The 121896-nt window shown below is 46.1% G+C and overlaps 2 long non-coding RNA genes across 2 annotated transcripts; one reads left to right on the top strand and one right to left on the bottom strand.

The window, feature by feature from the left end:
* Positions 1-1129: 1129 nt before the first annotated feature.
* On the top strand, positions 1130-118602 carry LOC138472682 (uncharacterized). The gene is made up of 3 exons (XR_011268658.1): positions 1130-1444; positions 90522-91194; positions 118396-118602. It is a non-coding gene; the product is annotated as an uncharacterized lncRNA (long non-coding RNA).
* On the bottom strand, positions 71859-88894 carry LOC138472683 (uncharacterized). The gene is made up of 4 exons (XR_011268659.1): positions 88259-88894; positions 88107-88172; positions 75429-75460; positions 71859-74293 (listed from the first exon to the last, which is right to left on the bottom strand). It is a non-coding gene; the product is annotated as an uncharacterized lncRNA (long non-coding RNA).
* Positions 118603-121896: the final 3294 nt, after the last annotated feature.

Genomic DNA, 121896 nt, shown 5'->3' with positions numbered 1-121896 from the left:
TGCTTTTGAAGAAGCCCTAACGCCTACAGATTTCAGTGACAGATCCTACTGCTTTTTACAGTGGCAAGTAATGTATGTGATTATGAGGCAGGCTCCAGGACAGAGCATGCAACACATTAGTCTGTCTATACAGTGGACTGATAGGTGATTATTTTGATTGCACGCAGACCAATCCACTGACCTGACAGCTGCGCGAGTCTGTCCTGCACTCTTGCCGGTGCAACCCTTAGGTGAACTAGCAGTGAAAGCAAGTGGCAGAGGGTGAACCAGCAGTGAAAGCAAGTGGCAGAGGGTGAACCAGCAGTGAAAGCAAGTGGCAGAGGGTGAACCAGCAGTGAAAGCAAGTGGCAGAGTGTAACACCATCCCACAGCATCTGCCGACAATTTGGTGTTAGCATTCAGAATGATACATTTTTAACATTTCAACATCTTTCCATGTTGTGCTGTTTGTATGTTTTGTATTTTCCTGCGATGTCATTGTTATGGGAATTATTATTTTTCATACATGACTCTGCACCCAGATATGGCAGCGCTTTCACGTGCAAGCTAGACATGTGACTGACTCGCTCCTAAAACCTACTTGAATACGCGCCTTTGAACTATGCATTACAGAGCCTATTCTAGACTGTTTGTTTCAGGGGGCAATCCCGTGATGTAACATGACTCTCCCAGGGGTGACTCTAGTCTAACATGAGGCACTCTCCCCAAGACCAACCTGACTGCCAAGGGTGTGTCTGACATGTGACCAGTGTCGGACTGGGGCATACAATTGTCTCGGGCACCAATGAAAAAGTGGCCCATAGTTGCAATTGGCAATTAATTCCTTTTGTGACAGACTGTTTGAGCAGTACTCAAGGGGAAGGTTTTTGATAAAATGTGATGTGTATTTTAAAAAATATTCATTCAGTAACACTGTTCAAAACCACTAGTCGCATGGTGAAGTAACTTATCAAACTGGCCCACACGGCCAAAAAAGTGTCCCACTGTGACTAAAAAAATTGGCCCGCACTAGCATTTTGCGTTTTTAGTTGGGGCATATAGGCCAGTCCGAGCCTGCATGATGCGACTAATCATTAGTGTCAGCTGCAAGTTCAGTAGACTAGCCGTCCCTCAAGACTCACTCGCAAGCACTTTTCAGCACTTGCGGTGCCCTTTTCAGCACTCGCCTTGCCCTTTTCAGCACTTGCTTGCCCTCTTCAGCCCGGGGAGGAGGCTCAGCGGCTCAGTTGACCAGCAGCACCCCATTGTGCCATCACGCTGGTGACATCACAGTGAGGAGCCGGCTCCCACCCGCTTCAGCGTCCTAGTGGCTGCACAGTGTTGAGATGAGGTCAGAGAGGAGGGCTTCATTTAATGAGGCATGGGCATGGTGATCGCGTGAGCAGAGACACTCCACCCAAGACACTCTGCTATAGCCCCCACCTGCGCTAAGAACACCAAAGAAGTGAGTCCTTTATCGTCTATTTGTGTTGCCATGCTACAAAAAGGAACCCAATTTCGTATTGTACCGAGTGGGGGTTGAGGGCGTGGTCCTCAGCAGAGAAGGGGCGCACAGCCTGGATTAGAACAGCCGCCTACACTTGTTTATCAAAAGCCTCACGTGATCGGACTGGGGCCGATTCTACAAATGTATGCTGTGGAATGGAGTCTCTTTTGCAGGATTCTGTGTGTCATGCTGGTTACCGAGTCCAAAAAAATGAGGGGTCTTCTAGTGTGAACTGATTGTGCAGGGCGGTGTGATATTACCGTGCGCGCTCCCTTTTCCGAGCTCAATGTTAGGCTGCTGTGGTATTAGAACCTATATTGACGCGCACGGCCCTGGATAGTTTGTGAAGAGAGATGTATCAACTGCATTACTAAAAACAGTGCTGGTCATTGGGCCGGCTCTTGGCGGATCCGAGATCCGGCACCAGATGTATAGCCGGATCTCGGGATCCGGCCAGAGTCAGCCACCCAAGCCCATGAACCAGGCTGGAAAAAAGAAAAAGAAAAAAAAAAGCGTCCGCGAAGGCAGCATTGCCGTTTACAGCGGCTTTGGCACTGATGTGTAATTCACAATGCTCACTACATGTACAACTGAAAGGAGTCAGTTGTACATGTAGCGAGCATTGAGCTTTACACACCAGTGCCAAAGCAGCATAAAATGGGCAATGCTGCCCTCGCGGGCGTTTTTTTTTTTTTCCGTTTTCTTTTTTTGGCACAAAATAAGCCAGGGCTCATCAAGGGGGCCTGGCCTAACTGCAGGGGTCCTGCTGGCCTGTTAGGCCATGCTCCCACAAGGAACCCCGGCTCAATGGGCCCCTGCCAGGCAGCCTTTTGTAGTGATCAACTCTCTGCATTTATTTTCTATAGGCTTGCCTGGCAGGAGACAGGGCCTCGCCTATTCAGCCTTAATGGTGGTGCTGCCCCTTGCCAGCTGGGTAGGGGCAGCGTCACCATTAAGGCTGAAAAGGTAAGGCCCCTGGAAGCAGAGGCCCTGTTCCTTAAGACAAACTCCTGCGAATACGCGGGAGCTTCAATATTTAGAAAGCAAAGTCTCTGCTTCCAGCGGCCTCACGTTTTCTCCACAATGGTGGCGCCGGCCCACGTGCATCACTTTATTAAAGGGATGCCTCGCAGGTGCGACGCCACCATTATGGCTGAAAGGCATTTTTATCTGGAGCCTGAAGCTTTCGCACAGAGGGAGTGCTTTTTCGTGTAGTGGCTGGGACTGGCAGGGGAGATTAGTGGGCCGACAGTGCCCCGCCTCAAATCGAAATTTCGGAGCCTGCTGGGGCTGAGCCCCGGCAGGCCCCGTCCCACTTAAAGCCCTGACCGGCGGTAAAAGGCAATGTTGCCTTTGTGGGCGCTTTTTTTTCCCTTTCTTTTTTGAAGTATTTATCTGACCGGATGGCCACTACCAACCCCGCCCCCTCTAGACCACGCCCCCTCCAACACCCCCCAAATCCTCCCTCTCCTCGGCACTTGTGGGATCCCCCAACACATTTTTTCCATTTCCACCACTGACTAAGAATGATGGGTTCGGGAAAATACTCCCGCGTTTTGTTACATACTGATTAACAGCGAGGCCCGCGGGCTGCTCTTGCTGAGGGAAACGGAAATGATATACACATGAGAAACGTGTCCACTGTTTTATTCCTACTTGCGTGGTCAGCAAACTCTTTACAGCTGAAAAGGCGATATCAAAATCAGCTGCATCAGAGGGTACCTTGAAATCCCGTTCATAGCACAGGGGGCCTCCCTCGGGTCCTGAGCAGCTGGGGCCAACTTTTCCAACAATGACTGACATCACAATGTGCTTTGCAGGGCTGGCTTTTGACCTGAAAGGCTGAGGCAGGAAAATGCAAGCTTGCCTGGTGGCCTCACATTTTTTGGGGATCTACAGAACACTGCAGTAGCACAAGCTGTTCTGTCTACAATGGGTACTCGAGGTTGGAACACACCCCCGCGAGCGGAAAGACCTTTTTACCTTGTCATGCCATATCATTGTATTTAAACTTAATGAACAGGGTCTTGTGACTGACACACATCCTGAGCCCCGAGTTTTTCCTGAATGCCCAGGCATTGTTTCAAACTCTACAAGAGTTTGGAATAGCTTCCAAATATTATGAGGAGGGTGGTCATTACTGTCTCATGAGGACCATACCGGCCTCTGCTCTAATGCTTGGTGTGTACGGGGGGCGGGGGAGGAGTCACCCCAAGTGCAAGTCGTTCCATGTATCGCCAACTCAAGTCCTCTAGAGACCAGCTTTCAAAACATGTCTCCCCAAATGATTGATCTTCCCACCCCTTACAGTGGAATCCAGCAGCCTATAGTGCGACCATATGATTGGGTCCCCTGTACTGGAGTCTGGAATAACAACCAACTGGGGTGAGGAAGGCAGTGACCGCAGCTCCAAGGCTTGATGGAGCAGCAGGGAGAAGCAGGGATGTGTGGGGTCTCAAGACCTTTGTCGAGGCCAGCTAAGCAAGTGTGCAGCGGTGTCGTGTGCACTTGAAACAGATGGGGCAGACATTCCCAGCCGAACCATCATGCTCAGCCAGCCCACTCCAAAGGAAACGAAACCTTTTCCGCTTTTAACCAGGGGCTGGGAGCTTACCCGAGCGAGGTGAGCTCCTACCTGGTTGTGTTTTGCTCCTTCTTCTCTGGGGTATTTATACCCCCTCCACCTTTTGTTGTGGTGATTTTTTGGGCCGCCGGTGTCCCTTCCTGTCCCCCCACCCCCCTGCTACTTTCGCACCTTGCTCTACCTTCCTTGTGTCTCCGTTTGTTTGCTCTGCGGGTGGGGGCGCCGCTCTGGCCGCCCCTCCCTTCTGTTTTCCCGCCTGTTGGGAGGATCCCCCACCCTGCGCCTAACCCCCCAGGCCCTCCATTGTGCCGCACGTTGTGCAGCGCGGGGCCTGGGGCATAGGCTGAGTAGTGTGGGTTCCCCCCTGCTATTGCCTCTGTTGTGGTGAGCCCTGCCCCCTGAATGAATACACGACAGCTCTGTTTGTGTGGAAAAATAAAAAGTGGCCGTAGGCCTTTTATTATATACAAATGATGGCACTGTACACTGGTTATGACTGCTGTACAGTAAAATACCACTTTTTTGGGCCCCTCGTGTCCAGGGGTTGGGATGCCCCCATTCCTTTGGCCTCCCTTCCGATGTCCTGTGGCATCCTTTCCTGGACACGTGCCGCCACACCTGAGGGGTTGGTAGCCTAAACCGCTCAGGTCCCCCCAAAACAGTGAACCTACCGCCCCCTTAATTGCAGCCCTGTGCCGCTAATGCCTGAAAAATGTTGTCTGTAAATTTACCCCAGCCTTTGTTTGACAAGTGTACACCGTCCTGATGAAACCAGTCGGGGTCGTTCTGTGATAGCCCGTGTTTAATGTATTGGAGTCCTGTGCTCTTGCAGTACTTCTCTACCCCTTTGTTCAGCTTTTTACGTGCTGTCTCGATGGCCTGCCTCCTGCGCGCCCCGTGCCAGATTCTGCGAGTTATGATTTCTGACATGAATATTTTCGTTTTTCCCCAGCAGTGTGCTATTGCCCTTAATGATTCGCATATGTCGTGCATTAACACGCCTCGGTTTGTGCTGACTAAATCGTTCCCCCCGAGGTGGATGACTAAGTACTCGGGTGGGTCCCTGAACCCAATCAGGTCTGACAGCCTGTCGTGGATGTCCTCCCAATGCATCCCTGGGAGGCCCCACCATGAAGTGATTGTTCTTTTGAAATGCAATGTCCCTCTGTAATCCTCGATCCATCTGCCTGCTCTCGTCACGAATGAATGGCCAACTATCCATGCCGATTTGTAGGGTGTTATGTCTGCGTGGGGAATGAAAGATGAATCATACCATGTTCACTCGCACATACCTCTTGAAACATTCCGATTTCCAACCCCCGATGCCCTTTACTCCCTCTGCCCCCAAGCCGCCTGCCCATGCAGATGTGGCTGCACCTATTCTGAAGGAGTGGGTACCGAATTCTGCCTTGTCCCAGCCTGCCCTGGCTATAGTTTTCTTCAGTACCGCCTGGAATTGATACCTGCTTAGTGGCTTGCCGTCCCTATGTATCAATAGCTGGCCCCCTACGTCTGGACGGACTAAGAGGAATTGATATGTGATGCACCTTGGGCAGTGCTCCCTTTCTTTGATACAATTTAGCTCTATTGTTCGCCCTCTCCCCACCTGGTCTGTTTTGGATTTTCTTAAGAATATTGCCATTCCTTCTGCCCTTATGCATATGTCTGTTTTTGCTAAGCCGTCTTCTGCTGTTGTGCTCCGCGCTACTAACTCCCCGACCCTTAGTGCCCCGTAATATGCCAAAACAAATGCTGCCCTAAACAATTTGACCTCATAGCTGCTGTTGCATGTGCTGTGCAATAATTTTAGCAGTATTATCATTTTTTCAAAGTTCAGGGGCCTCCTGCTGTCGGGTGTCTTTCCCTCTAACTTTGCCCACCCTTTCATTGCGTATCTTATTCGTGAATTAGTTGTCGGGTCCGCTATCCCGGCCACTTTCGCTGTGTAGGCTATCGCCGCTAGGTGTGCTGCCACCCAACTTTTCCTCTTTCCTTGCGAAAAAGTGCTCCCCACAAAATCACATAACATTGCCACTGTGATGCCCCCGATTGTCTTGGCTCCTGTTACTTTTAATACATTCTTTACATGCTTTTTATATTGCTCACCGGTTCTGTATGTTATGGCGTTCCTGGCCAATTTCTCTACCGTCTGTTCCTGCGGTTCTTTTTCCTCTTCCGAGTCAACCTTGTAGCTGACCGTGTTTCCTCCCATTCTTCCAGAGGTACCCATGCCTTCCTTGGCGTGGGCGTTCTTTCCTTTCTTGCGTCCGGCCGCAGTTCTCTGAACCTGTCCCACTGAAAGCGAGATAAGGCGTCAGCGACTGTGTTAGCTTCACCTGCGATATGCCTTGCCTTTATGCTAACATTATTTTTAAGGCAATTTAGTGTTATAACCCTCATTATTTCCAGTACTAGTGGGCAAGAGGCGCTCCCGTTGTTTATGACATGCACTACTGCCATGTTGTCTGACCACACCTTTAAGTCTTTGCATCTCAACTCTTTTTCCCATGCGCATAGTGCTACCCATATTGGGAATATTTCCAACAGTGTAATATTGGTAGTCCATTCTGCTCTTTGCCAACTTTCTGGCCATTCTTCGGCACACCATTCCATCCCTAGAATTGCGCCGAAACCAAACCCCCCGGCTGCATCTGTGAATAGCACCCTTTCGTTTTCTTCGTTCATAGGTGTGCGCCAGATTACTGCGCCATTGAACGTTTTTAAGAATTCTGCCCATACCTCCATGTCTCTTTTTATACCTTCCCCAATTCTCACCCTATGGTGTCCTTCTCTGGCCCCTCTTGTTCTCAGCTCTAACCTTCTCTGGAATATTTTTCCTTGTGGTATGATTCTTCCTGCGAAGTTCAGTTTTCCTGCCATTGATTGTAGCTCCTTCACGGTGACCTTGTTTTTCCCTCCCAGGCCCTTGATTTTGCTCAGTAGGTCTGCTACTTTCTCTTTTGGGATCCTGCATTCCCCCATTCGTGAGTCTATCTCGATGCCTAGGAATTGTATTGTTTGTGTTGGGCCTGTGGTTTTCTCCTCTGCTAATGGGAAACCCCACTCTTTAGCTAATGCTATGAATTTCTGTAGTGTATTTTGGCACTGTTTTGAGCCATGTGGCCCCACAAATAGGAAATCGTCTAGGTAATGAACTACTTGCGCCCCCTCGTCCTCCTTTGTGAGTGCCCACTGCAAGAATGAGCTTACCTTTTCAAAATAAGCACATGAGATGGCGCAGCCCATTGGGAGGCACCTGTCCACAAAGTATTTGCCCTCCCACTGCATACATAGCCACCTCTGGGACTCTTCTCTCACTGGTAGGAGCCGGAATGCTGATTTTATGTCCGCTTTGGCCATCCATGCCCCCTTTCCTGCTTTTTTGACTAGGTGTACGGCTTCCATAAAGTCTGAGTAACTTACTGATACTGCCTCTTTGTTGATCCCGTCATTAACTGAGGTCCCTGTCGGGTATGATAGATGGTGGATCAATCTAAACTCGCCTGCCTCCTTTTTTGGAACCAGCCCTAGTGGTGAACATATGTACTCTCTGAACGGGGGGGAGCTGTAAGGGCCTCTTATTCTTCCTAGCTCGATTTCTTTGCTGATTTTATTGGTCACCAACTCTTTGTTTTCTAGTGCTGATCTCAGATTTTTCGGTGTGTTTGTAGACCCGTGTCCTTCGAATGGGATCTCAAAACCCTCCTGAAACCCTTGCCTGATTGTCTCTGCCAATTCTTGATCTGGAAATACCTGTAGCCATTTCTCCATTGCTTCCAGTCTTACTGGAGTGGCCCCTTTCTCGCTTACCCTCCTAATTTCGCTTCTCTGGCCCCCTGTACTTATTGTATGTGGACCTTGTGCATTTGTTGGTCGCATGCTCACCCCCACAATTCTCGCATTTGTGGTTGAATCTGCACTTCTTCCCCCAGCTGCATAACACTCCTTTTTCGAAATTCCTGCATTGTCCTGGCTGTGTTCTTGGACCCCCATTTTCTCCCCTGCCACCCCCTTGCGCTGTTGGTGGTATGTTGCTCTGCCAGCTTCTTTGTGCCTCGTATTGCCTGCTCCGAAAGTTCTGCTCGCTTGCCCTGTCGCGGCTACCTTCGAACCTCCTGCTGCTGTATCTGTAATCTCTTCTGTAATCATTATAACCATATTGCCTCCTGTAGTAGCTACTCGCATTTGGTTGGTCCCTGCTGTCCCACTTCTCTTTCAATACATTGAAAATATACAGGTTGTAATTCTCCTCGTCCCACCCAATATCTGGGAAGCAGTCCATCTCTTTCCTAAACTCATGATCATACTCTTTCCATGCATCCCCCCCCAAATGCTTTGTACACCTTTAGCACGCTCTGCTGGTAAGTGACCAGCGATGGGCCGTCTTCGGGAAACTTCTGTAAAATGATAGATGACATTATCTGGAATGCTGCTGTCCAGTTGTCAAAATTTCTAGCTACTGCTGACCTTTTCAATAGCCCTTTTTCATCCTCCTTCATGTCCTCTTTTGCTACGTCGTGACCCCTTTTCTGTACGTCCAGCAATGTGAATATGTCTATTAATTCCTTTCTCCATATTTTTTCCTTAATTTTGTCACTAATGTGCCATGCTTGCGCTTTCAGGGAACGCCCCTGTGCGTCCTTGCCTATCGTGGGTCTCCCATACTTTGTCATGTTCTTGGTTGGTTCATTGACTAATGCTGTGGTAGGCTCTGCTGAAGTGTTTGGGCTTTGGGGTAGCTCCGTTGTCGGAGGGTTTGCCCCGTTGTCTGCTGGCCCCTGCCCCCCTGTCCCCTTACCCCCACCTGTCCTGTCCTCTGTACCCCTTCCTCTTACCCCTTTTTTCTTTACCCAGGCTCGCAAGTGGTCTCTCTCTTCGTCCTCACTACTTTCCTCCCGCTCTGATTCCATGCCGTCCTGCCCTTCATCTTTACCCCTTTTTGCTCTGGGCGATTTACCCTGGGCCTTCATGCATTCTACATTTGCATTTAATACTTTGATCATTTTGTTAATGCTGTTGCTCAATTTTACGATACCTTTGTTTTTCTGTTTCTTCTTAGGCCTCTCCGGTTCTTGCGGCTCTTCCCCTGTTCCTCTTGACCTCTTTTGGCCTTGGGGTAACTCCTCTACCTCCTCGCTGTCCGTGGAATCCTCCAGCAGCAGGGGCGACATTGCCCTAGCCCTTTCCTCTTTCTGCATCACCTCCAGGACCCATTTGGCCCCGTAGTCCTTTTCTGCCTTTTTGGCCCATGCGCTGAATTCCTGCGCTCTTCTTAATTTTTCCTCCATTCCTCTTTTTTTCTTGCCTCTGGTAAAAATGTTTAATTCTTATTCCACCACCTTTGCCTTTGAGGGTTGTTTCGCCCCCTGCTTTTTTTCCTGTTTTGGAGAGTGATACGCTGAGATCGGCCTTGCTCGGTCTTGAACCCGTGTTCTCAGGCTCTGCCGAGGTCGTTTGCTCGCGCCCTTGCTCCCTGCGCCACCTGGCCGTGAGAATCTCCGCCCTTCTCTCGTGTTTTAACGATGCTTGAGCAGGGTGTACTGTCGCTTTAAGGGCTCCCTTTCCTTACGTGACGCTCCTCCTGCTGACGTGCGCTTCACTGGTTCTCCTCCCCAGCGCCGCGTCTGCCCGGCTTCTCCCGTGTTGTTCACTGCTTCCCCCGTAAGCACCGCCTCTTCGGAACTGGCGCCGGTGCCCGGATTTCCTTGATGCTGCTGCGGGGTCTTCTGCTGCGATCGCCTTCCTGGTTTCCCTCGACGAGGTGGGTCTTCCTTTTTCTTTTGCTTTCCCTTGCCGACTAAGCCCGCCGAGGCAAAGTCGTGTGTGGTCCCGTTCTTCTGCAACGCCTACTCAGCGAGCTGTGCCTTTTCTTCCCGGATTCTCCTCTCCAGCGCCACGTCTGCCCGGCTTCTCCTGCTTCCACTGCGGGCCCCGATTCTTCACAGCTGGCCTTCCCTCGACGCGAAGCCCACCGAGGAAAAAGTGAGCGTTGTCCCGAACGAAACCTTTTCCGCTTTTAACCAGGGGCTGGGAGCTTACCCGAGCGAGGTGAGCTCCTACCTGGTTGTGTTTTGCTCCTTCTTCTCTGGGGTATTTATACCCCCTCCACCTTTTGTTGTGGTGATTTTTTGGGCCGCCGGTGTCCCTTCCTGTCCCCCCACCCCCCTGCTACTTTCGCACCTTGCTCTACCTTCCTTGTGTCTCCGTTTGTTTGCTCTGCGGGTGGGGGCGCCGCTCTGGCCGCCCCTCCCTTCTGTTTTCCCGCCTGTTGGGAGGATCCCCCACCCTGCGCCTAACCCCCCAGGCCCTCCATTGTGCCGCACGTTGTGCAGCGCGGGGCCTGGGGCAAAGGATGTGGGTGGGTTCCCAGACAAGAAACTATTTGAAATCATTAGTCGAAATCATGATTTTGGCAGCACCATTTTAGAAATAAATTAAATAAAAAAACATCCACAAATGTGAGTCAATTCCTAAGGTGAAGACATGATATATTCCAATTCTCCTGTCTGTGGTGGGTTATGTTTTTGAGGTAACAGTATAAAGAAAACTGGGGGCTTTCAGAACTGCCAGCTTGGTCACTGCACTGACTGGATTCTGAGCCGCGACAGGAACTTTGTGCATTGCGGGTTTCTTTTTTGCTTTTCAAAATTGCATGACGATTCGTTCTCTCATTTGCGCAAATCCACATGTCAGAGTGGAAGCATACATTCAACATTCCTAACATGAAGTAAATGCTTAACTTTGACATGCCTCGCAGTGACGCTTTTACATCAAGTTTTCCAGAGATTAGTACATTTAAAAATAAACTCACATATGTTTTCACCGCGGTGTGCAGCAAACAGATAAAGGAACACTATTCATCCAACAGTTTTTGTTACAGAATCATTATTTTGGGAAAAATAAAGCATACCTGTGAATGGTATAATGAAGAACACCAATTCTAGGCCAACATTCATATATCATTCATAATTCATACCAAAATATAAACAAAGACACGAATAATGTACTAATTATTGATATGAACTGTACACTGAATGATTATTGGTATCTTGGTTTCCCAAAGAAGTTTTTCACATGTTATTCCATTTGCAAAGTGTTTATAAAATGTTTAGATAAAAAGAAGCAGCATGTTTGGACACTTGGGCTATCCCTTTTAATTCAGTCTCCCTCATGGCTGCAGAAGTTCATGTCAGCCATACGGGTGCATGGAGTACCCTGAATTCGTTGTCTCACATCTGTAGCTGTACTAAAAAAAAAAAATACTTAATGGGGAGTTCCTATAAACCAAGTAGTTGAGTTAAATAACTACAGATCGCTCACAAATAATGCAAAATAAAATAGAGATTGTCTGCGTTGTCCATTTCACCCTCAAATGGAGCCCCTGATAATATGAATAGGCAGGTGTGATGTTATGCACCTGTAGCTGTGAGGTAAAGGACTACATATCAGTAAGAAGGACGCCAAAATCTAGAGCTTATGGAAGAAAATGATCTTTACGTAATACAAGTGCCATATAGTTTAGAGTCCTTGTTTAGTCTTCTCAGTATAGAGAACAGTTGTGAAGAAAGAAAAAGAGGCACATGGTTGGGAAGCCATGGGAAGACACCAATAAAATGATAAGAATAGATGGACAAACCTTGTTTGTAATGGCGAATAGCCACTGGGGAGCCGGAGGCCGAGTAGTATGCGTTGTCACAAGATCGCCGCCAATGCGCAGCCCGTACTATCCAGCCTCCTGCTCCCCAGTGGCTACTTAGCCTTATCATTGAACGACCAGTCATCCCAACCACCCAGTGGCTCACCTTTTCCTTATTCAAGGACTTGCACCATCCATTTACCGCGCCACTTCAGTCGAACTCGTGTTGGCTCTTTCACATGTGACCTGCACTATAAGTGCTATGATAACCATTAGCACTCCCCTGCATGCACAACAAAAAACAAAAAACTGGCAACAAACATAAGGTGCATTGACCTTCTTCCAAACCAATCCATAACCAAGGATGTGAAACAAAATCCAGCACCATTACAAACAAGGTGGTTTGCCCATCTATTGTAGCTTTTTGCTTTGGGAATTGCAGAGCTTTTCCCAAGCAAACCTTGTCCCTGGCTGCAGGATCCAACCAATTCTTTTGACCAGACTGAAATATAGCGCCGGGGTCTGCCGTTCCTCCAAGCTCTCAACCCTCATATGTCAACAAATAAAATGATGTACGAACAGTACGTTAAATAGCTTTTACCCAATCTACAGAAGGTATAGGTAGCTTAGTTCATAAGAGGGTGCTGTGCAGGACATTTAGTTTCAATATTATAAAAGGCCACAGTTTTCCAGAATCGACCCTGTGGAGAAGGAGACAGAAATGCATAGCCACCTATGAAAGATGCAAGAGAAGGGTGAGGTATTAAAAGTGCCTGGCAGAGGATTCTTATACACTTCAATAAAGTAGCGATTTTGTATCCAATATTGATGTCCTCACGTCTAGAAGATATCGTACTGTGTGGACAATCTTGGATCGTTTTTACGCAAGCGCATATTTAAAAAACTAGACTGCCGGTGTTATACGTGTGCCATCTTGAAAGGAAAGATTGTAGCACTCATTGAAGTATGGCAGGCAAAATCTGTCCTTGCTCATTCAATGGAAAATTGGTGACCGTTAGTATGCATTCCTTTGCTGGTGTTGTGTGTTTCCTAGTTGTGGCTATGTGGTTTGGATTCCATACGAAGTACTTGTTCTCTACAATACAATAAGGTGCAACCCTCCCCTCAACAAAGCTTGTTCTTGAAGGGCGCTTGCAGCAGCACCCAACAACCTCCAATGTCAACAAATCATTCTTGATACCTTACGTCCAATGATCCAACTAAACGAACCTTGACGTTTTAGACAGACCTTTGAGTAACACCTAATGGCCTACTGCCAACACTCATTCATGGTGGCTTTATGGTGACACAATAAGATCTCGTCCTAATATTGGTGATATTTCACCAATGAGTTCCACTTGCCCTAACGCAGAAATCTGAAGGTCCCCATACAATTAAGAATACCATCGCTACAGTGATACATTCTTATCATACATGGAGCTATTCAGGAATATACCACATGAATGTATTTGGAAATCTGCTCATTTAAAAGATTATAAAAGGCATTTATATCCCAGCGGTGGGACATGAAAATGCTTATGGTTCAACTGTTAATAACTCTGCTAATGTACCATGTAAGAAAATGCACAGAAGGCACAGTAATGACCAATTTCTGCATTTTACAGGAAAGTGGTGAGAATATGGACATCAGCGAAGGTCACATTTTCACTCTTTTTAGAGATCTCGTAGCAGATATTTGTCTGAGTAGGGAAGGGGTGGGCTGCTAGGTTCCATCACTGAAGGAAGACAAAGTCATACTCTTTGGTTGGAGGTAAATATTGCTGGTATTTGGAGGTACATTTCAACCCCGTAATCATGTAGCGTTTACAGAATGTTGTGTTCCTGGAGTACCATATGCCGTAAATACCTCTTGACCCCATAATTAGACGGCCAAAAAAGTGTTTTGAATACTTGTATTTTTTTACCATTGCAGTGTCACCTTCATCCTTTCTTGTGGACCAATTTCATCAGCTCTTAGGTGTTCTCTTAATGGGTTGGCAAGAGCAGCATGTTGGAAAAGGTGTAGGGCAGAGTGACCACAATTGGCAAATTGACTTCGGTAAATGTATGCTTCCACCATTCGCTAAACACCTGTAACTTAGGACATGCATATTTTAGAATAGATTGTTTGCTCGATCGGGGCTGACTGCCTCAAAGGAATCAGAGACCAGCGTGGTTCCCTGAGGGTTACAGCTTCACCTCTATGGAACACGAGTGCATAATACAGAAGTCCACAACTAGCATGCACACTGTACCATAGAGAACAGTAAATCATTTCAGGCATAGAACTGATACTTTGCATCTATATGCAGCGTTAAAACAAACTTTCCTACACAAATATATTTCTTTACATAAACTACTGTAATACATCTTATGTTTCTCAATTCATTTGATTACGAGTCATTCCTCGATCCTTTCATTCCATCAATAGTTGATTTCTATGCCACATCTGCTCCCCCACCTCCCTCCCTCTTCCCACCCCCCCATACTCTCCTCCCTCTCTTCCATTGCACCAGATGAGATCTCTACCGTTGTCTGCTCTATGAAAGTGTCCTCTAAACAGGTGCTACCCTGCTTCTCCAGAACCATCAAGTACAATATAGACATTGTCGCTCCTGCCCTGGCTGACCTCTGCAACTACTTTTTTTCCCACAGGCTTTTTCCCTCAACCCCTCAAGCACTCTCTTGTGCACCCTCTCCTAAAAAAGCTGTCTGCTGACCCCCCCCCTTGCCCGGCTAACTAACGACCTATGTCTATTGCCCCTTTCTTGGGCAAACTCATGGAGTAGCAGGTCATCCCCCAACTGACCCTCCACACTGAAATGGCCTGGCTCCCTTCATGGCCACATGTCTGGTTTCAGGGAAGCAATGGGCACTGAAACTGCTCTCCTGAATACCCGAGAAGACCTACTCTCTAATCTGGACTCCAACACTCCTTCTGTTCTGATCCTCCTCGATCTTTCCTCTGCTTTTAACACTGTCGACCACTCCACCCTCATAAACCATCTGACACTCTAGGCATCACGATGCCAGGGCACTGGCATGGTTTACCTCTTTCCTCTCTTAACAGACCCTCCCAAGTGCAAATGGGTTATTTTCTCTCCTCAACCTCACTCTCTACATTGCCATGGCTCTTCAACATCTACCTGGCCCCTCTGGCCCACCTGAACTCCTACTCCCCTCATTTCCAGTGTTACGCAGATGACACAGCTCTCTTTCTGGCAGCCTTCCCCTACTTCCTCCTCGCCCTCCCTGCTATTCAGGCATGGTGCTTTGTTCTGCTTCAATGCCAGCAAGACTGAGATCCTTCTCATTGGGACGCCTGCTCCTAGTTTCCCCCTCACGCTCTGGTCAGACTCCTTGGGGTCACTCCTCATCCACTTGTGAGGCAAAAAACCTTTGACTCCTCTCTCCTCCTCTCCACGCATCACAGACCTTGCCAAGGAGTTCAATTTTCAGCTCCATCTCCTCAGGGGCATTCTACCTTTCCTCACCTTCCCCCAGAAACTCAATGTCTCCAGAACCCTGGTTCTCTCTAGACTTGGCTACTGCAATAGCCTATTCCTCAACCTTCCTCTTTCCTCCCTTCGCCCCCTCCAAGTAATCCAGAATAGGACTGCAAGACTTGGCCTCAAGCCCGGGGATCGCAGTCCCGGGAGGATAGCTCAGCGGCAGCGTGCGCGTCTTGGAAGCAAGACGACACGAAGCAACAACAGGTTCGATCCCCGGGTCCCCGCTTAGAAACCTCTGGGTGTTTAAGCACGTTATAAATACGTAACTAAGACAAAAAAAAACACAATTACGCAACTAAGAAAAACAAACAATTCCTGTAACAGCGCCTCGATGCCTGCGGGCTGTGTGAGCACTTTATAAATGTAAAAATAATAATCTCTCCAGCCCTAACATCTCTCTACTGGCTCCCGGTGACTGCAAGGATCAAATTCAAAACCCTTTGCATCATCCACAAGGCTGTCTGGGGCTTGGGCCCTCTCTACATCCAGTTTGCTCTCTAGAAATACCTCCCAGCCAGAATACTTCAGTCTTCTGGCTCCAACTCTCTCAGGAGGATAGCTCAGAGGCAATGTGCTCACCTTGGAAGCAAGACGACACGGAGCACCACAGGTTCGATCCCCGGGTCCGCGCTTAGAAACCTCTGGGTATTAAGCGCGTTATAAAGAACCTATCATATCATAACTCTCTGCAGGTCAAATGTTTCTCCAAGCAGAGAATGGGAGGTAGAGCCCTTTCCTCGGCTGGCGCCTCCCTCTGGAACAGCCTCCCTCCCCCCTCAGACTGGAGCCGGATCTTCTTAAGTTCTGGAATTTTCTCAAGACCTTCCTTTTCTCCTCTTCCTTCCCTCTCCCGTGCTAACCTCTCCACCTGCAGCTGTGACTGGAGTATGGTCCCTTCAGAGTCATACAGGGACCAGACCGCCCCACCACCAGTCCCTCCCAGCATCCTCTGTCAGCACTTGCCATCAGGCTCCCTTTCCCAGACTATCCCAACTTGTCCTCCCTGTCCACGGCCCTCTCTTCACCTGCCCCCACTTTCCCCTGGCACTTGCTGCCTTGGCCTGACCAGCACTTTCCCACCCCCACCCATGGGCGTATGCATCAGAAAGTTGCGTGTTCATATAATGTCAGGGTCAATTTCTTTTCGCGCCTAGAAACACTCGTGTTCAGGTGCGTTATAAACGCCATATATTATATCATATCATTCCCTACTCCTGCAATTCTCTTTCTACCTACCACCCCCTGCACTTCTAACCTTGTCATTCACTTGCACGGTAGGATTGTCACAAAGCCAACATGTATTTCTTTGTTGTGTTATGATTTCCCATCCTCCACCCCCATATTGTCCTGTGGTGCCTGGAAACACCTGTGTATAGGCACCATGCAAATATACAATACAATTAAATTAAATAAAACATTAAATCTCCTACAGATAAAAGTAACAATATTTGTTTCCCAATCATTTGTCGCTTCAGAGCCAGGAATACCTACATCTTAGTAATTATGGACTATGCCACTCCATATCCCCAATGCATGCTAATGCTGCTAAGTACTTTCTCCCCAAAGAAATCTTAACAAATCAGAGGCTCGCCATTTATGTCCAGACTCAAGACCGTTTTAAGACAACTACTACACATCGACACACTTTGCACTTCTATTTCTCAACACCACATCAACAGACAGATTGGTTGAGTGATTCAACCAGAGTCTGGTCGTGGAAGATGTACGGACCAGCCAAAATTAGGGAATGATTAATTCCCAGCATTATTCTTTGCAGATGATGCGGTTGTTTCGGCCACTTCTCCTGTGGAGATGATGAATAGTTTTCTAAATAAGAGAGGATTTGCACTTGGTGGTGAACATCGGAAAGACAAAATCCATGGTGTTCAGGGCAAAACTTTCTCAATCCCAGAAGACATGTTACTGTGAATGACAACATCTTGGAGTAAGTGGATATTACGACTTGGGAGTGAGATTCGGAGAGAATGGCCAATGGTCTACCCAAACATGCAAAGCTTGTGTTGTCCTAGAAGAAGATAGTGGAGCGGTGAAAAGCTTTTATGTAGGTGAGCAATATGACCTGCTCTTGAAATGTATAGCTCACAAGCCAAGGCCTCAGCCATCTGTGGAGCAGATAGATATATGGGGTTATATGAATACTGATTCCCTGAATACGATCGAGAATAAATAAAATAAAAAAAAAAAAAAAAAACTGCTCTTGCTCCCAAATAGTTGTCCAAATGCGTTTGTCCAATTAGCGATCAATCCCCTTCCAATTGGCCTTACAATAGCATTAAGGCCGGTCGTTTTTTGGATAAGATCATGGGCATCACTGGGACTTGAAAAATTCAGGGATGCAGCATCACATAGCTTGGAATGAGGGAATTCACTGCCATGGGGAGGCATGTACAAAACCTTAAGGAATTGGGATTGAGCAACTTTTGGCTTACTCCGACATCTATAAATAGGACTAGTACTGCTATAGTTAATGGTGCTGCTCTGACCCTGTCTAAGAGACGGCTGGTAGAGCCATGCAACCGATTGAGATTTGGTCTGGAGTATTTGGCGATTAAAATTACCTTTGGCTTTGAAAAGTATCTGGACATTATTTAACCATCTGTTGCAATCTCTTTGCAATTGAAATTAAGGGCTAATACACTTATGTGACAAGCTACACCAACATTTGGTGTGACACAAATTCAAGCAGCTGTCCAGTTTGTGGGTGTGTGAGCGAAACGCCAGAGCATTTTCTACTTTTATATGAGGGCTATAAGGTATTGTGATGCAAGTATCTAAAACCATTATTTAATCTAGTAGGCGTACACAATATAGCCCAGGCATTTACACCACCAATGTATTTTACTGTTAAATGTGTACATTGGGTCTGGTTTTGCAGGGTACGTTTTATCAATCAAACCAATTCTTAGTCAATTATGAGACGTTCCAGTAGATTTTAATTTTATAGTCATGGTTTGTTTAGATATAGGTTTTAATATTTTAATTGCATATTATACATGAAATGTTATATATATTACTGTAAGTTGCGCATCATAATTATAATGGACATGCATCTTGCAATTATATGAATTGGTGAATGTAGTTGTGATTTCTTTTGATGCCTTAGGACTGATGTAGAATAAAGGCCTGTTGATGATGATTATGATAGTCATTCCTCGATCATTTAATTCCATCAATAGTTGATTAATTCTATGCCACATTCCTCCTACAGATAAAAGGAAAGATATTTGATTGGCAATCATTAGTCACTTCAGGGCCAGGAATACCTACATCTTAGTAATTATGTACTATGCTACTCCATACCCCTACAGTTTCGCAATGCAAGCTAATGCCGCCAATCCCTTTAATCCCTTAATAAATCAGAGGCACACCATTTATATCCAGACTCATGACTGATTTAAGAGAAGTACTACACATTGATACACTTTGCACTTCTATTTCTCAACAACAGACAGATTGGTGGAGTGATTCAAAAAGACTTTGGTCATGAAAGATAGAAAAGAAGTCTGGGATGAGTGGATCCCATTGGACCGGTTTGCTGCAAGGAGGACTCAACAGCATCCATTGGGTTTACCCCTGTTCAGACTGGCATTTGGGTGGAGACCCCAGGGCGTCCTGGACAGCCTTCATGAGTCAAGAGAAGAAGGAGCTTCTGGTGTTAAATGTTGAGGACAAAATCGGAATATGGCACAAGCATAGCAGAAAAAAATGGTATCTCCGGGAAGTAAAGCACCACCGTTTTCAAATTGGCAAACAACTCTTGGTATTGAGATGCACCCCAGAGAATACAATTATAAAATAATTTGGACCTTATTGGGTATTTGAAATGCTTAGTTACCAGAACTCCTGAGTTCAACATAATGACAGGAGGAAGAGGACACAAGTATATCATGTACATTGGTAACTGGCCTGCCGGAAGACCGGGAAGCCCACCCTGATGGCTCACCTACAAGCCCAGGATGCTGAGAATAAGAGTTCACAACCAGCAGAACGTATCCCCGCAGACAAAACCAGAGACCTGCACACCTTTTGCACCAATACCGGGATGCATTTAGTGATACTCCATGGATGCCCAATAGATTCTTCCATTGCCTTGAAACTCTGCTAGCCAAGTCCGTCTACCTGAAGCCCTACTGTCTCCCCGAAGCCAGACAGAAGACCATCAAATAGCAAGTTCATTGTGAAGGATGGACGTGATCCTGAGGCCTCACCAAGTGTTTAAAGGGGCATACATTGGCAACATGGTGATCCATAGCAATAGATGGAAGGAACATCTTTGACATCGGTATTTAGTGGCTCAGAGTCTCGAGTAAGCCTTACAGCCAACCTGACAGCATAATTTAGCTATGCCCTCAGTGAAATACCTGGGATTTCAAGTGGGGAAATGCGTTGTTCAACCACTAGGTGTAAAAGTCAAAAGCATCCAAAAGATACCCACTCCAAAGACAAACAAAGAACTTTGTTTTTTTAGTCCTAGTTGGATATTGAAGTAGGTTTATACCAAATATTTTGATAATAGCAGGACCCCTAACAGACCAGCCGAAGCGCTCAAATTCAGCAAGATCATTTGGACAGAAAAAATTGGGGAGGCATGTAGAGTCCTGAATAAATTGCTTTGCACTCCCCAATGTTGATCATGCCTGACTTTCCAGAACCTTTTATCCTTCAAACTGACTCCTATGGTCGGACTTGGACCTTCCATTTACAAATCAGGAATGGTGTGGAGCAACCAGTCACTGTCATTAGCTGTAAACTGCAGGTCAGAGAACATACCGGTGCTACCATCAAGCTGGAATGCCATGGTATTATATGGGCCGATGAAGTCTTACAATATTACCTCCTAGGCGTAGATTCACCCTTGTGACAGACCATGCTCCCTTAACTTGGCTTCCAAGAACAAGGACTCTAATCCTAGGGTTATGACGTTTTTGGTCTCCAACCCTTAATTTCTTTCGATCATCCAAATGGATGTCCATTTACATACTAACGTGGACTACCAAAGCCAGTTTCCTATGGCATCATCTACAGAACACCTAACTGGAGAGGGAAAGATATGCAATGAGGTCCCCTGCCTTGCCTTTGGTGCCACCAGTACGATGCTCCAAGGAGTGAGGTACTCCCCTCTAACACACTAGGATAGCAGTGCCAGAGGAGATATAAGGGGGATCCGCTGGGGAATCGCATTCAGACTAGTCGACTTAGATGGGGACTGTCACAAGGAATCTACAATTGGCATAATTCCTTTCTGCACCAAGATCATGGAGGTGCAACCCTTACTAGACTGGGGACGAAACCCCAGGGAAACTCTAATTAGAGGAACTCAAAGGGCAAACACCTCCCCAATGGGAAAATCACACAGAGCCCTTTAAATCTGGAACTACGACCTATGAATACATAATACTCTGGAAGTATCTAAATCCTTCACTAGCTTCCGCTAGCGTTTTATGTTCTCGCAGGGGCCCATGAACCCATTGCTGCATTCACAAACCTCCAGCGAGAGAAAATGTGTGCTCAGAACACCGAAGGATCTTTGGATGCCGCACCGGCCAGCAGATCCCAAAATACTGGATCTTCACCCTTGGAGAGCAAGAGCTAACCACCAGCTCCACGGCAGTTCAAGCCAGAGGCCCATAACCACAGAATGACCCCATGCCAAATAAATGTACCAGTTCACCAGACCACAGAGAACTACAAACTATACTGCAGCAGAATGAAGCGGACTGGTTCCATAAAATCCAAGATGGCTACCCCCTTCTTATAGCCTCTGTCTCATTAGGCACAACTCAGGGGGAGTCACCAGAGGACAGCAAATCACAACAGGACCCTCATCAAAGAGTAGGCCAATATCCAGGGAGCCAGCCCAGTCGAATGGGCCAGAGGAATAAAAAAAGGCCCACAGCATCAAACAGGTTTATTTCAGAAAAATCAATAAATCCATCATCAATAAAAACCTTTACAGTATAATATATTGAAAAGCCATAATTATAATATGAACACATCCTGAAGTGATAAAAATAAACCCACATGGATGGAATATGTACAATTCATTAATTACACAAAATATATAAGAACAATTTCATAATGAAAGATAGAGCCCAAAAATAGATAACAATATTTATCACCTGCATTAAAAGGAAAGCTCTTTTGACCTATGTTTTAGGCTGAAAGTAAACTGCAAACTAAGTTTCAACTGTGAAATTCCTTCAAAACGTCCCCCGACTGTGGAGCGGAGCAGAGTTGGAGCAGAGTTACTACAGTCGACACAGGAGACACGTTGCAGTATTGTTTCCCTATTCATTGTGTGAGGACGAGGCTTCCTTAAAAACGTCCCCTGACCGCAGAGCCAAGTTGGAGCAGTTACTACAGTCGACACAGGAGACACGTTGCAGTATTTTATCCCTATCCATTGTGTGAGGAGGAGCCTTCCTTCAAAACGTCCCCTGACCACGGAGCAGAGCAGAGTTGGGGCAGAGTTAATACAGTTGACATAGGGAAAAAATACTGGAACGTTCCTCCTGTCCATTGTGTGAGGAGGAGCCTTAGGCTAAGATAGGGGCTGCAAATGGGAGCAAGTTTGTAGACACCCTGCCAGGTGGCTACATTAATGGGATTTTTAAGAACTAGTTTGCTTCCATAAATTGCGCACACATCAGAAATTGTTAGAGCTCGTTGAGCAATATTTAATCAAAAACAACACAGCCGAATGTTCAAAGTGAATGCCTTTATCTGCAATTCTAAATTCTGCGTCTACTGTATACTGTGTGTCTGTGGAAAATATTACATTGGCAGTACAATTAGACCTCTCAAGACTAGGATACGTGAGCATTTATCCACCATCTCAAGTCAAGAATCTAAATATCCCTTGGCCACGCATTGGCAAAGCAATCATCAGCTGGACAATAAGTCCGACATTAGGTTTGCCGGCATGGCAAAGTAACCCTGCCACAACGTGGCGGCAATCTGACCTTGAAACTCGGGCAACTGGAAGCAAGGTTAATTTGCCAATATCGTACTGTATCAATTGGCCTCAACAGTGACCATGAATTTTCAGTGTTCCTCTGAAGTCACTTTGCTCAAGTGCCCATGACTAGCTGGATGTAACATGCTACATGTGCTTCTATATAATGGTTGTAATAAGATCTGCCCTGTGTGTTCAATTTTGCTCACCCCATGTTCACTTTAACAGATTGTCAAATCGATTTTTTAATTTTTGTGGAAATTATATTTATGGAGGCTCCGTCTGTCCAGGGGAGGACAAACTATGAATGATTCTCAGTATAGGCTTAGTTATTGCCTCATCGTTTTACATTTTTGTCATTGTTGTAATCAGCAACAAATATAATATCTCATGATTCCCAACCCTTTGAAGCCAATTGTCTAGATGTTAACCTCCCCCTCCCTCTTTTTTCTTAAATGAGTAATAACACGAAGGTTCCAAATAATTCATCCCTCTTAACATTAAGCTCGCTCTTTAACATTAGATTATCTCGTTCTTTGCAAATTAGTACTTTCAACATGGCCACCGATTTGTGCCTTGTTTGTTCGAGTGTGTTCCTTATGTTGCATTCATTTTTTACTTAAACAGGAGCCTCTGCGCACACACGCGAGGCTCCTGTTTCACTTACAACGTGCGGAAACGCCGGTGAGTTTAGTCTTTCGCGCAGACCCCTGCAGATTAGCATCAAGCAGGGGCCATACACATGTGACCACCTCGTTCTTTTGCGTCAATTATGTGGTTTGGCACACCATTAAAGTGAGTGTCTGTTTCTGTCTCCCACTGCATCTGTTGCCGCCTCCTTGCTGGGTTTTTCCATTCTATACAATTGCTTTCGTTTTGGAAAAGTGCTCATTTGCAACTCTATAGGTATGTACCTGCATGCCTTCAATTATTTTATTAGTTCTTTGCCGTGTATACTTCAAGGCAAGCATTACAATTTATAAATTACTTTTTATTTACAGTGGAGCCAGTGAAATCTATAATTACAGCTCGCAATTACATTTTTAAACCGGTAAGGATTCCAATTCAAAAACTGTTGTTTACCACAAGATAATAAGCCAAATATTTCTGGGATCACTTTTTAATATTCAGGCTTTTTATTATATATTATTTTCTCTTTAGTAAACAATTCTTACTCAAGCCTTCAAAGGTAAAGGCTTTCTTTCATATGGCCTTCTTGCCCCTTAATTGCATAACATATGAGGTGAACAATTTTTTTTGAACACACACGACCGATCTCAGTATAGTTCTGTATTGTCTAATACATTGTATTTCTTTTCCCTTTTTGTTTTGTTCTTTTCTGTAATGTGCGTCAATTGTTCTCAATATGTTTTGCTTACACTCCATATCCTTTTGATGGAAATTGGTTTACCTTACTATATGTGGCATTCTTGACTGTTTACTTGTGCGAATGCAATTTAAAAAAATGATGTTGGGCATTGATTATTTTTTTGGACTGAAATGCATTACCATCTTGCCCTCTTGATGTTTGGGTCTGTCTGTTATTTTTTGGTTCATTACATATGTTTATGTTAAATATGCAATTGGCAGCCTTGGAAGAAGAGTGTTGTTGCTCGAAACACGTGTCGGCTGTGTTGTTTCTGATTAAATATTGCTCAACGAGCTCTAACAATTTCTGATGTGTGCGCAATTTATGGAAGCAAACTAGTTCTTAAAAAAACAGACCCAGGGGTATTCGGGCGCGAAGGCATAAAGAGGGTTGTTCAACTTAGGTTACAGATTAAACATGGGGGTACAGCTACGGTTACAATGCTGTAGATATGTATTGTCAAAGAATCACAAGTGTATATACAGTAAGTTTACAAGAATGAAGGTGTGACATATAAATAAGGCAGAACAAATATACAAAATATGCACAAGATCCCAGATGTCAGAAGGGTGAGGTTAGGCATCATGTTCTTTTAGCCATTGAATCAGATTGGATCTGAATTGCCGGTAGGGGAGATCTTCCCTTACAGCAGGGGGAAGGGAGTTCCAATATTGTGCTGCTTTAACAGCGAAGCTGCTCCCACCAGATTTAGTGAGTTTGAATCTGTGTACTATCAATAGGTTGGAGTTAGCTTTTCTTAGGGGGTGAGAGGCTGTTTGTCTGGTGAATCTGTCTATAAGATATTGCAGGGCTGCGTGGTTAAGGCATTTGTATGTAAGGGATGCTGTTTTGAGGAGGATTTTGTCTTTTGTGGAGAGCCAGTTAGTAGATCTCCTGAGGTCTTATATATGGGCGTTTTTAGGGAAATTTAGGGCGGCTCTCAGGGCATTATTTTGAAGTGTCTGTATTTTGGCAGTGATGTGTTGGTTACTGCCTATGTAGAGGGCGTTGCAGTAATCTAGTTTCGACAGGATTAGTGCCCTTGCTAGAATGTCGCAATTATTAGGTGAGAGGAAGGGCTTGGCTGCTCTAATTAACTTGCAGGTGTAGGAGGTGGCTGAGGCCATGGCATTTACTGGTTTACCAAAGGTAAGCGTGGAGTCTATGTAGAAGCCGAGGGTTTTAACTACTTTGGCCACAGTAATGATGTTATTGTCAATTATGAAGGAGTCATAGTTGGGACCTAGTTTTTTGATGTTGGAGAAGTGCCTAGAATGAGGGGTTCAGTTTTGTCATCATTCAGGCATAACCCGTGGGAGGCCATCCATGCCTGGATGATGAGGTAGACTCTATTCACAAAGGCCAAATTCTTGTCATAATATCCCGTCAACGGGATGAGGATCTGTGTATCATCTGCATAGTTAGTGTAGGTGATACCTAGACCGTCTAGATCATCGAAAAAGGGACTTTGTGAAAATATTGTAAAGGGTGGGAGATACACATGATCCTTGTGGAACGCCGCATGAAATAGGTGCGGGGTCTGCAGCTGCTAGAGGAGAGAAAACTTGCATTGTCCCGTTATCCAAGAAGGACTGGATCCATGCGACTGCTTCATGGGAGAAGCAGGCTGCCGTGACCAGATGATTGTAGAGTATTGCATGATCTACCAGATTGAATGCAGCAGAGAGGTCGAGGAGTAGTAGGAGTGAAGTCGTACCTTTATCTCTTAGTGTGTCTATTTGTGCCTTAAGGTCTAGGAGTGCAGTCTCAGTACCATGCTGTGGTCTGGAGCCGGACTACCGGACTCCTAGAAGGTGGTTTAGTTCCAGGTGGTGCTGAATTTGTAGGTAAGCTACTTTGTCAAGGATTTCCAGTAGGAACGGCACAGTGGTTATGGGGCGGTAATCTGTTGGGATGGAGGGGTCCAAAGTTTGCTTTTTGAGGAGAGGGAGGACCCAGGAGTGTTTCAGGTTGCTAGGTATGGTACCTGATGTGAAAGAGGTGTTTATGAGTTTAGTAATGAAGGCTGAGAGTTCACGGGCAGCGTCTTTTATGATTTGGGCTGGACATGGGTCGCCCTGACAATTGGAGGGTTTGAGAGGGAGGATGACTTTCTCGACTTCTTTAGTGGAGACTTTGCAAAAGTAGAAGGGAGGGGTATCCAGTGTGGGTGGAGAAGGAGTGGATTTCAGAGTTGGTAATGAATTTGTGGTAGCCTTGGAGGGGGTGCCTATGTTGACAGTATTTGGGACAGTTATGGAAGCTTTTTTGTTGTGGATCTTCGCCTGAAGCAGTGTTATCTTATTTATTGGCAAGGGCATTTTGTATGCCTGTGCACCAGTCCTTATCCTTGAGGCACGAGTCGGGGGCTTGCATAGGGGATTCTACTTCCTTTAGGATGGCGAACAATTCTTTGGTGTTGGATTTGGCTTGAGTGATACAGGTGTTGTAGGATGTTTGTTTTGCAAGGATAATTTCATTTTTGTAGAGGGTAGCTAATTTCTCCAGGTTATTTTTATTGATGTCTGAGGGGTCTGATGTCCAAGTTTTTTCATTTAGGCGTTTCTTTTGTCTGATGTCTTTCAGTAGGGGTGTGAACCAGGTATTTAGGCAAGCATCACTTCATTGTACTTTTCTACCATGGAGGCAGGGTCAGACTGATCTGAGATGGAGTTTAAGGTGGGTAGAATGAGGGGGGATAAGATTTTCAGGGGTAATTTTTTTTTATTTCTGGTAGGTGCGGTGGGAGCTAGGATGCTGTTGTTCATGGGTGTGGTGGCTTCTAGGGTGAAGGATACCATGTGGTGGTCGGACCATAGCTGAGGCATTATAGAAGTGATGGTGATTGGGCAGTTATGTTCGGCAATCCAATCAAGGGTCCTTCCTTTGATATGTGTAGGATCTGTGATCTTTTGGGTAAATCCTAGTTCCTCAAGGGTACTGTTAATTTGTAGGGCATTGGGGTCACGTGAGTCACTGAATCCAAGGTTGAAGTCGCCTAGGATGAGACATTGAGTAGAGTTTTTTAGATTGTTAGATAATAGGTTCATGAGGTCTTCCTCAAAGGAACCTAGGGGGCCTGGTGGTCGGTATATCAGGTGGATGGTGATAGTTTGGTTGTTGGCAATGGTAAGTTTAGCTGTAAGGGATTCACAGGAGTTGGTATTATGGGGTGAGGAGAGTCTTAGGGCTAGGTGATTTTTGACAATTATAGCAAGGCCGCCACCTCTAGACGTGGTGCGATCCATGCGTATAAGAGTGTAATTATCTGGGATGGCTAGCATGATGGCTGGTCCTGCTGCGGGATGAAGCCAGGATTTCATGATGGCCAGGAGATCTAAGTTCTCATTTTGGATTATGTCCGCTATTTCAATGGCATGGGCTACCATAGAACGGGCGTTTATTAAGGCGCCTTTTATTCCAGGTAAGGTAGTTGGGGCAGAGGGCGGCTGGACTTTGTGTTGGCATTTTGGGGGGGGGAGGTGTATTCTCTAAAGATTTGACTGTTGAGTTGTAGTCGGTGTTGGCCAATGTTATCTATGTGTGGTGGAGTGTTGGTGGTATGCAAGGTGTTCCTATTGTGATTAGAAGCGGGTTGGGCATTAGATAGAGGGTCGTAAATTCTTGGGAGTCTGGCGCAGAGTCTTAGGTTTCGCTGTTGGAGGCTGCAAGGTTTAGTGGCCATGTTGGCTTGCTCCAGGAGTACACTTCCGTGAGGTAGCTGGTTCTGTGGCTGGGATAAGTTCATGTTGTGAAGCGTGGTCAAATAGAGGATGGTTCTGAGTAGAGCTGTGTAGAATAGTGGTAGATACATAGTAAGCTAGTGTAGGTGGCTTGGAGTGCTGCCCACCTAAATGCAACTTTGATAGTGCAGGTGAAGATAGGTGAGCACTGTCCGATAGCTGTTGGGCATATACAGGCAACCTAAATGCAGGTTTGCTAAAATAGGCAAGAATAGGTAAGCATTGGCTGGTAACTGGTGGGAATGTACAGGTAACCTAAGTGCAAATTTACTAGAACAGGCAACCTAAATGCGAATTTACTAGAACAGGCAAGAATAGGTGGGCTGGTAGCTAGTTGACAAATACAAGCAACCTAAATGCGAATTTACTAAAACAGGCAACCTAAATGTGAATTTACTAGAACCGGCAACCTAGATGCGAATTTACTAGTACAAGTAAGAATGGGTGGGTGTGTATCCGGTCCAGGGGTACTTGCAGACGGCAGATCCGGCATGAACAGGCAAGGAACAGGTGATGGCCTTGATGCTTGTGGGCCTTGCGTGTAGTGGGCCGGCTTTGCCTGCAGGCAAGATATACTTTCAAAAATGGCAATGGGCACACAAGCCAGAGTTGAAGAAATGAGGCAATTTGCTATCAAAAGTGGCGAGGCAGTGTTAGGCATATGCAGCAGTGATATGCACCCAGTGATGGGGAGAATGCTACCTAGTGGATGGTTACAATGAACTCAAAGTAGCATAGACGATAGCCAGAGCATGGCTATGCGTGGTTGTTATGTGCTGATGCGTGATAGAGGCATGACACAATATTGAGCAACAGTACCTTAGTTAGTGATATTCCGGATACATGCAAGGATTGCGGAGTGCAGGGTCTCTGGCAAGAGGCAAGGCAGGCACAGAAAGGCTAAGACAGGAAGCAGCCTTAGTTCCTGCTGGCCTTCGTTCTGAAAGGCCGGCTCACGTCTCCCGGTGCCCGATTGGCTACCTTGTAGCCATCGTCGGCCAATAAGCGGAGGTGTCTCTTGACCTTTATATTCTGATTTTTTATCGTGTTTTTTTAGGGGATATCAATTACGTTACCTCTTTTTAACTGTGATTGTTGTCTAATATTTGCTGGTGTGTTTTTAATTGGCAATGTCAAAGAGGGAGGGAGATGGGGAAAAAAAAATAAGTGTTTGTAGTGGCTTGTTCATTTTTTGCAAATTTTGCAAATTTGTGCACATTTTGCATATTTGACATCACTATTTGCACTAAAATGCGGAAAGGTCTGAGGAGTTAAATGGTCCCCCAAGATGCCGCACTACTGGATTGCCTGGAGTTTTTCCAGGTACTACCACACTTAAAAAAATGTGGAGGGGAGAGAAAAGAAAAATGAACTTATGGGCGCCCAGTAATACACCTGTCGGTACGGCCGCAACGGGGATCCTCCTAGATATCCGCTTGACAAAAGTAATTTAGGGGGACAATCTTAAATGTAACAACCAGCTATGTGGGGTTAACTGAAGCATTGGTATCTAGTGGCAATCGTATCGATTTACTTGGTCTGAAAACGCCAAATCGCCCTAGTTATCGTAAACTGACCATGGTAAATCAAACATTTATCCAGTCCCTGATTGTGGGGCAAAGAATGATAGATTCCTACTGACAGCTTAGTACCGATGTGGTCTGAAGGCTGAGAACTGTTCGCACTCCCCGGGACCCCCAGCGCCTGCCTGCACCCCTGCTGCACCCTTGCTGCACCCCTGCTAGCGAGCGAGAGCAGCCGCCGCGGAGCTAGTTCTTGTGCACCTGTGTGTTTTTGCCACGGCCCCCACCTCCGTCTGGTCTGCCCTCGGCACCTTCGGTGCGATTCAGCGGGGCAATGAGAGACGCCACGAAACCGCTGTCATTTTCAAAAACACGCGCCCGAGGAAACTGGACGCCGCTTCTTCCGAGACTCAAAGAATGCTTTCCGAATGCGCCCCTGAATGTAATTTTCAACCCTCCACCGTACCGCTTCAGTCTCAAGTACGTGATTACAGGGTGTGCTCGTCACAGGAGGATGTTAATGTCTTGATTAGTTCAGCGGCTGTCAGCGATCATTTTCAGGAAATGTCTCGAGTGAGTGGTTCTGCCTGTGTAAACAAGACACTCCTTCATGTACCGGCTGAAAGTTCTCACTTAGCACCGCAATTAAAAACTGCAGTCAGCGAATCAATGTTGCACTCCACTCTGCTAGTGCCTGTAACCCGAGATGTGGCTCCCTTGCGAGAGTTGGTGTGGCGCTCGATCAACAAACACACTCCCATCAGTTAACACTGGTGGTTTGAATGCTGATCATGTCCTTGCGGGTGGTGTGGGTGAAAGAGGCCATACACTCATGCTGAGTGACCTAAATGTCTGTTTAAGTGAGAACAGATGTGTGAATTCCGGGTCCCCGCATGCCCGCTTTTTCAGCACCTCTGAAAATTTGGCACCCTCACCATTGACAAGCGCAGGATGTGCTATGGCCATAGAGAATGTGGACAATGGGTTTTGCCCCTCGTTTGACCACTTGAATCCTATGCCGATCAAACCATCAAGTGTTGCTCAAATACAGCTGCCACCAGTCGCAACAGACTTTAGAGTCACCCTGTCCCGGAACCAGAAGAAACTCATTAGATGTTGTAAACAAAGTCCTGCTTGACCGTACACAGTTAAAAATAAGGAAAGGACTCATTCAAATACTAACAAAATTACTGCTGCTGCGCTAGAGTCTTCCACTGAACATTCTACAAACACAAATCCAATTGTGGAAAAGCTTCACCAAGTGAAAATCACGGACGCAACGTCCATTCTTAAAAGCAGGTGAATCGATTCAAGCATCTCTCCCAACATTAGATGCTCACAAAGGAATACAATTAAAATGGTGAACCCAATAGCCACAAAAATCGACAAACTCAATAAGTGAAGATTCACCGCAGGAAAGAAATGCTCCTACCGTCACGTCATCAGAGCCATCATCCTCTGACGCATCCATAATTGAATGGCCATTCCCAAAGATCAGACAGATGGTATATCATCTGAGGCGACGCACCAAACAGGAGGCGGTGCACGATGACGCAATGAGAAAGGCGCAACACTTACAAGACTCGCAAGCTACTATAATATCTTCTATGACAATCTCAATGGCGCCATTCATTAAAATGTATGAACACCTTAATGAAAACATCAAAGACCTCTCCTGTTTGGCCTCCTCTATGAGCAGTAAACTTCTGATCTTTGAATATACACACAATGCCCAGAAGGAGGCATTGTATGAGAAGTCTAAAAAGACTGACTGGGCTTTAGATTCATTGGCGGAGTTCGCTAAAAATGCTAACTTGGACAAAAAATTGTTAGCTGAAGTAGCCAAAGAAGCACTGAACCTCTTTCAACATAAAAAAAAGAGGCAAACCTCTCATGTGCTAAACCCAGATGTGTCGACCCTTCCATCTCAAATTCAAGTTAACCTTGGTAACAAGATCTTGCCATCTGCTACACCAAAGAAAGTTTCAGAGAAGCCAGAGCTGTCTTCCCTAAACCAGGCTCCGAATACAGACATTATTAGGAATGAGTACTTACCTATGGACGAAGTAATTCCTACCCAAGATAAGCCATCAGCAACTGAAGAGACTCTGCATCAAGATACTATTGTGATTCCTGTTGCGGAAAAGGGAGTGAAGGCTTCCACCGCCTTGAAAGCACACGCCTCTCATTCGACCGTTAATCCGCAGCCCTCTCAGTTCAGCGCAATCTTAAAAGTGAGTCAAGCGGCTGGGAATTTGGCCTTGCAAGATCCCCAAATGGCCTCAACATCCAATACCTGCTTTACTGCTCAGAGCACTAACACTTCTAATTCACTCTTACTGACTGATGGCCATGACAAGGCTCCTGATCTGTACGACATATTAAAAAAAAAAGTTAATATTCAAAACTTGCAATGAACCCAACCTCAATTGACGAGTGCGTGTCTAAAAAAAAAAAACCCAAAAATCAACCTTTAAAGAGAAGGAAACGAGGAATTGACTCGCGTAAATTTTTACGCAACATCAAAACAGTTAATGTGACACTAAATAAAACCGTCGTCAATGAAAAAAGTGATAAATCGAAAATGACCGCTAAAGTGGGAACTTCTGCGAACGACGAAGCACTGACCGTCATTCCAAGTTCGTGACATCTCAGCAGATTTGATGAACATGACAACATATGATGACGTGGATAACGTCGATCAAACTGAATCTGAACAAATCCAGAAAGCGATTGGAACTGTTCCACAAGGCACTCCAAGCATTGAGGATTTAAGTGCAGACAAAGGGCTGCCTCTGCATAACACAGGTGCAAACCCCCTGGAATCGCAACAATCATCACCCAAGACTGATAATACCAAAACTGAATCTTCGACCTTGATGTTGCCTGAGAAGGGTGCTCTGAGCGAAATAAAGAGTCTGCCCCCTCTTAATACGGCGAGAAGAGTGTGTCAAGTAATTCATCATCCCTCAGCAACACAAAAAGATTACTCACAACCTCCCATAGCGTTCATGACTCTTGACGAGAAAAGAAAGAAGTTGGCTGCCTCTTTACTACTAAAGCACAAAACCACATGAGCCACAAATGAACATCCTAGGGACTTATCAAACAAAGTCACTTGGGAGTGAGGGTTTGATGTGGGATGCTCAATATGACATACTCAAACCGGCTGATACCACACGAGCTATGATGAACAGTATAGCTAAAATGCCTGAAACCAAGAAAACTCAGCCACAAACAACTATCAGAACAAAGGCCAACTCGCTTAACCAAAAAGCACAACAGTTTCACCAAGTTCTACTGGAACGTATTAAGTCTTCTGACGATTTAATCCTGAATCGCCACAATGTACTGTGGTTATGTCATCTCGTTACCACACAGAGCTATTGAATCTGAGGACCTGAAAGTGGTGGAATTCTTTAACGAAAATAAAAATGATGCTGGGATATTACATGTCCAATCCAAACTGATTATGGAAACTTTACTTAAGGCTGGCCCAGTGTTGATGTCATTGGGATTTGACATCTCCAAAGTGGCTGATCGCTCTCAGTCCGGATCCTCACGAAACACCAAAACAAATATGTTTGCTCGTGAGACCGAAAGGGGAAAAAAAAATTCCAGCAACAAAGGATGTAGTTGTTGCACAGATTGCGCTGCCTGTTCTGAGCTCTGGCATCGAAAACTTAGCCTTATCCGCGAAGTCACAGATGGAATATCTCATAAGGATAACGATCCTAGGGGCCCAAAAACCAAGCTCTGAATGTGATGGAGTAGAGTCTGCTGCCAACACAGAAAAAAGGCTAATGATTGGACCAGGGTAGCAGGGACCCTAAATATGCACCAGGGCAAATAACGCCAGGCCCCCTGTGGCCCTAAGAACTGCACAATGGGTTCCTGGAACACAAGAGGCTTCTTGCATCTTTTTTCAACTGTATGGGCAGAAGACCTTGACATAATTTGCTTACAGGAAACCTGGTTATCTGAAATTCCAAATATTGAAGGCTTTGAGACAGCTCTGACCCCAGCAATTAAGCAGGCAAAGGGCAGACCCAGGGCCGGCCTGCTATTGGCGGTGATGAAAGCTTCTGGATTCACGATTGTAAGATCTATGAACATTTCTCCACATATTCAGGTCTCCTTCGTCAGCTCATCCCACTCTGAAAATCCCTTATCTCCCCTGCTCTATATCATAAACCTATATTGGAATCACTTGGCAACAGGAGGGGTAACGTTTATTGACCAAGTCTCAGCTACGATCGACGACTTGATTGATAAAGAAAACCCAGACGAGCTAATTTAATTATATGTGGCGACCTGAACATTGATTGTATTAGACAGCAGGATTGAGCGAGTAAAACCAGGAAATTGTCCACTCAGCAACGCCAGCTATCAAATCAATGGTGCCTGGAGATGGATCTGCGTGGACTAACGATGCTGAACGGTAACACAACCGGCGACATCCCAGCTCAAGCGACTTGGTGTAGACTTGGACAAAGCTCGATATTGGATTACATATTTGTATCGGAAACCATCCACACAAGGACCACTCACTTCGAAGTCATCCAAATGCTACACAGTGATCACGATATGGTGAAATTAAGATTCAACTACCACACGCAACGTGAACAAGAGTCTTGGCCTCATGCGGTCAGAACCGGGGCGTGTAGACTTCGCCTATATCTACAAGATGACGAGGTGACCACAATTAAGTCAGAATTTCAAATGACATCGCAGTCCATTGAATATGAACATCTGCTGTCTCAATTTAAAGAACGCACAAACATCCTAAGACAAGTAGATTTTATCCCAAAACATAAATTTGATCTCAATTCTACAACGCAAAAGAGCCATGCGACACGATCTAAGAGAAGCTCAAAGAACGTCGAATGTTAACATCGCTGAATGCAAAAGACTGATTAGACAAGCGTATAAAAACTTGATCAAGTCGCATAAGACTATCAGGCTCCAAAATTACTCTGAACTGATGCTGTTGAAAATGGCTAACAAAAACACTGCCGACTTTTGGAGCCTGATAAATAACAACTTAGCCCCACAAAATGCACTACAGTCAAACTCAGTTTCAGAAACCGAATGGGCGTCGTTCTTCACCAACCTTTTCCGTAAGGATGAAGTAACTGAGGCGTGCAAAGCGCCACATCTGTCTCACTGGGACTTGGTGTTTGAAAGAGATGACATCCTCCAAGTAATTACATCCTCCAAGTAATTAAAAGTGAGAATGCCTCTCGAACCCCAGGCCCAGACGGCCTTACGAATTATACCATCAAGCGTCATCCTGAACAATGGGCCGACTTCTGTGTCACCCTGTTTGACAGAATACTGAAGTGCTGTACCACCCCAAAATCATGGAAGAGCGCTGTGATTGTTCCAATTTTTAAGATAGGAGACAGAAAAAAAAATCTGAAAAACTACAGACCGATAGCCTTGCTGGATGTGCTGGGGAAAATGTATGCAACCCTCCTCCAACAAAAATTACTACAATGGTCCAAAGAATCGAACCATGTGGACCCAAGACAAGCAGGCTTTGTAAAGGGGGTAGGCTGTGGAGTGAACCTGCTACTTCTAAATCTGCTGAAAATGGAAGCTCACAGAACTAACACCAAAGTCTATTTAGCTCTAATAGACCTCTCATGCGTTCAACAGCATAAATAGAGAGTTGCTGTGGAAAAAATTAAATGCATGGAATTGTCCACCCAGTCTGCTAGCTGCAATTCATGAGCTACATTCCGACACTACTATTAAGATCAGACTGGACAGAAAGGGCGCGTTATCTGCTCCAATTAACACCTTTAAAGGCGTCAAACAGGGATGCCCTTTGGCAGCCACAATTTTCAATCTGTTCATATCAGATATTACTGACATCTTTAATGGTGCAAACGTGTTCCCGGCGAGAATTCATAGTTCTTACATTACCTATCTGGCATATGCGGATGATCTCATCTTAATTGACCTCACACCAATAGGCCTACAGCGGAATCTTACAATTCTTGAAACCTACCTAACAACAAATGGACTGAACATGAAAAACTGACAACTAATAGAATTAATGGGAGAAAATTCAATTGGTATCTTGCCAATGAACAAGTCAAGATTGTGAAAAACACCATTTATTTGGGTATGAAGCTAAGTGCAAGCAGAAACAATGCTCCATGGGCTGAGGCATCTAAAAGTAAATGTCGTCAGCTAGCATGTCAAGCTAGTCTGATAAATAAAGAATATGGGAAATTCTCACTGAAACCAACTATCACGTTCTTCCAACAAAAAGCTATCCCAGCCCTGATTTATGGCGGGGAAAACGCTTTTGGATGTGCGAACTCATTATGGAACTCTTGAAAATATCTTTTGGTCAAGAGTGCTACACTTGCTCAAGGGACTACCAACGGTCTGTATAAGACATGAATTGGGATACATCTCCATACACGCAACAGTCTAGTAGAACCTGCTGAGCCTCTTCAGAAAAACGATGCTAGAGGCTCCCGCGCCACAAATCCGTATACTACACAAACCACACCTGGACAAAATGTACACGATTCTTTCAAAATGGAATGCACTCTGTCTTGAGGTCTTGGAACAGTGCAACATCACCCTACATACCTTGATCGACAATCCAGAGCTAGCCAAAAAAAAAACAGTGGCGAGCAGACTGGATCAACACTTGCGATCTAAGGTCGAAAACAAAACTGATGTCAGACGTACCTGGAGAAGCAAGAGCGTATGGTCAGCCGCAAACCTACTTGACTTGCTTTCCTGACCATTATTCGAGAGAGCTTTACATGCATTCCAGACTCAACGTAATGGCAACCAAAGAACGTTTAAGCACCTGGATGCAATTTGCCGATATGTCTCTAACATGCAGATTCTGTGGTGCCCCGAAAGAGACCCTAAAACACTTGACGATGTTCTGCCCTGCGTTTCTTCAACACAGAAAAACCGCCTTCGACTCGATTATCAGCAAGCATCAAACTCCGACTGCAGAAGAGTGGTGGAAAGCCCTGTTTGAGAGTTCACATAAAGAAGTGCCATTTCCATTGGTGATGTTCCTCCGAGTCCTAAGAAAATGCTTAGACGCAGAGAAAATAACCTGGAAATGAGTAACTGTGTGCGATTCACATATTCTCCAATGGAAACAACTTAAAGTCAATTACTGATAAAATGACGTTCAGTTGTTGTCTATACGAGAATGAGACAAGGCTTCCTTGTGACTCGTCCTTGTGATTTGTCATGCGTTTGCTTGCTTTCTTTTTTTAAATATGTTTATTTTAAACAAGGCAGGAAACAAATCGTCATACAGCACTGTGAGCTTCCGAACATTTGAACATATTATGAACACATTACCCCACCTTCCCCCCATCCCATTTGTCCATTTGGGTCTCCACCCCGGAAGCTGGCATTCCCCCTCTTCCCTCCCCTAGATCTCGCGCCCCCTCTCGGAGGGGTCTCCGCTGTCTAGAATCCGCTTACCTTGTCGGGGCTTATATATGAGAGCCGGGAATCTTTGGTCATAGTCAAGGAATGGCCTCCACACATTCTGGAAGCGATGGAGAGTTCCTGCCTTTGCCGCTGTCACCTTTTCTGCGATGAGGATATCCCATAATTTGATCCACCATAGGGGCAGGAGCGGTCCCTCCCTGGCTTTCCAGGAGCGGGCGATTGTTATCCTTCCTGCTAAGAGGCATTGGGACAGGAACTTGGCTTTGGGCCCAGACCTTGGGTATATTCCTGGGATTGGGGTGCCCAGGAGAATGGGTTCAGGCTCTACAGGGAGTGTCGTTTGGGTAATATCTTTAATGAAGTGCAAGCATTGTTTCCAGAATTGTTGGACTAGTGGGCATGTCCACCACATGTGAAAGAAAGTCCCTGTGTGCCCACATTGTCTCCAGCATGCCGGATCCATGGAGCTGTTTATATGGTGGAGCCTCAGGGGGGAGTAGTACCAGCGCAACAGAATTTTGTATGCGCACTCTCTGTTGGTAATGCAGGCCGAGGAAGGGTGCGCCCGGGACCATAGGTCTGTCCAGGTCTGGTCCTCTATAGGATGACCGAGTTCCTCTTCCCATTGTGCGGGCTCTAGATGTGAGGAAGACCCCCTGGAAACGTTTATATAGGGCCGAGATCTTACCTCGGGCCGGAAGGTCCATCAGGGTTAGTTCCAGTGCTGTAGGCGGGCGGAGTGCTGCAAGGCGAGTCTGCGGGTAGGAGCACCAGTGGCGTAGCTGTATATAGGTAAACCTGTCGGTCTTGCGTAGGTGAAAGGTCTCTTTGCATTGTGTGAATGTGCACGGTTCCCCTTCTTCATATAGTTGCTCCAATGATTCCAGGCCCCCTGCGATCCAGTTCTTAAAGTTCCGGGGAGTCATACCCGGCGAAAATGTTGGATTGAGACAAATTGGTGATGAGGGACTTAGGCCCCTGGGGACCCCTTTTATCATTAGCGCTTTATCCCATGCCTCCACGTTATATCTGGTGGCCAGTAGCAGTTTCTCTGTCTGCCGCGTTGGAGACGGGATGTGCGGGAGGAAGCGCAGGGGGAGTGCCAGGCAAGATTGTTCAAGTTCCACCCATCTAGGGCGGTTAGAGGACATGCGCCAAGCCTGGGTGATTGCCAATTGTGCTGCTATCTGGTAACCTTGCAGGTCGGGTACCCCTAGACCGCCAAGCCTGGCGTTCCCCAACATCGTTCTCAGGGGGATTCTAGGCTTTTTCCCCCGCCAGATAAAGCACAGCATATTCCTTTGGAGGTCTCAAAGAGCCGGAGCAGGGATAGGCACCAGGAGTGAGGAGCAAGCATAGAGGAATCTGGGAAGAAGGTTCATTTTACAGGCAGTGATGCGGCCTATTCACAAGATTTCCTGTACTTTCCAACGCCTCAGGTCATCTGCCAGTTCCTTAAAGAGAGGGGGGAAGTTCAAGCGGTAGACCTCCCTTGGGTTCGCCGGGATTTGGACCCCCAAGTAGGGGATTGCTGTAGTTTTCCACTGAATGGGACAAAGTGGGGCCAGAGTCGCCCTCTCCGTCGGAGTCAGGCCTATCCCAAGAGCTGTAGGTTTATCAAAGTTAATACAGAAGCCAGTAACTCTCACAAAGTCCTTTATTTCGGCCAGGGCGTGTTTGAGAGAAAGAGAGGGCTGTGTGATAGTAAATAGAACATTGTCCGCGTATAGGGCCACTTTATGTTGGGAGGGTCCCACCTGGAGCCCCTTAATAGAGTCATTTAGTCTGATTCTTTGGGTAAAGGGCTCCATGACCAAGGCAAATAAGAGTGGGGAGAGTGGGCATCCTTGCCGGGTTCCACTGGTTAGGGGAATAGGGAAGGAGAGGTTTCCATTAATTCTCAAGAGAGTCGTCGGAGATCTGTAGTTTGCCAGGGCCATGGTGCGGAACTCCAGTCCGAAGCCAAAGGCCTCCAGGGTGAGGGTCAGAAAGGTCCAGTCTACTTTGTCAAACACCTTGGTGGCGTCGAGGACTTGCAATGCCAAGCATTGGGAATTCCAAGCAGCCAGGTCTACCAGATCCAGGGTTCTACGAATGTTGTCGCTTGTTGCTCTATTTCTAATAAATCTGGTCAGGATGGATTATATCAGGCAGGACGCGGGAAAGGCACGTTGCTAGGACTTGTCGAGTAGACGTTGGCATCGATGTTCAATAGTGCAATGGGTCTGTAGGAAGCCGGGTCCGCTTGGTCCCTCCCAGGCTTGGGCAAAAGGACTGTCATGGACTCCTGCATGGAGGGGGTTATGGCGCCCGTAGTTCGAAAAGAGTTAAAAGAGGTGCATTAGGGGTGGTATTAGTTGATGCCGGAAGAGTTTGTAGAATCTAGTGGTGTATCCATCTGGTCCGGGGGCTCTGGATTTAAGGGTTTTTATGGCCTCTTCGACTTCTTCTGCTGAGATTGGCGCGTCCCGAGAGTCTCGGGCTGAGGGCTTCAGCTGCGGGAGGGTGGCCTTCTGCAGGTATTCTGCCTGCTTTTGCCGGTTTCGTGGTTGTGCCGACATTACTTGAATGAGATGTTCGGTTGCCAGTCGTAGTTTCTCCGGCTCAGAGTATTGAGTCGTGCCCCGGGGGTCACGGAGTCAGATGATGGTGTTGGTTTGCTTGATTTTGGCGAGTTTTGCTACCATTAATTTGTTCGCTTCATTATTTCTGACATAGTAAAATTGTTTTGTTTTTGCTAATAGATGTGCCGTGTGTTCGGCATAGTGTGCCTCGATCTTCATTCACGCCGTCCAGAGCGCTCGCTGTGTCTTGGGGACCAGCCTTTATCTTTATGCCTCGCCTCTACTTCTCGGAGGTTTTCCTCAAGGATCATACGGGTTTGTCTTCGGCTTCTGTGGTAAGCCACCCCGCGGGCTATTAGTTCCCCCGAAAGACCACCTTCATGGCGTCCCAGGTGTTGGCCAGGGAAGTGTCTTCACTGGGGTTTTCCTGGAAGAAGTTCGATATCGAGGTTGTTATAGCATCCCTGATCGACATGTCGTTCAGCATAGGGTCATACAGTGACCATTTGCGATGGCCGGTGGGGGTTGGGTCATAAGAGCGGATCTCTATGGTTACCGGGGCGTGATCTGACAATATTCTTGATCCAATGGACACCTCATTCGTGAAGGCGAGTATCTGTGGGGATGTCAGCGAGAGGTCGATCCTGGAAAAGGTTCTATGAACAGAGGAGTAGAAGGTAAAGTCCCTTTCCGAGGGGTGCAGGACCCTCCATGAGTCGACCACCTTCATGGTCCTGAACAAACGCAGCAGACCCAGGGCCACGGTGGTGTCCACAGAGGAGGCTGAGTGTGTCTTGTCCTTTGAAGGGTCAGGGACTCTATTGAAGTCTCCACCCATCATGATCTGACCCTCTGCGAAGGGGACCAGGGTGGAGGATAGGGTCTCGTAAAATGGGACTTGTCCGGTATTCGGTGCGTAGACCGAGATGAAAGTGTATAGCTGGTTCAGCAGGAGACATTTCACTGCCACAAACCTTCCCTCTGGACAGAGTTTAGTTTCCAGAACCTGGAGATTTAGTCCCTTCCTAAAGAGGATAGCCGTGCCCCCTTTCTTGCTGCCCCCTGAAGCGATGAATTGCTTAGGAAATTGTTGGGTGTGCAGGCGCCTGAAGTCCACTGGTAAGAGATGGGTCTCCTGGAGCATGGCCACTGCCGCCTCCTCGTCCTGGAGCTTCTGTAGGATAGATTTACGTTTAGTGGGTGAGTTCAGTCCCCTGACGTTGAGGGAGAGGACTTTGAGGGTGCAATGGACCTGAGTAGGGGGGTGAGGGGTTTCAGAGGAGTTCAGGTGGGGGGGGTAAAGGTTGGATTAAGGTCAGCCATTTTGTTATCCTGTTCTTGGGTTTAGTCCCTGCCTCCAACAGGGAGGCCGGGTGTTAACTGGCGGTGGGGACGGCATTGTGAGGCCGGAGCCACCCCAGGCCAACAGGGCCAAGTAACAAAAAACAGCCAACGTGGCTGAAGCTTCCGGCCATATCATGGCCGGCATTCCAAGGAACTATAGGTGTAACCTTCCTCGGAAGTGGGCAGGAGCTGTGGGGGGGGGGGGTGAGGCCCGCTGCGGTGTATGTCTGAAGTTGATTTTGCGGGGTTGTGAAGCGCGGTCATTTCTTCCCCCGGTCTCTTGGGACCCTAGACCACACGTTTCGTTTTTCTTTCGGCGGGGTGCCGGGTCTCCCTCGATGATATTTTCAGGGGCACCCGGGAGGGTCTTCCCAGGTGAAGGTGGATGCATTATTTGTGTGGCGTCCTCTAGGTGGCTAATTCTTCGTAATGTGCCTTGATGTGTGAATTGTAGTGCTGTTGGAAAAAGCCACCTGTAGCGGATCTGTTGGTCCTCGAGGAAGAGAGCCAATGGTCGGAGGGCTCTTCTTTTTTGCAGCGTGAGTAGGGAGAGGTCCTGGTAAATTTGGAGGGGGGATCCTTGGAAGGATAGTTTGTCTCGGATGCGAGAGATGGATGAGATGGCCTCTTTGGTGGTGAAGAAGTGGACCCTAGTAATAACGTCGGGGGGTGAGTGACTCCACTCCGCTGCAGGGGCGGAGCCTGTGGGTGCGGTCAAGCAGGAGTTGGGATTTGTCCAGATCTGGGAGAAGACACTGAAAGAAGTCACCGATGTATTCAGACAATTTCCGATCCGGAACTGTGGCAGGAACTCCTCGGATTCGTAGGTTGTTGCGTCGAGCCCGATTCTCTAGGTCCTCCTGCTTGAATTCCAGGATTTCACATCTATTCTGTAATGCTGTGATGGAGTGTTGGATCCAGTCTATAGCCGTTGTATGGTCCTGGGCCTGGTCCTCTACTTCCCCCAGTCTTTGTTCTGCCTCAGTGACCCTCTGATCGGTGTGTTCCAACTTCGTCGAGAGCTCAGTCATGCAAGACCTAAATTCAGCTTTGATGTCGGCCATAAAGGCCAACAGATCGCTTCTGTCGGCGAGATGCTCCTTGCCCACTTGGTCCGACTGTGGCTTGGGGGTGAGAGGGTCCTGTTTTTCCCCCCTTTATCCGCCGCCAGCAGCAGTGTGGCGATGTCTGTGTTTTTGGTGAGTTTAGGTTGTTTTAGTCATGCTGTTCGCTTTCCCCAGTTTGCTTTCTTTTTAAAGGTTTATTTAAACCAATAAAAAAAAATTAAAAAACAAAAAAAAATAGATTCCTACTTTGATAAAACCGCAGGAATGAGTACTGAGATAAAACCGATTGTCGCGACCAAAACCATGGCATTCAGTGATCATTCCATAATGACTAAAGAAAATTGTAAGGCTGATTTGTGATCTAAGCATCATTGAATTAGAAGACATAGAGATGGGAGCGTCTGAGGGTGCTGTGATGGGGGGTAACCCTGTGAGTGTTATCCAACAGACCTATGACGCATCTATAACTAATTCACTTACTACCTGGCTAATCTTACTGAGAGAAATGGCGCAATGGTAGAAAAGTTTACTGAATCTCCCTTGGTGTATGGCCCAGATTCAATGGGAGTTGGGGGCTGCACCATACTTTGAGAGAGGTTGATGAACGCATTTGCCTTACCCACCCTACGGTGTCAGCACTGAACATGGTATTGAGCTTGTTTATCAACCTATATGATAATATTTGGCATAAACTGAAAGAACACAGTCTGCTATTGATGAGCCTAGGTGAAAAAGTTGAGAATTTGAGTAAGAGTAATGCTCCTATTCTTTTGAACCCGCAACCTAACAGAGGCATGTCAAACAACTGTAGGGGAGGAGTTGGTCGCTTTCCCTAGGATGACAACTAACCTCAAGCCTATTTTAATCAGTGATGATTCAATTATGGTACCTGATCATGATTTAGTTGTATGCAGACCGCCTTTGGGTACCGGGAAAGACGGTCCCTTAAAGGGAAAATTGCCCGCGGACTCCGAGGTGGTAGTCCAACCGTTTTGCAAACCTCTGGAGGTGGCAACATTTTCTGAAACCCTGAGGGGAAACCAAAAAGGAGGGAAAGTTAGTGGTTTTAAACCCCAAAAAACGGATTAGTTTTGCTTTAAAGCTAAGCAACTGATAAAAAGGAAAGCAACAAAAAAAGAATAAATCTGCGCTAATTGGTAATCCTCCCCAATTATGGTCTAAGACCACCTCACGGGGGCAAAAGAAAACTTTGCTCAATACGGTCACCTCCAGGTGGAGGATTCGGTTTTGAAGGGTGGGGAAAAAAATGTAATTTTTTTTTTTTAAAAACATTTTATTGAATTATAAAAACAACCAAACAATACAAACCAAACAAACAGTGCATGTTCCAACAGTTTCATTACACCTTCTTAACTTCTAACCACTACTTCCCTTATCCCACCCCCCTCTACAAGTCTATTGCATTAAACCTTCAGTTTCCGCATCCTGTGGTTCGGTCTCCTCTTCTACAGGCTCCACCGGGTCATCTAATGACCCAAACAGTTCGGCCATCAGTGATTTCCAGGCCATCAGGGACTCCGTCTCCTCCTCCCCCCCCCTGTGCTACTCGCTTCTTGCCATGCCATGGTTTCGGCTTCCGCCCATTTTTGCAAGTCTCTCCACCACACCTCTATATTTGGCACATGGCATGTCTTCCATCCCATGGCAATCCTCCTCTTTGCAAGCACATAAGCCAGATCCCTCAGCTTACTCACGTGCCTGAGCTTCTGTGGTCTGGGGAACCCCCCCAGCAGACAGGCCCACACTGTATCCACTACAATCTTGACCCCTTTTTCTTCCAGTTTCCCCCTTCACTTCCCTCCAGAAACGCTCTATGATCGGGCATGACCAGAACATATGCACCATGCCCGCGTTCTCCTAATCACACTTGGGGCATGCTTGCCGTCCTGCATTTTCAAACCTCGATATCCTCCAAGGCGTCATATATGCCCTATGCAGGGGCGTTGCTAGGGGGGGGGAGGTAAGGGGGCTATAGCCCCTGATCTTTTGGTTGTAGCCCCGGATAGAATCTCAGGAGCTACAGCCAAAAGACTAGCTAGCCCCCAGTCCCAACATCAGCGTAGCCCCGGGTCTTTTCCAGACCTAGCAACTCCCCTGGCCCTATGCGTTATGTACAGCTGAATCTGTTTCAGCATCGCATTTCTAGACTCCTTCTTATGATACCTCTGCACCCGTTCCCACATCCCGTCTCCCATCGGGGCTCCAACCTCCGTTTCCCAGTCTAGTCTCAACTGCGTGACCTCCTTCCCCACTTTAGACATCAGCATTTCATACAATCTGGAAATCTCATGACCCCCCTCAGCTATGTCATATATCACGCCTATGGTGGCATCTGATTCTTCCTCCAACACAGTTTCAGGCCATGCTCTCTTAATCCTCTGTACCATTCTATGATACGTAATATACTGGCCCTCGTGCAACCCAGTTTCTTCCCGCATACTACTAGAGCCCTCCCGCCAAATATCACCCATTGTTGCCACCCCAGCCGGTTCCCAGTGGTTCCTGAGCATCATTCGTAGCTGCGCGTCTGCCCCAGTCAATGCAACCAGTGGTATCTGCGGTGAGCATGGGGACGGGTTCTCCATCATTTGACATGCCCTGCGCCACACCTTCCACCTCAGTAGCATCATTTTAGGGCGCCCCTCCATTTCCGCCCCGGGTACCCACATCATCTCTTTCAAGTAAAAAGGTGCACAATCACACCCAAACAGCCTAAATTCCGAGGTCTCTTCGTCAGAGAGCCAATTGGCAACATACTGTAACTGGCTTGCCACATAGTACGCCTCATAGTTGGGCAGCTTTATCCCTCCTTTGTCATGGAAGTTCTGTAGCTTCCATAACACCACTCTATTTCGCGTGCCATGCCACAAAAAGTCCCTACACATGCTATTCAATTTGGTGAAGAACTTCTTAGGAATCAGGTACGGTATGTTCCCGAAGTAGTGTAGGAGCCTTGGCAGGACCACCATCTTTAGCATTGCTCCCCGCCCTATCATCGCCAAGGGCAGCTTTGCCCAAAATTGCATGCACTTCTCAATTCTTTTAGTGGCTACTTCTGTATTGCACCTATGCTCTTCCTCCACGGTGTGGTATATATCTATCCCCGGTACCGAAATGTGCTAACCGCCCACGGCACTTGCAATAGAGGTAGCCGCTCCGCTGGAATCCCCATGTACCCCCCTAATGGGAACATGCTGGACTTCTGGGGGTTCACTGCTATACCGGACAGCACAGCGTATCTCTCCAGCACTTCTAGGATGTACTGGAGATTTTCTTCTGGGAATCGCAAGTACAGCAGCATGTTATCTGCATATAGGGAGATCAGATGCTGCTCCCCTTTCACCTCGATGCCTATGGTGTCATATTGCTGCCTCAGATATATTGCTAGAGGTTCCAGGGCCAGTATGTAGAGCATTGGAGACCACAGGCATCCCTGTCTAGTACCCCTGCTGAGCTGCCACCTTTCCGATATCACAGATCCTGTCCTAACTCTAGCCAGCGGTTCGCTATATAAAACTTTCGCCCACCTTACATATCCAGGCCCTAACCCGTAGTACTTCAGGGCCGCAAGCAGCCATGGCCATTTAACGGAGTCAAAGGCCTTGATTGCATCCAAAGACACAATTGCCATTTCCTCATCTCTTTCTCTGCCAAACTCAATGATTCTCTGGAGTCGCCTATGATTATTGGTAATGTTTCTATGAGGGACATAGCCCGTTTGATCCGGGTGTATTAATTTGCCAATAACCTTCCTCAGTCTATTTGCTAAGACAGCAGTTAATATCTTGCTGTCTTGATTCAGCATTGACCTGGGTCTATAGGAACCACAGCTGTGCCCAGATTTGTTAGGTTTGAGGAGCGGTATTATGACGGCCTCTCTCAGTGACTCCGGTAAGCATCCCGTCTCGAACGCTTCGTTTAACATCTCTAACAGTGGGGGGAGGACCTCTTCCATGTATACTTTGTAAAACTCACTTGGGAGTCCATCTGTCCCTGGGGTTTTACTAGCAGGCAGCTGCCTCACCACCTCCCCTAATTCTTCCAAGGTGATCGGGGTATCTAGTTCCTTCTCTCCTCCTCGCTTCTTGGGCAACCCCATGTCCTCAAGAGTTTCTTCCATCACAGCGCGACTACTTTCCCCGTCATCTCCGTATAATACCTTATAATAATCCACAAACGCTTGATTAACTCCATCCTGGGTGTCCTCTATGCTACCGTCTTCTCTTTCTATAGTCCTGATTGTGACTCTGGGGGTCTCACTCTTATATAACCACGCCAAAAGTCTCCCCGGTTTATCACCTCCCGCATGCTGTCTCTACGTATTTTTTTATAATTAAGGTTACACAATCTCTCCCAATATTCTGCACATTTTTGCTGTAGCCTAAGTGTCAATTCTAGCTTCTCTGCTGTATCGTCTCCGCCCCTTAAGGCCTTTTCTAATTTTTCTTCCGTCTCCTGCAGTTCAGCTAAAACCCCACCTTGTAGGCCCTTGGATTTCGCTATGGCTACCCCCCTCATGACAACTTTAAAGGCCTCCCATAGTGTTCCTGCGGAATCCACGCTCCCAGTATTTGTATCAAAATAATTTACAATCTCCTCCCTCAAGTCCTCCCTAAAAAAGGGGTCTCGCAACGCTTCCGCTCGTAGGTGCCATGTCGGGATCCTCGCTCTCGGGGGGGCAGTATTGCCATGGGAGAATCAGGGGCGAGCGGTCCGAAAGGACCCTGGCCATGTACTCTATTTGTGCGATCTCCGCCATCATTTCGGGTGATGTGAAGAGATAATCCAACCTCGTTGATAACTGCTGTGGGGCAGAATAATGTGAATATTGCCTTTCCTGGGGGTGCCTCACTCTCCATGCATCCTCCAAACCAAAGTCATCCAGCAATGTCTGTAACGCCCTGGCCGCAGGGGCCGGTCTATCCATCTTCCCATCCGATCTGTCCACCCTCGGGTTCAATACGCAGTTGAAGTCCCCTCCCCAGATCATCACGCTTCCTACGCATACACTCAAATTCGCACTCAATGTTCTAATGTACGCCGCTGTGTTCTGGTTCGGGGCATACGTGTTAACAATGCTTATCTCCCTGTTCTCCACCAGTCCCCTCAGCATAACCATCCTCCCGTCTGTCTCAGCCACCACTTGCAATCACTGAAAAGGGACATGTGGCGCCACCCAAATAAGCACTCCTTGCATAAGCAGAGTACGATGAGCCCACCAACACTCCTTTCCACTTCCCAGCGATCATGTCCATCCTCTCTCGTGTAAGGTGGGTTTCCTGCAGCAATGCAATATCTATTTTCTGCCTGCGCAGGTACAACATAACTTTGTTCCTTTTTAAGTAGCTGTTGAGCCCCCGCAGTCTGACTTTGAATTCCAATCCAATCTGTATAGGCTCGCATCCCATTCTAAATTCCCTTTAACCAAAAACACACCAAACTTCCCATTCCCCCTCCCTCCCGCCTCCCGTCCCTTCCCCAACATCACCCCCCCCCCCCCCCCCCAACTGTTGCCCAGCTCCATCCCTGGATCTCAGGCTCCCCCGCATCTAGCTCTTTCTGGCTCTCGCCTGTACTCGAAGCTCCGCAGGGTGAGGCCGCCCTAGTGGCCAACCTACTTCTACTACAACTATAATTCGGGGGGTAGGGTGCTTTCGCCCTGCCGCTCCTATGTCACTTCGGGTTAACTACACATTGCTATACAATTTGCATATATGTACACGCTACTATATTCCAGTCCTTCAAGTCCGTTACAATCAGCGGTATTTTATCAAAATATCAGCCTCCTACAGCCGCGCCCATTGTTCTTAATCTTCATCTAGGCACCCCTGGGGTGCTCACTCGACGCCTTAACAGTATGCATACCGTATCCCAGTCACATATCGTGTCCCTCTTGGGTCTCTTCCGTGTCTCGTTCCGGGCAGCCCTGCAGATCCAACCATGTCATTGCTTCTTCCGGAGTGTCAAAAAAATAAATTTTGCTCTTGTGCACCACCTTCAATTTCGCGGGGTACAGAAGCATATATTTTATCCCAGCCGCGCGCAGCCTTCTTTTGATTGCCACATAGCTGTACCGTTGCCTCTGGACCAACATAGTGTAGTCCGGATACACGGGATGGTGCTCGAGGCCCTTTCCATTGTTCCACCTTTTCGGAAGTACTCCAGTATTTTCTCGCGGTCTTTGTAGTTCAATATTTTGGCGATTATCGCCCGGGGAGGGTCCCCTGGTCTCGGCTTCCTCAGAAGGGCTCTATGTGCGCGCTCCACTGCGAATCCCTGCGAGAGTTTGCCAGCCCCAATTCCTTGTAGGAGTAGGTTCTTGACATAGTCTGTCGGGTCCTGTCCCTCCTCACCCTCCGGCACACCCACCACGCGAATATTGTTCCTCCTCGCTCTCCCTTCTGCTTCCTCCGCTCGAGACTCCAAGTTAGCCACCTGTTTGAGTACATGGATCTCCTTTGCGTTGTTAGTGCTGGTGTCCGTGTTGGTTTTCACCGCACCTTCCAGGCTGCTTGTTCATTCCGCCAGCCCCCTGACATCTTGCCTCAGCAGGGAGACTTCTATGCCCACTGTGTCTATTTTAGCCTCCAGGGAAGTGCGCAGGTCTGACATCGCAACCCCCCCCCTCCCCCCAAGAGTCTTTCAGCTCTGTGATGGCCTCTAAAGTCTGATGGTTATCAGCCACTGTGGTGCCCTCCGCTGGTGCCATCAAGCCTTTGGGTGCGATGGCCACAGGAGAATGTTGCGTTTTGCCAAAAATATCCATTGTGGATTGCTTATTCTTGTTCTTGCTCACGGCCCCTCGCGCCGACATTCTGCGGCCTCCGTTGGGCCTCGCTGTCTCGATTCAGCGTCCGCGTGCCTCCCGAACCGTCTTTTCCACCCTTATCAGCTATTGTAGTACTCTTCAAGCAGTCGCACCGTCCGCCGCCTCTCACCGCGGCTTTCTGCTCATCGATGCCGAGCGAGCGCTTCATATGTCTATCGTGGCCTGGCCTATCTGTTCGCACCCCCGCTGCCCCCGGGCTCTTGCCTTCCGGGTCAGCACGCAAGCCAACGTGACACAAGGGTTACCGCCGCAGGGGTTTCGCTCCGTCTCCACTTCGCCATCATCATTCTTTCCCCGCAGCTGCCGTCTCTATTCTGCCGCTCCGGGTGCTTCAGTTTCGTTTCCTTTGTCGGCCATCTCGTGTGATAATAGGCCGAGCAGCCGCCGTCGTTCTCCGAGCAATTCCTCCAGAATTCCACACACGATTCACTCGGTCTTTATACAGTGAGCAGAACACATGTTCCCATGCATGTATAGTCAATCCTGGAACCAGTAGCGCGTTTTTGTAGGTAGTTTTCACGCATCATATGTCAGATCCTCAGGAGCTGCTCAGGAAGCACGTCCTACTCCATGGCTGCCCAAGCCACGCCCCCGAAAAAAATGTAATTGTTTGAATTACTTAACTCTTGGTTTACGGCACCCACCCCAGACTAGTCCGAATGGGTGGGAAGGGTGGGAACCCTCCCAGCAGAAATGTCACCACCCCCCAGCAGAAAGGTGGGAACCCTCCCCCAGCAGAAATGTCACCACCAAAACTGTATTGCAAGCTCAGGACATTTGCTGAATCGGGTGTTGGTGGGGGCCCTATCCAGATCTTGAGTGTGACCCCAGTAGGGTGCTAAAAGAAGGAGCACTCACAGCCATCTAGATACTATGACTCAAACTGAGCCTTCTTCATAGGTGACCAAAGTAAAGGGGATTGAGGAGTCTGCATAAATCCAGTATTACCAAAGGGGTTTATTGAACGAGACGCTATGAAGCATTCACAGGAAGAAGTAAAGCAGGAGGGTGACTTGATATTCTAGATTTGTCGAAGAATGAGAGAGAGGAACATTAACCAACTTCTCCAAATACCCCTCTGATACTTCTGGGATTAGGGCTACTTCTATGGCCAATATTTGGGTCAATGGACCCAGGCCTTCTTCTCAGTTGGAACAAAGTTTATCATTCCCTAACACTGAAATTATTTCTTCACGGCTGGGAATAAACCCAGACTTGGTAAATGCACCCATGACGACCATAGATGTGGAGGGGCGCACAGGGGACGCCCAATATTAGCTGGGAGGAATGAGTCAAAAGAAACAACTATGCACACACAACTTACCTTGTAGTCTATACCCTAGGTTGCACTCAGGGGTGGGCCAATTGTTGGATAAATTATATAGATGTAATCCAGTGAATCAAGTCGTAGAGCGTGCAGAGGCTAGGGGCTGGTGAAATCGAAGCCGTACAGTACACTTAGACAGGCTAAGGAGGGTTATGGCCATTAGAGAACTACTAATGTTAGGGCAATGCAGAATATTTCGACTAGGGTCTTGCCTGAAAAACCATATATTGAGCAATTCACTGGTGAATTTAAATTAAGTGCGACCTGTGTTCTGGGCTGTGAGGTGCAGGTATGACTAACTAGGGGGGATGTATTAACTATTTTTGCGGAAATTCTAACCTTAAGTTTGGTTTCATCTACTGACATTGGCCCTCATTACGACCCTGGCGGAATTCGGAAAACGATGGCGGAAATGCAATACCGCCATCGAATAGCGCTCGGTGCGACTATGACCCGTCACCGCAAAGTACGATGCCATTAGCGACACCGTAGTGAACGCCAACGCTAACTGCACCAAGCACACGCGCGCGCGCCATGCCAAACCGTAAACACCACCATGGCGCAACGGTACGCCAATTCCGACCCCAGCGGACATGTACCTAACGCCATCAAGCATGGCGGAATGCACCATTCCGCCATGGTGAGAAGTACGGCATCGCGAATCAACCGTAAACGGCCCCACTGACTGCCCGTACACCGCTCCCTGCCCACAAAGTACAACTCCCCGTAGGTGCAACGAAGCCACAATGCAACCATTGAAATGCACAAGTCACCCATGCATGCCAACGAACAAATGAACCTCAAGAGGGGCCAATGGGAGCTGCAGGGCACAGATGGCACGAATACAGAAGCCATCCCAATGGACATGACCACAGTCCCCCACCAAGAAACGCACGCAAACACAGGCAATATTCAGAAAATCACAACATTCCACCAGTCCACCTGGCTGACCGGCATCTGCCACACAAAACCCAATCCCCCGCCCCTGAGCATGACAACATTCAAACTGTCATATTGGCAGCCCCCATCCCTGACCTCACGGGCTTCGTAGGCAAACGCGCCCAGTACAGGACCACGCAACAAAACTCCGAAGCTGGAACCCAATGCAGATCCCCTCACAATACATCGCTCCCCAAATAGGAATATGCCACATCACTTGCAAAGAAGAACGCTACACGGCCCATATCAGAATAGAATTTTAATGCACATCAATATCACCAAGCCCATACAGCCATCAGGCCATGAACTCCAAAACACATTTCACCATTGTGGGCTGCATCCGCAAGAAATGACCAGCCACTACTTGTGTGACGCCCTGTCCCCTCATGGTACACAGAGCCACATTCACGTACGAAAAGGCAACATGGAAGCGCACAGAACCGCAGGGCCGTCCCAATGGGGAGGCACTAGTCCAGCTGAAAGGCCGAAATGTTGCTCCGAGCCACCAGTACTGCGTAAGGGCATGTGGCCCATTGGCGATCGTCCCATAAGATCGTAATGCTGCTCCACTGATTAACACGAAGCAGCAGGTGTCGGGAGTAAAACCCATCTGCAGGAGTGGCATACAGATGGCAGTGGCAAAAGGGGAGGAGATACCTGTCAACCAAAAGAAAAGAAACAGAATAGAATGGCCATCAGAACTACATTCGAACAACTCACTTCAATGATCACACTAGATCCACAGCCATATGCATGCAAGCCCACTCCAAAGGATCATCACCACCCCAAAACCACTTGCGAATCATAACTATCTATATCGAGGTGAAAACACCATCACAAACGAGTGTACCTGTGCATGCGTCTGTGAAAACAGAATCCTTCAGATGGGATTGGTAACGTGCATGGACACAAGTGTCTGAAGGCGCGTCGAGACAGGGAGGGCTCAACAAGGCCAGATAGACGATGGTCCCACTATGGCAGCCCTGCATCACATAGCGCAGGGGGGGCGGACAGATCCCAAGAAGCCCTGTACATGGCAAACTCTGTATCAAATCACCTGCCCATGCATCCATTCATCATTCCCTCATCCCGTAATGAAAACGCCTGAATATTCACTCACATAACATTAGAAATATCCATTGAGTCTGTGCGTTATGCAGCCTGCAAAATCCAGTGCCCCAGCACGTAATTCCAGTCTAGTGAAGTAACATGTATTTGGGAACGTCCTGCCTTATCGTCCACTACGCAATTGCGCATCCCATACTATTCATATCAATCATAGCATTCTCGCCATGGCCCCTGTCCCAAGGACATTGAACAATAGAACGTTATATTTGCAGTCAGACCTGTGGGCATCTCCTCGCCGCTAGCTGAAAACCGAAAGCGCCGCCCTTCGAATTCCTCATTTGCAACATCACGTCGAAGAGGCATCTGTGGCCGTTTGAAAACACTAATTAAACCATCGAGTGCGGCTGTGTGTGAAAATGGCAACTGCCTTCACCCACGAATGGGACGCCCCGCCCGTCGTTGCAACTCGGTACAGTGATGAATGAGGGCCCACCGTTACTCGAGTACTACGTTCCACTGACCCTTCACAACTCTGTTCGCGACTGCACAGATAGTATGTGAAACAATGGGACCACAGCAGAATGAACATATCAACCAATGTTACACTGCCATCGGGTACAAATACATGATTGCAATAGCAAGATGCCATTCGTCGAATTGCAGCGTTGTGCGCGGGACGTGCTCGGCCAAAGGGGAGAGCAGTTTGCACAGGTGGAATGAATCACCACAGGTGGAGGCCATTCAGCCTGGAAACACATAAATTGCACAGCCAGTCTCCTCCCACAACCACTCCGAAATGCTACCGGCAGGACTCGCGATGTTGGCCCTGGGGGACCTGATAGCACTGCAAGTACTCCAACTCCAAGAAGAAGACGAACACCAACTACAACCGGCCGCACGGAGGAGACGCAGGAGGAGGAGGAGGCCAAGGCAGGGCCAGCAAGGGCCGCCAGCACAGCCACTACCACCACGCAGGCAGCCCGCAATCCCACGCCTCCGAGCACATCCGTTCAACCTCACTGATGAGCAGATCCACACCCTCTACCGTCTGGACCGGGACACCATAACCGCCATTGTGGACATGACACAGGCTGACCTTGTCAGCATGATAGATAGCCCAACCGCCATCCCACCCCTACTGAAGGTGGTGTCTGTACTACACTTCCTGGCCACAGGCACCTACCAGCACACAGTCGGACAGTTGCATGGCATTTCTCAGCCACTGTTCTCACGGACACTATTGCAAGTGCTCGATGCCCTCCTGAAGCACGCAGACGACTACATCTCCCTACCACGCTCGGAGCTGGAAATTACCAACACAAAAGTGGGATTCCATGCACTTGCCGGCATACCGGGTTGCATTGGTGCCATCGACTGCACCCATGTGGAATTGGTCGTCCCACATGCCATGGAGGCCCAGTACCGCAACCGAAAACAATTTCATTCTCTGAATGTACAAATGGTGTGTGACTCCAACAGGATCATTACACATTGTTGTGCCCGATTCCCTGGATCAACCCATGATTCTATGGTCTTGAGGAACTCTACAATACCACGCTACATGGAGCGACACGCAGGGAACAGATCCTGGCTACTCGGTGAGTCTCATTTCATGCATGATGATGTGGGGTATGTGATTCGGCAATGACCTGGCAGGAAGGGGGCGGGGGGGGTGTGCGTACGTAGCAATGGCATTCCACATCATACGTTTCTCGTCCACATACAGGTGATGCTGGATATCCACTGAAGAGATGGCTCCTCACACCAGTCCAGAACCCACGGGACCAGCATGAGGAGGACTACAACCATGCCCACTCACGTACCCGTGTAGTCATTGAACAGGCATTCGGCCTACTGAAGGGTCGTTTCCGCTGCCTCAGCAGGTCTGGCGGGGCACTCCTGTACCGCCATGTGAAGGTTGCAAAGATGGTGATGGCATGTGTCATGCTCCACAACATGTGCGTACGTAGAAATGTGCCCATGCCCCCTGACGCAGAACTGCAAGCACCTGAAGATGGTCATGATGAGGGTGGGGATGTGGCAGCACCTCAAGGAGTCTGCGAGGCACCGGAGGCCCGTGACATTCGTCAGCATCTCATTGATGTATGCTTCTAGCACTCACGCCTGGTGGCTGATACATGGACACGGGACTCGTGGCACTGTGTGTGTCTGGGACATGCACAATATGGACTGTACGCCTATGATGGCCTAGTACACAAAGATCAATGTCCACACATCTCATTGGTTGATCGTGCACTTTTTATGGCATATGTGATATCATGTTGTACACCCTATCGACCCGCCACCCAAGTGAGCCCAACACACCCCCTCCACCCTCCCACCTCCCCCCCGAACACCAGTGTCCAAAGATGCTCATCGTCAGTGGGCAGTCGCTATTGCAAGCCCCCTCTGCGGGTATCAGGGGCACCCCTGCCTGTGGAGCGCAGGTTCCTCCCAGATCTACATAGGGGGCTGCCCTGGACGGAACTTGCAACGGATGATGTCTCTGCCTGCTCACGTCCATGCATGTCCCTAAGGGTTTGCGAGAGCTCAGTGAGCACACGGCGCACTGCGGCAAGTTCACCACATACGTCTTTGGACGTCGCATGCAGTTCCCCCCTCAGGCTCTCGGTGCTTCTCTCCATTTGGACTCTCAGGCTCTCGGTGCTACTCTCCATTTGTGCCCTTAGTGTCTCTGTACCTCTCTCCATTTCTGCCCTAAGTGTCTCAGTTGATGTTTCTATGTCTGCCTTAGTGCCCCCACATTCATCGGCATGGTCCTTGAGGAGCGTGGCCAGTTGCTGCTGTTGCACTATTAACTGGTCGAGGGACTGTTGCCTCTGCTGGGCCATGGCCATTTGCGGGGGTGTCACAGAGGGGCTGTTGTCCTCATGTTGCCCTGCCACAGGGCTTGTGGGGGATGGCCAGTCGTCGTCTTGTGGGTGCCCCTGCGTGGTATCCTCATGTAGTACGGGATGGAACAGACAGGGGGATTGGGACAGGTCATGGATGGATCTGAATTCGACATCCCCGTCTTCTGTGTCGGAGCATGCTGCCATCAATGGGGTGTCACCTATGGTGCTGCTGCCACCGGAGGCAGTGCCTTCTGTGGCATCCGTTGGGGGGACCTGTGGTGGTGGTGTTGTGGGCATGCTGGCTGCTGGGGTGCCTGTTGATGTTCCCTCCTCTGTGCTGCCACCTGATTTGTGCTGCTGCCGTGTCTTGATGCGTGCAGCTGAGGTGGAGGGTCTTTGGCCGTTGGTCTTGGCCCTCTTTGCAGGTGTGCTGGTAGGGGTGTCCTGCAGCTCGTCGTTTGGATCGGACCCTGTGGTGGAGTAAAGGAGGGCGAGGGTTATTGGTGGGTCTGTGGGAATTGGAATGGCATTGTATCACATGCATTGGGGTGGTACCTGAGGGTGATTTGGGTCGGGGCCTTGGAGGTGCTTCCATTTGTGTGTGGAGTGAGGGTGCAGTTGTTTGGCAGCCTGCAGTTAGGGTGTGCCTGCTGCACGTGTAGTGGGTGTTTTAGGGGTTTTTAATTATTTATGTATTTATTGTGGGTTTTAACGTGCGCTATCAGGACGATGTGTGTGGACGTTCTCCTGGACATGTGTTTCTGTTGCACTATGGGGACACATGGTGCTTCACATGGATGGACTTTGTGGTTTTGGCATTGTTTCATTAGGCCCACCTACCTGATTCTTCGGATGTCTGCACTCCTTTCTCCATCCCTCCGACTCCCTCTATGCTCTCCATTCCGATGGTGGAGGCACAGATTTCTTCCCAGGGGGTCAGCTTGATGGGTGATTCCGACCCTCCCCCGGTGGCTGTGGCAATGTTGCGGTTGGCAGAGAGTATGCTGCGGACGCGTATCCGCAGGTCGTCCCATCGCTTACGGCATTGCTGTGGGGTGCGGGGTGCGGTCCCCACCGCACTTACCCGCTGTGCCACCAGAGCCCATATGGCCTTCTTGTTTGCGAGTGCCGTCCTGGTCATTTGCGTGGAGAAGACGACGGCAGCATTCTCCTGGAGGGTCTCTGTTAGCACGGTGAGTTCCTCACGGGAGAAGTGGACCTGCCGCTTGCGGTCGCACGCTTTCTTCGCTACTTTTCCCATTTTTCTTGGTTTCGCTAGGGTGGATGACGGGTTGGGTTGTGTCTCAGGGTAGTGATTTTAGTGGTTGTGTGGTTTTAGTGGTTTTATAGGTGTACGGCGGGTTGTTTCCCGTTCCGGGCCCGTGTTTTAACTTCCGTTTCCGTATATTTCCGGTCACCGTACTTTACGGTAGGCGCACACTGCGGTGTCTGCTGTGATGGGTGGCGGTATTGCACCTAGGGCGCCGTACGGCGGCGGTGTGGGCCGTTTTGGGTTCATTTCCGCCATCGCGGACTTTGCACTTCCGCCATGCCGTGGTGCTCGTGCCCGATGGGTCGGAATGGGCCGCACTTTGCTCCTTCTTGCAATGGCGGAAACGCTATTTACGCTGTGGCGGTCCGGTCAGTCACTTTCCGCCAGGGTCGTAATGAGGGCCATTGTCTGTTTAGCATTCCCCAACAGGGCTGATATTAAACATTGTCATCTCTACTTGGATCAAACCTAGTGAAGGAATTGGTACTATCAGAAGCGACTAAGTTGAAAGAACTGGGTTTTGATTTACAACCAGAAAAAGTTTAGGAGTTGGAGGGAATGGATGTAAAAGGGGTTCAGGGCCCTCCAAGTCTCATTTAACCCTGCTGCTCATGGCGTAAGGTCTGCCAAACTGGTTGGAACTCAAGAGGACGTGGATGACCACAATTGGGCTATAGTCACGTCCGCCTTGTGGAAAAGATCGGGACCATAGTGGCCTGAAAGTTAGAAATTGGGGTACTCAGCAGTTGGGCTTGAAAGTGCTATCCTGGAACTCTAGAGGAAGTCAAAATCTGTTTAGCAATATTGATGCAATGCAGATCATGAGATTGGGTAATAATATTTGAATTCAGGAGTCATGGCTGTTGCAACCTCTGGTTTTGGACAGCTATCAGGTGTTCAGGTCAGTTAGCCAGACCCAGTAATGGGGGAGGCCCTGAGGGGCCTTCGGATTCTGTGGGTTCTACCTTAGGAATGAGGGCCTCTCTGATCCATAACCTTCCAATTGGGGTGATGGCTTTGGGACTAACTTCTTCAGAAAGGTCAATGAACCTGCTAATTATTAATATTTATTGGCATTCGGGAGTGGCAGATTTGCAAGACTTTCTCCAAGTTATATCGGATTGTATTAATACATCAGCTGATTCTTTCTCAGATGGTAGAATTCTTGTAGGTGGCGATATTAACTCAAACTGTATTGATATAGAATAATTGGATGTAAATTGGGAGGTGACTGCGGAAAGCTTTCCTAATGAACCAAAAGTACGTAATGGTTGGATGTGGTGGTCAACTATGGAGGGGTTGGGCTTGAGTATAATTCACTCCATGCCATTGGGGGAGGGGAAAAAACAGCCCTATTTGGCGACGAGGGGTACAGTCCTCAACTTTGGACTATGTTTTTGCTGATGCATTCTTAACTAGTGGCTACGTGAGTTTCTCAGTCCTACATAACAACTGGAGTGACCACACAATCCTTACTGAGGACTTTAATTTACAGATCAAAACACAGTCTGGTACACCTGTGGGAAATTTAGAATCTACTATTGCAGGGAATGCTATTTGGTGGTCTAATCAGAATATTGCAATTATGAACGAAGATTTGGATGGTGTTATTCAAGGTGCCGCCTCAGAATGGAAATTGAGGGACTTTAACCCAAGGTGTTTTGCACATTTTTTGGGGGGAATTAAACAAACAAGTAAAACATACTTGAAAATGTTCTAGCAATGTTTGGGTGACAACTACTCATGTTTATAATTTTATAAAATGGTAGAAGCAAAGAGGAATATGCATAGAGATATTAGAGCCTTGAACCTTGAAGCATGGTAATAAGGGGAAAATTAATTTTGGGTCTGAACTGAAGAAGTTAAAACTAAAATACAGAAATGTCTGTAAATCAAAAAAAAGCACCTCTTCAGTTAGATGCGGAATGTATGCTTTGTACGTTAATTAAACAAAGACTCTCGTGCATTTTGGGTCTTAGTTAATCTGGACCCTTTGTTTCAGGCTATTGAACTGAATGCAGTGACTGAAACAACATGAGTATTGATTAATAGATATCCGTCTAGATGCAGACATCAATAATTACATCATTGAGTCGGTATGGTCCATTAAGTTTGAACTTCAGGACATTGGGGATTTAATAAAGAGGTGCAAGAAGTTGCATGCCCCTGGTCCTAATGGCCTTATGAATTATACCTTGAAATTGGACCACGTAAATTGGTCTAGGGTGCTGTATCTATTGTTTTGCAGTATTGTGGACTCAGGTACTCTCCCTGTGTCATGGCGGACCACTAACATTGTTCCAATTTTTAAGAGAGGCTCTAGGGCTGACTCAAGAAATGATCGCCTTATTTCACTAATTGACGCGGATTATAAAATGTTTTCCCTGCTTCTTCTGGGCCATTTAGAGGATTGGGCAAAGCTTACTGATAGACTTAGTCCTTTCCAGATGGGATTTAGGAAATGATACTCCACGGACTTGAATGGTCTGATGGTGAAGGCCCTTCAAGTGTTGGCATGGAATAACACAAATAGATGCACTTATTTGACATCCATTGACCTTTCAATGGCCTTTGATAAAATATCTAGGAACAGACTGTGAAATAAACCTGCTGCTGGGGTCTCCCTGGTGGATTGTCGAGGCTCCCGATGGTCCTCTACAAGGATTCTGGCATTTGCGTCAGATTGAACATGGGATGTTGTCATCTAGGAACGTATTAATACCTCTACCGGTCTGAGGCAGGGATGTAACCTGGCACCATGCTCATTTAATCTCCGTTTCTGACGTAGTAAAGTATTTGATGGGGGCCGGACTGATTGCACCCAAGATTGGCTCTGAGTGTGGAATGGCTGGTTTATGTGGATCATTTTTTATTTGACAACTCTTGGACCGGCCTACAATGCCTCCTGGTCTTGTGGTTAATCCTAGTAAGACTAAGGTTTTAGCCACTACCTGGGGAAAAAAAATGAAGGAAAGGGCCTGGTTTATGGAGAACAAGATGATTGGAACTGTGGAATCTCTAGTCTATTTGAGTTTCCAGATCAGTGCCCGGCCAGGTTATTCGCATATTAGAGAGCCTTCTTAATAAAGGGAAACTCCTTATTAATCAGGTGTAAAAAATTGATAGGAAATACGGGCGCTTTTCAATAAAACCAGCTCTTATCTTTTACGATGGTAAGATCGTCCCGAAATTAACTTCTGGCCTGGAACTGGTGGATAAATCTATTTTTAAGGTTCTTGACCTGATTGAAGCGAAAATTTGGTGTAAAATATTGAAAGCGCCAAATGCTATTACGTTAGTGGCAATTCGATTTGAGCTGGGGATCGTCTCTATGAAGGTGCCTGTGCAGTGGCAGCCACTGGCATTATATTCAAAATGAATTGACCCTATTCCTTATTACCTTTATGAGCTTCTATTGAAACAACTCTCCACCATATGAAGAATAACTGATTTTCTCTCGCAGTTGGAAGTAAGGTCATTAGCACTCTTTGAAAATGTGGCGATGGATAGGGCAACTTTACTGGCTAACCCACATAGAGTAAAGAAAGCCCTATACGACTATGATTGGGTCTGTACCACGCTCATTCCATTTGTTCTCATCTCTCCAAGATCTGGCATTTGATCACAGAAGGCGGGGAACTCCATCAGTTCCCAAACAAATATTATCGAATGATTTTACTGAGACTGTGATGGAATCTCCTATTGACTAAAGTGATCCTGCTAAGAAGAGGAATAATTACTGACCTAGAGACCAACTGTAGATTTTGTAATTTGGGCTCTATTGAAACTGCACGCCACTTAGTTATGGACTGAAGTTTTAACTACATCTAGGATGAAATATTTTTCTAACTTCTTTGATTGGGACTATAAATCTGGCTCTTCGAGCAGTGGTTATTATTTGGAATCCATGTCTTAATAAAACTTGCTACAGCTAAACCCTCTTTAATAGAGTTAATGTTAAGACCATGAATTTGATGAATTGACCTTGAGGATTTGAATTGATATTTCTGATACCTCTCTCTTTTATAATCATGTGGTGTTGTGGTTATGTATTTAATGATTTGAACATTAATGAATCGATGTTCTTTAAACAAATGTAATTTTATCATCCTTTTCTTTTGGTTTGTCCTTGATTTTTGTCTTCTTTGTTTTTAAAATACTGTGGGATTGATACTATGAAATATTAATTAATTGAATTTGAGGAATTGATGTCTTTTAACTACTGACTATGATCTATATTGTTTATGAGGTTTGAGATTGATTTTTGTGAAGGTTTTTTTTTTTTTAAACCAAACACAAATAAATATAAATACATACACTTGTCAAGTGGGCAGTTTTAAATATCTCGATCTAAGTACCCATGCCCTCTTGAGGAATTTCACAGTTGAAACTTGGTTTGCAAATTAGTTTCACTAGACGATAGAAGATGTATTTGGAGCTTGAGCCCTCCATACAGTTAGTACTACTAACTCCCACCGTCCACAAAAATGGTACAAGCAAAGCTCTCCGCAGTCTGTGATATAAAAGACAGAAAACAAAACATACTTGTTGCTTCCTTTTTGGCTGCACAATAAGGACAATTGGGACTTGCTCCATTAGTCCAACGTGAAGTCATTTCAGAGGAGGGGTCCTATCCCCAAACATACGTTTTTGAACAATACCTTAGTAAAGGGAGTTTTGACAAACCCTTAGAAATGTTTGAAACCTAAGTGTTTCTTATCATAGGTAAATGGAAGATTTTGAACAATACCTTAGTAAAGGGAGTTTCGACAAACTCTTAGAACTGTTTGAAACCCAAGTGTTTCTTATCGTAGGGTATTCTGATGATATGCTAGTTTGTACATAGGTAGACAAACATTCTCTGAGGAACCAATCCTCTTAGGCCATGTTCAAACATTTTGTTTGCATTACCGTCTAATACGATATTCTCGCGCAGCCTGCTCAAGCCCAATTTGACAAAGTTTTGACATATTTCAACCAAGGAAGTGTATCAGCTCCCAGGGTTAAAAGTAGATCACCCAGTGCTTTTTCATATAAAACAAAGTCTGGATCATTCCAAATCATAATCTTAAATTAAGTGTGCAGGAGTTCCCCAAAAAAGATGGAGCGGCAAAGGAGCTTCTACCGGTTTATGTTTGTTTTACTTTCTAATCCTCTGATGTTAGTTATGCCTCAAATCCCTGTACCGTTTAAGGCAGCCAGTAAGACCTGGATCTTGCATACCTCCATTGCTGAGGAGCATACCCTGTCTCCAAAGAAATGTCAGATCTTGTGATGGCCTCTCCACATGTAGCCAGAGCAGTGATCCTCTTCTCCACCTGCACATGACATTGAATGTTTTTATGTAAACTCACTTCCAGGTAGTCAAAAACTATAGACATTCCACTTTTTCATAATTTAGACTTAGGTGGAGTTTAGGTATCCTGGTCAGATGGCAGGCCATAGCGTTGCGTCTTGCTGTTTATGATGAGGCCCTTGACAGTGCACAAATCCTGGAACTGGTTGATCTGTCAGTGAAGACCTGATGGAGTCTTAGAAATTAGCATTACATTGCCTGTAAAACAAAGTGCACCCATCTTTTTACAGAGAGTAAGTGGATTAAATGAGCAAGATGTGTTGCAAAATCATTAGTACATAACAAAAATAGAAGCCAAACTTAAACAGCCTTGCCTCACACCTGTGGCTATCAGAAATGGCTTGGTGCATTGAACACCATCGTCCCAAAGGACAACAGCAAAGCGGTTCAGTGCACAGACAATACCCAGTTTAACAAATGTTTCCCAAATCAGGGTTTGAGAAACACTATCAAAAGCTGGTGTAATATCCAAAGTTGGATATTTGCTGGTTGCAAAGTTGTTGGAGAAAGGTAGGAAATTGATGGAGGAGGTGGGTAATTGTCAAAAGGTGGAGGTGGGAAACTTGTTTAAGGAGCAATGGCCAGACGGTGGGAAAGTGGTAGAAGTATTGAAAGAGGTTAAGACCGTGAGGAAAGGGATGGCAGGACAGCCACAGTAGGAGAAAGGAGTTGCAGTCGAGGAGACAACAGGACACAGTGCAGTCAGAAAGCCAATGTTACCTGGGAAGGGTCATGCTGGGTTAAGGGTGAGACTTTGAAATGAATGGGTGGAGCCCAGTTCAGGTGGAGGAATGAGTACATAGCAATAAAGAGACTGCACTTTTAGCCTTAAAATTTCATATGCATTAAGGCTTGGACAGAGGTCATACTGCTCTACTTATGATCCTAGACCTTTCGGCAGCCTTTTACCTGGTGGACCATTCCATCTTGTCCACCAGGTTAAGGGAAATTGCCAGCTTTTCAACTCAGGCTATCCAATGGATCACACCACTCTTGAGTGGGAGGCCGGTGAGAGTGGCGAGTGAATTTGCAGAGGCAAAAACCTATTCCGCTGCTGTATGGTGTCCCACAAAGAGCCTGCGTATCCCTGTGCTTCTACAATATTTTCATGTTCCCGTTCTTTTTATGTTAGAACAAGAAGGGATTGTTTTCGCCAACTACGCCGATGATACGCAATGTGTCATCCCTATTTCAGGTTCACATTGTGATGATGAAAAACACATGAATAAAGTATTTCAAAAGATTCAAAAGTGTATTGTGGCGAATGGTCTGGCACTGAATAGTGCCAAAACAGAACGTATTATTGTTGGCTCGGATAGTAAACTGGACAAATTAGTTCAGATGTACAATAATTTCAGCATAGATAACTGCACCATTGAGGTAAAGAATAAGGTGAAGACGTTTGGTATTATCTTGATGAATAGTTTGGTTTCTTCTTCCTCTTACTTCATCAAGTTGTTTCACCATCCCTGCCCTTTGATCTCCGAGAAAAATTCAGAGACTTTAGCCAGAGCCATTAGTGGCTCCAAATTGGATTATTGTTGCAGTCTTTTAGTCGGCATCCCCCAAACAGATCTCCACCACCAGAATGGAGCAGTGAGGGTCATTAAAGGACTTCACCGCAGAGACCATGTGTCAGAGGCAGGATGGAGCCTACATTGGCTCCCTATACAGGCCAGGATGCATTTTAGGTTGTTACTTATAACCCACAAATGTATTTCGGGTCAGATGCCATCCTATCTAATGGAAGTTATTGAAAATAAAAACAGCATTCGTTCTCTGAGATCTGATAATACAAATCTTCTAAAAATTACCTGATGCAATACAAACAAAGCATGTAATGGAGCATTCAGCATAGCAGCCCCATTAGCATATAATGCCTTGACGCTGGCCCTTAGAAATGCTGCCTCTACGGAAGATTTTAAGAAGAAATTGAAGACTTTTCTTTTCTCCTAGATTCCTCTAAGTCAGTCCCCTTTCAGTACAAATCAGATCTTCTAGGTTTTGTGTTCTTTTTGTCATGTGTTGTTTCTTTGTCTGCGCCCTTAAGCCCTCGGGTACCGGGAGTGCGTTACAAATGTATAAACATAAACAATGCAATGATGGCAGGCCTGCCCCTGTGAGAGATTCAGACAGGCTATGGTTTTCCAGGGGAAGACATTCCATACATTAGCGCCCCACTCAAAGTGATCAGAGAACCCTTCCCTCCGATGCAGGATTCTGTTAAAGGCTTGGTGGAAAACACTGCAGGAACAAATGTCTGGAGCAGCCCAATGACAACTGGGGAAGGATCCTACCAAGCCTGAAGAAAGTCCAATGGAACTTTTGCCAGGGCTGATTTGCTATACAAAGAACTGCCTGCCACATTGAACAAGATTGACCCTTATTTGCTTTTACGAATGAATCATTCAAATGTATCGGTTGGTGTCCATGCCTTTAACTGGTCCAACCTGGTCTGAGAGAAGTCGGAAGGGATCTCAATTGGACCAGATGCAAGGGTCCCAATATGCCCACAACCTCCAACCCTAAAGGTTGTGAGGATACCCAATCAAGTCAAGATTCCCTACCAAGACAGACAGAGGTCTGGTATTCGCTGTCAGAGATGGAGTCCTCTCCACATTGATGAGGGATTGATGAGGGAGCAAGAGTCCTAGAAAAAGCCACAAAGGAGTAGTCATGGTACTTCTTGTCAACTGTTTATTAAACCCCTTCTTCGTCCATCAGGGAGATGCTATCGCCCAACTTATCTGTGAGGTGATCTTCATTCCTGAGGTAGAGGAAGTCAAGGGCTATCACAATCCTAGAGGGACAAAAAGGAAGTTGGCTCCAACGACACACTGACTTTCCCTTCACTAAATGTGGATATCTTCATTCCCCCGATTTCACTACTGCCTAATGTAATGATTACTACCCAAGAACCATTTTGCTCAAATGATACCATAAGAAGAGGGGGCAAAGAAGCAAGGACCCTTTATGTGACAAAAATGGATTATTTATACTGAGAAGAGAATAATGTGAAGAGGGATGGGACGGTATTGTACCAGAATACTGAGGGAAATAATTCCTAGACCTAGAATGCTGCATGTTGAGGGATGCATTCCAAAGGTGGGAGGAATTGGAGCAACTCGATACCTAGGGCGTTGTTTGCTGTCTGGAAGTCTTCACAAGCCGTTACAGGGTTCTCCCCCTTTCAACTAATATAGGGGAGAGAACCCGGTGATGGTCTGGAAATGCTTAATTAAACTTAAGAAAGCCAAGATGACTTGGCATTGCACTCAGTTCAATTCATCCAACTGATGTGTGAACGGATGGCACTTCTCTAAGACCTCTTGACCCACCATATGCCTTAGGACTAGGATAAACAGAAGCAACTGTACGATCAACAGACCCAACTGTGCTGATTTAATGTAGGAGACAAGGTCCTGCTCTTACTCCCTGCATGGGAGAACAAGTAACTTACCCATTGGGCATGGAGCTTACCCTGTCGGAGGCCATTTGTGATTTCAACTATATAGATCAACAGGGTGCCTTCTCAAGTATCTCATGTAAACTGCTTGATGAAGTGGAAGGACACAAATGATCCAGGCTCAGTGGCCATCCCCGATCCAGCTTTGAGAACCCAGAGGAACTGATCCTCTTCCCTGTTTGAGGGATGGTCGTGGAAGGACTGCAACCCTACCACGATCTCAAGACCTTTGGGACTTCCTTAAGCATTTCCAAGAAATGTTCACAGAAACTCTGGGATGAATGAAGGATTTCTTTCACCACAGACATACATCTCCAGGGAAGTTTGTACGACTTTGTGCTTACCACATATGAGTGGTGCAGACCAGTTAACAAAATATCCAGATGTACTGTCTATCTAGCAAAGCTGGATACTTTGTTAACTTTGGCAGCTTTGGGAGAGTTTGATGACCTATAATTCAAGCATCTTTTGGATCTGCCATTTGGACGATCAGATGATCAGGAGATTTGTAACCTCCACCTATATACATCAGAACATTTGGTCCTATCAAAGATTGGGCAAATCCCTCTGGCTCCGGAAGACAAAGAAAACACTTTTTCTGGTGCATGAGGTTCTTCATCAGTTTAGCATGTTACCTTTTAGTCTATATGGAGCACTGGACATGTTTGAAAGCCTGATGAACCCAGTTTTGCAACCACACCAGGCTTTCATGGGAGCTTACTTGGACAATATATTCATCCACAGTCAGGCACACAGTGAATACATTAGGTACTTGTCTCTCATGATGCAAACCCTAAGGAAATCAGGTCAAAGGGCCAACCCTGAAAAGTGTCCTCTGGCACAATGCACTGGCAAATACTACAGCGTAGTATTTCGGAAATTATGTTGATTCTAAATAATGTTTTATTGTTCACCAAAATAGACACCTTTATGTGGTCACTCAAAACATTTTGATATGGCTTTCGTGTATTTAGATGCATGAGAAAGACAGGTGGACTGTCAATTTCATCTTTTAAAGAATGATGGATCATGTTAAAGATATGAACCACATAGCATATTTCCAGTACGTTAGTAATGTATTGACAAAAATTGAATTGAATAATTCCATATTGCAACTTTCAATGGAGTCCTCAACAAACGACCAAAGGCGGGCTTAAACTGTGCAAAGAAAAATGCGAGTTCATGTGAATCCAAGTAGAATACCTGCAATGCAATTTCTCAGCTGAAAGCATGAAATGAAAGACAGGCTTGGTAGACTCTGTAATGAAAGCACTCCATCCTGAAAGCACTCAATTGCTTCATGGGCCTGTCCGAATAGGGTTTACCAGCAATACTGAACATGTTGAGATGAGGAATTGAATTTGCATGGAATGAAGATTCACACACCTAATTTGTAAACCTTGATATACAACAGAGCATATGTACCATGTTTCAAAGCGATTGCCCCCAACTTGGACACAGACATGCCAGTCACAGCCAGCGCTTATGGGATAGGCACCACACTAATGCAGCATACATAGAGGAACAAGGTCCCATGCCTTGTTCTGGTGACCGGGAGTGTTAATTAAGGGGAAAGGTGCCTCTCCAGATTAGTGGATGTTGGGTCCGGAGATGGTATAGGGAGGATCCCATGAGCAATCCATCCCTGTCAGGGGAAAGCTGCATGCAGTGCTCCTATAGACCACCTCCCCAAGCAGGGAAGGTTCCCCCCACCCTTCCTGCAGAAGACAGCCACAGCTCCCTCCAGTTAAGAAGTCAGCAGATTCCCATTACACCCATGACAGCTTTACAACCCCTGATGCTGTTAATAGGAAGAGGCAGCCGGCAGTGGAAAAACAGTCAGGAAGAAAGCTGACAGAGAAAAGTTACATGGACTTAAAGCATTCTCGAGCAAGAGTGAAGTCACTTAAAAGTCTTTTAAAAGTCATGCATGTAAAATAAATCCCCATTCGTTAAAACAAAATCAGTTTCAGTCAAAGGAGAAATGCATCAATTATGCATGTACAAAACCTCATTCAATGAAGGAAAGAAAACTTCAAAGAGTGTTTGTAACACCTCCTAAGCTTTCGTGTGATACAATGTTGGCATTATGCATTCCTCTGGCAAATCTTTTTACCTGCGCAGAACTATTCAATGCTGGGAAGCAACAAGTAATAACACAGAAAAGACAGAATTCAAAAGAAAATACATCACCGTGGGCGTAACTGAATCCCTCATCTTGCCAGAAGCGGCTGGAAGACCCCGGTAACAGCCAGGCCGAGAGCACAACAGCCCACAGGTATGCCGGACAAAAGGCGTCCCCCTTCCGACTGAGGTCTTTGTACTTGTCCCGTCTGACCGTTGAGGGGTTCCGCATATATGCACTCCTCAAAAAGGGGTGGTCATTTCTCAAACCTTCTGGCAATGCAATTGCGCATTGATGGGTAACCGTTGGTTGCCAGCTGGGTCAACCGACAGTAACCTCAAGGAACAAATCGCTTCCCTCTCCTAAGAACAAACACCACAGAAAACAGTCCCATAACTCATAACAAGACATAACAAAACCAGCTTTCCCAGAAGAATGTCCTTGACTGCATACCAGGTTTGGAAAGCATGTTTTCTTCAGCAAAGTAAATTCAGCTCTCAGCAAAGTAAGTACAGCTTTTCACTGAGGCATGGAGTAAATATCCATTATGGCTCTGAGTGCCCTCAGAATACACTGCACACCAGCGCCATGTTTTAGCTCAAGCATAACAGGTGTGCAGTTTCAGAGTGTTGGAGAGCGATACCAGGAGGTGATTTAAGGTACTGAAGGCAAGTGGGGCGGGAGGGGGGCAGGGGAGTTGGAGGCACTAGTAACAACAGGTGGTGATGAAGGTATTAAGTAGGAGATGGTGGCATTAGCAAGAGGTGAAAGAGCAACTAAGGAGGGAACAACAGATGGTGAGGGAGGAACCAAGGAGAAAGAAGTGTTAATAGAAGTTTGTGTAAGTAATACTAAGCAGAAGGCAGTAACACCAGGAAACAAAGGTGCAGTTAAACTGACAGTGTAAGGGGAAGGTGGTGGTAAGGATGGAGATTATAGCCCTAAAGAAAGAGTTTATGGGGTAGGCACTGCACTGATGCAGCATAAGCACTGTAACAAGGCTCCATGTCTTGTCCTGGTGGCTGGGTGCAGAAAGTAGTGGGCCAGGTACCTCCCTGAGTTAGTGGGCGATGGGACTGGAGTCAGACTGGCCCAAGTAAGATGGAAGAGGAGGGTGTGGGTATGAGAACCAGGCAAGGAGGTTAGGTGTACTCAGGACAGAGGTGAGGAGGCTACAGAAGGAATAGAAGGTAGATGTCATACTCTAGTAATAGACTTGATCCAGAAAAGTGCCGAAAGTGAATCCAAGCTCCAACTCATCCGGTAAGAGAAGCTACAGTTGAATATGAGGGCAGCTGAGGGGATGAAGATGATAGAGAGGGCGTTAACCTGTTTTGAGCACCTCAAGCTTTGGAGACACATGGGAAGCATGTAGCAGACTGCTCAAAGGAATCATGGTCTGGCAACCCTGCAGAATTCTTTAGTGAGAGACGCTGAGGGTTCGGGACCCTCAGTGAAACCCACAACCCCACTTTGAGGTGAGACTACAGCACTCTCAATGTGAAAGAAGTATTTTTGTTGACTTTATATTATGACTATGGGCCTCATTACAATGTCGGCGGTAACCCGCCGGTGCTACCGCTGGGTTGCCGCCGACCTCGTAACACCATTCCGCCACCTGAGATCCTGTTGTTACTGGGATATTACAAGAACCGGTGGCCCAGCGGGAATGCGGACACGGAAGCACCGGCACCGTTGCTTAAGGTGCCGGTGCTTCCCTGAAAACCGTGCATGCAGGGGCCTGTGCTCCCGGCAGGTTAGACTTTAACAGTCTGGCCTGAGGTGTCTGGTTGGACCAAGGTGCTCAGTTGGTAATGCCTATCCACTCCTTTTAGGGGTGAAGGGTATAGGAGGGTAAGCAAACAATTATGATAAAGGAAAAACAACGATAGTGTTGCGTTGCTGATGTCCCGGGGGTAGGTGCCCATGGGTCCAATGGTTGAAGAATGTCAACTGATCCTGCGATGCAGGAATACTCAGTGAAAGGTTGGCTAAGTGAAAGGAATTTAACAATTCCGATACAACCAGACCCCAAAGTTGCAAAGGACATTTACTGCAAAGAGGACCTGTTGTTGAGAAATGACAAGGAGATCCCACCTAACAGATCTATGCAGACCATTATCTCAGCAGCACATCAAGGACAGTTAGGAGCTCCACTTAGAAAAAGGAGAGTATGTGAGGCTCTAAGTGGGAAGACTGTCTTAATGGCAACACGTGGCTTACCACAAGGCAATGTACTCTTCATTTACTCAGAACATTTCGCCAACAACCGTTATGGAAATTCAGCAAAGTATATTCTGGAGAGAAGGGTATCTACATGAGCCCATCACAGGGGGTTCAGCTTGTGTTGCATAATATGGTCAAATGTCGTCAAAAATGTATTATCAACCAAGGCTGGAGCAGATGTGAAGGTTTGGCATGCCAACAAATCTATAAAAGAAGCTTTGCAACTTGCTGCTGCATCACAAGGGGATGGATATCAAGTGGCATTAGATGCAAAAGCATCACGCAGAATCCCAATGCCAATCTCACTGAGAGGCTCAACCATTTAGAATGAGGAGGAACCTCAGAGCCTGTTCTCCACTCATTCTATCTCTGCTGAAGATGGGACCTAGAAAGAGTGTCCCTCTATGGATGGAAAGGAAATGAGGACATTCAAAATGCAAATGTGAGCACTGCAAGAAGTGGACCAACCCTGAGAAAAAACAACCACTGGGAAAGCCACAGAGATTAACGGTCAATATCTCATGCTGATAGTATGCAAGCAGAATAGGAACTGAAGTCTGAGGTCACCTAGGGAGTCTGAACCCTTTGTCTCTACAGATGTTGTGGACTACCACTCCCATGATCCTTCACCATGGAATATACTCGCTAGGGTGAATAGTCATTGTAGTGCAACACATCTGGAGAGCCAAAGTTGCAGATCCCTGATCTATGGTGTAGATTTGCTCCAGGGGTCGAGGTCTCCAAGCCAGAGTAAAAAAGATACCAAGCAAGTACGATTATAAGTGTACTGATTTTTACCAAGGGGGGTATGTGGTGGTCTAGTCTGTGCATTTAGGAATGCAAACTCATTGAGGAGCATGGGATTACACAGTGACTTGTAGCCAAGGCTTTGCAGGAAGGACTTATATATCACAGCTCTGCCCAGACAGTGACGTGCTTTAGTGCATTGAAGCCCACTTCCTACATAGTTGAGATTAGCTTTATGTACCGTGTTTGTAGCTGAATATGTACACGCTGAAGTGCATATCATATGATGTATGTCTTTATTAATATAACCTGACAGTGTTGTAAATGCTGCTTTTGGCAATCTCCAGTTATAACGCAAATGGAATTTCAGTCTTAATTCAATAACCTAAATATAGTTGGACACTGCAGTTTTTGCAGTTGAACATACAATGATGTTGCTTTTGCAAGTAGTGGCAACTCGGAAATGCAGGCAGTGGTAGAGGATGCTGCTGGAAATTGTAGTTATGAAGGTAAAGCAGAAAGGCAGCCATTCAGCTCATGCAGTGAGTTTCAGCAGGGGTTTTCATACACTATGTAGAAGTTAAAGGATCATTTTGACCTCCGAATCCTAGGTCTGGCACACACATCATACATGTTATGTTTGTATGCTTTTATACTGTGCCAAATCACAGCTGTATTGTATCAGAGCACTTAAGCTGGACCCTGGAGTTGTGTACCGTGCACTTGTCAAGGGTATCCAGACCCTAGTCTGCTGGAAGAAAAGAAATGAGTGAGTGGGGAAGATAAGAGAATTGAAACCGAAAATAGCTGCAACAAATACCAGTGAGGAGGGAGACAGCAGAGGAAGACCGTTTTGTGATGTGTGGGAAATTACTGAGATGTGAGTCACCACAGTTTCTAGCATCAGCCTGTCCATCGGAACCTAGGGATGGGTACTTTTCAGCTGAATGACTTCTAGTATGACTTCAGATACCTTAGGAAGAATAGTAGCAGTCGGCATTGCTTCTAGCATCATGATGCCAAGAATCTTGGGAAATGTAGCTATTTTACCTGCACCAGTCAAAAGTCGCCATTAGCAGATAACAATTTTAAAAAGAAGTTTCTCAGAGCTGGTGTTCTCTTACTACTGAAAACAACTCTTTAGACTGGTTCATTGCTTGTTAAATTGTAGCTGAAAAAGATAGTTTTTGCTGTTTTATCTGTATGATATTTTAGGTGATACTCTTTCATCACAAGTCTATACTCGTCACCGTACTCAGAATGCCAGACTCTCTCAGCTCATCTATATAAAAGTCTGGAGGAGCGTAGAGAGTCTGTAAATCATGGTTTTCGCCTGGAGTTGCCTATTTTGATGGGAGTCAAGTCATCGGCTGCAGCTGCAAAAGCTTCTTCTAAGATGGTTATGTAATCAGCATCTGAACTGAGAGCAGACTCAAAGAAAGTAGGATTAGATTAATGAAGAAAGGGCTATGGGATCCACTTTCCACCAGGAACGCCTCGGGGTGTTTGGCAAACAGGCTGATAAGAAGGAAGATGATTAGGTTATCGTAAAAGGCACTAAAAAGTGGTCAGACCACACCACAGGTAGGCATGCACAGTAGCTGCATTCTCTGTATCAAAAATAATATCAAGCAGGTCTGCCAGCAAATTGACTAGTCTACAGCCATGAAGATCAGAAGGATCAGGCCCGAAGTTAAATTCCCCCATAACATAGAGAGAGGGGGGTACTTCAACTGTAGATCTGCAATCCATTCAACAAAAAGTCTCTACAAACTGGGAATCAGATTGTGGTGGGCGAAAATACAGTAAAACAGTGTCTGAAAACAAATTCTGACAAGCAAATTTTCAAGTGGAGATAATTATACAAGCACATTGCAGGTATTGTTTATGTAAAAAAAAAGCAACTCCGCCATCAGGGTGGGTTGTCATTCGGCCAACATGGATGATTGGCAAAGCTTCAATAAGATCAGGGGCAGAGCTATCAGAAATCCATGTTTCTGTGATACAAACAATATTGCATACTGTGGTACTTAAGGGTTTGTGGACTGTGAGGGCAGGTTGCCCTTCCTTGGGTGATTCTTCCTCTCCTGGTGGGGCTGCCGGCTCCATTTGACAGGGCGTCATTTGTTTCCTCTTCTTGTGGGGCCACTGGCTCCTTTTATTAAGTTTTACACATGCTTACACTGACAAACCATTTGAATACTATTTGTATAAGTGCTTTATTGATTTTGCACTACACAAAACGGAAAGAAAAAATATATTCACAAAGTAACAACAGTACCCAATATACCCTCCTCCCACCAGCCCCCACTCCCTCAATAAAGAAATGGGATAAACATAACTTGCAGTCCGGACCTCACCAAATTCCACTGTGTTACACTCCAAGGACTTAGGTTCACCCTATCTGAGGCCCTGGATGTTGACAAGGCATCACCAACCAAGAAGATGTTTAGCGATTTCTCCTAAAATGTATGAAGGAGATCAAATGCAGTGCCACAAAGTTATCCAAAACTATTTTGGACCTTAGCAGTCATGTTCTGGCTGCAGAACAGAGGCTTAATAGAGCGGAAGATAGTCTCTGGGAACACACCTCTGAACAGTAAGAAATGTCTAACAGAGTGCACGCAATCAAAAATCAAATGGCAGCTGTCAGCAAAGCAGGAAGCTATTAAGAAGGGATCACATGGAAAGAACATCACAATTAGAGGGGGTTCTGAAGCATATCTGAGAGCTGGGGGAGTTTGTCCAGGGACAATTCAGAAGTATCTTACAACTTAAGGATAATGCTGACATGGTCCTGGAGCTAACACACAGAGTATGCTCTCCTTGCCAACAAAATAATGACTAGATTCCAGAAGTGTAAGCCTGGGTTCATATCTTTAAAGCAAAATAATGCATTATGGCTGTCGTGAGGGACACTAAAGAGATTATGTTTTGTAATGCATCAGTCTTTTTATTTCACTTTGGAAAAATGAACTTAAAATATTTGGTTGCATTACCCCCTCATATTACTCACTTTATAAGGCAAACATCCGGGCATTGTGGAAGGCAAGTGAGGATGGTATTGCATGGTGGGACACACACACACTTTCCTGGTTGGGGTGGATAAATGTTCCGAGCCTTGCCTGTACAGATCCCAGCATCCATGCTTAACAAATTACAGAGGAACATGTTCACAATTATATGGGGCAAAATATTCCCTAGAATTGAGAGGAATATCTAAATGCTAAGTCCTATAAGGAAGACTGGACATCCAGAGTATTAAAAGATTCGTTTTTGCAGACCAGATCAGCCCTAGGATGAAATGGGCAATGCTGGTTAGGATTAAGGGGTGAATGGATGGATATTGAGTAGACTAGCATTATTTATGACCAACTAAGAGTGGGGACCATCCTATCTTTTAAAATGTCATTGAGTTCATTGAGCAGTTTGGACAAAGTGATCTGCATGATAGGAGCACACGCTGTTCTGGGAGCATTCTCGCCTATGCATAATAACGCTGAAGCATAATACCGCAGAATTTTCACACAGAATAGATAAGAGCAGGATGTGTCTGCATGGGAAAGCCAGGGTGTTTTAATTTTATTTCATTTTTACTTAGAGGGGAAACTCCTAACATTTCACCACCACTGGATGTCACACAGGGAAGTTAGAGCAGAAGGGTCCAGATCTCATAGAGGTCTCAAAATCTTTAGTCAAAGGTGTGGGGACAGGTCAAGTTTGCTGCTTATACAAGCTGTTAGATTGCTCAAACCTGGCTGGTAAGCAGACTTCCATGTCTAGATGGGAGCAGGAACGGGGTATCTATCTCTGAGGAATCATGGAGTCGGATTTGAGAAAGGGCCCTAAAGGAATGTCCATATGTTTTCTTTTCATTGGTGTATGACTCCTGTAAGGATTCACAAAATGGTCCATTCCTCTCACCCTGCATGCTGGAAGAAATTTGGCTGAAGGTGATTTTGCCCACATGTGGTGGAAATGTTAAAAAGCCCAATCATTTTGGAAAGAGGTGATTGCTCAGGTTAAGGAAAGGCCAATGGATCTGCAGGTTACAATCCTTGAGGATAAAGATGAAGAAGAAATATACCCAATGTCGTGTGCAGCATTAGCCCTGATTTTTCATCTTTAAAATGCTACCCATCAAACTCAAGCAAAATGTTGGAAATCTCCAGATGGCCCAATATTAACACAAAGGTGGGTGAAGATCTGGGAGGTGTTGGCTGTGTGGAAGACCCTTGCATTATCTCTGAAATGGTTTCCTAAATATATGAACACGTGGTCAGCGCTTGTTGACTATGTTAAGGTTAGAGAATGCCTACTTCATAGACCATCATTGCTGTTGAATACTCATTAATATGAACTGTTGTACTTTGGAGAGTCCTAGCGCACCTGTACACCGAAAGAATTGGCACTATAGGGGTCGTGTAAGCCCTCAAAGAACAGTTGGGCTTTTTTGTTTTTAAAATAGTTGCCTTTGTTTGTCGACTGCTGTATTTTGATTGCTACCAGGGAAGGTATACCTAATCTGTATAGGAGGATATGAAGGTTTTTTGTTGAATGTCATGTTCGGAAATATAACAATAAAGCTCATAAAAATAATGGTTACTTAATTCATAGCAAATAGGGGTAGATATGCCATGTTAGCCAATGAAACAGCGGAGGTTATATTTTACTAAATCAAAAAGCAATGAACATAAGATCTTGCAGCAATGATACCTTAATTAGGCTAATTCCATATTTTGGTTTGCTGGCTTTCGAGATCACAAAAGGCTCTTCCACAGGCAGCAACAGCATAGATGAAATAGAACCTTAATTTGTATGGAAGAATAGTTTGAGTACAAGTGTTATTGTTTATTGTGCTTACATAATTCTTCATTCCAAAGCGCTTTACAAAATAAATGAATTGGTACAATAATAGAAATGATGGCAATATACACACAGGACAGAAAAGACGACAAACAAGACACATGAATTCCATCAAGATTGAAAATAATACGATTAGTCTAATACAACAGTCCACAATGAAGGTCTAGCTAAACATAAAAGATGTGTAAGACAAAGCACGCCACAACTAGACAATATCATACATTTAACATAATGTAGGGTCAATTTCCACAACTATAACTAAAGAACGGAAGAAAAGGAAGAGTGCCATAGATGTACAGGGATGTAAGTGCTTCCTGGTAAATCTCTGCGGTCTGGCCTTCTGTTCAATCTCCCACTCATCACTTTCCTTGCATAGTAGTGGGTCACCTGTTCACGTCCGGGGTCTGCCCAACATAAAGTCCTATTTTTTACAGTACAAACTGGACAATGAGAACTTTGCCTCCCTCCCCTGTTCCCAAGTAACTACTTTGTCCTGCACTTCAAGGTGATCCAACATCCAATCTTCCTTCAGTACGAGCTATCCCATTAATATGACACACTCCACCAGATGAAGCTGTTTTTCTGACTGTCCCTCAACTTGAGACACTGCACAATATTAACTGAAAAATGAGAACCATGGGCCAGGTTCTCGAAAAGCAGAGCAATTGAAAAGAGCAGAGAATGCTCTTGCTTTATTTGCACTGCTTTGGGAAATGCCCAGGTCACCTTAATCACATATGTGACCTGAGCATTTCAGTAAGGGCTGGGCTGTAGCACAAAAATACGCTGTCCAGCCCCCCTTCCACCCATCAGGAGGACATGCCAAAATGGCGGATCTGGTGAAACGATGTTGGAACTACATATGACATCTGACACAGAGCCTATGGGAATCAGTGAGGAGGAGCATCTTCCCTGGAGTGTACCTACTCAGAGTAGACGGATCCCCGGACGGCATAGTCGTAGAGTGGGAGAACAAGACCAAAGTAAACAAGTTAACTGCCCTGTGCATGCTGGTCCATCAGAAATGAAGGAACTGAACTGGTGTATAACTGATGAGAAAATGCAGGAGGCACTTACCAGTTCAAGAGATGAGTGCACCACCGGCAAGGCTGGAAAGAGAGAGAGAGGAATGTGACTATCTGGCGGTCCAAACTGTTATTGCCATGAGAGGAAGACCAAAGTCGGAGTTCGGGCAAGGAACGTGAACACTGGGGAAAGTGATGAGGCGAGAGTAGAGTGAGAATGGGGCCTTGAATGGAACTATAAGTGTACAGTGCTATACAATGGAGAGTAGGTAATGAGCATTGATATCAAATAGAATGACAATAACCGCAGCAAAATCAAATGCCCCGTTACGATGTATGCATCAGGATGACAATGAAAATATATTGAAACCCAGAAGTTGAGAGTATTTGCTGCAAGTTAAAATGTGTGTTGAAGACAAGAAATTGAGTATAACGGTTGTAAGTTCAAAGGCTCTGTGCGTCCTTGGATGGAGCCTTGAAACCTTTCCCAAGTTTTTAAACCAAATTTGATTAACAAAACTCTGAGTAGCAGGGAACCCATGGTGCACTTTTACCTCACCTCTTTATTTGCTTTAAAAGACTTAGTAATTCCTGTGCCACGCAAATTGCACCCCTTGAATTAGCAATAGTCGTCACATGGCTTTTTCATGTTGCATACCATATGACAGAGCATATTTCTACTTATCAAATCGATTGCCTGGCTCAATTCTAAAATTGACTCTTACACATAATCTCCCCTACATCCTACATATTTCTCAATGATATTCAACAATGCTATACAATCTAATATTGAGAACCCAGCTTGAAAACCTGCTTGGAATGGCAGAATATTACTCTTCTCGGCTGCCCAGGTTACACCCTCAATGCAAGGCATTTTGTAAATATCTTCCCTAAACTATCTAAAAAAAAAGAATTCAACAACGTAACATTATGGATCTGAGGTTCCATCTTTTTTTTTTTAAAACAGGCGTAGAATGACTTTTGTTCAAGAAAGTGGCAGTCATCAACTTAACTAATGTACTTATAGTGTACAAATGCAGGCAAATACCAATTAATTTTGCATGTGAGTACATCTGATTTTAAACCACTTGGGCGAATTACCTGCTTTTCTTGCTTTAAGGCAAGAGAATATCTCATATATGCTGGCTAGAATTTAATTCCCTCCGTTACCATTTTCCAGGGTTCCAAGTTAAGCTCTACAGGTACAGCAGCATAATGCATCAGCCAAAGGGTTGTAATAACGGAGCCATCTTAAATCTAGATCCCGATGTTCCAGAACATAAAGGTGTATTTCTTCCAATTTCTGCTAACAACTCCTATTGGTTGCCAATATATCTTTTTTCAACTTTGGAAGATTTATATGTTGCATTAAACTAGAGATCCCCTACCACAACAATATAGCTGCCTTCGTTTCTCTACATAATGTCTACTTTGCGGCCGGACACTGTCTCAACCCTAGGTGCATCAGATCTTTCCTTGAGTTTAGCAGGTAAGCAATACGATTTTCCATAGCTTCTGGTGACAATGTTCCACCACTGGGACCGTTTACAGTAACCTGCCTGCTTACAATCCACACATGTTTTGCATAGTCCCCAAATACTTTGGGAAACCACTTCCCCTCTATGAAACCATCTTCCTCATCAATTTGTACTATGTTCTATGGAGTTCCTTCTACCTAGATGGCTAAAGCATCGCAGTCCCTCTCAGGATGATATTTCACATAATTAGAAACTTTCCCATAAGAAATCTGAACAATTATATAGTCTATAGGGTTCTGAAATTTGGGCAGGGGAAAACTGACTTTATGGATGAGAGGAAGCTAGCACCACGCTTCTCGTGTCTTCTTGGCAATTTGTGTTTTGAATGAGAAGTCATAGTCACTGGTACCTATTTGGGAGATACCTTGCTGCATCCCAACAATAAGATTGAAGACTGAGATGATGTCTTTCCCCAACTATGTGCTCTGTTGGTTACGGTTGACTTGTGCTCGGTTGATTGGTGCAGCTGGTGACATTTACACTACCCCTCTAATTTAATTCACTCTCTATGCTGATCATAAGTCTATGTTTGTTTTATAATGTTGTTATTCACGCGGAGCTCGCGAAGTTGCGCAAAGTTTAGAAGTCCTGCAGCACCAGAGTCTGTCTACTAGCTCGCTTACTGTGGGAGGACCCATAAAAGCCCAGCAGCAGTCCGCATAGCGGAACACGGAGCTCGCGAAGTTTCGCAAAGTTTGACAGTCCTGCAGTCCTTGCTGGCCGAAGCAGGCGATTACAGGAAGCAGGAGTCTCTGATTCTAACCCACCGGGAAGGAGATAAGAGCTCCAAAATGACCCAGAAATTGCAGAACCGCCACGAGTTCTCCGGAGTAATTCAAAGTCACGACAGCAATGGGAAAGAAAAGAAAAATCGCCGGTGAAAAGAGATAAGAGCCATGCAGGCCCGGCCGCTTCAGAGTCTATGCTCGCCTCAGATACAATGCCCGGTCTGGACGCCCCAGAGGCCCAGGACAGGGAAGAGGGTCTGGGCGGGGCAGATAAACGGCACAAATCGGACAAAACCAGGACTGAGGCAGGAGCCTGGGAGTCGCCTTGGAGCCCACAGGCCCCCCTCCTGTCAGCATGCAATGCAGTATTGGTCGTGTTGCCTCAGCGAGAGGTTCGCCAGCTTAGCCCGCCGGAGGGCAGTCTGACCTGGCTCTTTCCCCGGTACCGTCTGCAGGCACACAAGATGAGCACAGTCGGGCATAGCACGCACAGAATCCCAGAGAAATCCCCAACCTGGGAAACAACACAGTCTGGACCTCCCCGTCCACCCCATCGAGACTACCACCTAACATGGTAGGGGACAAGGCAGTGAGTAAGGACCCCGGGGGAAACAGAAACATGCCAGAGCACTCTCTGGCCCCAAAAATCACGACTAATACACACCTTCCCCCCCCCCCTGGAGTCCAGTCCAGTGCAGAAACTACAGAAAAGCCTGTGATCATAACTTGCGCACAAATCCACGCACAAACGGAGGCAAACTTGGACGTACCCAGGGAGGCAACAAGCTATAGCCAACCAATGGCCGACGAACCCAGAGATGCCTCGACCATGGCACCAGATGAATCCTCCAACTCAGAGACCTATCCTGTAGTCGCAGAAAACCCAGAAAGGGCTTGAACCACGACCTGGTGGACCAGGAGGACATACGATCGCCCATAGGGGACGCAACTAAAGGCACAAAAAAGGCAAACAGGCCGAGGGAAATAAAAAAGCACAGGGAAAGGACCAAAGGTCCAAAAGGAACTGAAAAACCACCTCGCCAAGATGGTGGAGTGATGACCCAAAAGGGGAAAACCACAGGCAGCATAGAGATAAAAAAACTCAACCGCTCAACAGCCAAAAAAGCCGAGCTGGGGACCCTCACCCTCCTGAAACCCCTGCTCTCCAACACCTTGTTTAACTTTTTAAAGAAGCAACAGCAAAAACGGAAACTAGACTCAGACAGCGAACTCTCTGACACTGAAATCCTGGAAGTGGTGGAGGGCACATCACCAGCAACGAAAGCCAGGAAAACCGAACAACCCAAATCGCCAACAGCAGAACACGTAGAAGTGGACATCAAGCTGTGTGCAACTTGGCGAACCGCCCTAGAGGAAACAAACCCAACAAGGTGAAACCAAGTGAAAAGAACCCGCTACAACCTACAACCTTAAAAGAAATAGAAATTCAGCACATAGAGCAGACGGAACAAGGGGTATCACTACCTGAACCAACTAAGCAAACTGATGAATCGAGGGGAGAAAACATCATCATGGTGGAACCAAGTGAAAATGACGACCCACTACCCAGGTTCCCAAAACAAATTGAATCCCAACACCAAGGGCAGATGGAACAAGGGGTCCCCCGTTCCAAATCAAAACTCACTGAAGGCCACGAGAACCAACATCTAACCAAAAACGAGGCCACAAAAACCCAACAAGTGGAACAACCAGGCCCACTAGTAGCCACAGGACACATCTCGAGGCCCACAAACCAGCCTGTAAATAAATCACCTGAGGAGCCTGTGAAGCACCAGAAACAAGCACCCAGCACAAGAACACAAATGAGCGTGCAACCCTGGGCTAAAATTCACCTTCAACATCTAGAAAGAGGAGAAAAGTCGACAATCTCAATCAAAGACGGAATAGCCCCAAATTCAAATACTGCAAGAACCCAGCTTGCTCACTCTGAAACATCAACAGTCCCAACGGGTAGTGCGATTTTTGAAACTTCAATGCAACATCCCAGTCTTGCACGAGGCCCTTCAGCAAACACCGATTAAACACAGAAGACACAGTGAAATCACGATCGAACCACAAAGAGCATTGCCAAATAGAAAAATGGACAAGACAACAATTATGTCGGCCATCACGATCGCACCTGCACCCTTCTGCAAATTATATGAAACCATCAGCAAATCAACAAAAGACAACACAATGATCCTATGCAAAATTCAATCTAAACTCAACTTCATTGAAGGCTACATAACAGCCTGAGAGGCCAAAAGTAATAAGCATGTGATGACATGGGAGGCGAAATGGGCCAGCATGGAGGCAGAACGAAAGGCTGCCCCGCCCGAAAACAAGACCCCCAAAAAACGCATGGAAAAAGCAAGTCAGCCAACCATGAACAAGGAGACAGCAGGGATGGAACCAATTTTCAACAAACAAAAAGGGAAAGATCCAAGCGAACCACCCGCACTGAAAACCCAGATCACCAGCCTGCACATCAAAACATCGGCCCCACTGACAAACAAAAAGAAAAATGTGGGTCTACGACTGGCAGGAGATACCAGCTCAGGACATACAAACAGGAAAACAGTAGTTCCTTCAGAGTCCAACAGGGAGGAAGCAATAATCAACTTAACACAAAGCCCCACATCGCCAAACGCGACAGCTGTAGTGCCGGAAAAAGGGCATCAACTGACAGAAAACTCACCCAGAATGGTGGTGGAATTCCTGATGTCTAGTTCACTGATGGATCTATCGGAGCATCTGGAACCAGAGGCACGGGTAGAAATCCGGCAAGACCCTAACAACCAGCCACCAGGACCAGACGAATCCATAGAAGGTCATCATAGGAACCTAGAAAGCAGGAGGGAGGTAAAGAGCATCCTCCCAACATGTAAAACACTGTCAACACATCCAGCAGGAAACGCACAAGATCTGGATAAAAAGAGTAAGGCCGAAGTCAAAGACACACCAAGCCATAGGTCGGAACTCAGTCTCAGGGCAACCCCATTAAAGCAATGATCACAGAATCAGCATAAGGAAAAAATAAGAAAGACATACGACCGGAAGAGCCCTGCAAAACACAATGCATATACAGAGAGACCCACGAACCCAGACAATCTGCATAAGGATTCCACAGTGTTCAAACTAGAGCAAACATTGTGCAGAAGCAAATACGGTATGCTGAACAGGAAAACAGTACTAAAAACTAAGAAAAATACCTTACCTATAGCATCTGGAAACTGAAGATTTCATTCTAATAGAACCCTATCACCGAGATGAAAAGGCAAAAACTTACCTCCACATCAAATGAAAGGCACTAAAAGGTGTACCGGACGAAGATTATAAAGAACTAAAACAAGCAGGATTCACCCTGACGGAACTGCGACCATCAAAGACTGAACCAAAGGCACAGTACAAGAAAGTCAGTGTTGAGCAAAAATGGTATTATACATCTAGAACCAAAGAACTGTATAATCAGAAAAGACAAGGTCCAAGTCACCTCATCATCGAAAAGGACAATCGCCGACACTCTCAGTGGGAACAACGTGAAACAAGGAAAGAAAGCAACAGACGGACAGAGTCTGATGCAATTGAAGAACCGAAAGAAGGTTACGGGACCTTGGGACACTCCCTCAATCGAAGGGAGTGCCCAAACGCAGAAAATCGCTCTCAGATACAGACATCCCAGGAAAACAGAAAAAGATCAGAGAAGGACCGTAGAAAGGTAGTAGAAGGGGGAACAAATTACGCAGACAGCTCGGAATCAAGAACACCAAAGGGCCCATGGAAATGGCTAATAGCGGCATTAAACCCTTACCACGACAAATAGCAATCACCAGGAGGAGTGTTAAGAAACCGACCTCCGACGAATTACCAAGAGGCTCCACCACAAACACATGTCCATGGCCTCATGGAACACGAGAGGCCATCGCCATCTGACAAATCTGGAGAACCAGGACCTCAGAGCTTTTGATATATTATGGCCCTCATTACGACCCAGGCGGTAAGTTACCACCTGGGTCGTACCCTTACCACCATGGTGTAAACTACGTTTACACCATGGTGGATGGCGGATTTACCGCCCCATTCCAAGGTGAGTGGGGCGGTAAATCCCCATTTCCCATTTTACCCTTCCCCATTCCCATTTTTGCCCCATAGGGCATAATGGGAATGGGGAAAGGCGCTAATTACGGTGGCGTAATTAGCACCAAGGTCCCTTTGCGGCATGGGTTTTAACGCTTGCAAAAAGCAGGCGTTAAAATCACCATCCCGCAAAGGGACCTTGGAATCAGGCGTTAAGGGTCGGCGCCGTTTACGGCGCCGTAAACCCCTTAACGCCTGGGTCCTAATGAGGGCCTATGTCTCCAGGAAACCTGGCTTACAGAAAAACCATCCTTCAATGGTTTTGAGATTGCATCGGCAACAAAAGGCCTGTTTGGCCGCCCATCTTCAGGGCTTCTGATAGCAAGAAGTGGGGCTCAGGAATCTAAACCATAAAAGAAACAACAGAGACATATGGCATACTGGCAGTTCTAACTTCATGGACCCAGGAAGACTCCAGCGGAAGAGGGAGTGGAACAGCAAAAATAGCTCTCATAACGATATACTGGAACCCGGAGAAAACAACAACGGCAGACTTCTGCAACCAGGTAGCAAAGACAATTGACAAGACCATCGAGGAAGATCCCTTGACACATATAATAATATGTGGAGACTTAAACGCCAACTGTAGCAGTAAAAAGGACAACACGACTGAGACAAAAACTCCAGTGGAAGAAAGAGGAACAACCTGGATGACTCATGAAATCCAGAAACCTCCACAACGCCGCAGCAGTGAAGTCTTGGGAGGTCAACACACCAACATGGGAGAGAGGTGCAAACATTGACTATTTCTTCATCTCCCACAGTCTACTGCCGTACATAGAAGACTACTCGGTTACCAAAACGATAGAAAGTGACCACAACCTTCTGGCTGTAGCATGAAAATCGCCACATCCTACATTTAACAACTATAACAACTTTATCAAGGTGAACAACCAACAAACCCGCTTACGCCTCACTGCCGCGAACATAGAAAGCATCACCGAGAAATACAAAACGGGAACCCAGCCACAATCCCCAGACTACCTGCCCTTCCTATTACAATACAGGATGAACACGAAGAAAGAAAATGGTAAGGTACCTCAAAACATCCACGTATATGACAAGGCAGTCGCGGAAAAAAAAAGAGCACTGAGAAAAATGAAAAGACAAACCTTAAAAGCCAGCTCGCCGACGGCGTGGAACACATGGCTACAGGAAAATAGAAAATATAAATCATGGCTGCTTGGTCATAGACATGAAATGTTCCAAAAAGATGCGGAGGACATGCTCTGGTCATTGAGCACTAAAAAAAAAAAAAAAAACACAGCGACTTCTGGGCACTTATCAAAAAACCAGAAAAGAAGATGGAAAACAAATCACAAACTCAGTAAGCGAAAATGAATGGGTAAACTTCTTTGAAAACTTGTTTAGGGCTCCACCACTTCACAAGTCGTTACCGGTAAGAGGAGCCGAAACGCCATGGATCAACATCTCCTCGACAGACGACAAAGAACGTCATAATCAAACTCAAAAAAATCACGAGCCCCTGACCCAGATGGCCTAAGCAATACAGATCTCAAACAGAACACTGAAGAATGGGCCAACTTTATCAGTATCATCTTTGACCAGTGCAGAAGATCCCTCCCTGCATCTTGGTCCAAATCAGTGGTGGTACCGATTTTCAAATGAGGAAACACAGAGAAGACCTGAGCAACTACCGTCCCATCGCCCTGCTGGACATAATAGGCAAAATCTTTGCAACTCTCCTCCTGGAACACTTTCGAAATTGGGCTAGAACGTCACAGGCCAGCGACCCATTCCAAATGGGATTTCTAAAGAAAGGGAGCACAACAGTCAACATCCTAATCTTAAACCTTATAAAATCAAAGGTTAAGCAAGGCGCCCCGACGGTCTTCTTGGCATTTGTAGACCTATCACAGGCCTTCGATAGAGTGGACAGGCAAGTTCTGTGGAACAAACTGGAACAATGGAAGTGCCCGAGGGAAGTGCTCGACCCCGTGATGGCTCTACACACAAACACAACGTTAAGCGTACATCTAAACAACCAAGGTCTCTTATCAAGAGAGATACCTTCGGAGCGAGGAGTGAAGCAAGGCTTCCCGCTAGCCCCGGCTCTGTTTATCACTTTCTTGGGGGACCTCAAAGAAATGGAAGCATCAGTCAGAGCCTTCCCACCCAAGTTGGGAAATGCAAACATATCACGCCTACTGTAAGCTGATGATCTGATACTCTTAGACCAAACCCAAATCGGCTTACAACGCCAATTTACCAACCTGGCTCAATATAAATTGAAAACGAAAATAGTGACCATGGGAAAAAGCGCTATGAAGACCAAGAAATGTTACAAGTGGGCCCTGGACAAAGTCGAAATCGAAATAGTTCCAAGCTTTAAATATCTAGGAGTGTTCATCGACCACTCGGCGAACAAATCTGCAATGCAAAAATCACTAGGGGAAAAAACTAAAAACCTTGCAGCCCAAATGAAAACTATTGACAGAAAATATGTCAAGTTCTCACTGGTACCAGCGATAGAGTACTACAAAGGCAAGGTAGTACCAACCCTTACCTATGGAATGGGTGCAACCCTGACTATGCCAAACGAAATCTGGTGGAAATTGGAGGGTTACATATGGAAAACGGTACTAGGACTACCCAATGCTACCTCAATGGAGATCATCAGAAGAGAGCTTGGTCTACTCTCCGTGGAAGCGACAGTGCGGCAAGGCGTAATGCAACTGTTTAGGAACACCCTCGTATGTGACAGCCTGCCAATCTACAAAATTATTGCTACCGAAATAGCAAATCGACACCTAACCGTCCTAAACCGGTGGGCATACAAGCTCAGAGAGAAGCTAACCGAGATCACATGCACTGAAGATGATCTAAAAGATAACCCAGTAAGAGTAAAATCCAAAATGGAAGCCCATGATTAAATAGAGACCCTTGAGAAAGCCCAAGCAAATAAACTAACCACGCATCTCCCAAACTTCAACAGACTGAAAGAGCCTATGGCATACTGCATCAAATTTCCAAACAAACAACAAAGGAAATTATACATGAGAGCTCGCCTAAACCTCCTTCAGATACATGAAATTCAGGCAATCAGGCTACAAGCGAACACCAAAGAATGTAGACTATGTGCCCAGCCAAATAAATCGGAAACAATAAAACATCTCCTGCTACAATTCCCAGAGTTAAGGGAGGTAAGAGCCACATACCTGAATAGCCTGTACATAGATCTGCCTGGAATGACAGAAGAAGAAACCACATGGTGGAACTGGCTGATGTCTGGGGAGAAAACAAAATGGACGATAGCCACAGTAAAAATCCTGGAAAACGTCTTTGAAAAGATTCCCATACAGACGGCCACTGTGATCAACTGTCCAGTCGGAGGGGCCGGATGAAAAAACGCATTTTGAACTAAACACCTGGCCTTTGGACTATGCCTGCCAGCTTCGGCTCGATCTGTCACTGCCTCGGTCCCTTCTGCCTAAACCTTCCGCCTCATCTTTGTTTTCCTCTTCCTTTTCGTTCTTCTTCTTCCTTGTTGTATCTTTCTCCATTGTGTGGCTCTTTTAACACGATCCGCAACATTCTTGTAAAAATTGCGAATGCAATTATACACAAAGTAAATAAAAAATGTTTTTAAAAAAAAAATGTTATTCAGGATTTGGTTGGGGCCACATTTAATTTCAAAAGTTGTGAGCTTGTATGGGCCCGATTTGGGTGACATTCTCAAATGGGGTTTTAATTGTATCTGTACTTTGGCCCAGGATTGGAAAGGTCATACAGCTCCCTCTAAGATCCCTAAGAGAAACTGTGTTGGGCTTGGACTTGCCAGATACTTAAAGCATGGGCTTGGAGCATGTAACGAGTTTACTCACATTTTCTGGGGACACACTATGTCCGTACTATAGCTGATTATTTGCTTGTGGATGCGGATGCAGGGAATCTTTTCAGTTGTAGTGAGTACCGAGGCGGAACATTGTTGGAGCATTCTCTGCTGCACTGCATACTGATCAGATGCCCTTCTAGGTTTCTTGCCTGGAAACTGATAGTGGAATCACACCTGCACCAGGACTTTCAGGATGACATTAAGGGAGCCATAAGTGTGGTTATTTTAAGGATAATGTAGGGGCAGCTGAATATATTTTCACTTAGTGGGAGACCTTCAAAATACTGACTTGCCGGGCAGGTACTTCTTCCTCTTTGTGGTTGTATGTGTAAGGTGTCATTGCATTTCTTGCCAGGAAAGGAATTGGAAATGGCCCTGTACTGATGGAAGAGAGGGCACAACAGCTACCCGATGCCAAGTCTAAGTACTCACCTGGACCAAATAATCTTTGAACAAATACCTTGTCAAGGCAGTACTTTGAATTACAGAAGGGGGAGAGGCCACATCAGGAAAGTTCAACTTTTTGGGTCGGAAAAGGTTGTGGGCTGTAGGAAAACCCCCTAGACGCTCACAACAGAAAAGTACAACCCACTAGGGAAAAAAGCCCAGTACACCTCTTGCAAGGATAACAAGTTTTATTCCATACAAAAAGGAAAAGCCCAACACAGAACTCTGCTGCCGCCATTACTGAGTTCATGGAACGCTGTGTGCTTTATGCTCAACGCAACATAAATTCAAATGATCACTGCCGTGCGCTTCCTTATTCATTTAGTGGCATTTTGTTGGTTCAATTGCTTGGCTTTCTCAATTATATTTACACAGAGCAAAACTGAACTGCAAAGTCTAACGTTATAACGTTTACTCAGTTCTCCTTATAAACAATGTTGACATTATTGGCGCTTCACGCTTATCTGATAGCTCTTACTTAAAAGCAGTGAACACTTCTATGAACAGTTTCAGATGCAACAGTGTTGTTGCTAGCAAAACTCCATTCACAGTTTGTCTTTTCAGAATTTATATTTACATTAACCAAAAATATGTACTTAGCTTTGGTGTTTTCTCTTGACTCTTGGAAATGAATGCTCCCACTTCTTCAAGGAAAAGGCTCTCGCAGCTTCTAGACCTTCTTACTTCTTGGTTGAGGATTCTTGACTCTGGGAATGGCCTAAATTAAGGAGCTTTAAAATACACAACCAGTCTCTGAACTACTCTAGATGAAAGGCAGTTATAGAACCCTGCACTTCAGCCTAGTACCTTGCCCATTGTCTACCCCAACCAATCAAATTCTCCCTTCATCTTTGCTTGGGAAGCCTGTAATGTTTAGCCTTGAAGCACCCTCGTAGTCTATGATTCACAACAGGCCTACCCCAGCCAGCCCTGACACTTGGGAACGCCTGCTGGAACATTGTCGTTTTCAAGACCTTCCTAAATGTTAGGTTGTCTTCCACTAGTTTTCATTCTTCTAACAATTAATTGCACAGTTGCAAGCTGTTTTGAAACAAAGATTTCATTTTGTGGACTCCTTCATGATGCTTGTTGAGGTGCAGCATCCCAGCAGACCAATGTCTACTGGCATGCTCCACCCAACAAACATCAATATGTTTGTGTCTTGTTTGAAGTATGGGGCCTGGGCAGTCTTCTTTGATATTTTGGGCCTTTGGTTGAATCAGACCACTGAAACATGAACACGATTTTGAAGACCGCCCTTTGTGCAACAGGGCAGTGCAGAGATTTAAATGCAAAGGGGTGATGAGGTTTTGAGTCTTCAAATCTGTGGTATTTTAAGAGATGTTTAATTGGGTTTTTAGGAAGACCTGTGTACAGACTGTTGCACTAGTTTTGCAAGGACTAGCCATCTAATTACATCTACCTTATGGCAGAACTTCAGAAGTGCCAATATTGTTAATGACTACTTCATGGTAATTATAATTGTTCTTTTATAACATGCTTGATACCAACCTGCAGTTTCTAAGTGTGGGATCGGGATTCAAACCCGTGTTGCACTGCATTGTATTGCTTCCAAGACAAACGTGTTGCCCCTGAGCTATCCTTCCTCCCCTAATAGGACATTTTAATGTGTAGAACTTTGTCATTATCCACGTATGATTTGGATGTAATTGGCAGATATTTGAAATTGCATTTGTCAATGAGAATTGCCGGATTCAAAGAGCCAGGGTGATAGTGTTGACTGATAGTGGTCCCTGCACGTTTGGTTGTTAGGTTCTGAAAGGAAATTCTTGATCATGCTGTCAGAATTCATCTCTCTGAAGTGCTTGAGCACGCAGAGTAACCGACAAATTCTTCTTAGTAATGTAACCCTTTGGTGGGCCAAAGTACACACAAAGGGATCTATTAGAAAGAAGATGGAAGACCAGACGAGAACCACAGGCTGCAGTGAGATAACAGAATTATGTCAATGCACGTTACAACAAAAATGGCAGTGAACATCTACAATAACAAAGGAGACTAACCTGACCAGAAATCTAGGAGTCTTATGAATGAGTGAAAAAACGTGGTGTTCAGATCTCTGTGCAACCCTAGAAACAAAGGGGTAGAGTATGTAACAAGAATGAAACCGGAATTGAGGAGTTAAGGTATGTACAACTGAACTGAGGAAGCTTACCGTGGTTTCCAGATGATGAAGTCCAAATGTTCCGGTAGTTCCGATATTGCAGAGTTGATATGAGTTCCAAGACGATACTGTTCTCAATTCTAGCCCAACGAAACGAGGACGCCTACGCTAAGGTGATGCCCGTCTCTAGTCCCTTAATGGGCCACCGGAACCGACGGCACGCGGACGCCAAAAGAGGTTCCAATAGTAAGTATGTAGAAAAGCAGCAACGGTGCAGTTTGTCTTGGATAACAAAGTTGAGTTTGACAGCAGGTGAGCAAGGATCGGTTCTGAGCGTGAAGACAATGCAATCCGTAAGCGGTCCGGGTCGTAATGCTGAAGAGAATCAGAGTTTGTAGTTGGAAGTCAAAACGAAGTCGTGGATGGAGTCCGAGGTCGAATAACGTAGTAGCAGGAATTCACATGAGGGCTTAAGCAGAGGCAATCCGGGGACAATGCAGGGTTCGGCAACAGATTCGAGTAACAATAACGTAATCACAGAAGGGCGTAAGCAAAGAAAACCCGATGGCAAGGCAAGGTTTGGTAACAGTTTCTCAAGAAAAACGAAAGGCAAGAGAGCAACAAAGTAGCTACCTGGAATGAAACAGAAGCACTGCAGCAATCTTACAAGCTGTTTAAATAGCAGTCACATGCCGTTACGTGACTGGCCACGTGACCTGTGGAGGGGACGCCACTGTCTCCAAGGCAACGGCCAATGCTCAAGCAATCGGGACATTCCTGTTAGGAAAATATGCGATGAACCCGAAGAATGCTTTCTGGCGTGTACCATGCAACCGTGATGTATAGAAGCAGAACTTTGCTTGTCTTTATTTCGTAATGCATTATGAGTTGTTGGAAATCTACCGTTATCCCACTGATTCCTGACACATGCCTTAGGTTGTTCTCTCTTGACATAAGAATGTTTTCAATGTATCTGATCGTTTTTGTTTAAAATATATACGTCCAGATAACCACTATAAATCATGCCAATCTGTTCTTCTTTTATTTTTTCGGGAGCAAGTCACACAACTGTCATGCTAGTAAAGATGTTCCAGTGAATCTTCTATCCCTCCGTGGAAAAATGTTTGGCAATTTATTAACCCCTGCATTTGTCCATTTGCCTTTCTCGCCAATTATCCTTTGCGCATGCCCCCAGCCGCGCTTTGTTACTTTTGCAATCAATTGGCATGGCACAGCCCTGGGGAGAGGGCAGAGATTTTCAATGTATGTAACATAGGTAACTGCATGCCCCATATTCACAACAAGATGTACATTTACATGAGTGGAAAAGTCATGACTCCCACTGTTTACGGGGATGCGGGAAACACAGCAGAGTCATTTCTGAACATCCTGTTCATTTTGTCACCAATCAGAAGTATGCCCCACATGTATTTCTACTCCCTGGATGGAGGTAGAAATTGTTTATTTTTAAATAATATTTCACTATGACAGAACATTTAATGGTCCTCATGGTGAAATGCTCTCCCAGCACCCAAGCCGGTGATGGGAACCAATTGAAATAGCATTGATCTATCTAAACTTCCTATTCAGTGGGCTAGACCCTGGCCTTTTATGGTAAGCCCTGCCATGTTGAGCCCAATTTTGGTAAATGTGATGTTTTCCTATACAAAATTAAGTTTTCACATTCCACACGTGACTGCCACCCTACCTTCTTTAAATCGTGTGTGGTGCGCTGCATTAGTGTCATGACGTCAATGTATTCGACTGTGCTAAGCAGTGCATCATCTGAGTCAGGAAAACAGCGCTCAGGTAAAGTCCTGGTTGCCTTTGGGAATATGGTGACCTGCAGATTTCCTATAAATTGGCATCTGGAAAAAGTAACACTTTGCTTTGTCCAGATGCCAATTATTTGTGAACCAGGACCTTTAAATTTACACAGTATGTGATACCTTCTAATAAAGTTACGTTCATAGGCGCACTGACATACAGCGATCTTTGGATTTCCCCTACCGATATTCAGGAAGCCAGCCAGGGGTTAAACAATCTAGATGGGAACTGGGTGTATTTATGACAGGCCTGTATCTCTCCACCCAAACGTCTGTAGGACTTGGTTCTCCTCCATCTCTGCTATCTTTGAAAGGAGAAGTACAGGCCCACTGAGAAATCTCATTTCCTTACAGACCAGTTAACCTTTGGCTCAGTTCTTCATATATGTATACTGTTTTATACTTTTGTTCTTTGTCTTACACAACTCTATCTACTCCCTACTAGATGTACTGCACTCTTACTCATGGGGATGCTGTCTTTTTTTCAGATCACCATGAGTTCCACCACAAGTTCAACTCGGAGAAGGACGACTGCTGCCATGACTGGAACTACAGATCCCGTGAAGGAAGGCAGGCGCCCACTTCGTTCGAGAGAGAATGTGGAAGCAAACATATGGAAATTGCAAGCCCATTCAAGACACTCTAGTCACCATCACCATCGCCATCATAGTCACGGAAGACACTCCCACTCTCCAAAATCAGAAATCTGCCTCACACATCACACCTCTCATAGTCGCCATTCCAGCCACTCCCCTCATAGTCGCCATTCCAGTCACTCCCCTCGTAGTCGCCATTCCAGTCACTCCCCTCGTAGTCGCCATTCCAGCCACTCCCCCCATGGTCACCATTCCAGCCACTCCCCTCACAGAACCCATTCCAGCCACTCCCCTCATAGAAAACATTCCAGCCACTCCCCTCGTAGAACCCATTCCAGCCACTCCCCTCATGGCCACCATTCCAGGCACAGCCATCATTCCAGCCACGGTCGTCAATCCAGCCATGGTCATCATTCCAGCCACAGTCGTCACTCTAGCCCTAGTCATCACTCCAGCCATGATAAGTTCCACCGTCATAAAAGTCCCTCCACCGGCTTCCATTCTTCGAAAGCAGTCTGCATGGATAGGATACCAAGTGACTGGTGAATAACATTTCCTGTTTGAGGTATGTATCTGTGCAGGGGTGCAGTTCAACGGACATCTTTTCTGAGCATTCCACTTTCTTTAATTATGCATTTTTTTGCAGTGTCACATCTGAAAGTACAACACAGGTTGGGAATCTGGCTGGTTAGATTAACAGTTCCATTTGTCATTAGTCTACGTTTTTACTCAATGTCCTGTGTCGCTTGTGTACTAAGGGTTGCATAGACATATACATTCCCTTTTTATTAGTGACCAATACATTGTTAGATGGGTGCCCAATTTCAGGAATCAGGGACCAACAGTGTCAAACAATAAGGGATATAGCCACAAAAGTGACTTGGCTTGGTAGGCAAAGACTGATGGTCTGGAGGGATTTCCAGAGCAATGCCAGAGGTTAAGATTTATTCTAAACCTTCCAGCCATCACCTCTTTTGTTTTGCTATTGTCACCCCGAGTGGCACGGGTATGCCCAGATGTGGGTCCCTTGCCTGCTGGGCCTAGAGACCCAAGGTACTCCTCACTGATGACGCCCAACAAGGCTGAAACGTATCTAGGAATGCTTGTGGTCTCGTGCAGAAGGGATGTGATTTAGCAGTTCGGACTGGACTACCCCTTTTGGGGTGGGACCAAGTCTGATTTGCATATGGTCTTTCCGCTTCTGTATTGGCTTGGCAGGCGAAGAACGATGGTCTGGAGGGTTGCCCAGAGCAATGCCAGAGGTTAAGATTTATTCTAAACCTTCCAGCCATCACCTCTTTTGTTTTGCTATTGACACACCGAGTGGGACGGGTATGCCCAGACGTGGGTCCTGTGCCTGCTGGGCCTAGAGACCCAAGCCTCTCCTCACTGATGACGCCCAACAAGGCTGAAACATGTCTGTGGATGCTTGTGGTCTCGTGCAGAAGGGATGTGATTTAGCAGTTCGGACTGGACTACCCCTTTTGGGGTGGGACCAAGTATGATTTGCATATGGTCTTTCCCCTTCTGTAATGGCTTGGCAGGCGAAGAACGATGGTCTGGAGGGATGCCCAGAGCAATGCCAGAGGTTAAGATTTATTCTAAACCTTACAGCCATCACCTCTTTTGTTTTGCAAACAATAAGGGATGTCATTATCACTGAATTGGACTTACAGCCTTTGTTCCTAAAGTCCTTGTATTTCTACCATCAGCAAAGGGCCACAAGGGACAAAAGGAGGCGAGTAAATGACTGACTTGATGTATAATTCATATACAGCAGTCACTTGTCCATTGAGGTCAACAGTAGTCCTTGTATTGCTACCAGCAGCAAAGGGCCACAAGGGACAAAAGGAGGCGAGTAAATTACTGACTTGAGGTATAATTGCAGTCACTTGTCTTTCCTCTCCCCAGTCCCGCTGCATAACAAGACATTCTTTACCCCAGGTTAAATGTTGCAGTGGCACATATGCCACATGTGTGGGGCATGTGTCTAAGCCTGCATTGTGCCTGAAGCTTTTATTACCTTGTGCACTCTCCACCACACCTACTTCTATTTCTTGAAGAAATTACTCCCTTTAACTTCAGTTTGGAATGGGAAACGGGTATCCTATACTTCTCCTTACAATACTCTGGCTGCCCTAATGAGATACAAATGCCCTACAATTGGGTGAATGGGTCATCCATTGTTCACCTTTGCTGGGCCTCTAGAAAATCTCCTTCATAGTGTGATGTCCACATGGTGAGACATGTATTTTGCAAATGTAGAAGGGGTATTGCGGAAAAGCCTAGCTCATCATCACATCTGCTGCAATTTTGTTGCATCCCCTTGAATACACATGGAAAGCCACAGACACCTGCATGCAAAACAGGAATTCCAAGACGGCCTCGCTCATCATCCCACCCTCTGCACTTTTGTTTCGTCCCATCAAGGACACGAGAAAAGCTATGGACACTCACATAGAAATTCCAATAAGGGTTTCCCCCTTTTAAAAGCAGAGTGTGACAGAGTGTTTCTGCAGTTTGAGGCAGCAACATTGTTATGGCGGCCCTACTTGCGCTTCACCGTGTTTCTGCACGGACCGATTCAGTTGTGACACCGGTGGGACTGAAAAAATCCTGGACAGGGCAGAGTGTCGCAGAGTGTTTCTGCACTTGAGGACAGAGGACAGAGGAGACAGTGAACATTGGTACATTGCGAAGTGCACCGCTAAGTTGTTAGCCTGTGGGAAGTGGGAAAGTGGCCTGGATTTTTGGTATAAGGATTATTGATGGTGTACAATTTAAGTAGCAAAAGCCATACTGATGGCGTTCATACTATCACAGACGCCAACCCCGAAAGATTACACAGCCACATTACTACATCATTGTTTGGGCGAAAATTACTGTAATAGGGAGAAAATTACTGATTACTTCCCCCAACAAGCCCAGGCGGCTACTAAAAATATTGAGATTACAGGTAGAGTAGCAACTCTCCCAGCACAACACTGATTGACAGCTATTCTCTTTTAAATGTTTGCCACAGCCTGCGGCGGCTGGTATTCCTGCGTCAGTTGGTCAGGAGCAGGATAGTGATGGTCCTCTGAAGAGAATATAACCGTTAAGGTTCTCCCCTGCTCATCTAGAGCCATTAAGGTCAACATTTCCTCTCTCACCCTGACCCTTGCAGAACCACTGCTTTGCCACTGGAACTTTCCCTCAATCCCTCAAGTACTCCTTTGTGCACCCTCTCTTAAAAAAGCCTTCTGCTGACCCCTCCTGGCCTGGCTAACTATTACCCTAACTCTATAACCCCCTGCCTGGGTAAACTCTTGGAAAAGTTGGTCCTCTGCCAACTGACCCTTCACACTGATCTTTTTGGCTGCCTTCATGACCACCAATCTGGATTCTGGGCATTTAGAGGCACGGAAACTGCTCTCCTGAACACCTGTGAAACTATGCTCGCAAATCTCGATTCCAACTCTCCTGCTGTTCTCATTCTCCTCGATCTCTCCTTCGCCTTTGACATGTCAACCATTCCATCCTCATAAAACAACTCTGTGACACCCCTGGCATCACTGACCAGGCACTGGACTGGCTCACCTCTTTCCTCATTAACTGCCCTTCCCAGCTGCAATTGGACGCTTTCTCCTCCTCCACCACCCTCCCTACCTGTGGTGTCTCCCAGGGCTCTATCGTATCACCCTGGATCTTCAATATATATCTCGCCCCTCTTGCTCATCTGATCTCCTCCTTCTACCCTCATGTCCAGTGTTATGCCGATGACACACAACTTTCCATCTTCACCTTCTCCCCTCCTCCTACTCCTGTGGCTGACTCCCATCCTGACATGGCCCTTTCCAACCTTCACCTCTTCATCTCTAACACTATGAATATCCTTGCCCGTGTTATGAGGATCTGCCTGAAGTCTGCCACAAAGTGCAACTCTTGGTACGACTCTGACTTGGCTGCTCTGAAACGCAAGTGCAGAGTAGCTGAGCGGAAGTGGGGAGCTTTGGGTGCACCCTCTGACAAACTGGCCTGTCGTCTACTCCAAAGGCAATACAGACTCTCCATCTTCTCTAAAAAGAGGGTCCACATTCAAGCCTGCACCTCTGTGGCCTCTAACAACATAACCATACTTTGCAAAATTTGTAAGGAGCTGGGCCATTCTACGGCAGTATCCTCCTCCTCTACACCCACCCAGGCCCTCTACACAACCCTGGCCTCTAATTTCAGCACTAAAACCCAGGACATCCTGTCCACACTCTCCACCTCTTCTCCTCTTCTCTCTCTCCCCTCATCCCTCTCAGGCCTACCTTGGCTGCCCCTACCCTCCGCTCCTTCTCTCCTATAACACCTGAAGATGTTTACAGACAAGTCCGGTCTATGAAAGTCTAATCTAAACAGATGACCCCCTGCTCCTCCAGACACGATCAAAGACAGCATTGGTTCTCTCGCTCCAGCCTTGGCCGATTTCTGTAATCACTCCTTCTCCACTGGCACTTCCCCTCTCTTCTTAAGCACTCCCTTGTGCACCCCCTACCAAAAAAGTATTTTGCCGACCCTTCCATTCTGGCAAACTATCCCCCAATCACTATCGCTACTTTCCTGAGCAAACTCCTGGAGAACTTGGCTATCTCCAAGCTAACCCTCCACACTGGATCTGTTGGTTGTCTCGATGACCATCAGTCTGGCTTCAGAGCAGTGCTGAGCAACAGTGAAGATCTACTCTCAAATCTTGACTCTAGCTCTCCATCTACCCTCTTTCTCCTCAACCTTTCCTCTGCTTTTGACAGGGTCAGCTACAACATCCTGATTGCTTGTCTCTGAGAGACTCTTGCCATCACAGATCAGGCTCTGGCGTGGCTGGCCTCCTTCCTCCTGGATTGACCCTCCCAGGTCCAGCTTGGTTCCTTTCTCTCCACCACCTCTCTCTCTACATGCGGTCTTCCCCAGGGCTCTATCCTCTCACCTCAACATCTATCTGGCCCCTTTGGCCCACGTGATCTCTACCTTCACCTCTAACTTTCAGTGTTATGCTGATGACGACATGCAGCTCTCGTTCAGGCTACCCTGGGCCTCCTCCTTGCTCATCCCTGACTGTCTATCTGCTATTCTGTCATGGTGCACCTCTAACGAACTCTGCCTCAATGCCAGCAAGACTGAGATCCTTCTCATTAGGACTCCTGCTCCCACTTTCCCTATCTCACTCAGGCTGCCCTCTGGTGAGGCAAAAAACCTTGGAGGGATCTTCGACTCCATACTCTGCTTCTTTCTCTCCACACATCATTGACATTGCCAAGAAGGCCCCCTTCCAGCTGTACCACCTCAAAGATATTCTCCCTTTTCTCACCTTCCCCCAAAAGCTCACTGTCTCCAGAGCTCTGGTCCACTCTAGGCTGGGTTACTGCAATAGCCTCTTTCTCAATCTGCCTACCTCTACCCCTCTTCAACTCATCCAGAACAGGACTGGAAGAATTATCCTTGGCCTCAAGCCCAGGGACGGCATATCTCTGGCCCTGAAATCCCTCCACTGGCTCCCAGTGGCTACAAGGATCAAGTTTAAGACCCTCTGCATTGTCCACACAGCATTTTGGGGCAGTGGTCCTCTCTCAACTCTCTCTTCCTAAGTACCTTCCTCATCGGGCCTTTTGCACGTCTACCTCTAACTCGCTGCGAGTGAGTCACTTCTGCAAGCAGAGATTGGGGTAGAACTCTCTCCTCTGCAGGTGCCTCTCTCCACTTTGAGACTGACCTCCTTAGGTTCCGGAAGCTCCTCAAGACCTACCTTTTCTCCTCTTATTTCCATCTCCCTCTACCCTGCTAACCCTCTCATGCTCCTGTTCTGTCTGCTGACTGGCTGCCTGGTTGTCCTCTGAGTCTAACAGGACACCAGGCCATCACCCTGACCAGTCCCCCTGTACTTGCCACCTGAACCTACCTGCACTGCCTCCTGGCTAACCTTACACTTCCGGGCTGGGATTGCCCCTTTGAGTCCCAGCCTCCCAGCACTTAACTCAGGGCACTGCTGCTCTGGGTGCACTTCTCCCTGTACCCTCTCCCCTGCACTTCTTGTTTGCGCAATTGCACAATCTCAAAGACACAAGGCCTAGTAAGATCATTGTCTTGTCCTCCCTCTGTTCCCACTCTCTTGCCTTATCATGCCTTGAAACATTTGTGTACAGGTGCATAATACATAACAAATCAATCAATCAATCATTCAATATGACCGACCCACAGTTAAAAAGGAATATGTTTCCATAGAGGCTGCACACAAAGCTTTTCCTCATCTCAAAAACACGTGTGAGGGCTGTGGAACAGTTTCCTTAGCTAATCCAAGTATGGCGGGACACAAAGCATTATGGGCTATTATGCCTTAAATTTGATCCGACCAACCAAAAGGCATTCAGTGCAACTAGGTGCTGGTGTAATTCGGGGCAGTTTCAATAAAGTCCTACCAGGAACAGTTTGTATACTTGAAGGATGGGGGCAGACAATATTCGTGTCCCCCCACCCCGTGCAAAAAAAAACTAACCTTTGCAACAAATAATTCAACAGCATGACTTTATGCACTACCATGAAAGAAGAAAATCCTAATCTGAACAAACCAGGACTCTGCATTCTGTGGGGACCATCCATAAAGAGGGAGGGGATAATTGTGTGTTAGGAAGAGAAATGGGGAAATAGAGGGCCATGCAAGAGATAGGTGGGGGAGTTTTAGGGGCCGGGAGGGGTTTGTGCAAGATTTACAGTGTGGGGCGATAGTTAAAACTCCGTTCAGGGTGGGACGAATAGCGTTAGGGGTGAAATGAGGACTTTGCAAAGGGCAGAAGAGACCAGCGGCTCTACAGAGGGCAGGGCAGAGCAAAAAGAAGAGGCCCACTGTGGCCTGAAAATAGGGCATTGAGATGTACATGGTTCCTGCAAAGGATCCTGTGCAAGTGGCAGGGTAGCTGCACAAATAAAAGACACCGAAGAAGGGGCGACGCAATAATCTATAGGTTATCTGAGGATTTATCCAGCAAGGACTATCGCACAGCTTAGTGGTGTATAAGAAACTTGTGTCCCAACATTCCATGGGAAATAGAGGTTCATAGTACTGAAGGATGGTGAAAGAGAGCTACACAGCATGAAAAAATCGTCCTCTCCCTCCTGGACCCAGCAGAGAGCTTATGCATGTACAGTGGTCCTGTGGGAACCAGGACGCAATGCTGTGCACAAACATGCTAAATACAGAAGTACCTCCGGGGCACACTCCAGCTCTCTGCACAACAGAAATCTTGGGCTCTCCACACCCAAACTTATGACAAACGTGAAGAACTCAAAAGCTGCATGTGGAAGCCTACTAGTCTCCCTCATCTTACATAGCTTACTTGGCAATTGTTTTTATGACAAAATCCGAATAATGAAGACCAACCACATTAGGAGAGGGAACAAGCTGCCCCCATAGGAATCCTGTAGTGCCATACTGGACCTTGTAGTGCTATAGTGGATCAAACTGAACTCTGAACTCGATGTCAGGGAGTCTGATGTGGCTCAGAATGTGTAATGTGCTAACCTACCAGCTACAGACCTGGCATCCAGTGCATGGGTGTTTGGAGGGAAACAGTTCAGCAAGCTTTTCTCCAGTGTTGGGGGCGTGGTTATAAAAACAAACAGAGCACTACGCATGTGCCCTGCATTGAGCACCTCAAGGCAACTTAACATTGCACACTGCGCAGCCTTTTTTTCATCCTGGTGACTTAGCATTCCAGTAACATTCCACTATGCAAACAGCCTCCACCTCGGAATTACAGAATGCCTCACAAAAACTACAATGCATCCAAAATACTGCAGCAAGACTACTCCTGACACTAAATAGAAGAGACCACATCACACCAGACCGGAGAGGTCTACATTGGCTACCAGTACAAAAAATGCATTAACTTTAAAGCTCTCTGCATCGTCCACAAATCACTACACAGACAAGAGCAGCATTTCTCCAAGCTAAAATCAACCGCTGTCACTCGGGAAGAAACCTAAGATCGAGCAATGACGTCCTAATAGAAACAAAACAGTATACGAAAAGGAAATTCGGAGGAACCGTATTCTCCCATTTAATAGCCAAACTATGGAACCCAGTGCCGTGGGAACTAAGAACGATGGAAGACCACCTAACTTTTCGAAAATGACTGAAAACCTGGCTATTCAACTTACTGAGACAAGAATAAATAAATTCACCCCCACAAACTATACTCTGGGACCAAAGCAAACATGCCACAACATGGATTGTATAACCAACAATAAAACCTCCACATACCCAGAGCCAAACAGAAACCAACAAACCACCATCCTCCTTTATTTCACACTTGCACACCTCTAACATACTACACATGCCCAAAAGGGCCAGTAAAACTACACACAAAAACAGGCCAACCACACACCCATCGCTAACCACGTGACAAAACAAAATAGTTGCAAACAGCAAACAACCCAGACACTGGACGCTACGCCTCCAGACACAACAAGCCCAGTGCACACAACAAAGCACACCCAGAAAGCTCACATGCACAGACGCCAATTTCTCCTGGTTCTGCAAGAATCAACAGAAGAGCACCACCTCTATCCTATCCCTCTTCCCTCTCTAACCAACCCTCACACACTTTTCTCACAGGGCCACATGAGCTCCTGGAGACCATAAAAAGGGCAGCAGTGCACGGTATAAATTATCATAACATAACATAACATAAACACAATTTACGCAACCACTTATTATTGAGGAGAATGTCTCCACATGCATTCATGATCTTGAGTATCACTAGAAGAAAAGTAGAATATGTCTTCCTCCGGAAGATACCTTTATCTCTACAAGGGGAACTCTCCTGACTTGGCTCAGTATCTGCCCTTCACTGGGGTGCCTGCCCATCTTTTTCCCACCCATCTTTGGTATCCTTAGCTTGCCTTCTTCTAGGCTAGTCAGGCCATCATATGTATTTATATATAAGGCACCATTTGTGAAACCCGGAATGGCAGTCCTACTTGACAATCTCTTTTAGCAACTTTCATCTGCACCCATTCCTTTTTCTGGGCTGCTGACTAGGTTGGATGCCTTGTTCAAAGCGGCCCTGCACCAGCCTCCTCCATTCATTACACTAAGAGCTACTTACTATTGGAGTCCTCCATGCTCTACTCTTGCACCACCAATGGATGGCTCTTGTCTGCTTTCAGTGGATTCAGACCTGTTCTACTTCCAGATCCACCACTGAGTCCATGAGTTCATCCAGGTTTCTTCCTGTCCCAGGAGTCTGCTGCCCCACTGTTCATGGCCTGGCGGAGCTAAAAATATCTGCAGCTAATCAACATGACATATCACACATAGCGAGTGTTACACTGTCTCTCTTTTCAGACTCTCCATAACTGTCTCCATGCTCACTGATCCTAAATGATTGGCGACCGGGCAAGCTATAGAGATTGGAAGGACGCTACTTGCCACCTTACTGCATAGATGGTAGTGAATTCCGCTGATTTCAGAACCAAGAATTGCACTATTTAATGTGCTCGTCTAGAATTTGCAGAAGCTAGTAGCTCAGATTTACATATTGGATATTGAACAGCTCCTCTTCCTAGCAGTTTTCCTAGTGCATGGATCTTGTATTCAAATTAATGCACAGATGCAAAGCCCAGATGGACACTAACGTTCTTCTGTCAGCTCCCAAGTCAAAACCAAGTGAAAGAAATGTCTAGTGAGGGTAGGGATGGTGTGCACTTGTAAATGGGCGGAACCACCCTCTATCTTCCTTAGATTTACGTGATTGCACATAGAAATTGACACTGCTGAACTCAGGCATTGCAATAACACGAAGTAGAGGTCCAAGCTAGAATTCTGTTTTTGACACGCTTTATAAGAAATAACATAAAAATAAACCTACTGTGCCTGGTAGGTCTTGCAGAGTGGGTTTTAGGCCTCAAACTATCCCTCCACAGGAAATATGCCCAGCAGGGCACTCTTTTACTTCCTTTGCACCAGTGAATGGAAGGTCTAAAACTCAAAGCCAACTGGAATTCCATAGGCAAGCCAAAGGGGCATTTCACTTTCCAAGGAAGTTCAGGGTTCTTTCCCATTCCCGAAAAGAATGTCACCCCCGCCCATGCAAACTTCAGTGGAATCAGGATGCATCTTTGCCACTGATGCGGAGGTGATCCCCTCTTCACTCAAACCACCCATGAGACTGCTCACTGTATCACCCACATGACTGACTCTTCGTCCCTTAGACCTGCACGTGGGACCCCCATCATCCACACTCCTCATGCCACTCACTTGGCACCACTTCCACCACACCCTGTGGTCTTTCAGTGTGGGCGTGGCAAACGCATCAGGAGTCATCACTACCGGGCAACAGGGAAGGAGGAATGGGCACAAGGGAGTGAATGGGGACTACTTGGAATACAGTTCCACGGAGCCCATTCTCTCCTTGCAGCACCCATTTTGGGCGGGATTGCCTAAACAGGTAGGCCTTTCTTAACAGGGATGCTGCTTATTAGAGGTGCATTGCTCTGATGAAAAGCTGCAGAAGCATACAGCAGTGAGAAAAAGCAGATCAAAAGTGGGCTGCGCCCCATTATACAAGCAAGGATAACAGCATCACTAAGTCCTGCCGGGCAAAAACAAAGTTAGTCACTAAGTGTTCATTAAAACATTAAAAACCTTCATATGTGAAAGTGAGCCATTATACAAAATGTATTTCTAGCATATCTTGTGTTCAATTAAATTTGCAGGACGGTGCAATAGCGTGTATAGTTTAGAAACTGTCACAGCTAACAACAATTCGGAATCCCATATGGGGAGCCATTCCACCCTAAGTAAAGTAACCCCATGTTTCACCCTCCGTCAGGCTGGTTTTATTTTATATCTGTGACCCAGAAAGAAATCAGCAGATTCAGCCCAAAGGTGATAGGATCACCTATTATAGAGGATCGGGAGATGTTCAGATGGTACAGAGCGCAATGACTCGAGGTGCTTTTCAAGATGGCAATCACCACATGGGGGTGCTTTCAGAGTCCTGGGAGTGAACAAGGATATGCATGATATGCAACAAGGAGCAATGCATAATGTGCATAGATGGAACCGTGCAATAGATTTACAAAGTCACATGTCCTTCATCATCAGATACTAGCAACAAAAAGAGTTGCAGTCTATGGTTGAGATGTAATGTAGTCTTTTTAACACAAATAAAATATAACATTACATACAGCATGTTGATAAACTCATAACTAAGGACAGGAATGCAAAATCATAATATCTGAGATAAAGCGTCACATTTCAGATGTGCCTTGGGGGGAAAAAAAGCGGAATAGTGGCAGACAGGAAAAAAGCTCTTCAAAACCACAACTATTGCAGGGAACAGGTTGGGGCATCCAGCAAAATTACAGATGTATCGTCCGAGGCCCACATCCATGTTAACTGTACATGTCCAGGAGCGGGCCCCAAATCTCATCAAACTTGTCCAGATCACCATTGTGCTTGTAAATGACTCGTAGGTTGAGTTGTAAAACGAAAAGGGGGAGAACAGAGGGGCTGTGGATACAAAGGGCTGCCCCTCGGACAACTCTAAACATACACCAAAAAAGCCCTTGGCCCATGTCTCATAGGTGAAACAGTCAGTAGCTCATCAATGCAAAATTAATTTCCAGGCTTGCAGGATATTTTTCTTTGCCAACATGCAGCTGTGGAGCAATCAGGTTTTGTTTGCATAAGTACATTCTTCAACTAGGCAAACATCTCCAAGAATAAGTGGGGATGCTTTCATCGGTATAGCAAATCTGAGTACCAGGCCGAGCCTCTCCGACACCCCTCTCCAAAATGAACGGACCTTGTTGCAGAAACAAAGTAAATGGCTCAGCGGTCCTTTGGCCTGCGTGCATTTCCAGCATAGATCATTGTCTGGCAAGTGCCTCCTGAACATCTGCTCTGGAGTCCAATATGCCCCGAAGAGCAGCTTAATCTGCGAGACCCTTAGAATCCAGTCCATGATTGTCAAACCAATGTTGCTGCAGCACCTCTTCCAGCAGCCAGGAGCTAGGTACTCACCCAGTTGCCTGGCCAATATTGGTACAAGCTCTTCACCATCGCACGTAGAAGCCAAGACTCTGTATAATGTCGCAGCCGGGTGGGCAGCACTCACACACAACTCCAACAGCGGCTAGGCTGAATTCTGAAGAGCTTCCGGTGTTGCACAGCCAAGCCTTTCCCCAATAATACCTCTCAATGGTCTATATTCTGCATAGGTGCAGTCCTGCAAATCATACTTTCTACACATTTGTGCAAATGGTATTACCCAAATTGACCTTTTGTACAATTGACCTAATTATAGTGGTCCTAATTGACCTTCTGCACAATTGACCTTTATATTATTTTAGTTATTTTATATATATGTATTGGGTTGGTTTTGGATTATAAATAATATAAGGGGATTGGGTGGGGGCTTGCGGGGGGTTTTGGATTGGGTGGTGGGTTGCGGGGGTTTTCCCTCGCATATGTCATAATTCACCTTCTAAATTAGGTCAATTCTCCTGAGGTCAATTGTGAAAAGGTCAATTAGTATACAACCGTGCAAATGGGATCCACTCACCCTCCTCAAGTAGATCTTTAACATAGCAGATACCTCTAAGGATCCAAGATGGCCAGAACATTTTTTTTCCCTGTACCCTAAGCGCAGGGTTCAACCATATACACGCATCAGGAAACACAAACGGGTCAGTCCCAATTAGAAGTGGCATTTTACACCAGTACTTGCGCAGAAACCTTGTAAGGGGGTTCTTGTCCATTGAGTTACTGGTACCAATGGACAGTAACACTTTGGGTTCCAGCTCAGTGTTGTTACTCGATTCACTATTCGCCCACAAGTCAGTGTCCGGTTTTAGGCCTTATCATTTGACATAGATGTCTCACAGGGAAATCCAGGAGGTAGACTGAAAAGTTTGGTGAGTTCATGCCACCCAATTTCAAAAGAAGTTGTAGCTTCCAGAGTGCAAGTCTGGGCTGTTTGCCATCCCATAGGAATGTTTGCATAAGAGCATTTATCTCTTTAAAAATGCTTTTTGGCATTTTAAGCAACTGCATAGAAAGGATATAGTTGATTCTTGGCACCACATTCCTCTTGATACAGTTCACTTCACCCCATGAAGAGAGTTTCAGGAGAGACTATCGATCCATGTCAGACTTGAGCTTGTGCAAAAGCTGTGTGAAATTAAGCTCAGGTAATCGGGCCGCCTCAGCACCAATCCAAAACCCCAAATAACTATTTTTGGTAGAGCACCATACAAAGTTCAAGTGATCAAACATATGATCAAACAAAGCCAGCGCCTGTCTGTAGCCTGTGAATTACTTCCCCCACCAGCCAGTGGAGCAGGAGCTCTACCGAGATGCACCCGACCCTGTAGGAGCAGTGGGATCATAGGAGGGAAGTCATTGCGACCAGCCTTCATATTGTGGTAAGCGTAGCAGGTGCTGTGCAAGTAATAGCGAATTGCACTGCGTGAGCCCACGCTTTTTCCACATAAGCATCACAGAGATTTGGATAGTAAATAACCATTTCTCGGCACTATGTGGATGATAGGGATAATTTCGTGCCACTTTCTCCATTGAACACCACGAGGGCCCCAGTTCTTCTAAGATGGCCGCCTGCCATTGAAGCCTGACTTCATTTCGTCGAACCAGCCCCAGCCGACCTCGCTGAGCAAGGATTATTTCTTGCCCACCATCAGCAAGGCCCATGGGAAACAAGGCCAGCGCCTGTCTGTAGCCTGTCTTGGCCGTATCTGCCATCTGCCAGTCCCCCTGGTCTGCACGCACTAGCTGTGTCCAAAGGTAACTTTTCTATCCTTAGTCGGCAGCCGTACCCTACCGTGCGAAATCGGTGCTGCACAAGTACCTACATTCTCATTGACTGTAAATGTATGAACTGTCTATAAACAACTTGATGTAAACCTGTATAAGGTAGCTGAGTTCCATTACAACAGTATCATACACCGTTGGATTCAATCTGCATAATCCGAGGTCTGTACTTCACTCTCTACGAGTGCCTCACCGCATGGCCTTTCTTACCTTAACTGGGGTACGCATTGCCTCCACATTAACTACCTCCAGCAGCAGTAGTAACCACAAGTGTTTTTACTCAGTCGGCTCGAACTACAACAACTCTTACTGTACATTAAACACCTGCATCTGACCTATAGATGCGTAAGCCTTAAAACCATCCCCCTCTGCCCCACAATGTCGTCTCTGCCTCGTCCTGCCAGTGTAATGTGAACTAGCCAACAGCAGGAAAGTCACTGTCTCTGCAACTCAATTCCAGCTCTCAGTAGGAAATCTGTTGATAGCTTGCATTAAAAATTGTTTAAACTCATATCCATGGCAATCCCGCTCTAGCCTATTGTAGCATGTTGTTTCTAGTTGTCTTAAAGTTGTTGTCTTTCTTTGCCATTACAAAACTGGAAAGCTGCTTCTAGCTTGCATAAAACTGCCACTGCATATCTGCTATAGCTCACAGCTGGAAAGCAGATCGTAAGCTGCTTTCATACTGTTTCATGCACTGCCACTGCAAATCCATTCTAGCCCTCAGTGGGAAACATGTTTCTAGCTTGCCTTATAACTGTTTTAACTAATTTCCATGGCAATCCCGTTCTAGCAGATTGTAGCAAAATCGCTTCTAGATGCTCTAACGTTGCTGTATTTCTTTGACATAACAAAATTGGAAAGCTGTTTCTAGCTGCTTTGTAGCTGTTGTATTTGCTCTAAAGTTGTGTATTTCCTTGACAAAGCAAAATTGGAAAGCTGTTTCTAGCTGCTTGTAGTTGTTGTACTTCTATGCCATAGTAACATTGAAAAATTGCTTCTAGCTTGCTTTAAAATTACTTCAGGTTATGGCCATTGTAATTCCGCTCTAGCACACTGTAGGAAAGTTGTCTCTAGTATAACTGTCTATAACTCAGAGCTGCCCTAGCCTACCAACACAAACTTGCCTGCTTACCTTACTATTCACAAGATATGCAAGGGACTACTTGCTCTATCTTCCATTTTATACCTCCTACGAACTTAGCTTGATAGTAGTACACATCATCTCCAGTCCCGATCTACCTTACAACTAGCTCCACGCACACGACATGCATCTTCTACCACTCTACACGGTCCTACTTAGAATAATCCTCCATATAATCACCTTACAAGACCTTGCTATGCCACATTACCCACCTCTTCTAGCGTTGGTGCATAACTTCCCCATGCAGGCTGACATGATTACCAGACCTTGCACTCTGCTTCAAAGGAACCTTAAATTACATTCGAGACTCCCAAGATTGTATGCCCACTAATCAAATTAACATCTAGTATTGCTACAACTGACCCTCGCAAAACTGGCCACTCCCAGCATCCTCTTCAACTTGATAGTAGACTCTTCCGAGAGCCTATCTCTGTACCAAAATGCAATCACAAGGCACTACCACTGCTGGACCATCCAGTACAGCCCGGGACAAAGGGTGCACTCATAAATGCCTGCTCTATGGTGGCTCACGCAACAGATATAGCAGACCTATTACAAAGTGAACACACAGACTTCCTAGCTATTACGGAATCTTGGCTCCACCCAGCAGCTGGTCCAGCAATAATGCTAGCCATCCCAGATGATTACACCCTCCTAAGACTTGATCGTACTACCTCTCGAGGTGGAGGTCTTGCCATAATAGCTAAAACCAACCTTACCTTGAGATTCTCTCCGCCTCATAACATAGAATCATGCAAATCTCTAACTGCCAAATTAACCATCTTTAATACGCAGTCGGTATCTATCCACCTTATATACCGACCTCCAGGCCCCCTAGGATCCTTTGAAGAGGACCTTATGAACATCCTGTCTGACAATCTCAAGAACTCCTCTCAGAGTCTCATCTTAGGAGATTTCAACCTTGGCCTCAATGACCCTTTAGACTCTAATGCCACTCAAATTAACAACTCACTAGAGGAATTAGGATTTGCTCAAAAGATCACGGGTCCTACCCACAATAAAGGCAGAACCCTTGATTGGATCGCCGAGCACAACTGCCCAACTACGGTCCTGTCTATAATGCCTCAGCCCTGGTCTGACCAACATTTGATTACGTTAACCCTAAAGGCGTCATCTCCCTTGCAGACATCATAGCTCCAGCTGTCCCCACCAGAAACAAAAGAAATATTAAGCCTGAAAATCGCTGTAGCTAAGGAGGTCAAAACCCTTGGCTTCCATCTAGACTCTACTTTAACTTTCAAAAAACAAGTAAACACTATTGCTTCTGCTACTTCCTACACCTGAAAACTTATCAGAGCAGCCAAACCCTTCCTCTCCTCCAACAACTGCATCACCTTAGCCAGAGCCTTGATCCTGTCCAAACTGGACTATTTTAATGCTCTCTATGTAGGCAGCAACAAATACATTACAAACAAGATTCAAATCTTGCAAAATAACGCCTTAAGAGCAGCCTTAAGTCTCCCGAAGAAAGCCCATATTTCAGATATCAGAAGATCTGTCAACTGGCTCTCTACGAAATACAAGATCCTCCTTAAATCTCTCTCTCCCTGACACACAAATGTCTTCATCTTTCTGCCCCGCAATACCTTACCACAAGATTCACTAGGCAAGCATCATGCTGCCCCTCGAGAAAGGCTAATTCCAACCTTTTACTGGTGCCAAGATTTAAACGTACTATGTCCGGGGGGGAGTTGCTTTCCTGTTAAAGCAGCACAACATTGGAACTCTTTACCGCCGTCCCTAACTGAAGTCCTCCCTTACTTACAATTTAGATCTCAACTTTATCTCTTGGATCAAGGAACATGACATCTAATGCATTTACCATTGATCCTCTTTGTTTCAGCTATAATATAAAATTTGTAAATTGTGTATATTTTATGTAAATATGACTTTGTATTCTGTATCCAATGTTGTGATGTGTCCAGTATTGTAACCTTAACTGGACCCCATCCACAGTGCCTTATGTAACCTAAGCTATACAATCCTCTTGCTGCGCCCTGCTACCTCCGGGTTAGGTGCGCTTTACAAATAAACAAACAAACAAACAAACAAACAGACATGCATGATCCAGAGAAAGGGAAGATCTCAGACTTGCTCCAATTAATCTTGTATCCAGATATCCTAGACAAGGATACCATGGAGTGATCATCATGACACTGATGAGGATCATTCAAATTTGTTCTGCTGGGCAGTAGCGTTTTGTCTGGTCATTACATTGGACACAGATTCATGACATTTGGTCCTTGCCAGCTGCTGTACCTTTTACACTTGCTACAAGAAGGTGGTATTGAGAAATCAGCCCTCATTCCCTGTTATGTGGCATCTGCTTTCAATCATAGAATTAGTTGAACAGCTTTCTTTTCTATCCTTTTCCAACTGAGCAAGCGTCATGTACATTTGATAGCAAAAGGGCACTAGAGTACTATTTTGCAAAAAAAGGTTGTCAAGTTATGCAGACAACTCTTTGTGCTTTTCTGCCAAATGCAAAAGCAAGCACTTTTCAAATGGGCCATCTCCCAATCGATATTATTTTGTAAAAAGCTGTGCTACTGGAAGCTGAATGAAGCTCTTCTATTATGTAGTAAAGCCATTCAACAAGAGAAGGTAGCAATTACTCAGTGTTTGTACAGGAAGCTTCTTAACAAGCATTTGTAAGACTTAGATTCTAATGTGAAGGCAATGCACAAGTTGATCAAACAGACTTTTGCAATCTATTCAGATAAGCTTCACTCTTTATAGTCCCCTTATCTACTACAGGTACTTTTAGGTCGTTTATTTAAAGCATATTACTCCAGGGATAAGCACTTGCTTGAGAATTAAGTTATTTACCCGCAACAATAGTTCTAAAGTGAGGGTATCCTCACCAGATTCATAAACATGCCTTTATGCCCCTCCATGTATAATAGGTGAAAAAGGAACTAACATGGCTTCAAAGGTTTTGATCGTTCTTACCGGACTACGTCAACTACCTCAAAACGTAAAAACCTTTAATTTTCTCAGTGGATTTTTAAATGAGTTTATTTTTTGTTTTATTTATTTTTACATGTGGCTATTTGTTTTTATATAAAAAAAACAGTTCAAAGAAGTTAAACAAACATAACATTTGAAATAGACAATTACATTAAGTTCTTCTCCTATCCCAGGAGATTCTCCTATGATGGCCACCCTAAGAGGAGCCACATTGACCATGGCAACACTTCTCCCTTTACTCCACAATATCTCACCTCAGAACTGTACCAACACGAACACCACATGCTACACAGATCATCTATCCCCAGCGGAATGGATACATAGATTTGCTCTCCCGCCTACACCCCTCATACCCTGCCCCACACCTCTAAGAAATTCACGACTCAGCTCTCGCCTCACTCTACCATCTACTACCATCAACCAGAGTGCAGCCCCACCTATCAAGTGCAGAAACGATAGACTGAGCCACCGCGCTAGCTTTAGTCACAAATCTGCCAGGGTCCAGACTAGGAATCTCAGCCTTCAGACATCGCATATTGACCCCATAACCAGCCAAAACTGCACCATGCCCTACACACCACCACAACCGAAAGCCAACCCCTCTAACTCTCTCATCAAGGGTGCCCTCATCAATGCCCGCTCCTTGGTAGCCCACGCTACCGATGTGGCTGACATCATCTCCTCTAACCACCTTGACTTTATAGCCATAACAGAAACTTGGCTCCGCCCAGCTACTGGTTCTACCTTAGCATTAGCCACCCCTGATAACTATAACATCATCCGTGCTGACAGGAAAAATGGAATAGGAGGGGGCATGGCGATCATTGCTAAATCTGACCTAAACATCAGAGAAGAATCTAACACAACCCTTCCTTCAGCCGAACTCCTATTCATCAAACTTCCATTATCGAAAACCCAAACCATCCTCCTACATATTATTTACAGACCACCAGGCCCCCTATCCACCTTTGAAGAGGGCATCTCTCTCTTGCTAACGACGAACACCAAACCCAATTAACAAATTATCATCATGGGTGATTTCAACTTGGGACTTAATGACCATAATGACAATCACGCCATCTCTCTCAATGACACCATTACTCACCTAGGCCTCACTCAACATATTAATAAGCCTACACACACAAAAGGAAGATCCCTAGACTGGCTAGCAGATGCCAACTGCAACCTCTCACTGACACACATCACACTGTGTGCCTGGACCGATCATCACCTTATCACCTTCTCATTACCCAGAACTGCTCCCAGAACGACACCACACCCCAGGACACCACAAATAATCTCCAGAAACAACTGTAACATCACCATAGATAACCTTAGACCTCTCACCACGCCCATAACCTTAGACCTCTCATCACGCCCATCACCAAAGCCAATCTCCCTTCCCAGAATACCAACCCCGCTACCTTGGTAGACCTTTACAAAAACACGATGGAACTAGCCCTCAACCAGATAGCCCCACTCAAACAACGTAAAGCCAAACCCATAGCCCATACCAACAAATGGTTCTCTGCAGAACTAAAGGCTCTTCGTAACATCAAAAGAGCTGCGGAAACTAGCTGGAGAAAAACTCCCTCCCTTTCCACAAAAGATAATTTCTCTACAGCGGCCTCCACCTACAAATCTGCTATCCTAAACGCCAAAAAAGAGATTTTACAATACGAGAATACTCAATGCTAAATCTGGCACAAAAGAACTATTCTCTATACTAAGAGAACTTCAATCACCATTACCACCCACAGGGGACTGTACTAAAGACAAAGCATGGTGTAATAACACCCAGCTAGCCCTGTCCAACAAAATTGCCCTGCTACAAGCTAAGATTGAAAACAAAAAAGCTAACATTGCCGCCAAAGACTACCTCAATAGTAAAAAAGACCTCACCACTCCCAACTGCCCCCTTTTCACTTCGCCCCAGTCACTGAGGATGAAGTAATCAAGATAATCGCCAGCCTTAAACCATCTAATTGTAAAGGTGACCTATGCCCTGCTTCTGTCATCAAGGACAGAGCCAAAGACCTAGCTCCCCTCATCACCTCACTGATCAATTCTTCATTTAAGAATTCACTGGACCCCAACAAGCCCCATAGTGTGGGTCCTCCCCCTTCTTAAAAAACCCAACCTAGACCCCAACATCCCCACAAACTATAGACCCATCACAACGGTCCCTTTTCTCCTCAAAATATTAGACAGAGTAGCCTACCTCCAAATACAACAACATTTGGAAGAAAATAACCTCTTAGGCCTGCGACAATCCGGCTTTAGACCTAGGCACGGGACAGACACTGCCCTCCTAGATCTAAAAATCCAAATGGATGAAGCCAAAGACAAGGGCAATCTGGCCATCTTGCTCCTGTTGGATCTCTCCGCTGCCTTCGATCTGGTTGACCACCAGATCCTTACTCAACACCTCTCTTCGGCTGCCGCATTCTCCCAGAATGCCACCAATTGGATTCAGTCATTTTTGTCTGACAGGTCGACTAGGGTCTTTGCCCCTTCAGCGGCTGCTGACCCCATCCCAATCCAATGTGGAGTCCCCCAAGGTTCCTGCATCTCGCCTACACTTTACAACATCTTCACTAAGCTTCTCTTTGACCGACTTGACAAACTGGGTGTCAGTTACATCAACTACGCTGATGACACCCAGGTCCTCATCACACTCACTGGCTGCTACGAAAAAGATGCTGCAAAGCTTAACAAAATCTACCTAGAAATTCAAGCCTGGATGGCCACACATAGTCTTTGCCTCAATGACGATAAGACAGAACTACTTATCGTAGGATCCCAGGCCCGCCTCAATAAATTGGTTTCCAGGTACCATTCCTTCACCATTGATAGCAACATTATAAAAGTATCCAAAGAGGTCAAAACACTAGGTGTGTATCTCGACTCCACACTATCACTGAAAAAGCAAATAAACGCCACCATCTCAGCTACCACCTACACTAATAAACTTATCAATGCATGCAGACCATTTTTATCCTCCTCCAGTTGCCTCACCTTAGCTAGAGCGCTGACATTGTCTAAATTAGACTATTGTAACACTCTTTTCCTGCGCTCCACATCAAAAAATCTGAACAGACTCCAGATTCTACAAAATAACGCCTTAAAATGCACTCTCAACCTCCCGCGTAAGGATAATAATAATAATAAATATATCCACGGCCAGCAAAGAAGCCCACTGGCTCCCCATCCGCAACAGAATTGTTAAGAACCCTTGTCATTACACACAAGTCCCTTTCACTAACTGCCCCACGCTACCTATTTGACAAATTCTCTAGACACAGCACCTCCAGACCTACTAGAACTCCCTACCTGCACCAACTAAAGATCCCCAAATTCAATCTAAACACAGCAGGAGGCTCCAGCTTCCCTGTCTTGCAGCACAATGCTGGAATACACTCCCTCTCGCTATCAGATCGGAAGCCTCCTTCTGGCCATTCAGAGCCATGGTGAAATACTGGCTCTCTACCTAACACGCTGCCACTCCTCTACGTACTTACCTGTCTCCACCAATTCCTACCGTATGATTTATCTGTATCCTGAAACGGACCATATTGTAACCGGTCCGCACGATCCACTGTATTTGCTACTCTCATTGTAAAACAGAAAGGTGATGGCTGGAAGGTTTTGAATTAATCATAACCACGGGCAAAGCTCTGGGCAACCCTCCAGACCATCGTTTTTCAGCCTGCCAAGCCATTACAGAAGGGGAAAAACCATATGCAAATCAGGCTTGGTCCTACCCCAAAAGAGGTAGTCCAGCCCGAACTGCTAGGTCACATCCCTTCTGCACGAGACCACAAGCATCCCCAAACATGTTTCAGCCTTGTTGGGCGTCATCAGTGAGGAGTAGCTTGGGTCTCTAGGCCCGGCAGACTCGGGACCCCCACGTCTGGGCATACCCGTCCCACACGGGGGGACTTTTGCAAAACAGAAAGGTGATGGCTGGAAGGTTTTGAATTAATCATAACCACGGGCAAAGCTCTGGGCAACCCTCCAGACCATCGTTATTCAGCCTGCCAAGCCATTACAGAAGGGGAAAAACCATATGCAAATCAGGCTTGGTCCTACCCCAAAAGGGGTAGTCCAGCCCGAACTGCTAGGTCACATCCCTTCTGCACGAGACCACAAGCATCCCCAGACATGTTTCAGCCTTGTTGGGCGTCATCAGTGAGGAGTAGCTTGGGTCTCTAGGCCCGGCAGACTCGGGACCCACGTCTGGGCATACCCATCCCACACGGGGGGACTTTTGCAAAACAGAAAGGTGATGGCTGGAAGGTTTGAATTAATCATAACCACGGGCAAAGCTCTGGGCAACCCTCCACACCATCGTTATTCAGCCTGCCAAGCCATTACAGAAGGGGAAAAAACATATGCAAATCAGGCTTGGTCCTACCCCAAAAGGGGTAGTCCAGCCCGAACTGCTAGGTCACATCCCTTCTGCACGAGACCACAAGCATCCCCAGACATGTTTCAGCCTTGTTGGGCGTCATCAGTGAGGAGTAGCTTGGGTCTCTAGGCCCGGCAGACTCGGGACCCACGTCTGGGCATACCCGTCCCACACGGGGGGACTTTTGCAAAACAGAAAGGTGATGGCTGGAAGGTTTTGAATTAATCATAACCACGGGCAAAGCTCTGGGCAACCCTCCAGACCATCGTTTTTCAGCCTGCCAAGCCATTACAGAAGGGGAAAAACCATATGCAAATCAGGCTTGGTCCTACCCCAAAAGGGGTAGTCCAGCCCGAACTGCTAGGTCACATCCCTTCTGCACGAGACCACAAGCATCCCCAGACATGTTTCAGCCTTGTTGGGCGTCATCAGTGAGGAGTAGCTTGGGTCTCTAGGCCCGGCAGACTCGGGACCCACGTCTGGGCATACCCGTCCCACACGGGGGGACTTTTTTTGCAAAACAGAAAGGTGATGGCTGGAAGGTTTTGAATTAATCATAACCACGGGCAAAGCTCTGGGCAACCCTCGTTGTGGTCTCGTGCAGAGGGGATGTGGCCTAGCAGTTCGGGCTGGACTGCCCCTTTTGGGGTGGGGCCAAGCCTAATTTGCATATGGTCTTTCCCTTCTGTAATGGCTTGGCAGGCGAAGAACGGTGGTCTGGAAGGTTGCCCAGAGCATTGCCAGTGGTTAAGATTAATTCTAAACCTTCCAGCCATCACCTCTTTGTTTTTGCTATGTCACCCCGAGTGGGACGGGTATGCCCAGACGTGGGTCCCGTGCCTGCTGGGCCTAGAGACCCAAGCTACTCCTCACTGATGAGCCCCAACAAGGGCGAAACATGTTTGGGGATGCTTGTGGTCTCGTGCAGAGGGGATGTGGCCTAGCAGTTCGGGCTGGACTGCCCCTTTTGGGGTGGGGCCAAGCCTGATTTGCATATGGTCTTTCCCTTCTGTAATGGCTTGGCAGGCGAAGAACGGTGGTCTGGAAGGTTGCCCAGAGCATTGCCAGTGGTTAAGATTAATTCTAAACCTTCCAGCCATCACCTCTTTGTTTTTGCTATGTCACCCCGAGTGGGACGGGTATGCCCAGACGTGGGTCCCGTGCCTGCTGGGCCTAGAGACCCAAGCTACTCCTCACTGATGAGCCCCAACAAGGGCGAAACATGTTTGGGGATGCTTGTGGTCTCGTGCAGAGGGGATGTGGCCTAGCAGTTCGGGCTGGACTGCCCCTTTTGGGGTGGGGCCAAGCCTGATTTGCATATGGTCTTTCCCTTCTGTAATGGCTTGGCAGGCGAAGAACGGTGGTCTGGAAGGTTGCCCAGAGCATTGCCAGTGGTTAAGATTAATTCTAAACCTTCCAGCCATCACCTCTTTGTTTTTGCTATGTCACCCCGAGTGGGACGGGTATGCCCAGACGTGGGTCCCGTGCCTGCTGGGCCTAGAGACCCAAGCTACTCCTCACTGATGAGCCCCAACAAGGGCGAAACATGTTTGGGGATGCTTGTGGTCTCGTGCAGAGGGGATGTGGCCTAGCAGTCCGGGCTGGACTGCCCCTTTTGGGGTGGGGCCAAGCCTGATTTGCATATGGTCTTTCCCTTCTGTAATGGCTTGGCAGGCGAAGAACGGTGGTCTGGAAGGTTGCCCAAAGCATTGCCAGTGGTTAAGATTAATTCTAAACCTTCCAGCCATCACCTCTTTGTTTTTGCTATGTCACCCCGAGTGGGACGGGTATGCCCAGACGTGGGTCCCGTGCCTGCTGGGCCTAGAGACCCAAGCTACTCCTCACTGATGAGCCCCAACAAGGGGGAAACATGTTTGGGGATGCTTGTGGTCTCGTGCAGAGGGGATGTGGCCTAGCAGTTCGGGCTGGACTGCCCCTTTTGGGGTGGGGCCAAGCCTGATTTGCATATGGTCTTTCCCTTCTGTAATGGCTTGGCAGGCGAAGAACGGTGGTCTGGAAGGTTGCCCAGAGCATTGCCAGTGGTTAAGATTAATTCTAAACCTTCCAGCCATCACCTCTTTGTTTTTGCTACTCTCATTGTACCCATCTATGCAACTTTGAAAATATGTACCTATTTCTTATGATCTCATGCAACGATATGTAACTATGTTGTCCATATGATTATGCGCCCAGCTACCCGAGGGTTCGGCCGCACTCTATAAATAAACAAACTAAACTAACTAAGTTGGTCAAAGTCCATGAATCTTACAAGGAACCCTTCCGTGGTGGACTGCCATTGCACATCTTATATGTGTGATCCATCTGTTTATTGGAGAAGTAGAATTTCTTGGAGTCAAAGGACTGAAAAGGCTGCATTATTGCAAAGGGACATGGACGAGGCCTTCCACACTTGCATTTGTCATGGGTGAGGACCCTTGCATATAATGTCTTATATCACTGATGCTGTAGGTAATAAAGTTTCACTTACGAAAGGATTTTCGACTAGGAGGCCTCTCGCAGAAGAGGCCTTTCATGGATGAGGCATGTTACCTATTAAGTCAAAGAGAACAAGATACCTGGTTGTTGAATCCCTTTCATAGATGAGTCTTCGTCTAACCTGTCCTGGATGAAAACCCCACACAGGCAAGGTGTTCAAAGACCGATTTCTGTCACTGAGCAGGCCTTTTACACTAGCGCTTTTGTAGGGCATTGGAGAAGTGGTCATAGGCAAGGCCTCAATTGCAGACGAGGCCTCTCGGAGGAAGTTGCTGTAGACAAGGCTATAGGTCAGGCCTTTATTAGATGAGCCTGTGTTAGCGTAAACCTCCCATAGATGATCCTTTGTCATGCAGGAGGTTTCTTATGGTCAAGGTCCATTTGTAGAATATAGGTCCACTCGCAGACTAGCTTTTTCATTAATGAGGCTCCGTCATGGACTGGTCTGCCCAAGCTAAGATCCTCTCATGTACCAGGCTGCCTCAAATATAAGGCTCTTTAGTAAATGAGCCTGTCATCAACGAGCACTTGATGCATACATGAAGCTCTCTTGTAGACAAGGCTCTCTGGTAGACGGGCTCTAAAAGTGGCTATGTGGTTTTATACAAAAGGGCAGTTGTAAGAAGTTAAGCAAACATACATTTACAACAATTACTTTGCCCTGGGTTTGGAGAAGGGAGTTGATCAAAGTCCATGAATCAGAGAAAACCTTCTCTGGTCGACTGTTATTGCAAGTAAGTAAATGTCCAATGCACGTTAAAATGTGTAATCCATCTGTTTAAGGAAACTTGAACAATGATTAACAACTGCACTGTTAAGGGTTTTACAGTGGTATAGAATAGTTATTGCTAGAAGTATCATTCATTCAGGTGGTGAGGTTAAAGGTGAGGTCATAAGAGGTGTTGCCACAGAAAGGGCACTACATCATGCCACAGTAGGTGCTGAAAGGCAACATTTCTGCCTTTCTGTATTAGCAAAGCATATGATACAAACAGTCCAGTGTGTATGGGCTGCCTGTACTATACGGTTTGGGTCTATTTAACCTAAAACATTTGACCTAATCACATTTGATCGAATTTATTTGACCTTTTTGTTGGTCTAAAATGCGGGCAGAGACCCCCTAGAAGCCTCCCCTCACCCCCACACTTCCCCTAAACCTAATCTATACCCTTACCCAACCAATACACATATTTAATTAAATGTGACCGAAAAAAGGTAAACAAAATGTGATCAAATGTTTTAGGTCAAATGTTTTTAAGTCAATGTGGCTAATACCTACTATAAACCTGTTACAGATAGTGCAGTGACTGGGCTGTGAGCAAAACATACACCCTTTCTCATACAAAATGTACGAAAACAATGATAACTAGCTTTGTCAGTTTTTGTTTTGATAAAATGGGGTAGTTAGAACAGTCTTGAGCTTCACTTGCCAAAACACAGGATTACCATTCTAAATTCACTCACCTTTGTGGCTCCTGCCAAATCTAAGACAGGTGTTAACTTTCTTAAGACTCCACTTCTCTGAATCAGCAATGCAGGCAAAACAGGATTCTTCTGGCTTTCTTTTAAATGCCACAAAAGATGCAAGGAAATGGTATTATAAATGCGTTATAAGAGTGGTTGTTTGTGTACAAGCTGGCACTAGCAAGAGTGCCCCAATTGGAAACAAGCACATACATATCTGTGTATGGGGGTAAAGACGCCAGTTGTGTTGCAATGGCCACCTTTGTGTTCAAGCCAAACACGGTTTGCATTTGAAAAGCCAAACATAGGCTGCATCTGAAACCACACTTTGCGCTGATTGGCTATTTGAAAAAGCCACCATATGGTAAGCATTGGAAAACTGTTTGCCCCTTCTGTGATGATTATGGTACATATTCATATAGCGACACAGACAGGGACTTAAAGGTAGCCTTGCAGAGTGCCGAGACTGGTTTGATGGGAAAAGAATGCAACATGTTAGTAAAGGATTTTTAAAAATAAGATGTATTAGTCAGTTCAAGAAAAATAATACAAGTGGTAAGTACAGAAAAGAGAGAATGGTGTTCCCGTTTCTTAAGCAGCCTTACACGGTAAAGCGAAAGATAACTATTCTACGGCTGTTGATCCAGTAAAAGCATTTTTAAACATAGAACAGTGAACTAAGAACCCTTTGGCGCCATACTCCCCCTCCCCCCTATTTAAAACTAGTCCCACTGGGGCATGAACAGGTGCACTGAATACTCAGGGTCATTCTGCACATGCACCAATATCATTGCTGCACTCAAAAAAGTAGTGTTCTGATTGGCTTCCACGCAGGGTGGTTAAAGGTGGGGCGACATCACAGAGAGGGAGGGATGTTTGAACACCTGTGTGTTGACCACTTAAGCAAATAATGGTGATGCTATACATTGCATGGTGGATCCCCGCGACGGCCCATTACTGTTCGAGGCCGACGCGAGGAGACGGATTGTTACTAAGCAGAAGGGAATTACCCGGGACTTATGGAATAAGACGGAATATGATGTGTACCCTATCAAGCCCTGTTTTGTTTTGAGAAAGGCTCTTGAGTAGCCGAAACACGTGTTAACAAGAATTAAAGGGCAAATAAGGAATAAAGGATGTTCTTTTGAGTTTTGAACTGACAAGTGTGGCGCAATTCTTGAGTGGCAGATTATTCATTCATATGAGTAACCAAGGAGGTAGGGGACTGGTTCCTCCAACAAGTGCCACATAGGATGCGACACGGCTGAAAAGCTGAATTAAACCAATCTAGGTCGCCAACATGAGAGGTTGTACCGACAAATATCCCAAAACACTAATCTGCTCAAATAACGTTGTACGTTTAACATGAATTCCTACATTACTAAGTTGTCAAAATTATACTTTTCAGGTCTTCTGCCACAAAACAAGCAATTCTTAGCTTCCCGGCCTAAAACAGCTGAGCAACCTTGAAGAGCAGGGCATCGACGCGTGCTAAAAACAAAAAGGGCAGCAGCTGGAACACAACTACCGAGGCATGGAATCGTGCAAGGATTGATGGACAGGCCACATGGGCGCTGATCATCTCAAAGGTGTTGGAATAAACTCATGTCTTGCATCAAGAGACCCCTGCTTCTTTTATTAGGAACCTACACACTCGTTCATGCAGGCCAGGCAGTTGGCCCTACAGCCTTGTAGCCACAAACATATGGCTGGACCCTATCCTTTCAACGGGGCAGGATTCTGGTCATCTTCCTCTGTTTGAAGAATACCCATTATGCCTCCCAACAGCACATGCAATTAACTCTGGCACTTTTTTTTTAGTAGTAGTAACTTGATTAGTTCGGATTTCTCCATTAAACCACATACAATACTTTACAAAATAGCAATCCTGCTAGTAGTTACTCTTTTAGCTACATACAACACATAAAAACAATCCATTCTCACACAGATTGCAATAAAACAAACAGTTGCACCTTGGAGTTTGGTGCACATCACATTGACAAAATAGTAATATCAGACGGTTAGAACTACAGGGGCGGGGACATCTAGCTAGAAATTCCTGATGAACGAGTGCTTTCCTGCCATACATTAAAAATGAAGCTCTCGTCGCTATAATTCATTATTAAGTGTAATGCTTCTTGATATGTTCTAATTTCAGCCAACAATAAATGGGGTTTCAGCCATTTACTTCGCAGAACACAATATTTCTTACAGATTAACAGACCCTGGCACTTAATATTTCATCTGCTGATAGTTAATATTGTCCGTGCAACTCAGCATGCTAATGCGCTTAAGCTGTCTCTGATGAGCTGTGTTCCTATTTATTGAATTTACCAGTGTTCTATTTCAAACAACAACATGGACTGAATATGTCTGGTAGCAATAAAGGCAAGGCAGCCGATCATTTAATTGATCTAATACTGACCACAAAGTAAGCATGAATTCACTGGGAGTAAGATGAGAAGGAATTCACTGGGAGTGTGCAATGGGAATAGGATTAGAAGGAATTCACTAGGCGGTGTGCAATGGAACAAAATGAGATGGAATTCACTGGGAGGTATGCAATGGGAATACGATGAGAAGGAATGCACTGGGAAGTGTGCCATGGGAATACGATGAGAAGGAATGCACTGGGAAGTGTGCCATGGGAATAAGCTGAGATGGAATTCACTGGGAGGTGTTCAATGGGAATAAGATGAGATGGAATTCACTGGGAGGTGTGCAATGGGAATGGGATGAGATGGAATTCACTGCGAGGTGTGCAATTGGAATAAGATGGGAAGGAATTCACTAGTAGGTGTGCAATGGGACAAAATGAGATGGAATTCACTGGGAGGTGTGCAATGGGAATAAGATGAAATGGAATTCACTGGGAGGTGTGCAATGGGAATACGATGAGAAGGAATGCACTAGGAAGTGTGCCATGGGAATAAGCTGAGATGGAATTCACTGGGAGGTGTGCAATGGGAATGGGATGAGAAGGAATTCACTGGGAGTGTGCAATTGGAATAAGAGGAGATGGAATTCACTGGAAGGTGTGCAATACGAATAGGATTAGAAGGAATTCACTAGGAGGTGTGCAAAGGAACAAAATGAGATGGAATTCACTGGGAGGTATGCAATGGGAATACGATGAGAAGGAATGCACTGGGAAGTGTGCCATGGGAATAAGCTGAGATGGAATTCACTGGGAGGTGTGCAATGGGAATGGGATGAGATGGAATTCACTGGGAGGTGTTCAATTGGAATAAGATGAAATGGAATTCACTGGGAGGTGTGCAATGGGAATAAGATGACATGGAATTCACTGTGAGGTGTGCAGTTGGAATAAAATGGGAAGGAATTCAATAGTAGGTGTGCAATGGGACAAAATGAGATGGAATTCACTGGGCGGTGTGCAATGGGAATAAGATGAAATGGAATTCACTGGGAGGTGTGCAATGGGAATAAGATGACATGGAATTCACTGCGAGGTGTGCAATGGGAATAAGATGAGATGGAATTCACTTGGAGGTATGCAATACAAATATGATGAGAAGGAATTCACTGGGAGATATGCAATGGGAATACGATGATCTGGAATTCGCTGGGAGGTGTGCAATGGGAATACGATGAGATGGAATTCACTTGGAGGTATGCAAAACGAATAAGATGAGAAGGAATTCACTGGGAGAAATGCAATGGGAATAAGATGAGATGGGGTCTAGCGAAGACTGGGCTGAGGTGCGAAGAAGCTGGTTTTGGGAGCCAGTTCTAGGGCAGGTAGGGGTACGTGGAGGTGGCTAATGGGGGCACATGAGTGGGTTATGATGGGCTGTGATTAGAGGTTGTAAATAGGGGGCTGGTACTGTAGGGTGTAGAGGTTCTGCCGAAGGATGACAGTATAGGATTAAAACTCTGGTTTAGATTACGATGCATAGAAGCTGGTCGAGGACTTCTATGGGAGAGGGATGGTTGGTAGTTTAATGATACATTTAAGGGAGGATTACGCAAGGCTATATCACGTTCTTATATAGCGCATTCATGCCAGGGTTCTCACGCTTACCAGCACTGCAAAGAATCAGCTTTTATGCTGAGCCCTTTCGCTTAGATACTATCAATGGGGAAATGATTGGGGTAGATGAGGATGTACAGATATTATCCGTTTATCTAGGACTCCCTGAATTCAATGTATGATGTAGTGGGGCCTGATGTGATATGATGTGGGGTGTTGTGTGATCTGATGGGGTGATGTAGGATGTGGGGTTATATGCTGGGACTCGGATTGATGAGAAGTGGGCAAGGACTGATATAGTATGGTATGGAGAGATGTGGTAGGATATGCAGTGATACTGTGGGACATGGAGTGATGGGATGAGAAGGTGTGATGAGATGAGCTGTGAAGGGCAATGTGTGGTTGTGGATAGGGAAATGAAGAGTCTGGAGGTTAGGTGATGTGTGTCTTTGGAGAGGTTGGTGTGGCTGGGATGGTGACATGCGACTGTCTTTTGGGTGAGGTGGGTTTTGACGGCGATGTTGGTGGTGATATGATGTGTGTCTGAAGTGTGACGTGATGTGTGTTTACAGTGGGTAATTACAGTGGATGGTTTTATGTGGCTGCAAGTGAGAGATGACATTGCAACAGGTCTTGTGTGAGTGTGTGAGTGTAGGCGGAGTGATGGATGTGGAGTTGGAGAGATGATGAAGAGGTGGGGAGCAGAGTGTGGCATATGTAGATGTGGTTTCATTTTGTGGTTGATGTGTAATTGTGATGACTAAGCAGGTGGAGGCTTGGAGGTGGCCGGGAGTGGGTGTTGAGGGGAGGGTGTGTACGGCAGGGGGTTAAGAATAAGAATGCATTGGGTGAGGGGGTTTAGAGGTAGGATTGGAGGTGAAGGGATGGGAGAAGATGGCTGCATGTAGGGGGAGC

This window comes from Ambystoma mexicanum, chromosome 8 (genome assembly GCF_040938575.1).
Source record: "Ambystoma mexicanum isolate Mex_15411 chromosome 8, UKY_AmexF1_1, whole genome shotgun sequence".
NCBI lineage: Eukaryota > Metazoa > Chordata > Amphibia > Caudata > Ambystomatidae > Ambystoma > Ambystoma mexicanum.
Note: the sequence above shows the minus strand (reverse complement) of the source record. Positions and strands in the feature narration are given on the sequence as shown.